The sequence below is a fragment of the Fringilla coelebs genome (assembly GCF_963513975.1).
Source record: "Fringilla coelebs genome assembly, chromosome: 2".
Taxonomy (NCBI): domain Eukaryota; kingdom Metazoa; phylum Chordata; class Aves; order Passeriformes; family Fringillidae; genus Fringilla; species Fringilla coelebs.
In genome coordinates, this window is record NC_140029.1 from 5399487 (window position 1) to 5522896 (window position 123410).

General features: G+C 45.5%; 4 protein-coding genes across 8 annotated transcripts in view; 1 reads left to right on the forward strand and 3 right to left on the reverse strand.

The window, feature by feature from the left end:
- The window catches only part of PKNOX1 (PBX/knotted 1 homeobox 1), a 26442-nt gene extending 6992 nt beyond the window's left edge, over positions 1-19450 (forward strand). For both annotated transcript variants that reach the window (XM_084226273.1, XM_084226274.1), the window contains 9 exons: positions 10-137; positions 1295-1466; positions 9098-9268; positions 10664-10763; positions 11605-11702; positions 13738-13866; positions 14901-14977; positions 16501-16673; positions 17637-19450. In XM_084226273.1, coding sequence (XP_084082399.1) covers positions 10-137; positions 1295-1466; positions 9098-9268; positions 10664-10763; positions 11605-11702; positions 13738-13866; positions 14901-14977; positions 16501-16673; positions 17637-17848 — 1260 coding nt within the window. In that variant the 3' untranslated portion in view covers positions 17849-19450. The remainder of the gene's footprint in view (positions 1-9; positions 138-1294; positions 1467-9097; positions 9269-10663; positions 10764-11604; positions 11703-13737; positions 13867-14900; positions 14978-16500; positions 16674-17636) is intronic.
- Positions 19451-36580: 17130 nt separating this feature from the next.
- On the reverse strand, positions 36581-69867 carry LOC311166395 (cystathionine beta-synthase-like; the record flags this gene model as incomplete). The annotated part of the gene is made up of 22 exons (XM_084226341.1): positions 36581-36727; positions 38509-38593; positions 38934-39042; positions 39584-39718; positions 40886-40957; positions 41479-41584; positions 43133-43217; positions 45073-45198; positions 47186-47277; positions 48765-48834; positions 49866-49997; positions 51166-51245; positions 52269-52403; positions 54366-54472; positions 57645-57787; positions 59852-59915; positions 60850-60972; positions 63927-63952; positions 65485-65562; positions 68489-68497; positions 69000-69008; positions 69835-69867. The coding sequence occupies 22 exons, from the start codon at positions 69865-69867 to the stop codon at positions 36630-36632; spliced, it is 1917 nt and encodes a 638-aa protein (XP_084082467.1). The 3' UTR covers positions 36581-36629.
- On the reverse strand, positions 69143-96533 carry LOC311165182 (cystathionine beta-synthase-like). 2 transcript variants are annotated; one of them, XM_084224985.1, is made up of 17 exons: positions 96401-96533; positions 90043-90173; positions 88904-89115; positions 87980-88086; positions 87086-87220; positions 84072-84151; positions 83487-83621; positions 82909-82978; positions 80823-80914; positions 79882-80007; positions 78686-78770; positions 78412-78517; positions 77594-77668; positions 76750-76884; positions 75718-75826; positions 73148-73232; positions 69143-71858 (listed from the first exon to the last, which is right to left on the reverse strand). In XM_084224985.1, the coding sequence occupies exons 2-17, from the start codon at positions 90082-90084 to the stop codon at positions 71749-71751; spliced, it is 1704 nt and encodes a 567-aa protein (XP_084081111.1). In that variant the 5' UTR covers positions 90085-90173; positions 96401-96533; the 3' UTR covers positions 69143-71748. The 2 variants fall into 2 exon arrangements, with proteins under 2 accessions (XP_084081111.1, XP_084081110.1); XM_084224984.1 differs by lacking the exons at positions 90043-90173; positions 96401-96533 and having other exon boundaries at positions 88904-89401.
- An 8360-nt stretch (positions 96534-104893) lies between these two features.
- On the reverse strand, positions 104894-121521 carry U2AF1 (U2 small nuclear RNA auxiliary factor 1). Of its 3 annotated transcripts, none has more exons than XM_084223844.1 (8): positions 121397-121521; positions 118900-118987; positions 115177-115243; positions 111835-111884; positions 111178-111276; positions 109892-110025; positions 109517-109609; positions 104894-107843 (listed from the first exon to the last, which is right to left on the reverse strand). In XM_084223844.1, the coding sequence occupies exons 1-8, from the start codon at positions 121438-121440 to the stop codon at positions 107705-107707; spliced, it is 714 nt and encodes a 237-aa protein (XP_084079970.1). In that variant the 5' UTR covers positions 121441-121521; the 3' UTR covers positions 104894-107704. The 3 variants fall into 3 exon arrangements, with proteins under 3 accessions (XP_084079970.1, XP_084079971.1, XP_084079972.1); XM_084223845.1 differs by lacking the exon at positions 115177-115243 and adding an exon at positions 116048-116114; XM_084223846.1 differs by lacking the exons at positions 118900-118987; positions 121397-121521 and adding an exon at positions 116048-116097.
- Between the last annotated feature and the right edge of the window lie 1889 nt (positions 121522-123410).

A 123410-nucleotide genomic window follows, 5' to 3' on the forward strand; every position in this document is an offset into this window, starting at 1 on the left:
TTCCTACAGATGCAAGTGGTAACAGAGTTAAAAACTGAACAGGATCCCAACTGCTCTGAAACTGATGCCGAAGGGGTGAGTCCTGCCCCTGTAGAATCTCAGACTCCAATGGATGCAGACAAGCAGGCCATTTACAGGTAGTGATGGACTCCTGTTCTGTCTTTTGAAGGGTAAAGGATAGGGTAGAGGCTTTGGGGGTTTTTAATAAATAAATAATAAGTAGCTTAAAATCAGGTGGTCTCTTGGCTGTCTCCATTGTTTTAGGGAAAGAGTGAGACCAAATAGTCTTCACTGGCAGTCACCAGCCAAGGAAGAACCTCCTGAGCTTGTGGGATTTTTCAATTTCAGCAGGTTTAAAGGGTATTCTAAGTGTGGTTGCCAAATTTAGAAAGCTGTTTTGGCCTTTAAACTGTGGTCACTCTGTCATATTGTTGTTTTTATCTCTAATACGAGTTTTTACTTTCATTGTAATTAGGTCAATCTTTACTCCTTTTTCTTTAGGGATAACAATCTATTCCCCAGTAATTAGCTCAAAATGGATTAAATATTGATGTATGAGCAGACTAATTTGAGGTTTTTCAGTGAAAAGTGCTGTGCTAAGCAGTTTGCTCAGTTTCCGTGGGGTTGAGTGTTCTTTCATCTTAACTGCTTTATAAAGACAGAATTATTACTGGGTTTTAGGCTAAAAAAACCCAAAAAACCAAACAACCACCAAAACAGGAAAAAGCCAAACAAAACACCAAAAAAACCTCAACCTGAAGCACAAAGATGTATCCATTCATTTACAGACTTGTGCTAACAAAATCTTCTCCTTAGAGCATGATTTCACAGAAGGCCTCTGAGCACAGCCTGAGTATTCTTCTCAATTTTTTAAAGTTATTTCATGATGTGTAAGTATGGCCCACACTGAAAAATAAATTCATTTTATCAGGCTTCATTTAAATCTGCATTCATCCTCTTTGTAAATCCTAAATCTCATTTCTAGTGCACTGTATTAATCTGTCTCAGTGCCACTCAATTACAGTGAATTAAACAGTCAGAGCTTTTTTGCTTGTGATTGTTCTCTTTAATTAAATATATACATATTTTACTGCTGTATTTGCCTCTGGAGTGGGTAAATCAAAATGAAAATAAATTTTTATCTTATTTTTCTCTAGCCAATGCTGTTATATGTAGTCTTTTCCAGAACTTGTCACATTCACATGAATGACTGTGAGCTTTTCTGAGCTAGATGTCTTAATTATCACATAAGTGAAAATACTTATTTATGTATTTAAACTGTTTTTTTTCCTAGGCACCCACTATTTCCCTTGTTAGCACTATTATTTGAAAAATGTGAACAATCTACACAAGGCTCAGAAGGCACAACTTCTGCCAGTTTTGATGTAGATATTGAAAACTTTGTGAGGAAGCAGGAAAAAGAAGGAAAACCCTTTTTCTGTGAAGATCCAGAAACTGATAATTTGGTAAGCATTAGCTGTTTCTTTCATTTCTGAAACAACCATCACATTTGCAGCTTCTTCCTAATTTCTGATCTCAACTGGTCCTTGTAGTTTCTCCTCACATTTTTCTGCCTGTGAGAGATTCTTCTTCATGTTCATGATTAAAAATATTCTTAAAAATTTCTTCTGGCCCCCTTTTCCCTTTTATCTGTAAATTTACAATGGGCTCTTCACAATTGTTTCCTGTTCTCAGCTGACATGACTGTATTGGAGACAAATAGAAACAAATCCTTTCCATAGCCAGACTGACTCTGCAAATTAGAGTGTTGGGTGTTTAACATAATTATCAAAAACATGTAATTGATGTAATTTTTTTCCAATTTTATTTAAATCATGCTTCACCTAGTTACTGTGAGGGAAGAGCTGTTACAAGATGATCTTAGAAAGTCTTTACCATATATAATTTTTTCTTTCATGTCATTAACTCTGTTAGGCTTTCTGAAAGTCATTCCTGTGATGCAGCTGTGATTTCCCCATTTTGAATATACCTGCCTTCAATATTTTATTATTCAAAAATGAGAGTAAGTTCTGTTCTGTATAAAGCAGATCTGCTGACTTGTTAAGCCTCAGGTTATTTTCTTCATTTGTAACTCTCTGAATCCAACACAAAATCACTGTTTTTCCATATTTCTCTAATACATATTTCTCTTAATTTCAGAAGCACATCTGAGCTCTAATAGCTGGAATGTAGTAGCTGTGGCTCAGTGGATGAGGAAAGAGCAGTGCTTGTGGTTTATCTTGGCTTTTGAGGTTCTTACAATGCTCTCATAAACAAACTTGACAAGACAGGGATGAGATAAATGAGCAGTGAGGTGGTCTGAAAAATGGATGAACCCCTGGGCTCAAGGAGTTCTGGTCAGCAGCATGAAATCCAGTTGAGGGCTCCCATAAGTGCTGTACTCCAGGACTGGTTGTGGAACCAGAACTGTTGAACATTTCCATCGCTGACTGGGCTGATGGGGCAGGCTGAGCCCTCAGCAGGGCTGCAGGTGTTGCAAAACTGGGAGGAGGGGCTGATGCACACATGGCTCTGCCACCATTCAGAGGTACACTTCATTGCTTTTGGAGAAGCAGAAAAATGGGAACCTCATGCAATTCAGCTAAGAGAAATGCCGAGTCCTAATGGGGAAAAAAGACAGACTGACTCATCAGGGCAAGAGGAAATGGGCATGAACTTACCCAGGAGTGGGTATGAAACACAGGAGGTTCCATTTAACCTTTTTACTGTGAGGGTGATTGAATCCTGCCCTATAGATCCCCTGTGCCCCATAGATCCTGAAATCCTGCCTCAGATTCCTTCTGCCCCATAGATCCTGTCTGCCCCATAGATCCTGAAATCCTGCCTCATAGATTCCTTTTGCCCCATCTAGGGGGGCAGAAGAAATCCCAGAGAGTTGTGGAGTCTCCATCCTAGGAGACAGTCCAACTCAGCTGGACATGACCTGAGGAACCTGCCCTACCTGACCTTGCTTTGAGTAGGAAGGTTGGATTAAACCATCTCCAGAGGTCCCTTCCAGCCTGAGCTGTTGGTCCCTTTCAGCCTCAGCCAATTCCAATTCTGTGGCTTCTCTGAGCCTCCAAAGATTGGTTTCCCAAAGACCCTGCTTGCCTTGGCCTGTTCCCTGTGCTTTTGGTCATACATAAACACTCTCAGATCCAGCTTGCTTTGGTTGTAGCTGGGTCTGGTGTGTTCAAAAAGTCCTTCCTGTCATTGAGCTGTTTATGGTTTCAGTTGGTGGTTCTGGTGACAAAGTCTCTTGGATTAATGTGGTGTTCTCCTTTGCTGATGGGCTGCACAAACCTGGCTGGTTTTGCTTGAGGTGGGTGAGGAATTATTTATGTCCTGGATTCCATGGCTGCTGAGGTCAGTAGTGGCTTAAACTGGAACCACATTGCAAAATCAAAAATCCTTGGCATTGAACTCCTGTCCTGTGGTTGTATTGTGAGCTGTGACTTTCTGTTACTGGATACCAAATGAAACCTGAGTGCAGCTTGTCCTCTGCCTGTCCTGGAGGCTGGGAGCTCTGAACAGCTGACATTCTGACAGGCTCTTTTTGGTGTGGGGCAGGGAGCACAAGCTTCTCTTAAGTTGTGAACTGGCTAGCATGACTTTCAGTCTCTTTTCACCTTGAAATATCGGTGCTCGCCACAGGGACGGCTGTAGACAGGCAGTTTTTTCTGCCTCCTGTCACATTTATATTTTTTATAGAGATTTAAAAGTCTCTGTTTTGTAGCAAGAAACGCTATTGTGCGCCTTTGTTCCATCTTCTGCTCATGCTGTCCTTCCCTTTTTAACTCCAATGTTAATTCAACCATTCATCTGAAAGGAGAGGCTGTTAGACTGATAATTAGACTGGGCTAGAAGGGTGGAGCAGAGTCAAACAAATAAGGTGTAAATGTTTGCTGAGTAAGATCAACTCGGGGTCAGAGCTAAACTGAGATGAACTGAGCATCATAACACTAAAGAGCCAAATTCAAATCCTCTCTGAGAGTCACAGGCCTGTTACAGTAAGGAAATTGGGCAGCTGTTTCATTTTTTTCTTTTTCTTTTACCTCTTTGAGATGTGGCATGTAGAACTCAGCCAGACTGCAGTTTCTGTGACAGAGCTTCAACTGACAGCTCCAAAGCATCACAATATAATTCCATGCTCTGTGCTGCCTGTGGGATAATTAAGTAGATAACAGAAATTAGGAAGGGTCACAGATAGTGATTGTAGGGTCACTTACAGTCCTGGCAATGTTCCACATTGTGCACTCACTTGAAGTGCCTTGAATACTCCACAAGAGGAGTTTGGAGTTCATCCAGAGGACCACAGAATGTTAATCTGGGTAGCACAGGCATTAGATCAGTTTGACCAGAAAGGAAGTTCATTAAGAGCAGTGGATGCTTGTTCCAATTTAAGTAGCTCTTACTAAGCTATGGTCCAGATTATCTTGTTACTTTGGTATTATTATCCCATTCTGAATTAATTGGTGGCTTCCTGCTTTAGTATTAAAAAGGATTTCAGCATTGGGAAATGTGGGTAGCATCCATCTGAAACTTGATTTTAAGGATAAATTGCTAAATTGCCTGTAAACCAGGTTTCAAACCCTTGTTACTATCCAGATAGAAGGATTCTGTTCTAGGGATTCTGTTCTTCCCAGCTAAGCTCTCCAACAACATCATCTGGTGATCTTGAATCAGCAGGACAAATGATCATAGTCAATCCAGGAGAATTGTTGCCAGGCCTTTTTGACTTCTGCAGGGTCTTCCCCAGGTCTGGGTGCAGTCCTGGGCCATGTGCTCTGGGATGACCCTGTGGCTCATCCTGCACATCTCCTGTTTTCAAATCCTGTGGGAAGGAAGCAGAAGCTGAAGGTTGTGCTTGTGTTCTTACTAGACTGCAAATGTGCGTTTCTAGAGCTTCAACATCCTCCATCTCTTCTTGGAATGTTATTTGCATTCCCTTAACCCTCTTATCAAGCATCAGTGTCAGAAGATGTGTGTTTGCTGTCAGGAACCAGATTTTGGTGGTCTCTGTTGCTGCTTTCTGGAAGTGTGCTCAGCTTATCCACGTAACTTGGAGTATCACCTGTTGGAGCTTCACACACTTTCCCCCTTACCCTTTGCTATCCCTGCCTCATTTTTACAGAGAAAACAGATCCTGAAATGAACCAAGGCACCAACTTCTCTTTGTTCTCCATCAGTCTCATTTTGTGCATAGAACATCCACAGACTCCTCCCTGTCTAAGAAGTTGTTCAGCATGGGTGCTTGCAGAGAGTTTTTTTAGACCTTTCACAGATTATTTTATGTTTGAAGACATTCATTGCTTAACACTTTTTTGTTGCTCACTGCTAACCCAGATGCTGCAGGAGTACCACGTTGCCTCAGGGTGGTTCCTGCCTCTCTGTTCAGAGTAAACTCTTCCCACACATGGGTGGATTTTTAAATTTCTCCACATTCATAGGACCATAGGATGGTTTGGGCTGGACTACAAGCTCATGAGGTTTCTAGTCCAACCTCCTGCACAGAGCAGGGTCAGCTGTGAAGTCAGAGCAGGTTACTTAAGGCTTTGTCAAGTCTGGACACAATACAAAACAAGGGGTGTTAAATCTACTCTCCCTTTTGTATTTGAACAGGACACTGCCTTTTTTGAAGACCCCTGAGTTTTTTGTTTCGTTTGGGGTAAGGATTTTTGGTTCAGTACCCTCTTCTCAATTCTCTTGAATTCTTAGTTGTGTCTGGAACCTGAGTTGTAGAGGTGAAGGCAGCTGATGTCATTTGGATATTGGCTTACCAAGCCTTTCTGAGAAGTGTTTTTTGCTGTTTTAATGTGCAGAACTATCCCATAAGCCTCTAGTTACACCTTTTCTAGCTATGTCTCATAGCTAAGGACTCAAAATAGAGAAGTGAGGTTATCAAATCAAAACAAATGAAAACAAAATAGCTTTTCTCTCAGAGTTTGTGTTCTTCCACTGAAAATCTGAATTGCTGCAGGAGGATTTGGGTCAGGGAGGTAGGTAAACTGTGAATGTATATATTTTAATTGGTTTTTTTGCACATGAAGAGTCATTTGAGTGAGATTATGTGTCAGTATATGGAGATTCTTTCATGTGTGTTGCCCACATGTGCAGTTATGTGCCCTGAAATCCATAGAAAACTGTGGCTCTGTGTTTTACATCAGCACAGGTGAGCTGGGGACTGAGGCAGTTTGTGCTGTGTCTGTGCCTGTGCTCCACGGGCTCGAGGCACTGAAGGCAGGACACAGGCACATTTAGGCTAAAGATAGCATAAAGTTTTTAAATTTGGAGATATGTTTATATATGAATAAGCTCCTGATAGCAAGAACTGGAAGTTTTTCAATAACTTTTCTTTCTCTAATAGTTTACCATTATCTTTATTTACAGCAATTTCAGCAGTAATGGAAAGTGTCCCTGCTCACGGCAGGGGTTGGAACACGATGATTTTTAGGGTCCCTTCCAACACAAACCATTCTAGGATTGTGTGAATATACACAAATCTCATGGTTACTTCATCTTCATGCATTTCTCTGAAGTGATACTCCAGTTCAGCTGAAAAGACTGAATCAGTTATAAAATGTCATTTTTCTGTGGCATATTCTGTGCAGTAGCACTGAATGAAATATTCCTGCTGCTGTGATCTGTCTGAAAACACCTTTTTGTATTTCCTTTGTCCAACTTGAGTTATTTTATCAGGAGTTCTTGATTTTTTTTTTTTTAGTTTTAAGGGAAAAGTGAACTTTTGCTGACATTAAGTTTGGTCCACCTGTGCTGCAAGAGAGCAGGAGCCATATGGCTCAATTAATGTAGCTGTAAATGAATTAATAAGTCCTGGTGACAGGCATGGCATATTTACAAAGTTTTGTTTTCCTCCTAACCACAGCAGCACAGCTTCCTGCAGGAGCAGTGTGATGGAGAGGGGCCCTGCAGAAACCTGGCTAGTGTTACTGAGTCTGGGTTTGTGGGTTATTTTGACTTTAATTCAATTTTCACCTCAAGTATCAACCATCAATTTTAAACTAAGTGTAAGCTGAAGAAAGGACTTTCATTTTTCCTCCAAGCACATGCTGATAAATAAACAGTACAAATTTGGCTAATGTTTAAAAAACCCAACTCTCTTGACTGAGCAAAAATAAACTACTCTCTATTATGGTCAAATATTATGTGTCCAAAAGTATATTTTGTTACTTCAGTTTCAGCTGAATGTTTCAAACACTCAGTAATATGATGTGCAATTTGTTGATCAGTCACACATGAAGAATTTTCTATTTTAAGCTTTTTGTCTCTGAAACAGAGACAGAATTTCTTGAAGCACAGATGACCTTTGTTTTGTGTTGAAATTTAGTTACATTTGCCTGCTTTAACTTTGTGGTGTTTAAAGGTGCTTAAGCACAGTTTAAAAAGCAACCTGGGCTGGGTTAGAAAATCACTGGTTTGTGTCTCAGGGTCACTGCACTCAGTGTTTCAAAGGCTTTCAGTGTCATAGGTCACAAGAGTTACCAGATATTAATTTGGATCACCTCCCTCAAATCTACAGCTCAGGTGTTTCTGCTGCTGTTTTTTGAAAGATGTATTTTTTTTTTCTTTTTATCCCTGAGAAGAAATTTTTATTTAAAGAATTTAATTTCTTAAGCTTTTTTTTTTTCTTGTTGATTTTAACACACAGTTGTCTACACTGAGTGAGTGTCCTAGAACCTTTTGCTGAAAAAACAGGGAAAAGATGTGGCTCAATGAAAGCTAAAATGTCATGATGGAGACACTCAAAAGTTTTCCTGCCTTGATCTCCTTTGGGTCACTTGAACAAAGGCACTTTCAGCTCCCAGTTGATTTCTTGAGTTGGAAGTAATAGATTAGTTTGGAGGGTCTAATTTCTGTTCACTGGATCAGTGGTTTGCCCAGATAAATAACCCCTCATGTAGGACAGATTTTTCCAAATAATTGTGAAGTCAAGCTCTGCACTATGCTTTAAAATTGCAACTGTTCAGTTTCATGCAACTGAAGGATATTTGTCTCAGAGATCCAGCACAGCACAGAAACGTTGGGGCTGGCATGTTGTATAAAAAATAATTACTTTGCTGGTGTGTTGTGTACATATTTGAATGTCCTGGATTTCCTGCTGCTGTTAGACCATCTGGGTTTGGTTTTAGCTTCTGATCTTCTGCCATGACCCTTACAATCACCTAAGCTATTTTTATGCAGTTTGTAATACTGGTTATCCAGGCTTACAGTGCTTTTCTCACAGTGAGCATGACAAGTATTCTCCTCACATACATATCTCCTGTGCTTGGATTTTAGCTTAAACATGGATTATTTTTGTAATTTGGTTTAGTGCTTTGCATTTAATGTTTTCTATTTCAGAATCAGTCTCCTCACCTGAAAGTTCTTACAAGATTTTACCTGAGAGTTGTTCATCTTTGACATGCAATCACAGAGGAACTTAAAAGCTGTAGCACTGAAGAACTGTTTGATTACTTTAAGCTTTGTTGAGCAGTGTGACTAAACTTGGGATCTCTTTATTCTAATTTTATTGAAAAATAAAAGCTTTCACCCTCCCTAGCAATCTGTGGAACAAATTTATGCTTAATCACAGGAGTGTCTTCTTTCTCACTGTATCTCCAAACCTTCTGGTTTCCTTGTGTCAGGGTGGAGCTGAACCTGGTGTTTCTGATTTATAGAGCTCCAGAGAACTGCTGCTGGCCAAGCCTGTCCCAGCCCTGCCTTCCAAACCGTTTCTGTGGATGGGATTGCTTTCCATCACTTCCACTCCTGTGTGGTCTGTGCCCCAGAGGTGTAGGAGGGGGTTAAAGACCACATGGACATCCAGGCTCATCCTGTGCCCTGTGACACCTGAGCTGCTCTGTCTTCCTGAAGTGTCACAGTGACAAAGATCACTTTGTTGTCCTGATCTGTTTCCCCTGTGTGGCAGTTTCCTTGTGTTCCTTTCCCTTTCCAGGATTTAGCAATTAGAACCTCTGCTTTAATTGCGTGATATCTGTTACTGAAAAGCAGTGTTTGCTTAAATCTCACATTAATTTTTTTTTTTTAGGGGAACAGTTGTTTTGTTTCTGATTTTTTTTCCAATTCTCTTCCTCAGATGGTAAAAGCAATCCAAGTTCTGCGTATCCATCTGCTGGAGCTAGAAAAGGTTAATGAACTCTGCAAGGATTTCTGTAGTCGTTACATTGCCTGCCTGAAGACAAAAATGAATAGTGAAACTCTATTAAGTGGAGAGCCTGGAAGTCCTTATTCACCTGTGCAATCTCAGGTGTGTTTCCAATGCTGTTCAGTGAATTTTTGCTTAGATTTCCATAGGAAGTCACAGCTATATTTCTTTTGCTATCAGTTTGCAAACAGAGTTTCTGCAGTTTCCTGTAATATCTCAAATCAGGTGTTAAGAGTAGAAAATTAAGAGTAGAAAGAATTTGTTTTTTGTTTTTTGTTTTGTTTTGGGTTTTTTTGTTGGGTTTTTTTGTCTGTCTTGTTTAGGGTTTTTTTTGGGGGGGGGGGGGGGGGGGGGGGGGGAGTGGGTTTTTTTTGTGCTACTGCCCGATGGACAAATTTGTTGAACTGTGCCAGAGCACAGAGTCAGTTTTTTCTTGTCTGTCTTCCTTTTGTGATTTTCTCTCAGTTCAGCAAGTGGAGATACTCAGAATAGCCTGGATTTGTTATTTGGTTGGAAGGAGGTTAGGAAACAGAATAAACAAAGAAGAAAAATTCTGCTTTTTATGGCCTCCTTATCTGCCTCCTTCATTACAACATTGAGATGACTGATGCATTTTATACACAACCTGTATTCTGGAATAAATAGACAATATCTGATGGATTAAAGTTGCAATATTGCATTGTTTTTTGTATTAAATGGATCACAATTAATGGGTTATGGATGATGTTTTTGCTGTCAGATGCTGCAGAGTGAGCCCTGCCACCACAGTACCCTTCTGTGAATTACTCACGTGTCTGATGCTCTGTATTAATAAAAGCCCCAATGACTTTTAAACTTCACTTTTATAGGTTTTGATGTCTGTAAGTGTGGAAAGGAGATTCTAAAATCAGGCAAAAAAAGTTTTATTTCTGTATATCTCTTACAGTTTTCTGTAGAGACATGAGGGACCTATTTTGCATTTGCTATCAAAAGAGATTATTCATACATACTAAGGAAATGTGTTAGAGTTTGCATGTCCAAGGTTGAGTAAGAGCTATCTTGAGCAGAATAAAACATATTGAATATTTAATACATTATGTTCAAATTGAAGGAATTGAGGTAATAACTAAAATTCTAAAGCTTTGATGCTCGTAATGAGAGCATCAAGGGTCATTTCATTTGTCCTTTTTCCCTCTTGCCTTTGGAAACTGTTTCTTATTCTTTACACACCTAGAACTAAAATTTCTCAAAATTGTTTTACATCTTTTCTAGCAGTTGCTTTCATGAGGGTTTTCAAAGGTAATGGTTGGTGATAATGAGGAAGTTAATGTAGGTAATGATGAACCCCTAATGAAGTATTTTTCTCTTTGAAGGTAGTCCTGTGATTAAACTCCAAACGTATTTTAGAGCCAAAACTACCTAAAACAAATTACAAAAATGCACAAGCACGCTTGATCTCCTTACATGAAGAAAAAAAAGTTAAAAAATTTTAAGCTACTAATTGTTTTATTTTTCTAGCAAATTCCAAGTGCCATTGCAGGCACACTCAGTCCCCAAGGGATCGTGGTGCCAGCATCAGCATTGCAGCAGGGAAATGTAACTATGGCAACAGTAGCAGGTATGACACACTAAAAACAACTGGCACCTTGCTCTTCATCTTGGTTTCCTTTATGGTTGTGGCAAAAACTACACAAATACTTGAAAAAGTGTGTTTTAATACCTGAAAAGTTGTTGTAGTACAGTCAAGTGCTTTACTGGGTTATGAATGTTTGTTTAATTTATATGTTCTCCAAGTATGTCTGTGGGAGTGGCAGTTACATATATGATATTAAGAGATCTTAATGTGCAACACTATATTTGTTAAATTTTCATAGACTCTGGTGTTTGACTTTCTTTTTTCCCTTCCAAAAGAAGAATTCTATTTGACAAAAACATGCATTACCTAAACCGTTGCAATTGCTGGTTGCCTCATGCTCCTTGGAGTTTGGAACCACACAAGTCTGTAAAATCCTTGATGTCCTTGTTATATGGAAATTACATTTGAGATGAAGTGTTTAGTCTTGCCTCTCAGCAAGGTTTTAAATCAAACTCAGCTGCCCTAAGAACTGGCCACACTGGGGTATGATTTTGGTGTTGGGACCCTTGTTGGTTGAAGACACAGCTCAGTTAAAACAACATGAAGAACTGTTTTATAGCCTGATAATCATGGCATTTGCCTTTGAAAATAGATTTAGAATGCCTAAAATACAGGGAAATAGAATCAAATTTTGTACAGTTTTTTGTGAATGGATGTAAATTTTAGTGTGCATAGAGCACATCTTGCCTGCTGACTAGAAAAGAGTAATTGATATATTATTAAAAGTCTTGTATGGTGTGCAGTGGTGATATGTTTAAAGAAAATAATACTTGAAGGGGTTTTTCTTCCCCATAATCAATCTGTGTTTCTGTTTTGCTTCAAGGGGGGACAGTGTATCAGCCAGTCACTGTGGTCACTCCACAAGGACAGGTGGTGACACAGGCACTGTCACCTGGGACTATTCGGATCCAGAACTCTCAGGTTTGTTCCATAAGCTCCACAGAATGGTGTTCTGGCTGGAAATGCATCTCAGGGGGTTTAGGATTGAAATTTGACACACTGGCAGAAGGAGCTCTGTGTACACAGAGAGTAATTAATTGTAAATTGGTGCAGCCAATATGCAGGTTATATAATATATCATAAGGTCCTCCTTGCCACAACAGCTCATCAGAGTTCCTACCTTTTAATTGTGTTCTTTTACTGATGCCAGAAGAGTTATAGGTACATGAAATTAAAAAAAAAACCCAAAACAACAATCTAAAATTTAAAAAAAACCCCACCTCTAAACCAAATCAACAGCAACAACAAAAAACCAAAACAAAACAAAGAAAAAACCCAAAAAACCACACTAATGCAAACCAAAAACCCCTCTGAATTAAATGAATACTTTTTCAATGATTATAACTTTTCTAATCATTGAACTTTGTTTATGGCTGCCTAGATTTAGTGTATTGCATTAAGGTGCCACACTGCTTTTGTGAGAAATTTGACTTTTTTTTACAGTGGCAATCAATAGAACTGTGAAACTATGTAACTGTGAAACTCTTTTAGAGTTTATCTATTCTGAGAAACATTTTTCTGTAAAACCTTCAAAATATTTAGTTGAGATTCTAGGAAATGCTCAATTTTGTCTCCTTATACCCTAAAATATAAGGGCCAGCACTCTTTTGGGGGAGGCTCTTTAGAGTTGGATCTGAAGAGTTCAAAGAAACAACTAAAGAAAAAGAAACATGAAAACTAGACCATCTTCTGGTACAGAAAACCTTGCTGGCTTTCTCTGGAAGTGGTAAACCAAATCTTCCTGGAATCTGGATTTAATTAGAAATGTGAATGAGGAGCTCCCATCTCCACAGCATAAAATCTGTTGGTAATCACTGACTCACTGGTTTCTTTTCCCCCTTATTCTGGCCTTCCAACCAAAAAAAGTGTGCACAGAGTGTTCTTTGAATTGGCAGGAGAATATCTGTACTCAGCCATGTCCCCCCCTAGAACACAGACAGCTCTGTCCTCACACACCTCTCACAAAGAAGTGTGTAAAATTACACTCCTGAACTGAAGGGATTTGGAAAAATTGTGGGGTTTTACCTTTTATGAAAAAAAAAATAAAATACTGAGAGGAAAATAATGCCTCTAGCCTATAAATAAAAAAGGACTTGACCTTGTGTATACATCTGTGACTACTCTTGATGCTAGGAGGAGTCTCCAAACCCACCTATGCAAAAGTCACTAATTGAAAATCCTTCTTCAGTGTCTTCTTTTTCAGTATTTCAGAATGCTGTGGAGGTAGGGAAAAGCACTGTAGAAAAGCTATTGAAAGTTCATTATAAAGCCTCCATATGCAAGCAGGTTATTTAGAATGTTAGACATTACTTTGGAAATTAAAATGTACTCCAGATATATATTTGTATTAATTTGATAGCCTAAACCTTGTTTAAAACTAATTTCCTACATATTGATTGGCTTAAGAAATTGCTCCAATTTGTCTGGAAAACCTGATTTAGAATTATTTTGGTTACAATTGTCTGAAATAGAATCTTATATGACAGCACATAAATTGTGCTGTTTCTTTCTATTTCTGCATAAGCATTTAAGAATGTATTCCCAATGTTCAGATTACCAATGTGCAAATGATTTGATGAATCCATAGAAAGTGAAAACCAAAGAGAAAAAAATATGAATATTTAGGAAGTAGTATGAATGTTGTAAAGTGAATTATAGGTTCTGCTGTATGGATCTTAATGCTCTTTGAGAATTTAATAGTTATTTAGCAGGACCTTTAGCATATTTTTTTGCAACTGCAGCATAATAATTAATTTTACTTCATCCTTCATTTAAGTGTTAAATCAGTTATATTTTACAGCTTCCATAGTTGTTTATGTTTTCACACAGTGAGTATATTCAAGATATTCAAGCCTAATTTCTTTTCATTCCTTCTATAAATGAGTTGTTCATTTATTGATTCAGAACTGCCATTACTATGTTAACTGCTTTATTTCTCCTAAAATTAAATGTGCAGCTCCAGTTGCAATTAAACCAAGATCTAGGCATCTTGCATCAAGATGATGGCTCATCAAAAAATAAGAGAGGAGTTCTTCCCAAGCACGCTACAAATGTGATGAGATCTTGGCTTTTTCAGCACATAGGGGTAAGGACTGAGCATGGTCAATTTTTTATGTAGCTCTTCCATGTGGTCTCTTACAATTTTTCTTCATAAACAAGGTGAATTTATTCTGTTGTCAGTTTATGGAATCTCACTTCAGCTTTCCCTGGAGTCATTTGGAGTAGTTCCACAGTCTAATGCTGGTTGATTTTTAGTAATATTTTAATAAATATGTTACATTTCTACTGCATGGTCTCAACAAGTGTTGTTACAAGGAGCCTTTCTGCATTTCACTGTGTTGAGAACTTAATGCTTTTTAATGCTCTCTACACCCTGGTTCATGGCACATGGAAAAGTAATTCCACCTGTATTTTGCAGTGGTTTTGGGGTATTTTTGACGGAGGAAAATCTCAAATTTTCTATCTTTATCTCCTTTCCAGTCCTTCTGATGTGTACCAAGCATGTCACTATCTGCTTGTGCTTTCAGTTGTCTTCCTTTTGCATGAATACTTTGAAAGGATAAATGGCTCTCAAGCTATTCCAAGGTTGAGTTGATTGATATTTTGCCTTTTACAACTGGTTTGCAGCAGAGAACTGATCCAGGGGAGCAGCCTGTGCACTTCTTGTGTTACGTGCCCTGTCCTCATCTGCTTAGAGCAGCTTTATTTAACTCCAGTGCTCCTTTATTTAACTGAGTGCTCCTCAGTTCTCTCATATGACACTGCCCTGGCCAGCAGAACTAATCAGAGCTGCTCACATGCTGTGCTGCCCAGGGATCACGCTCTTTAATAAAGACTGTCAGCCATGAGAAGCTTTTTCTTCTGAATTACACAGCAGCAGCAGCTTCATGGTGCCACAGACACTCTCAAGGATAAAATCAGGTTTTGTGTAGTAAAGCGCTCTTTGTTGAATTGTTTTTGTTTATAAAAGTTTGTGAGGTTTCTAAGGTTTGTGTTTTAATGAGTCAGGTGGCCTTAATCCACCCTTTTTGATCAGATGTAATAAAGAAGTTCTTCTTTTTGATGAGGAGATGGAAAACAAATTTATGCCTTTTTTGTTTGCTTTTCTGGCCTCTGTAGCATCCATATCCAACAGAGGATGAGAAGAAGCAGATTGCAGCACAAACAAATCTGACACTACTCCAGGTTAACAACTGGTAAGAGCAAAGCCCTTAATATCTGTCCTTGCCTCCATGTGCTTACAGCTCAGAAATAGTGAGGAGGATAACTTGGACATCTGGAGTTGAACTTAAATATTCTACATATGTTACAAAACATGTATAGAAATACAAGAGCTTTTCACAGGCACACAAGCATGTTATTTTTGTAAGGTATAATAATACTCATGCCATTTAAATTATATAAGGCCTCCAGAAAACATTGCAGCACTAGGAATTGTGTTCTGTTCCAGTTCTGAGAGAGATGGAAGTACTCTCATTTTCTTCTGCAAGTGAAGTCTAAAGGCATTTGGTGGCCTGGTGGCTGCAGGTGTTTAAAAAGTTACTGTTAACAGATTCTGTCCTTGTATCAAAGGATGCTCTCCTGAGCAGTGATGTCTGAATGGAGAGGCAGTTCTTCAGCTACACCAGTTCATGGTTCAGCAGGTTTTGTCATGTCTTATCTTTCCTGGAGGTGTAAGATAAGACACCTGCCCTGCAGAAGAGAGGAGGGAAGGTGCTGACACATGTCCTGTTTGCCTTGTGGCATCAGTTCCTAAAATTGCTGCAGCAAAGCCCCACTGGGATCTGCCTCAGATTTCAAAGATGACACTGGCTGTGAGGCTGTGGAGGGGTCCAGGGGGGGAAATAGCCAAGATAGTGATAGAGCACTGCTTCCAAAAGTGGAACAGGGTGGCTGTGCCTGTGTTACATGTGGCCATGGAGCTCTGTGCTGGGATCTGACTGCTGTCTTTGCAGAGCATTCTATTACAACTTAGAAACCTGCCAGCTGCACCTGATTTCCTCCCATTGCAGGTAAACTTGGGACCTGGATGTATTTTTTAGTATTTAGGGATGATGTCTTCACTCACAACTCCCTGCCAGAGCTCACTATGTTGAAGTTGATTCAGTTTAAGTATTTTCTTGTTCACTAACAGAAAGGGGAAGGGCAGCAATTAGCACAGTAAAGTAAGCAAGTGAAAATCAGAGAACTAAAAGGAACCAGGACAGATCTGACAAATGTGTTTGCTGTCATCTCCTGGATCAGGAGCCAGCCCTTGGAAGGGCAGGGAGCCTGTAAAATAAGTAATGCAGAAGCTTAAGGGAGTAAATGAAACCAGACCAAACAAAGCAGGTTAGGCAGGGGCTAGACTTTAGGTGAACCCTAATGAGAGGAGTATCAGCTTTCTGAGCTGGGCTGTCAGCAGGTTTTCTGGTGCTTAGTTTTTAATAAGATCCTGAAGTGTACATCTGTTGTGCTGTCTGGAGAATTTTTCCTTCTGAGGTGGGGGGAAAATGCTGTTAGCTGCAAAATGTTAGAAGTGCTTTCTTAGCTAGTTTGCCAAAATTGAAGGATGCTGGTGTTCTAGGAGTGGTTCTACACTTTAAAAAGAATGTTAAGCTCAGCTGATAGAAGATTTCATATTCCTAATTTTTTTTTCCTGCTGCATACTTTGTGAAGGTGAGAGACAGAATTTACAGCCAACTGGTCCTAAGTTCACCTTGCCCTTGATTGTATTTAGGTTTATCAATGCTAGAAGGCGAATTCTTCAGCCAATGCTGGATTCCAGTTGTTCTGAAACTCCAAAAACAAAGAAGAAAACAGCCCAGAACCGACCAGTGCAGAGGTTCTGGCCTGACTCCATTGCCTCAGGAGTTGCTCAGCAGCAATCGAACGAGCTCACGATGTCAGATGGTGAGGAGAGCTGCCTGAACATGGATCAGAAAGTTAATTCCTCTCTGACAGGGAAAGGGAGGGTTTGATGAATGTGCTGGGAGGGAAATTTCTGCATATTTCAGTATAAATGTCTTTTTAATCTGAGAAAGCATAACATAAATGTGTCACTTTTTGCTCTCTTTAACACTTTTCTGTGGTTTAAGCAAGGGTATTGTATTGGAATTGCTTTTGTTTTAAAGTTATGAAATGACAGAATAAAAGATGTAAAACTGAGATGTACAGCTGAGTTCTCTCTGTGTGCACGTCAGGAGTGTCCTGTTGGATGAGCAACACTGGGCTGCAGCTTCAGCTTCATGGCTGAGCAGCTGCAATTCCATATCTGCCTCACATGCTTCCAGCTGAACAATGAGAGGCAGGAAAATATCACAGAACCTCCACAAACTTTGACTGAAGTAACTTCCTCAGTGTCAGATAAAACAAAAAGATTTAGTTTAAGAAAGATAGGATGAGCCTGGCATTAAAGCAGTTATTTTTCTGTCCTGCTGCTTGCTGCTTTATTCTTCCAGTTTGTAACAAATTTTCCTTCAGCCTCTGCTGGATCTGACAACAGCTTTATCCATTGAAGTTACCTTGAATCTGAACACTCCCCTTCTTCTGCAAGGAAGTAAGCTGGAATACTTTGCAGAAATGGCATTGTGATGACTTGATTGGAGAATTGCTGTAGTGGGTGTCCATAAGAGATTTAAGATTCACAACACAAAGTTTAAGATTCCTGACCAACCTAATTTGGGCATCTCCTGACATTTAAGCATTTGACAACCTATATATCTTCTATTTTAATGTAGTTCCTTGAGTTTCTGGGGTGGGTAACTGTTGATTAGAGAGAGCTGTTCTGTGGTAGCTGTCGATTAGAACAAAGCTCCGTTACACGAACGCAGAAGGCCAGAAAGGTGCTGAAGTGCTGTGGTTGTGCTCCTGCAGGTGCTGTCGTGACCATCACAGCTCCAGTGAACATGAATGTAGACAGTCTGCAGTCCTTGTCCTCAGATGGTGCCACCCTGGCCGTGCAGCAGGTGATGATGGCAGGGCAGAGCGAGGACGAGTCCGTGGACAGCGGCGAGGACGACGGCGGCGACCTCTCGACAGCAAACATCAGTGGGCTGGTCCTGGACAACAGCGACTCCCTGCAGTAGGAAGCCAGAGAGCCTGGAGAAAAACACTTAGGAAAAAGAATGGACTGACTGACTGACTTTTTATAGTTTGCACAGCAAACATTTTACACAAGTTTTATTTCTAATATGTTTTATATGTAGATATAGAAGGGTGCACTTTTTTGTATTTCATAGTAAGCTTAAAGAGTGTTTTTGCAGGTGCAGCAACTTCTTTCAAATGTGTTTTGGTTTGTTTGTTTTTTGGTTTTTTTTTTGTTTATTTTCCTTTCCTTATTTCAGAAAATTATATCTAGTAATATAAAGAACCACGTAAGCACCCCTTTGTTCTCTGAATTGGAAGTGCTGCAGTTTCTGATGAATTATGCAGTTTCAATTAGTGCTGTTATTTAACACAGCCTTTGATGGGCAGGTGATGTAAATTTAAAGCATGTGACACTAGTGTGTGAAACTTGATTATTGAGTTAGATGCATATATTTGAAAGATGCTTCTGCACCTTAAAAACTGCTAGTCTGAGGTGGACAGCAACACACATAAAAAAGGAACTATTGATGTGTGATTCAGTAGAGAATGTATGGCAATTTAAATAAGTTTAGTTTCTCTCATAGTCCGTGAGCCTGTTTATCATTTGCTATAAAAACTCCTATTTTTACCTTGCTGGGGTTATTGGATAAAAAAAAAATATTTTTATAAATTCACTAGAAATTGGGATGACAACTGTATTAAGCAGGAGGAAAAAAAAATAATTTCCAGAGGGGAAAAATAAATGTTTAGTATTCCTATTTGGAAGGTCTGAAAATTGACCCAATTTAATAAACAAGCCTACAGTAGCATTCTATGATTCTCAGCTATCCCACAGTGATATACTATATTTGATAATAGCATAAGAAAGGCCCAGTGTTTGATGGGATTTTGATATTGTCAAACATTGATTTATATTATGTGTAAACTAATATTCAAATTGCATAACTCTGTATCTAGACTTGTATCTGAAAATATTTGCTAAATGAATATTCAGGTAAGTAAGTTCAAATACCCACAATTTTTCCAATTATTAGAGAAATTTAACAGTTTATAGTTTGTACAACTGAATCTAAAAAAATGAAAAGTTGCCTACTATACAGTAATGAATTCTGCTATTTTATTGCATTTGAAATATTTTCCCCTAATACAAAAAGAAAAATATAACATGAATTTATATAAAATTTCTTCAGATCTGAAGTTTACTACCAGAATATACAGCAGGCTTTGTTAGAGTAGGAAATCCTTGTGTGTCATTTAAAAAACAAAGAGCTGGTGATAAAAACAGCTGGGTTTTGGTTTGGTTTTGTTTTGGGATTTTTTTTTTTTTTTTTTTGTTGTGGTAACAGTTCATTTCTTTCATTTTCCCAAAGTTTGAAGTCTGTGATTGTCTATCCATGAACACTTGCTTTTGGAACTTTGTATTTCCCGTTGTTGAGTACAAATAAGAGGCTCAAGAGCCTCATGCTATGATCAACACCCTCTTTTGTCCCTGTCCATTTGTCACAGTGTTGGCTTAGATCAAAGCCAGAATTTCTTTCTGATTTTGACCAAATCTGGGTGTGTTTCTAATATGACAGGGAGAAAGGTGGTCACCTTTAGAATCTTCAGACGCTGCATTTGAACAAAGCCCTTTGGCAGATGCAGATATTTAATTGAATACTTCATTTCTGCTTCTCAGAACACTCAGGCACGTGCTGAGGTCCCCTTGAGGGCAGGAGGATGAAGGATTGTGCTGCTGGACATGCTGAAATGGCTGGAACCTGGTCATGGCAGATTGTCTTCCAAGGCAAGGCTGAGTTGGTAGGAAGAAAAGCTTCAGGAGGAAATGTCAGTGGCATTGCCATACACACATGGAGAATAACAGGAGTTTTCAGTGACTGGGAGTTTTTGGGGTTTTTTTAATGGTTTTTACTCAACACAAGAGGTGTTTCTGCTCTGGCTGTCACTGAGTCCTGGCTGAGGATCTTCCTTAGTCCAAGTGCTGTCATGATCTGCTCCACTGGACTGGTGATTTCTAAGAATTTGTTTTCTTCTGACTTCTCTGCTTTGCCACTGATGTGCCATGTTTGTTAAACAGCACAGTAAATGAATAATGAAGAGGAATTAGGAAGGCTTTGACATAGCCTGGCTATCTCAAAGGCTGATGTCAAATCCCATTTGACCCAAAACACTTTAAAAGACAAACCATGTGCAAATCCTGCTCCTTTGGAAGCAGTCAGCCTACTGCCCCTACAAAAATACCTTAGATTACTGGAACTCAGATTCTGTATTTTTGTTTTTGATTGTTTTTAACTCCAAGAGTGCTTCATTACACCCACCATTTCCATTCAATAGCAGGTTATATTTGTTGGTTTCATTGGGGTTTTTATTGGAAACAACCAGGCTTCAGGGTTTGCAAACTTCTGAAAGTTTATTTTTCAGAAAAAAGCCATTTTCTAGTTAGTTCTTTTTATTTTATTTTAAATTATTACTCCCCACACCTTACATGCAGCAGAAGTTCTATTCCTCCAAAACATGGCCTTGTCTTCAGCTACTTAATCAATTCCTGGAGACTGAAGTTGGCAGAGTTTACTGTGAAAGGGGAATAAGGAATAGTTTCACTGTCAGAAACATAAAAAAAATATAGGAGCTTGAATTCCTATAACTGAAAAGGCTTCACCAGTGTAAATGTATTGCTTAACATGTGAAACTCAAATATTTTCTTTCTGTTCAGTGAGAATTCTGTAGTGGGTGTGAACTGCAGGGAAGTGCTCGTTCTTTTCATGATTTAAAAGAAGAAAAAACAAGTAGAGTAGTTGTTTGTTTTTTAAATTTTTTTTTTGCTATGTAGGAAAGGTTGCTGGTTTCAGCAAAGCATCACCATTCAGGAAAGGTACAAGTTTACATTAGGTAAAAAGTCTTTACAGGGGACCTGACTTCGAGTCTGTGTATAATTCCCCCTGCCCCCAGTTAAACTCATATGCAATGGAACTAATTTGCTTTTTTAATCAATGTGATTCTTCTGCAAACACGATTATTGAAACTTTTAATTTTATTTTTTTTCATTCTAACCCAAACCAGGGTTCTCAGTCCATTTTTTTCAATATTCCTGGAACAGGCAAGGCAATTTTCTGTTGGTTTTTTTTTAACTTTGGAAGCATTGCAGTTCAGCAAATCAATTCCAAAAGGATCAGGATAAGTTTCTGAATGACTGTTACAAAGAAACAATCACGTCAGAAAGTACTCAGAATCAACTCTGGCTCTGCAGAAGGTTTTCTCCATCTGGATTTTGTGTCTCAGTGGAGTCCTGCTGACCTCAGGGAGGCTCCACATGGATCCATGTCAGGCTCATTTGCCTTCTCCTGGTACCTGTTCTCTGTCAGGAATCTTTTGGAGAGCCCTCCAGCTCTACCTTGCTGCACACCTGGGGCTTTTCCAGTGGAAACCTGGGTGTGGATGAAGAGCTTGGCAGGGCAGGATTTCATGGTGACCTGGGGTGCAACAAATAAATATTTTTTTTATGTTCAAGATGCAGCCAGGAGCCAGACCTGAGTGGGGAATTGCAGTTCCCAGTTCCTGTGTTTCCAAAGTAGCTTTAGGTTCATGGATTTTGGAATGGAAAAGGAGCACTCGGGGCTCAAACCCCAGCTCCTGGCCTGGGCTTGGCTCTGTTGGTCAGAGCATGGTGCCAGTGGCAGCCAGGGCACAGCTCTGATCCCCACGTGGGCCATTCCCTGGGGAGCTGGACTCCTTGTGGGTCCCTTCCACCTCCGAGTGTTCTGTGAAATTATCCATGGATTTGTGTCTGGAAGAATCACAAGTCCACCTTCCTGACTTCAGGAACTTGGCAGCCCAAGGGATAAAACAAAGCCTTTCCAAGGGGTGATAGTTGCACTTAAACAAAAATCCAAAACACCCTGGTGTTTTGAAAAATTGGAACACATGCATTTAATTGTAATTAAAGTTGATTTGACATTTTCTTTTCTGAAGCTGAGTCGTCTTGGGAGAAGAAAAATGAATAAGTATTTGTCTATGCAAGACACAAATGTCAAAAATGTGTGAATTACCCATCTTTAGGTACTGTATTGTTATTGTCTGACTTCTGTTCCTTTGATTAGTCTCTTCAACCTTTCAGCCTTACATTTGGCTTAGAGTTGAATAGGCAAAATGTAGTTTTGAAATCCTGTTGGAAATGTAACTAACCTTCGTTCCCTCATGAAAATCTCGCATGTTAAACAATTAAGTGAAATGTTTTGGTTTCCTAATAATAAATTCAAACTCTCACCACCTCCTGAAAACAGCAGATCCATGAACATGCACGTGTGGCTGTGGTGTGCAAACCACCCAACCAGCAGCTGGATGCACTTTGCTCCTCAATCTGCAGCAGGGCTGAGGACAAAAGCAGGTTCATTTTGCCAAACTCAAACTCAGCATGGATTCCTTTCCCCCCTCCCCTGCCCTTGGCATGCTCAACTCCTTCAAAGACCTTCTGGGTTGTTTAATTTTCAAGTCCTACAGGAGCCCGATGGCCCAGTGCAAAGTGCAGTGAAATTGGCACTGATGTGCTTTTTGGTGATTGCCCAGATCAGGTAATTTGTTCATTCCTGTCACCTGGAAATACAAAATCCGTTCCTTTTCTGTGATTTAGCTCTTTAGGACCTGCTGAGTGATCACAGTTGGTTTTGCCAGTGAAAGGCAAGGTGTGAGAAGGCAGGAAAATGCCTTTCCAACCTTGGAGACACCCATAAAGACTCCTAGTGGTGTTAATAAAATCCAGTGTTTGAGGTGGTGGCAGAAGCTGCCCATGACCTGCCCAAGGATGAGCAGCACTGGGTCTGTACAATCGACAATCTTTAAAATGTGAACCCTGTGACTTTTCCTTCTTTGGTTGTTAAGGGATTTTGAAGCAACTGATCTATCAAGGGATGAAATTAAAAATGAGAACATGCTTCATGGATGATTTATTTTTACACTGCTGCTCTCTGTGAACAGAAAAAGCATTTACATTGCTTTAACAGTATTGTTTGGCTGAAAGACAAATACGTTTTCAGGAAATCTTGAGCATAGTTTCAAACTATTTAACCAGTTCTTGGCCAGGAAAAGTCCTTGGCCCTTGTATTTGTTTGGGGTTTCTTGTTTATGCAAATGAAGAAAAATGTTTACTAGTTCTTACCAGTGTGGGGATTTTTATTCCACTTTCGTAATGCAGGAGCAGCTTGGACGAAAGAAAGAATGAGCAGGTAAATAGTCCACAATGTTTGTGACTTCGGGTGGGGTTTTCTTTTTGTTGTTGTTTCAAAATTATTAATTAAAATGGCATGGACATCAAACTTCAAGTGATGGTTCCAAGCATATATGGCAGTCACTTATTTGAAAACACTTCCTCTCTGCAAATCCCACATGTTAACTTGTTTAGCCAGATTGTAACACATTTCTAAAATTACCAAGTCAGAAAGCTTCAGGAAGTGAGCAGTTCCCTTATTACAAGATTCTTCTCAACTATAAGAATCTCAAACTCATTTCATATCCAGCGAGTTCTGCTCAGCAGAGATTAAATCACATGTAGGTAGTCTTGGATTTACTTTTGTTGAGTACTGGAGCATTATTTATTCCTGCTGGAGCATTATTTATTCCTGCTGTCTTTTCCCCAGCATCTGGCATGGTGACACCCACGAGTGCCTCCAGAAGGGAAGAGAGCAGATTTTGGATGATGTTTTGTGGTTAGAGGGTTAATCTGTGGATAGACAAGTAGTTTGTGTTCTAGACAAAGGAGTATTTATCATTTCCTTGTCTGGCATTAGAAGGGCGTCTAAGAGTAGTGCCAATAACTCCTGGTGATATAACTGGAAATAATTTTAACTCCACTGCTGCCAGGGAGCATTTTTTTCCTTAATCTGAACAACCTAACAAACAAAAAAATCCCCGACCTGTAAAGTTCAAAGGGGAATGGCTTCAGACTGAGAGGGAGTAGGGTTGGATTAGATCCTGGAGAAGATTCTTCCCTGTGAGGGTGGGCAGCCCTGGCACAGGGTGTCCAGAGCAGCTGGGGCTGCCCCTGGATCCCTGGCAGTGCCCAAGGCCAGGCTGGACACTGGGGCTGGAACAGCCTGGGACAGTGGGAGGTGTCCCTGCCATGGCAGGGAAGTTGGAATTGGATCATCTTTAAGGTCCCTTCCAACCCAAACTATTCTGTGATTATATGATTATGTCGACTAAATTAGGTTCCATATTGAGTATTTTTAGTTGGATGGTTTCAAATTCCCCTGAGAGATAAATCCCCTCTTCAAGAAGCCATTACAGGAATCAGGGGTAAACAGTTGTAAATAACTGGTGAGGTGGTTTGCTTTTGTGGAGCATCAGTTTACAAAGTCCTTCAGTCTGCAGCTTAGGGCTGTTCCTAAATAACTCTCTTCATAAAAACCAGAGCAATATAGTGTCTGTCCCTCCTCCTGCAACATCTCACTATGAGCTACAAACTATGGACACTTCCCTTGTTTTTTTAACATTCATCAAATTCTGTTTCCTCACGTTTCTGCACAGCTCAGTTCATGGCCTTGTTTGGTCTTTAAGGTTTAGACTTCTTGCTCTCAGCAGAGACTGGCACGCAGAAAAGACAAGGGGACTTACTGATAGGTGCAATTACAATAATTACAAATTCAATTAATGTGCAGATACTGATTTTTCTAAGATACTTAGAATATGGATGGTGCCATGGGCAGGATCCCAGTTAAGGCCAGGAAGAAGAGAGAATATTTCTGTTGCCTTTTTTTGAGTATTTTGCACAGCTGATTCTGATTAAGTTTCTTAACTCAGTACTGTAGCTGGCTCCAGACCTGAAAGCTCTTGAAAATTTTAAGCATCATAATCAAATGAAATTCAAAATGGCAAAATTCCAAAGATTTTGAGGAACTGGGTTGGTATTTGTTAGGTAATGCCTATGCTGCTCTCCCAGCTTTCCAGATGCTGGCTGGAATCAATGTTCCTGACTCACTTGTACACACAGGGACACTTTCAGCAGCTCCAGAAACAATAAAACAATACTTTTCCTCTAAGATCCTCCATTCTGCTTTCAAACAAATGGTTTTGCATTCTTATACTTTTTTTTTTCCTTCCTCCTTCCTTTCTTTGGCAACAATTAATCTTTGATTACATACCCTGGACATTTTTTTTTTTGTGTCTCTTGAACTTATGAACTGTGGATAGCCATGAATAATGACTCTGCAAATCACTCCAGGATTCAAAGCCAGCTGCTGGAAAAAGCCCAACAGCCTTGGAGAACTGGGCTGTGGGTGCTGCTGTGGATGCAGGATCAGAATGATTTTTTAAAAGCTGGTTTTAGTGCAGATGCACAGTGCTGAAGCTCAATCATAGAACAGAATCAATTAAGTTGAAAAGACCTCCAGGATCACAGAGCCCAACCTTTCACTGATCCCCACTTTGTCCCCAGCCCAGAGCACTCCTATTAAATCATAAAAACCCAAATGCACTCGTGTGTGTGTGTGTGTGCCTCCCATCCTTGTGCAATTTGCTGTTAATAAATGCACTGCACCTTTGGTGTGTCAGGGCAGCTTAAAATTTCCTATAATGAGCACATCCAAAAGTGTCCAATGTTACCTCTCTCCCTTGCCCCAAATTTAAAGAGAAATTATTTCTGGGGGGTGGGGGGGGGTGTGCTCAGTCCCTTTCCAACACTGAGGGACTACGTTCTAATTTAATCAGGAGGTCCTCTAGGAAACCTCTGTTCTCATCCTGAACAGACATCACCAGTGCAGAACCCGCCATGGATGAAGATTTCTGATCACCTGAGAGCAGAATCACCAGGGAAAAAACAAATGGCAGCAGACAGCCCCCCACAGCTGGGCTCTGCAAATGTAGTCTGGGGGCTAAAGCTGTTTGGTGAACCACACCTGAGGAATTCTCTTCTGCCAGGCTGCTGGAAAAGGCAGAAGGACTTGGACAAACACTTCAGCTCCTTGACATAGTTGTGCCCAAAGGAAGCCTCCTGATGGGCTTTCATTCATGAATATTTGAATGTTTTACAGCCTCATAAGGCAGGAACTGAGAGGGCTCGTGAAAGGATGGAGGGCTAAAGCGTGGATCTATTTAAATCAATCATTTTATGACTAACACAGTGAAGAAAGGTCCTGTCCCTTCCACACCTAACTAAACATCAGAAATGATCCTTTACAAAAAAAAAAAAAAAAAAAAAAAAAAAAAAAAAAACCCACAAAAAAAAAAAAAAAAAAAACCAAAATAAACAAAACCCCCCAAACCTGATTGCTCCACGTGCAAAATGAGCACATCCTGGCTGTGATGTAAAGTGACAGTGACCATGTGAAGGAGTAGCCACAAAACCGTGGCCCTGCCCAGACTGGGGAAAATCTGACCTGGAAAAACACAAACAGCAGCAGCAATACTGTGTCCAAATTGCAGACAAGCACATGGGTGATTAATACTGGAGAATCCAGGACAGCACCCATTCAAACAAAGCGTGCCAAATCCCAGGACACTCAATTGAAGTGAATAAATTCTGATAACTGATCACTGTGAGTTTTTAATTTTTTTCCCTGTGCCGTTCTCGGTAAAATGAAAATAATGCAGCTCCTGCTTTCAATGTGATGAAATGCAGCCAGAGATTCTGGAGACAGAAGGTATTTCACATCAGAGTGGGGGCAGAGCAAAGGAACTCTGCACCACCTCCGAGGAGCAGCTTGCAAAGGAGCCAGCAGGGACCTTTCTGCAGGGATATTTGGACAATAAGTCTCTCCTTGTTCCCGTGCTGGCGCTGGCTACAGCAGACAATCCCAATATTATGCAGGGGCTGCCCATCTGTCGGTCATTCCCCCCTGCTCCAGGGTGATCAGTCACACAAAGCAGGGAGCCCTGAGACAGATAAGATGTGTGACAAGGGATAAACAAGCCCAGCAGCCAGCCACCCTCCCCAGGCAGTGAGGAGCCTTCCCAAACCCCTCATGACTCTCCTGGATTATCCCTGTGCTTGCAAAACCCAACACTGCCCTTGCAAACCATCCTGATCTCCTTAAATTCCTGGCAGACACAAAAGGGAGCCAACCCCATGGATCCAAACAGCCTCACCTCTCAAGGGCATACAGGATGGGGGTTCCTTCAGCAATTTGCAAACACCTGGACAGCAGGTAATTAGAAACCTGTCATGGGAAGAATTTCTTGTGCTGCTGGTGGGCACAGTGGCATGGGATGTCTGGTGTCTGTCTGGAAGGTGAACAATGAGCTTTAACCTCATTAAAAACTCAGATTTTTACACTGAATGGGTGAAGTGTTGTCAGGTCAAACCCCCTTCCCTGCAACAGAAGCCTGGAGCAGCTGTCCTGTGAGGAAAGGCTGAGAGAATTGGGATTGCTCAGCCCAGAGAAGAGAAGGCTGTGGGGTGGCCTGCTTGTGGCCTTCCAGTGCCTGAAGGAGCCTACAAAAAACACGGGAAGAGAGAATCTCCAAGGGTCTGGCGGGACAGGACAGGGGGAATGGCTTCAAGCGGAAAGAAGGGAAATTTAAATTAAATATACGGAAAAACATTCTTCACTGTGAAGGTGGTGAGGCCTGGCCCAGGGTGCCCAGGGCAGCTGTGGCTGCTCCATCCCTGGAGGTGCCCAAGGCCAGGCTGGATGGAGCTCTGAGGAACAATGAAAGGTGTCCCTGCCCATGGCAGGGGAGTTGGAACTGAATAATCCTTAAAGTCCCTTCCCCAATGGATGGAGACCCCCGCTGCATCCCAAAACCCAAATTCACCTGCTTCCTCCAACCTCTTCCTCACCCTCCACCCAAAACCCACTTGCTCACTGGGGTTTGTTTTGGTGGCTTTTTTTTTTTTCTTTTTTGTTGTTTTTTTTGGTTTGTTTTATTGGTTTGGTTTGGTTATTTTTTTGCAGTCAAACAGCATCAGACAGAGCAGAAGAGAAGAAAATTAAAATAATCCAGGGGACCCATTGAATGTTTCCAGGTGTACCTGGAAACAAGGTGGTTGGAGAAGCCTTGTGTGGCCCAAGTAGCACCAGCTAGGACAAGAAGAAAGTATATGTGTCCTTTTCAGTAAAAGTTGAAAAGCTCATTGGTAACAATGCTTTTATTCAATCCTTAAACAATTAACATGTGTTAATTGTTTAACATGATGAAGCTGTGGGGTTTATATATAGATATATTTATATGTGTGTGTATTTACATATGTCAAAGAATTGGAAGATGCAGAATTCTGTATCCTGTGTCTGTATCCAGAGGACACAGTCCCTGAGACACATTTTGGGGCACTCCTGCTGAACTGGGACTGGCAATGGGGCCAGCCCTGGGTAGGACCAAGGTGGCTGTGAAGGACAGAGCCTTGAGTGCCACCATCCCCGTGTGAGCCAGGCTTTGCTCGGAGGATGGAGACAGGAGAGGGGTTTATCTCCTGAGCACACAGAGCTGTGCTCACCCACCAACTCCTCCCACATCACCAAAAGATTGGAGGGAAGGTGTCAGCCTCCTGATCTTGGTCCCACCATGCAATAGAATTACAAGAACAAAAAAGCCTGACTCCTGGCAGGAAGTTCATCCAGTGAGTTTAATATCAACAGCCTGTGTAAACACAAACACATACAAAAGCAGAATCACCTTCCAAATAAATAAACAGCTGTGTTTGCTCCAGTCACATGATAGCAGCAGTCAGTTTGTACCTGTGGAACAAACCTGACAAGCAAGCAAGCTCACCCCCTGCAGACACTTTGCCCTGGCCTACAAATGACAGAGAATGTGGCATCCCCCCTGTCCAGAGGGGAGCAACCCCCAGGTCCTCAGGGATCCTTTGATGCTGTTCAAAGGGTCCAAAAAGGAGACAGAGGAGTCCTTTTACTTTATTGGAGTAAAGGGAGAGGCCATGGGGCATTCCCCTGGGATCTCAGATTTTTGGAGGATGCAGCCTCCTTTTTATCCCAATTTCCAGCCACATTTCCCTTCTCTCTTTCCCCACTGGCTGAGGTACTTGAGAGGTACAGACTGCCCAGAATGCCTGATAGCAGAGATTCCCCTCTAATGTACAACCCTCCCTTTTAATTTTTAATTCTTAGGGAATTTAGGCTTTCCCCCCCCATTGCTTCTTTCACCTTTCAACGCCCAATTTCATTTACTGCCCAACCCTAAAGCTTATCCATAAAAGCAAAATCTCTTTTTCCATTAATCAATCAGTGGAATCCCATTCATCAATCAGCAGAACCCTCCCCATTGTTTCTCTCATCTCTCAGCGCTAGTTTTATCTACCAACAGACCCGCAGCTTGCAAAGACAAAACCCATCACTCCTCTCCAAGCCTCTCAGCGAGGATGCCCCGGAGCCCAGGAGGACAGCCAGGAGGAAGGAGAGCATCACTCCTCCGCACCCGGCTCTCCGCACCGCAGCTCCCCGCCCAGGGCAGGGCAGCGGCACTGCCGGGAGCCGCGGCGCACGGAGGAGCCGGCGGGCACCGCCATCCCCTCCGGGTCGTAGCACACACATCGGGGACAGCCATCGGCCACCGGGCTGCCCAGGGCGCGGCAGGCGGGCTCGGGCGGCGGGCAGAGCGGGCGGCAGGCGATGCTCCCGGCGGGCCCGCAGGTGCACAGCCGGCGGGCGAAGTCCGTGTAGAAGGAGCGGCCGGCGGGGACGCGGCCGCCCGGGAAGCCTTGCATCTCGCAGTCGCTCTGCAGGTAGGGCGGGCAGGCGCAGGGCAGCGGGCACGGGGGACAGCAGCTGGTGGCCGCCGGGGTGGCTGTCACCTCCGGGTCCCCCTCGGGGCACGGCGGGCAGGCGCTGGGGTCGCAGGTGGGTTTGGGGGCCGCGCTGCGGAGCAGGAGGCAGGAGAGCCACAGGAGAAGGGCGGCGGGGAGAGCCATGGGTCTGGGGGGAAAAGGGGGAATGGGAGCAGGAGTCACAGGGGGTGTCACATGCAGGGAGTGTCACACACACACGGAGTGTCACATACACACAGAGTGTCACACACGGAGTGTCACACACACACACAGAGTGTCACACACACACATGGAGTGTCACATACACACAGAGTGTCACACACACACACAGTGTCACATACACAGAGTGTCACACGCAGGGAGTGTCACACACACGGAGTGTCACACACAGAGTGTCACACACACGCACGGAGTGTCACACACACACACAGTGTCACACACACACATGGAGTGTCACACGCACAGAGTGTCACACGCACAGAGTGTCACACACACAGAGTGTCACACACACAGAGTGTCACACGCACAGAGTGTCACATACACACAGAGTGTCACACACACACATGGAGTGTCACACGCACAGAGTGTCACATACACACAGAGTGTCACACACACACATGGAGTGTCACACGCACAGAGTGTCACATACACACAGAGTGTCACACACACAGGGCGTGTCACACACATCGAGTGTCACACATACACGGAGTGTCACACACACACACAGAGTGTCACACACAAGGCGTGTCACACACAGGGCGTGTCACACTGAAGGTCCCGGGTCTGGGCTGGCCCCTCCACAGTTTAAAGCCAAGGGGATCAGCCCCATCTCCTGGAGGAGCCCAAGGGGATCAGCCCCATCTCCTGGAGGAGCCCAAGGGGATCTGCCCCATCTCCTGGAGGAGCCCGTGGCTGGAGGTTGGGTCACCCACAGCTGCCTGCAGAGATTCTCAACTCAGTCGAAGAAAGAACAGAGATAATTTCTCCCAGGCCAAGCCCAGGAACCTTAGAGGGAAGAATTAAAACAATTCTCATCTCTCTTTCTGTCACTATTTTTTATAGTTATGGTTCTTCACAGTGTGCTGGTCACAGTCACCAATAGTGTGAGGTGTTTCTACTCTGAGACCAGTCAAGTATCACTTGAGGAAGTCACACTTTTATAAAAGACCCTTTACTTTCATTAAAGTGAGCCTTCTCATCCACCTGAAGACTGGAGCCTTCCTTTCCATCCCTGACTCAACAGCATCAGCTGCCAGGGGGGTTTGCTCTGAACCAGAATCTCTCATTCCCAAAATCCCACCTGGCTGTGCCACAGTGCCCTCCATCCCCAGGGGCTCACCCAGGTGGGCACAGCTGGGCACAGCCCACCCTGCACCCTCATGTTGGTGCTAATAATTTGCACTTCAATGACTAATTAATTGTTCCTGGAAGGCATGCAGGCCTGGACAGAAGAAGGGCTCACAGAGACACTGTCTGCTTTGGTGCCTTGTCCTGTGGCTGCTCCAGGCGCCAGGTGTGGGTGTCAGCTCCCAGCCTGTCCTGCTGTGCCACCCTCTGCCTGCCTTTCCCAGCCACCTCGCTCCTTCAAAGGAAGCCAAGGGGGTCACTCCATCTCTATTTCAACTGCAAAAACCTTTTTTTCTTAAGGAAGATCTTTCCAATGTTGGGCATTCCTGTGGGACTCACCTCTTTGTCTTCTCCATTTCTTTTTCAGCTGGTTTTCAGAGGGTCAGTCCTGGCATGAAATTCCCTCCCTGTGCCTGCTCCCTCCTCCTTCTTCACTCACACCTTGGGTGCACAGCACCTGGCAGCCCATGCTGAATCCTGTTCCTGTTTAAAGGCTGAGGATTCTTTTCTTTTTCCCCAGCTTTTCAAGAATCAGTGTTTCCTTTAAGTGCATTTTCTTCTGATCCCTTCCCTCTGTCTGAGTGCCCTTATGTATTAAAGACACTTTCCTCCTTCTTGCACTAGGTCCTTCCAGCTCTGGTCTCTTCTTCCCTTGCCACCTTTGATTACAGTTCTATCATCACCCTTTGATAACCCAAATTTCCTACTCTTGCAGGCATGCAACTGTTCAGTCATTTCTCAATATCTCCTTAAACAAAAAACATTTGCAAGTTGCATAACCATAAAGAAAAAAACTTGAAAGCACAGATCCCATCCATTATCAATTAAAAAAAAAAGAGAGAGACTTTGAAGCATTTCTGGTTTTAAAGCAAGCTTCTGCTAAATTACTTTAAATTACTTAAACCTGTTTTATCTTTGCTGGAGTTGTTCTGCCCCTTCCTTTCATTCACACATTTCAATCTAGTGGTTGGTTTACTGCCATTCCCGGAGGACTGGCACAGAACCCAGATGTGCTCCCCATGGAAAGAGATCTCCCTTCCCCAGGAGCTCCCTCCTGGCTGCCCCACGCAGACAGAGCAGGACACCCCCACCAAACACCACCGAGTCGTGCCAGAAGGTTTCTCACACCCCAACCTCACCAACCCCATCCATGGCCCAAACACCCGACCCCACCCAGCAGTGACTCGGGGCACCTCCAACAGAGCCAATTCCAGCCAACCCCGCCGTGCCTTTGTCCCTGAGCGGCACCGCCAGCCTCCCGCTATTCCCTGGGGAAATGTTCATCCTTCTGGGGATGCAGGCTGGCCCTGCCCCGGTCCCCGTGGCTCCCGGGTTACCTGCAGGGTGGGACGGGCGCTGGGATGCGCTGGGATTCCCGGGGATGCGCTGGGATGCGCTGGGATTCCTGGGGATGGATGCGCTGGGATCCCTCGGGAGGCGGCCCCGCTCCTGCCCCACGGCCCGCCCGCACCTCTATTTATGCGGCTGCACGGTGGAGCCCTGGCGGGGCGAAAGGGGAGGCGGGGAAGCCGCCAAGGTGCTGGGCAGGGCCAGCGAGATGCTTATCTTGCTCCTGGTGTTGGTTCTGTCTGAGCTCAGGCTAATCCCAGCTCTGTGCTGGCTCCCCACGCCCCTCGGGGCAAACCTCACCACGGTTTCTGAAGCACCAGCAGCCCCCCCGTGCTTCACAGACTGCTGGGGACAGGGACACCAGGGGCCACAGGGAGAGCAAAATGAGTTCAAAGCTCTGGGAAGGCAGCACAGCTGAAATGCAGCCAGCTCTGGGGTGATGCACCCCAAAATGCAGGAGCCAGCAGCGGCATGGACCTTCCCAGGACAGGGCAGCTCTCCTGTGCCACACCCTGGGCATGCAGCCTTTAAAGCCCTTGAGGTTTGTTTTCCTCTGGAATGAGCTGCAGGGAGCCAAGGCCGAGGATCTCAGCAGAGAAGGGATGCACAAATTGATGTGCCCTGACCAGCATGGGCAGCCTGAGCTTCTTCTCCTGGTGTGGAAATGCACTGGTGTAGTGGTGATCTCACTGGAAATGTGCCCCCAGTGCTGCAGAACAGAGGGGCAGAGCAGAGGCATCTGGGGGCAGATGGGGCTGGAGAGCAGGGAGGGTTTTGCAGCACACACCCGCTCACCCTTTGGGGCAGGAGGTGCTGGGAGAAGGGCAGGGGTGGACCTGCAGGTTGAGGGAGCGCTGGAGCTGGGCACTCACTCAGGACAGTGGGCTGGGATGCTGCCTGGCCTTCATCCCCCTCCTGCTCCCCTCTCATGGCTCCTGAGGCCTGGAAACCCCCATCCCTCTGGTCCAGATCCCCCGTGCCCCACCCGAGCTGTGCCAAGCTGGGCAGCTGCCTCTCCCTGAGACATAAAATACTGACAGGGACTCAGTGCTAGGGGAAGGAAAAGGAACTCCAAGGACTTTTTATCCAGAGGGAGTCATCCCTGTCAGAGGAGAGACCCAGGGATGTGTGGAGAAGGGACAGAGGATGGTGGGAGGGACACTCAGACATGCTGCTCCTGCCACTGATGCTGCATTGCCTCGGGGTCTCCAGCTGCTCAGAGTGACCCCGAGAAAAGTTGGAAAGTCTCTTTTCCCAGCCTGGTGCTCGAAGAAGGAGTCAGGGCTCTTCATTTCTCAGTCTCAAGGTTGTTTATTGTATCTTATCTATAAAATTCTTTCTCCTGTCCTGCCACGGTCCACTCAGCAGGACAGTCCCAGGCACTCTGCCTGCCCCCAGGGCGGTGTTATCTTTATATACTAAAAACTACATGTAACATGTTTACAATTACTTTCCAATGCCTATCACCTATGATAGACAGTGAGCTTCTACTCTAAACCAATCTAAAAGTGCCAACATCACCCAGAAGATGGAGGCCAAGAAGAAGAAGGAGAAAGGCAGGACACACCCAGATCCCTCCATCTTGCCCCCTGAACCCCCATTCTAAAAAACCCCAAAATCTACTTTTTAACCCCGTGATAAATTTCCTATCATGCTACTTAATTTGTCGTGGCTTGCAGATCTTCATCTAGGGATGGTAACTTGCTCCATGGGTCATAATCAAAGCCACAGGCATTTTGGGCTCTGTGCCAGGGTCTCTGAGACCCCTGGCAGGGATCTTGGCTGCTCAGGACAGCCAGAGGGATGTCCTGGGTTCTGACCCTGCATGGGCACATGTTCATAGGTCCTGCAGGGATTTCTGCAGACAACTCAAATGAAAACTCCTCCCTTGCCTCCTGAGGCCTTTTCCACACCAGAGACACGGTGGGCAGGATGGCACAGCCAGTCACCCAGCCCTGTGGGACATCCTCAGGGTCACAGCCTGGCAAACATCAGGAGACACAGCACCAGCATCCCTGGGCAGGGCAGTGCCCCTGTCAGGTGTGCCTGCAAAGGGCAGCCCCAGGGACAGGGGAAGGAGATCCCAGGAGTGCCTTGGTGAGCCCGGCTCCAGCCCAGGTGGAGCAATCCTGGGGTATCTGGAGCTCACACCCACCTTTATTAGCTCCCACACTCATAGTTAACATAGAGAAGGAGTTGTAAATGTTCGAGGTGGATACTCAGAGGTTACTTCACCTTTGCTGGAGTGCCTCTGTCTGCCCTGCAGCCCTGCTGCTGGAAGCACTGGGCTTTGGGGTAATCCATAACAGCCGGGCTGGTCCAGATTCAGACTCAGGTCTGGGCTTCCTGGACTTACAGGGCACTTACAGGACACTTTCAGACTTACTCATGTGAATTTGGAACACATGCATGGACTAACATGCTTCACTTTGCAACAGAATTGGTAAAATAAATATGGTACAATGAGGGTTGAGCTAATCAGTTTGTTTTTCTGGACAAATATGGTTATTGCTCAAGCAAAAACTCTCAGAAAATCTGGTAATAGCCCGTGTCACTCAGGAAACAACGGACAGCAGAGACACTTTTCCTAAATGTAAATACTTCAGCATTCTAAAACTTAATAAAAGTCTTGTACAAACTAGATTAAATTGAGAATATGGAGTAGCCACTTAGCTGAAACTGAAATTGGTTGTTGCCATCTTGAAGCAGCTCCAGAAACTTACAGAAAGATTGTAAACCTCTCTGGGTCTTTCGAGAGCAACTGCCCCAAACCCAAACTGGGTTTCAATGGCACTTCAGTTTGCTCCCACAGCCCACCTTTGACACTTGTTTTCATGTAAGTTTTTTGGTAGCCATGGCAAATGGCTCTTCTGACCTTCATTAACACAATGGCCTGACAGCAGAATTAGGACCAAGCCTTGCCCTCCCCTCCAGCCCTTGATAAGGAGCTCTCAGGATGCATATTCAGGGATGAAGCCATGGCCCCTCTCACAGTTCTGTGACTGAGTCTTTGCTCCTTGTTTGGCTTCCCTTCACTGTCCCCTCACCATGCAGGGGCCACCCAGTGCCACCAACTCCCCCAGAGATGAGGGAGGTGCATCCCAAAGCCCAGCTTCCCCCACAGGGGTGACCATCCCCCAGCAGCCCAGCACCTCATCCCCTCAGCTCATCACAGCCCTCAGCTTTTCCTTCCCACCCCTCCTGCTGACACCTTTCACCTCTTGGGGCTCTGTCAGACCTCTCCTGTTGGAACCCTGGCTGCTGAGAGTTTTGGGCTTTCTGTGCTGACAGGCACTGACCCCAAGAGAACACTGCATTGACCTGAGGCTGTGGAGAAAGCTTCCAAAATGGAATGATAGAGCTGGGATTGTGGGTGTGGAGTTTGAATAGAAATGTGTAATGTCACAGGATGGGAAACTTAGAGTTTAAGGGTTGAAAATACAATAATAGATATAAAGCAAATTGGATGTTTTAGGGCAGAGGCTGGTCCTTCTGCTTCACCTTCTTCTGCTCCTTCTTCACCTTCTTCTCCATGGGTTTGAGTGGTTTTGTGTAATTGGATTTAAAAGTCCCCATTGTGGGGCACGGGTGGTTGGTTATTGGGTTAAAAGTAAAAATAATTTATGCGTCATTTCTTAATTGGAGAGTTTATCCTTAAAAGGCCTTGTAGAGAGAGAGGCAGGGCTCCATTTTTAGTTTGTTAAAGTGCTGCAGAACTCAAGATTTGTGAGACTGTAACAGAGATAAGAACTAATAAACATCTGAGCCAGAACAAGAAATACCATCTCATGCGTTTAATCCCGAGCCTGGCAAACAGAAGTGAAGACTCCACACTCTCCTGCTGCCTTCTTGGAGGCAAACATCCCCAGGGGTGAGGGGGAATGGCTCCTGGGGGTGCCTGCAGCCTGCCTGGGTGGGCAGAGAGGGGCAGAAGGGTGAGCAGTGCCCTGACCTGCCCCCAGCCCTGCTGCTCTTGTGGCAGGAATGGCTCTGGCCCCAAGGATAACCCTCAGCAGCTGCACCACGGGCAGTGCACAGGTACCTGCAGCTGCCCAACTCACCAAAGCTCCTCCTGCTAAACTCTGGGCAGGAACAACCACCCCCTTCCCATGCTGGCCTTCCCACATTCCCTGCCCAGCCCCGGGAAGCTCCGTGTGAGCACACGTGGCTGTTAAACACAATTTCTTCAGTTATCTCCTCTTTAGTGATACTCTGGGTGGCATTTGGCAGACAAATATAACACATCACAAATTTCTCCTGGGCATTTTGAGGAAGTATTGGCTGCACTGGGCCAGAGGCTCCCTTGCCCGGGTGGTTTGGGCTCAGGGGCACACCTGGACCTGCTGGAGGAGGGGAGCAGCCGAGTTGCTCTGCTACTTCTTTTCATTCCTGCTGATAAAGATGAGGAGATCCATGGATGTGACCACACCAAGCACAGTCTGCTTCGTGGAGGAGCTGCCATTTCCGCTGACTGGAAGCACAGAAAATTCCAGCTTAGTGGCAAAAAAATAGAAAAGAACCCCACCACCCCCACCAGCCCCCTCAGCACCTTCCAGCTGTGCAGAGGCTGCTGTGCATTTATTAAAGAAAACCCCAACAGGGACAGCATCTGTCTGAGCTCTACCTCCACAGAAATGATGATGGAGCCTCAGTCAGGTCACTGTGATCACACCAGAGAGGTTTTTGCTGTAAATAACCCACCTTTCCCAGAGCAGGAAACTTAATTTCCCAGTTGTTTTTAGCCAACCTCTGTTCCAGTCCTGCTCCTATCACCACGGAACTTTTCAGAGCAAACTAATGAGATTCTCTAAAAGCAGCAGTCAAGCACTTTTCTGCTCAGTTCTCATAACATCCTACACCACCATTAATGAAACAGCACTTCAATAATTGTTTTAACTGTCTGATAAATGTTTTCTTAAATAAAAGTGAAACTAGCCACCAGAGCCCAAACACAAGATAAAATGCAAGCTCCAAAGGTGTGGGAAGAAAGTAATAAATAAGGGGGTAACTGTGACAGCATTAAACAGCAGCTCTAGAAAAGCAAGTGGGTGTTTGAAAATCAGAGCAAGAGGTGCTGCAGACAGCTGGCTGATATTTTTTGTTGATGGGTGCCATTTAATTTGCTGATACCCTTTAATTTACATCAAAATGTGATACAGAAGAGATACTCCTTATTTTATGACAACATAGCTGGGAAAGGAAACTGCCTGGCATTAATTCTGGTGACTGAATTGGAAATGTGCACCAAAGGCAGTTTTGAGTGACAGATTTTTGTTTGCAACCTGTTGTGGGAACATAGATGGGCTTGCAAAGCTTCAGAGCTGATGGGGCTTTGGGAGAACAGGCCCTGGAGAGGGAAGGTTTGGGATGTTTGGGTTTTGGAGGCCTCAGGCTGAGCAGGCAGCCCCTTGCTGGAGCCACCCACTGCTCACCTGAGGGATGCTTTGCATGCTCAGTGTGCAATCCCATCAAATCAGCCTAATTACACCCTTCAGCTCTAATTCACAAGACCTAAACGTGGCCCTTCTGACTGCTTTTCGTGTTGCTCACTTTTCCCAGCCAAGGTCAAATCTGTGCTCCTTTTGGTGTAATTGCACTGGAAAGGTGTGCCAGGTCATATGTGCTGAGCAGCACCTGCCACCACACCTTTTTTGGCTCAGAGGAGGCACAAGGGGTGATCCCTGCTGTGATTTGTCAGCAATCCTGCTGCTGCAAGTGACTCTGCTGGGTTGGCTTGTACATCAAGGGGAAGGTGGCTGTGCAGTGGATTGAGAATAAAACCAATATAACCTGCTATAATGGTGCTCCCAGGCTGGCACAGCATCCCTCCACCCAGCCATGGTCCCTGGAAGGCTCACACACAGCTGCCCCTGATGCCCTGTGCCACAGGGTTTGCTCATGCTCACCCCAGTTCTTCTCAGCTTCTCATCTTAGGTGCCTGAATTCCACCCAGGCTTTACCTGATGTGGCCAAATGCTCCTTATGACCTTGCCCCTGGGCTACAGAAGTCTACAGAGATCCCTAATTTCCCCCTTGCTATCTTTGCCCCCTGTCCCCTCATCCCTGTGGTGTCAGGAGGAGTCATGGGTGAGGAGTGGGCAGTTCCAGGGCTTTGCAGAGCAGAATCCCCTCGTGGGGCAGAGGCTCAGAGGCTGCAGCTGTACTGACACCTGCCACAATCAGCTTGAGAATTTCCCCTCTCCCCTCTCAAACACCTGTGCCAAGCAGTGGGGAGTTTCTGCAGGTACCTACACTGCATCTGCTCGTGTACAACGATGGCAAAGGGGTCGCTCTCCAGGAGGCAGGAAAGCTTCCCAAGGCTGTCCTCCAGGCTGACCTAAACAGGGCAAAATGTAACATTTAATGTTTTACTTTACCGGGCAATGGCTGAGCTCTGATTTTGGAGGGTGCTGCTTCCCCAGCTGGATGAAATCCCCTCAGTGCTTGGCTCCTGGTGTGAAAAGCTCCCATATCTGAGCCGTGCTGGCTCTGCAGGGCTTTTACAGGGGCCTGTCCTTACTTTCATCTCCAAGATGTCACCATGGCCCTCCCCACTCCTCTCTGCCTTCTCACCAACCTCTTCTCCCAGCTCCTCTCACACTCCAGGGTGCTGCTGGTGCACTTCTCCCTCTCTCCCTGTCCCCAGACATGCTGACACCACCTGGCCTCAGTGGTACCTTGGAGAACTGGTCGTAGGTGACCTTGGTGACAGGGTCTGAGAACTCCACATTTCCATCCAGCACAGAGCTCAGGGTGTTGCTGAGGGTCACCATTCCCAAAATAAGCCTGTAAGGAAACAGAGAGGTTTTCCAGAAGGTCAGACCTCAGGTAGAACACACATTTTATGTAGGGGCTGAACTGCTCTGGTTGAAGTCAGCAACTAAATTGTTGCTGCAGTCAGGGGGAGGCACCAGGTTTCTCCTCACTTGAGCAGAACAAGGAAGTCTTTGTCCTCACCAAGCTGTTGGCTTCTCAGCAGTTAAAATCTGCTGTTGCAGTCCAGGACTTAGCAGCTGAGAGAAGGAAAACCCGAGGGCTCCCCAGCTGCTTATTTGTGTGGGTTTCCCTCCAGCTCTCACTCCCCTGGGCTCCCCTTGCCTGTGCACTGATCCAGCATCTTCTGGTTTGGTGGGCACTGGACTGGGCTGTAACTGGATCTTTTATAGGAGTTTTGTTGATGAATCTTCCCAAGGAGGCAGATGATCTTTTTAAAATTATCGGAGTCCAACACAAGAGTCCCAGCTCTGAATGAGTAAATGGGACTTGAGCTTCATCATGACTGATTTTCCTGTACAAATGCCCATCTGCAGTGAGCAGAAATAGTTACCCTGACTCAGCAACAACAGGAGCTTGGTCATATCCCTTCTCCTGGAGGATCTCAATTGCCTTTTGACAGCTGACTTCTGGGAGGAGGATGAGAGGGGCCAAGAGATTCAGTTTCTGCACCTTGATGTTCCACCACCTGTTGGAAGACAAATGGCAGTGCTGAGCTGTGACTGCTGCACAGCTGTGGCCTTCAGCAGGGGGCAAGGCCAGAGGAGATGAGGGACAGCCTGTCTGCCTGAAAAGCCAGCCCCACTCCTAGAGCCAAAGCAGAAATGCCACCAGGGCCAGGTCTTGTTGAAGCCAAGCTTTCCCTACGCCCAGTGTTCATGCAGCTCCAGAGGCAGGGATGAGATCAGCACAAGGTGCTGAGCTGTCCTGAATCCAAGGAAGCTATTGAGGGCTTCACTTCAAGCTCATAAATGGGTGACCTACCAGTTTCACTCCTTTGTTCTGTATCCTTGGTCCTCACAAGGCAGCATTTGCAGCTCCTGCAGGAGAGAGCCTCTCAGAGATGCTCGTGTGACTTATGAGGGACAAGCTGAGCTGGTTTGTGGGGGAGCACAAGCAGCTCCCAAACACCTCAGCCCTGAGTCCTTGCAGAAAAGGCAGGGCAATGCTGGAGCCTGGAAGGGCCAAGAGCAACTCTAACCAGACACAAGAAGCCTTGGAAATGCATTAAGTTTTTAGGAAATATTTTACAATAACTTCTGGTAAAGGAAAAGGCGACATTAGTAATACCTGCTGTCTTTAGGGTTAGACCAAGAGCTTTTCTGTACAACTGGCATTTGCCCAGCCACACATCAACTGGCACCAGCAGTTTGCCTGTGACTCCCTGAGGGGACTCTTTCCCCATGGTGTCCAAGGGACAGCAGAGTTGGCCAACTTTTCTGGCCAGCAGCTCTGGAAGGTGAAAATTTCCTGGTTTATGCCTGAAAAGACCTGCAGAGCTGTTTGAAAGGAGGCTTGCTACAACAGGGACCCACCTCCCCAGCAACCTGATGGTCCTTTGAACATCAGATGTGGAGTAGAGAGAGGATTTCAGAGGGTTTAGGTGGCTGCCACGTGGGAGTGGATCAGCTACTTTGGGACAGCTACTTTGGCTCCTTTATAGACTTTGATTGGAGAGCTGAGAGATAACCACTCAAAAGAGAGGAGCTGACATTACAGCCTTCCCAGAGGGGTCTGGAATTTACTGTGTTTGTCCTAAACACTAAAAAGGAGCATTTTCCTTTGAAGATAATGATTTTCAGACTCAGAAAGCTGATCCCCTCAGCACAGTTTATCCCGGCAGAAGTTGTCTTACCAAGGCTTGTGCTCCTGGGCGTCATTTAGGAACCCATTTTTTGTCATCCACTGATCGTTCACAAATTTGGACCTAGAAATCACCAACAAAGAGCAAGTCTGTGAGGCTTCCAGAAGAAGTCATGCTTTGTTCCGTGCACCAGACCACAGCACTGCCCCCGGGGCTCTCATGATTCTTGCAGCTGGCTGCTCTCAGCCCCTTTTAAGGTCAACAGGAGCATGGGGTGCTCAGTAACTCTTCGAAGCACGCCAGCTATTTGCCTTCCTCACTTGAGGCATGCACGCTCAGAAAGTGCAGCTTGGCTGAGTCCTGCTCCCTGCAGTGAGTCAGAGAGGAGAGGAAATAAACCCCAAGTGTCCCAACACCCATCCCCTGGTGGCTGCCATGCTGATGTGCTGTTCCTCCCTGCTGTTTGTTTTGCTTTTCCCCTGTGAGGGAGACTCCCAGCTCTGGGCTCACTCCATGTGCCTTGCTATCAGATTTATTGGGGTGTTTCTCCAGAACCCCAAGCACCTGGGCTCAGTTGCTGTCACAGGCAGCCCTGGGAGCTCCCACCCTGGTGCTGGGAGCAGGGGAGGGAGCAGGACACTCACATGTAGTTCCGGACGGAGTCGGGCAGGATGACAACGCAGCGCTGGCCCTCCCGCAGGTCCCTGGCAGCTCTCACAGCCACAGACATGGCACTGCCCGAGCTGCCACCTGCAGGGGCACCAAGGGGAGGGAGACAAGGGTCAGGGCTGCCCAGGGCCACTGTCCTGCAGTGGGAAGCACAGGCTGCCCCAGATAAGGGTGCAGAGGTGGAGCCTCGTGGGAGGGTGGCTTGGGACACTGGGCTGGGAGGACAATCAACCCCAAAGCCTTGTAGGCTTTAGGGCCAGGCAGAGGTAGGGACTGATGGGACGGGCTCATATGGTGGCTCTTGGGCTTTGGAGAGGCAGACTGAAAGTCACCTCATGGACTTCAGGAACCATTTCTTGTGGGCAGACCAAGGTCTGAGAGGTGCCATGCAGGGACATTCAGAACACGCTGCCCACACCATACCCTCCCTTCCCATGGGCAGAAGATCACGCCAGTTCTGGAGCTTCTGGCTGACATACTTGGCAGCCAAAGACTGGCTTTAAAAGCACTGTAAAGACTCAAAAAAAAAAACAACCCATAAACATTTCATTCATGCTTGGAATACCAGGCCAACATGATGGGAAGGCTTGAATGCTCCCCGTGTCTGTGTGCACGCATGTGGTTTGCTGCACGTAGGGAAAGCAGCTCCCTGCTTTACGGAGGCAATTCCTCCACCACCAGTCTGAGTACTGGAAGTCAAACACATTCCACTATCTGTGTGCCAATTACACCCTGCATTCAAGGCAGCACGTATTTTACAGCAGGTTAATTATCCCTGGGTCACATTTTTCAAACAAACGAGGAACGGCCCTGAAAAATGCAGCTCAGGGAACATGAAGCTGTTCACAAATTATGGTTGAGTTCAAACAAGTGGTTTCTGTTGAAACACAGTGGCTCCGTGCCTGCTAGGTTAAATCAACATTTAAGTGTTTCATTACACATATATAGCTGATCTTTTCCAAAACTCCCTGGATAGGAGAGCTCAGGGCTTTTATCAGCTAGGTAGTGTCTGCTCCTGGATGCAAACTTGTGTCTGTTTGCTTGGTGTCAGGGAAGGCTGAAAACAAGGCTGATGCTCTGTGGAGGCTCTCAGGGTACAGGCAGGGTCTGTCTGACAGCACCTGTTCATTTTGGGAAGCCAGTGGGATCACTTACAGCTTGTTGGCACGGGGAGAAATACTCAGTAAGAACATCTCACACTTTCTTTGCTTTCAGACCTTGCTGGTCCAAAGCTGGCACCTCTGGTGTGGCAGTGACACCGAGCACGGCCTCACAGAGCTGCTGGCAGAGCTCACCTGTCCTGCCCTGAGCCCCACTAATCCTCCCTTCAGCCTCTGTAACTCTACACTGCCCCAAGATCCAGTTCCACTGCAAAAGTGCTCCAGTAAGGAGAGAATTATTCCTTCTATAATTACTGTGGCTGATGAGTCAGAGCCCCGACCAGACTGAGGGACACACCTCTGGAGTCTGCAGTGACCTCTGCGCTGCCCGAGGCTCAGCCTTCCAGCCCTGCTGAGCCAGCAGACACAAAATGCAGAGGGCACCTCCTCTGGGGAGTTTTGGTCCCAAAAGGATGAGGTTCAGAAGGTTTGTTAAGAGGACAGACTGTTGTGGCTGCACTGTGCTTACCACACAACAGCCCCTCCTCTCTGATCAGCCGGCGGGACATGAGGAACGAGTCTCTGTCATTGCTTTTGTACCACTGATCCACCACCTGGAAGGAAAGCAAGGAGGATGAGTCTTGGAAATGTCATTTCAGGCTGCCCTGACCCTCTGAGGTGCACCATGGTGCTGGTGCACACAACATCTGGCAGTTCTGAGCTGCCTTCCACACTTGCTGAAAGCATTTGTCAGAACATCCATGGTCTGGAGTTCTTGCTTGCAGACATCCACACCTTTCCAGCACCCTTTCCTTGGAGAGTTAGGGATGCCTGACAGGTCCATAGTTAGGATATGGAAGGGCAGTTATGATGTCCCAGGCCAGGGTACATTAATGATTCAGAATTTGCCAAAATGAGATCCAGCTACAAGAATCAGTCTGGATTATGAAGGTGACAGCTCTAGAGCCAGGTGATGTAGTTAACACCTGGAAGCAGAAAGAACCACAGGTCTGAGGCTGTGAGGGACCTTTCTAGAATGAGGCCAGGACAACACAGGGAGCCTGTGTTAGGGATTTAAAGCTCTGTGGCAGCTGATACACTGAGAGGGAACTTGACGAGAGCTGCAAGGTTCATGATCTGTTGTCTTGCTTGGATCTTGTCGTCCAGCCTGTGCATGGTGCAGGATTTCTGCTCTCTGTGTGTGGTGCCTGAGGCAGAGAAGGCTCAGGAGAGAGCAGGTGATGAGGAGCAGCCCCAGCACAGACATCTGTGTGATCACAGCCAAAGGGGCACACCTGAACAACGGTGAGGCTGAGCAGAGGACACTCACACCATGTTAAATGCCTGCTTTTCACCTCTATCTGCCTTCTCCTTGTGGGTCTGTGCCACATTTGGTATGGGAGGAATTTAGGGAAGTGAGGCAAATGCTTTTTGTGTAACTGACAGTTTGTTGAGCTACTGAGAAGCTGGATATGCCTCTGTGAAAGACACATGTGTTTTATCTCTTGGAAAAGTGGAAAAGTCTCTATAACCTTAACAAGAGAGACTTCTCTCCCTAAGTGAGCTGAAGAAAGACTATTTTAAAGGTAGTAAACTGACTGGAAATTTTAGGATTTCTTTTTTTACATTATCAGTGAGAAAGAAAAGGCTGTGGGGGGACAAGAAGTGCTCTGAAGGATTTGTTTTGATTCTTGCTACTTTTTTTTTCTTTTAATTACTTTTAATAAAATTTTCTTTATACCCTTTTAAAATTTTGAACCTGCTTTGCCTATCTCACAGCAGGAAGTAAATACATTAGTGATTGACCAGCACCAAAACCTACCACACTCTCTGGTGCATTGGCCGGAAGATTTTGAATTTGAGGAAATCTTAAATTAACAAACCATAAGTCAGTTGTAATCAGAGTTACTCAAAAAGTAAGTGGGTGTCCCAATCCCCCCACAACAGCTTGTTCTGCGCTAGGAAGATACATCAGGGCCACCACACCTCTGGCCTTGGGAGCAGGCTGGATGGCAAGGCAGAGAGCAGGCAGAGGCCCCTCCTCAGAGTGTCACCACATTTCTCTTCACAGAGAAAAGCAAGGCACATCTCCCCAAGAATATTTCTGGGTTTCATACTCTCTGAACCTCAGAGAAGGGAAGGACAATTCTTTTCTCATTTGCTGTGCCTGCGTTTGTGCCAAAGCAGAATGCAGTATGGAGATGTTTACCCAGTGATGGTGTTTTGTTTCCTTGGCCTGCCAGGGCCAGGTGTGTGTGTGGGGGGACTGTGGGCTGACAGCCACAAGATTCTGGGCAGTGGAGTGTTTGGCAGATTCAGTTTAGATGTAATGCAATATAGTGTAATATAATATAGAATAATATAGTATAATAAAGCAATTAATTAGTCTTCTGATATCAGTGGAGTCCTTCTCATAATTTCTCCCTACCATGGGGGTTTGACCTGCCTCAATATCCCAAGGTTACTCACAGATCTGTCCAGGACAGTGGGGATGAAGTCGTGCCCAATGCCCTCCACCTCAATGGTTGTGGTGCTGCTCTTGTTCATCTCGCTGGGCAGGGCCACGATGGAGCCATCAGGGTCCACACCAATGATCTGGGAGGGAAAGGCATTTTGTCAAACCAAGATGGGAATTCAGAAACAGCCAAACACAAAACTCAAAGGAAAAGTTACCCCCACACTTATGTTATAGATAGATAATGAGATGATTTGCTCTCACAATTAAAAGATAACATGTGACTATTAAGAAAAGCTTTAGTGCTGTACAGTTATGTTGTTGTGGTTTGGATGCCCTCTGTTCTCCCCATGGTTCCCTTTCCCCCCTGCACTGTGACCATCAGACAGCCTGGGCTGCCTAGCACAGCTACAAAGAAGCTGCACCTGTGTCCCTTACCTGGGGCAGTTGGGCATGGAAAAGCTTGGGGGTGCTTAGGGGTGAGCATGGCAACACCTGCCCTCCAATCCAGCCCCAAGAGAGCAGTTTGCACTGATAAATGGCACAGAGAGCTGACTGACAGACTCTGGGAGGGCCAGGGCTGGCTGATGCAGCCCCCAGGGTATAAAAGGCTGAGCATCCATCCTCAAGATGAACTGGCCATGAGGTGTGCACGAGGGGCAGCTCCCAGCACTGCAGCTTTTTCCTTCTGTAGTCCTTTGTTGTATTTTTGTCAAGCTTTAATAAACCTCTTTAAATTTTCAAAGTGAGCAGTTGTTTCTCACACTTATCAGCAATGTTTCCTTCCCCTGATATTCATTAATATTCTTAATCAGTGGCAGCATGGAGAGCTTCCAGGATAAAAGGGTGCTGCTTTCCATGTCTTCTTAAATAGATCCTAGGTAGCCTTCAGCTGTTGCAGAAGTGACTGGTGGCTTAAAATGTTATCACTCTCAAGGTGTTTGTCATCACCCCCTTGGCAGAGCCTGCCACTTCCAAAGCCCAACCCTGAGAACAGTGCCAGAGCTCCTTAATCTGCTCTAGGTGAAGCCAGCCAGTGAGCTCCAACCTGTGGAAACCTGCGGATACAGACACCCTTTCTGGGTCTAGCAGTGCTGGCTGATGCTGATTTCTGGTGATTTTCCCTGGATATTTACAGCTTTGTGTCTGGGCTGAGGTGCCTCCCTGTTAGTATGATATTTTCTGAAAAATCCTCTTTCTTTAGGATTTTCTTCTGGGAAGCTGAGAGGCCTCAAAAAAGAATGAAAACAATTATTATCTGATTGCTTAGGAATGTAGTCTAGAAACCGTTTAGCAACAAGTAAAGCATCATTGATTGGTTCCATGTGATTTTTTTTTAATTAATGACCAATCACCATCAGCTGTGTTGGAGTCAGTAATGAGTTTTTATCATTCTTGTTTAACCTTCTGATTTATCCTTTCTCTTTCTATAGTAATGTGATATGATATAATTATATAATATATATTATATAATATATAATAACATAATATTATCTAATATATATAATGATATAAGATATATTATATATATACTATATCATATAATATATATAATGATATAATATATATAATTGTACAATATATTATATTAATATATATATATTTGCTCTCTGTGTCCCCCAGAGTATCCTGCACAGGGCAAGGCACCAGGCAGGGGGAGATTTTACTGGGGCTGTGGAAACTTTGGTCTCTAAAGCACTTGGATGGGTCTAGATTAGCCTAAGCATCACCAAATTGCTTCCAACAAAAGCCAGGATTGCTGTGAACAAACAAATAAGTGCAGACAGAAACTACTTCCTCAGGTGAGCTGTGGGGTTAGGCAGGAAATGACATGCAGGGACAAGACAAGGGGGAATGCCTTTTAGCTGGAGAAGGGCAGATTTATATTGGATAATAGCAAGAAATCCCTTTTTGTGAGGGTGGTGAGGCCCTGGCACAGGTTGCCCAGAGAAGTTGTGGGTGCCCCATCCCTAGAATTGTTCAAGGCCAGCTCTAAGCAACCCAGTCTGGTGGAAGGTGCCCCTGCTGATGGCAGGAGGGTGGAATGGGACAACCCCCAATGTCCCTTCCAACCCAAACCCCTCTGTGATTCCACGAAAACCCCGGCAAACCTGCCTCCAGCCTTACCTTACACTCTGGGCACTTCTCCTTCAGCTTCCTGGCCACACCAGTGATGGTTCCTCCTGTGCCAGACCCAATCACCACCATGTGCACCTTGCCTGCAGACCAGGGGGCAAAGAGGTTTGCAAGGGCTCAGCACAGCCCCCAGCAGGATCTGCCCTTTATTCACAGCCCTGTGTAGGTGCAGAGCCTGTGTCTCCCAGACCCCTGTGAGCAGAGGTCAGGCAGAGGCCATGCTGGTGGCCACAGCCTGGTCCTGTGCAGAAGCTCAGATGAGCTTGCAGGACCTGAGCACAGCTGGTCCTGCTTCACTGCAGGGAGCTGAAGGTGACCTCCAGATCTCCCACTGCAGGTCTCCATGATTTCTGCATCTTTGGCATCTACTGGGCAGAGGGAACAGCTTGAAGACGTGTCAGGGCAGGTTTAGGTTGGGTATTAGGAAAAGGTTCTTCCCCCAGAGGGTGGCTGGGCACTGAACAGGCTCCCCAGGCAGTGGTCACAGCACCAGCCTGGCAGAGCTCAAGGGGTGTTTGGACAATGCTCTCAGGCACATGGTGTGACTTTTCAGGTGTCCTGGACCAGAAGTTGGACTTTGATGATCCCTGTGGGTCCTCTCCAACTCAGGATATTCTGTGGCTTAAAGGGGAGGGAATATCTCAGCACATCCACCTCTTCCAACCACAGCATATCAAAGCAAGTGACACTCATGAATATCACTAACAGGCACAACCTTCCAGCCTGTGCTGGCATCCACGGTGGAGGCAGGGCTGAGCTCTGCCCAGGCACCTGCCTCTGTCACATGCTGCCCCACTGGCATGGCTGAAATTATACAGATTTAGGGCTGGAAAGAGCAGAACTGGAGTCTGGCCTTCAAAACCTGATGCTGCAGCTGCATTGGGAAAGGGGAACATGCAAACCACAGCTGGCAGCCAGCTGAAGCAAACCCTGACACTGTAGAGGAGGCAAGGCTGGGACTCTTGTTGCCATTGTTACCTGACTGCTTTACAGCTCTGATAACTGCTCTCCAGTTAAAACACCCAAGTCCTGGTCACGCTTTACACTGCTCCCAGAACTGGCAGTAAATTTCACTTCTATCTGCACAAACATGGACTGGGATTAGCCCTTTATCCTCGCCCAGCCCTCACTTCCAATGGCATTTGTTTGGGAGGTTTCAGTCTGTTTTGATTTGCAAATGAGAGTGCTGGATCAGATGCAGCCTTGCCATGCCCTGGTGGATTTATATTCCCCTCCCAAGTCTTGTGGGACCTCTTGCCTTCCCAGCTGGCAGGTCACTGTGGCCACCAAGAGACGTGTTCTGTCTCCTTTAGGTTCAACCTGAGTTCCTTAAGCCTCTGGTGTCCTCCCCCAGGTTTTGCAATGGGAGGGGAGAGCTGGGAAGCCCTGCAGGCTGAGGTGGATCCGGGGTGGATTAGGAGAGGTTGCTACACTCTGTGTGTCAGTGTTATTAAGATAATACTGCCTGCCCCCTCCAGAGGCCCTTTGGGCTGTTTCTAGACATTCAGGTCAATAAATGATGTAAATGAAGCCTCTCAGACAGGGTTGCAGCCCTGTGCACAGACAGTACCTTCACACTGTTCCAGGATCTCCTCGGCCGTGGTGTCGTAGTGAGCCAGGGGGTTGCTGGGGTTTCTGTACTGTTTATTCCAGCAGAGAACAGCAGGGGTTACCGTGAGAAGAGCAGGTCAAATACCAAACCAACAACAGCTCCTGACAGAGCTGTACCCAAAGCATGCAGCTGCCCCCTCCTCTCCCTGCCCAGGGGGAAACCCACCCCACCAGGACAGGTCACAGGTTCCTCCTGTTTGGCCCTTTGGCACAGATTTCCAAGCCCACCTGGGAGGTTAAGCGTGCCCACAAACCCTCACTGTCCAGCACATGGTGCCCCTTAGGTGTGGGGATGATTCAGAGGCTGGGAACTGTGGGTGTGAGAAGCTGTCCTTATGATCAGTCAGCACAGATTGGCACAGATTTCCAAGCCCACTTGGGTTTTTTCCACACTGGGAGGTTAAATATGCCCACGAACCTCCACTCTCCAGCACTTGGTGCCCCTTAGGTGTGGGGTGGTTCAGATGGTTCATGCACAGAGGGATTTTGCAGCAGTGATATTTGTGCAGCCCACGTTCACACCCATGGACCAAAAAATGAGCTGAAAAGGTCATCCAGACTTTGAGCTACTTTTTTCTCAGATGGAAGGAGCTTGCCTGACTTTCCTGCACTCCAGGGGCTCCTCACTCAGGGGTCAGACCAAGTGCCCTCCTTGGTCCCAAGGGGACCAAGTTCCCTGTAGGAACCTCTGGCATGAGTCACCAGGGTTTGCCCTTTACAGCATGAGGTTTATTTTTGAGGCTGCTAGCTAGGCTTAAAAAGTGGGGTTTTTTTCAGGTCAAAGTTAAATCTAATTTGAGGAGTCCTTGGATTGTGCAAGAAAACCCAGCCTCACCCACATCCAGGCTTTGGCAGAAGTGTTGCAGGTTTGGAAGTGTCCCTTATTTTGTTTCTGTCCCCCCGAGCTTTGCAGAGGAGCGATTAAATTTCAAATGCCATAAAACACTGATGAAATCTGCCTCTGGTGCCAGTCCAAATGGAGCCCCCAAACACAGGCACACTTGGAGAGCACCCTATAATTTTTTTTGGGAAGGGGATCCAGTGGAGGGATGGCCTTTACCTGGTCCAAGATGTGAGAGTTTGGGATTTCATTTTTCAGCTTCCAGGCCACGCGGACATTGGACTCGGGGGCATCAAAGCGAGTGCACGGCGTCCTGACGATTTCAGCACCCAAGGCCTTCAGGATATCGACCTTTGGGAGGAGAAGAGGAGCTGCACACAGCTGATCCCACTCAGGGATGGTAACCTGAACCTGCAGGCTCGGGGCAGTGCCAGATGCCAGAGCAGCTTTGCATGTGGGAGACATTTATCATGTGGAGATACAATGTCCAGTTCTGGACTCTGCTGTCTCTGACAAGCTCCAGCAGCCCAGGGCCTCCTGCCTGAAGCTGGCACAGGGATTTGAGCCTGGCCTCGTGCCCTGTCCTACTTGGAGGGCAGGCTGGGGACAGGGTAGATGGAGGTGACAGTGTGCTGCTCCCTGGGGCCAGAGGAAAAGGGCAGAGGGAGCTGGACAGGGAACAGGGTCTCCTGTGTGCTAGGACTGGAGCCCCAGCATGCAAAGGGGAGTTCCAAAAGCTGGTTTTGCCCTAAGCCCCTTCTCTTCTCTCCCCAAAGACAGGGAAGGAGCAATCAGCCCTAGGGTGTCTCCTCTGGGAGATGGGGCTATCAGTGGGACAGGGGAGTGTTGGGACACCTGGAGATGAAGCCCATGGCAGCTGGAGGTGGCATCTGACCCAGACTGAGCTTGAGCGAGATTTAGGTTGAATTGTGGGTGACACTTTGGAGAAGGGCTCATTCTTGAGCCAGGTCAGGGTGCATGTCTGGCTGCACTGGCATGAGTTCAGCTGAGCTGTCTGTGAGGCTCTTGGCTCACCAGTGAGGGATTTCTGCCATCTCCAGGACTCTGTGTTCACCTGACCATCAGCTCTCGTGCAAGTGACTTGAGACACCACCCTGACAAACAGCTCAGGCAACTCTAAGTGTCTCCAGGTGAAAGAAAACCATAGTCAGGCCTAGTCAGACCTGTCAGATGTCAGAGGGGAAGTGAGCAGCACTGGCAGGGTAGCCCTGGCAGCTGCCTGCCTCTCCTGCTGTGCTTCACATGCAGCAGAGTCTGCTCTGTTCCTCTGCACCCACACACTGTGTTTGGCTTTCCCAGCTGCACTTCTGACACCAGACAGCCACCAGGCCACCACAGGCTGCTTTTTTTTCCCTCAAGAGGCAAAGTTCTGACTAGCAGCTCTGGCAGTGTGTGTGCAAGGCTCACAAGGTTCAAAGGGCTCCAGGGAGGGAGAGGCAGAGAGAGAGAGGAAGGAGATGTTCCCCATCTGTGGGGTAAAACCATAGAGAGCTCTGACCTTCTCCATGCTCATTTTCTCTGGCAGGACGATGATGCAGCGGTAACCCTTGAGTGCAGCCACCAGTGCCAGCCCAATCCCTGCGGGGTGGGGAGCACAGGCAATTGGTTGGCACCAGAATTTGGCAATTTGGCAAGAGCAACTGACATGCACCCCTTCCCATGCCCCTCTCTCCTGGATAGAACCATGGAGGGGTCACTGGGCAGCCACAGGTGAGGGCATCCTCCACGAATCCCCTGGGATGTGCTGGGAGCACCAGGGAGGGTGGGAGGATGTGCTGACAGGCAAATGGAGCTGCAGCATCACTCCTGCTCCCAGGCACTGAGAGAATGGGGAGAGCTTTTCTCCCCTCACTGAGGCTCAGCACCTTCCTGTGGTTTTGGAAACTCAGGAGAGAGGTGGTTTTGCTTCATGAGTACCTTCCCTCCCCCTCAGTTGTGGGGGGACAGACAGACAGGACCCTGCACGTCACTCCGTGGCACCACTGCTCCAGTTTCACTGGGGTGATGGATGGAGCCAGCTGCTCCCAGCTAGAGCAGGAAGATGAGGCAGCAGGAAGGAGCAGCATGTCCCTGCCAGGGGCTGCAGGGAGCCTGGTGCCATTCCAGCTGCCCCCAGGCAGGCAGGGAGCCAGGGTGATCCACGTGGGACACAGCTCTGGGGGAGCACAGACCCCCTTGGCTCTGTGTCTGGGGGTGGCTGGGGTGACACAGTGTGGTGGGATGGCAAGTGGCAGCAACAAGGGCAAAAATCACAGGAATTCTCTTTGAACCCATCAGGGGGATGGTGTCTGGAAATCTCTGAGAATTCAAAAGCTTCCTAGCCTGAAAACACCCGGGGTCACCCCAGCTCCTGATGCTGTCTGCTTTGCCACAAGGAGACCTTCCAGGCACACCTGTGTAGGTGTGGGACCCTCACAGAACCCTCAGGAATTTCATCAAGAAGGCACCTCAGCATCCCAGGAAGCCCATGGCCACCAGGAGGGGAGCTGAGGGGAGGATGGAGCCAGAGCCAACCTTGTAACTCCAAATGCAAATCCCCGCTCCTCAGAAATTCCCCCCTGCCCAGTTCCCAGGCAGAGGGAGCATCCCTACCCTTCCCACCTGTGTTTCCTGAAGTGGGTTCAATCAGGGTGTCTCCTGGTTTGATAATCCCAGCTCTCTCAGCATCCTCCACCATCCTGAGGCTGATGCGGTCCTTCACGCTGCCCCCTGCGTTGAAGTACTCACATTTTGCCACTGGAAAGGGAAACAAAGAGGAGATTCCATCAGGCACTGGCTCCCCCAGGCCTCACTGCAGTGTTAGGACACCTCTTCCTCCTCTGCAGGACTGTCCTTTGCTCAGGGGAATGCATCCACCACCTGCTTGTCTGGGATTATCCATCAGCACAGAGTCCTTCTTTCCCCCATGTTTCTTTCATCCTGGATGGGTTTGAAGTCAACCTGGACAGCCCAGGACGGGGTTAAAATCAGCTGGACATGGTCACTGCAAGGTGGGAGGTCCCACACTGGCACAACACTCCTTGAGAACTCTTCTGTGGGCAAGGGTTAGCAGCAAGGTCTCACTGTCTATCCTGGGGCATTGAGGTTTTTAACAGATATCTAAAAAGTTCCCCTCTTGCAGGGGTGATCTGTCGTCCTGACTGAGTGCCATAAAAAAATCCCAAACAATAGAAAAAACATTTTAAGTGTCAGGCCAAATTACAGTTTTTTTCACTGAGCTAGCAACAAACCAAGTAACTTTCCAAGGCACGTTCAGATTGCAAGGCACATCTCAGTCCTCACTGGGGCCTCCACACCCACAGCATTCTTCTTACCAAGCCTTTGATGAACATCTGCAACTGAGCTGGTGATACTGAGCTCTGTTTTATGGACAACAGGGAGAAATGGGGATTTCCAGGGGTGTTTTTCACTTCACCCTGGCAGAGACAGCGACCTAAGGCTGGGAAATCAGCCCTGTACCTGAGCAGCCTGAACGGGAAAGGAAATGTTGTGCCCATCATTACATTTTATAATGCAAAGTGCCATAACTCCAGCTGCACGGGGGTCCCTGGGAGCACTGAAAACACCAGGCAATCCCATCCATCTGTAGCTGCTTCCTTTCATTCCTGTGTTTGCTGGGAAGGGGCTCTGTGCTGACACAGGACCGCGGAGCTGCTCTGCTCTCTGTTCTGCTCTCCTTCCCCTCCTGTGCCAGGGGAGGGAGACATCATCCCAGAAAATGGGATCTGCCTGTTCTTCCCAGCACTAAAGCACCAGCCAGACCTTCCTCCAAGGGTCAGGCTGCTCCAGAGGTGCACCAGGCACTGCACATCTGTCCTCCCGCCTCTAGCAGCTCCCCCCATGGTCTCCTGGTGTCCCCTCAGCTCTCATTGTGGGCAGGGTGAGGCAGTGCAGTGTGGAATAGCAAGCCATGAATAAAAGCTGGAATCTTAGGGGAAAACTATCCTTGGTTTTCCCGTGTGGAGGTTGCAGGGCTGGTGGCCCAAGGATCCCAGATGCTGAGAAGGGATCAGGTGGGAAAGCCCAGGGTCTGTGTGCTCAGTGGGGTCTGGCTACCCTTATAGTTATTCATAGTTATTTAATTTAATCATAGTTATTTAATAAATAACTCTGTGGTTCCCAGGTGCCACACAGCACTGCAGGGCTCTGCTGTGCCATTACATTAAGGATGAGTGCTCAGCAAGTCTCTCCTTACTCAGCTGTGTGATGCTTGTGGCACTTTCTGCCTCTCAGAATCTGCCTTTCTGCCCAATTTGGATCAAATTAATTATCAGCATTAGGAGTTATAGGAAAGGGGACTGAAAAATCCACATGCACAGATCTGAGTTTATCACTCTTGTGACTGTAGGGGACCAGCCTAAAGCCAAGCCTTACATGACACAGCACCAGCTAACATCTCCTTAGGGAGAGGACTTAGATCCATCCCCAAATTTGGGCCAGCTCTGCTCTGAGCTTATGCTGCTGTTATCTGGCAGGAGAGATGCCTCACTACCATTGCCCCCCTGCTCATTGCTGCTTGTAACCTCCTGTTTGGCCCATGAAATTACTGACTAAAAAGCAGGAGAGCCCAACATGAGTCACATCTGCCCCTCCCCATCTCTGTTCCTCTCACAGAGCCTCTTCTGAAGCCCCCCTGCAGCAGCACCCCTCACCCTCACCTCATGGCATGCAAAAACCTGCTGGGAAGGGGACACTCACAGAGCTCACACTTCAGCCCATAGGACTTCCCAATCTTGTTGATTTGGACCATTGGGGTGTGGCCAATTTTCTTGAGGATACTGGGCAAGATCTTCTTTTCTTCTGTCCTGAAATAATGCAGGGGGGAAAAAAAAAGTCAAATCAAAACTGTTGTTGTGCAACATGAACCAAGAGAAAATCTGAGTGAGATCTCAGCAACTTTATTAAGGCCACCAGAACACACCCCAACTCCAAGAGAAAAAGCCCCCATCAACAATTAGTGGCACCAGGAGTTAGTTACAGTTCTCCACCGTGAATTATTAGGTCTTTTACATAAAAAGTAAGCAAATTAATTTTCAGGGTTGTTCTGAAATACCTTGCTTTGCAAAACCCTAGGCCAGATCTGTAATGAGTGAGAAGATGCTGGCAAGCCTTAGGATTTTATGCTGTGAGTGAGAAAACCAGGAGACACAGCATGAGGCTCCTCCTCTTTTCCCCATCCTGCCCAGCCCCATCTCTGCTCCCCACATTTCCAGCTCCCTCTGGGCCAAGTGCTGCTGGCCAGGACTGCCAAACTTGCAAGGATGGCTCCAAGCCATCAGAGAAGCCCAAACCTCAGAGGGTTCTGGGGGTTGTTTTGCAAACAGTTGAACCCAGCTCTGTGATCAGTGAAATCCAGCTGCCCAGATTTGCCAGTTGCTGTCAGGCTCCAGCAGGAGCCAAAAACCACAGCAACAGCAACCTGAAAAAAACCTGTTTGCCCAAGACACCTTGCCAGGGAACTCACACCCCTGAGCTCTCTCACAGATGATGAGGGCTGTGCTTGTTTGGGCCACATCCTGGTCACAAGCTGTCATGGTTTGATGCTGGTGCAATGCCAGTGCCCCCATGAAAATATATTCTCCCCAGTGTCTGCTGTGAGATGTGACCAGAAATAGAGCAAAGTAAGCTCCAGCTTAGAAATAAAGAAAAAAACTTTATTAACCTACAGCTATATGTAAAAAGGAACACACACACAACTCAGAATGAAAACCTTCCAAAAACATTCCTCCTTCCCCCACCCAATTTCCAACACAGCACAGTGAGACAAAACCTTGGATTCTCAATCCAGTTACCACCCTTCAGATAATCAACTCTCAGTTCATCAAGGAGAGAGGAGTCCCTCTTGCACCCTGGGCTTCCCCAGGAAACACAGTTGGAACCTCTTGTGTTTCCATGTCACACGTGGCCCTGCCTGGAGAAACACAGGACATCTCCTTGCCAGTGGGGTGACAATTCCCCATTCCCTCACTGCTCAGCTCTGCTGTGCAGAGCCCTCACCTCCCATCATCCCTGGAGCCCTGAACTGGAGTTGTGCTGTCTCTGTCACGGCCAGGCAGTGGCTGTGTGCTGGCAGGAAGCCCAGGTGGCACAGGGGTGACTCAGGGACCTCACACCCCTCCCTGCAGGTTCTGCAAGTGTGACATAAACACCTCCTGCCCCGCAGGAGTGCAGGGCTTTAGTAAAGGTCTTTCCTACCAAGAGGTTCCAGGCTCCCTGCATCCCTAGCCCAGAAATGATGGGATGTGCTGGTACCCTTCCCTCTGTGGGAAGTGTTTGCAGACAACTCAGACTCCACTGAGTACTGCCAAATGTGGGGCAATACCACAATAAATGAGCTTCCCCCACAGCTGTAGCCATTGCCCATCTGCTCCAAAAACCACTTTTGAAATGCTCAAGGATTTCAGTGGGGCTGAGCCTTGGCTCCTTCAGGTAAGGTTTAACTGGAGCCTGGCTCTCTTGAGAGTGACCTGCACTGCACATCTGGATTGCATCCTGCAGGTGCTGATGTCAGTTCAGGACAGCAGACAAGGATGGTTTTCCCCTAAGATCCCAGCTTTTAGTCATGGCTTGCTGTTCCTTGAGATGTCCAGGGGAAAACCAGTCCTGGCAAAGCAAAGGATTCCTGCTGAGGTTATGCTGGGTCAGAACCAGCTCGAGGGGTGGCAGAACCAGTCTACCTCTGTATCTGTCAAAGAAATTTAAATATTTAATGTTCTTAATTAAAATAACAACCTGTCTCCTCCCTCTGCTTCTACCCCCAAAACTCAATCGGATTTCACCTGGGAATCTCAGGAAGTCCAGAGACTTTTGCTCCATCTGTGGCTTACCCAGAGCAGGGAAACCAAACCACCTCTCCCTCCACGCCCTGCTGCAGAGGTGTGAGGTGTCCCAGTGTATTTTTTTCCTTGCTACACAGTGGGTTATGGTTCAGCTCCTGCCCCAGCAGGGCTGTGTGGGCCCCCACAGCCAGACTGCATTCCCAGAGCAGTGTTTGATGCCCAGGGTTGGGGAATGTCCCCCCATCTCCTGTCTGGGTGTGGGATGGGCCCAGCCACTGGCACCACCATGGCACTCTGATGCTAAATTGTTAAAAAAAAAATGTAATTTTATCCTGCTTAGAATGGTAATTGAGAAAAATAAAAAAATTAATTTTGACTGAAAAGAGCTGATTCTCTCCTCAGGTACCAGCTGCAGGGGTTGCACTGAGCCATGCTCAGCTTGCTGGATCAGCCCCAGGGCTCTGCATTCCATTCCTTCCTCCCTCCAGCATGGGCCAGACCCAGAGGCTGCTCTGGGCTATCCACATGCTAGTGGCTGTGCCCTGACCTTGTCCTGCCTGGCACATGGTCAGGCAGGACCACGCAGAGCAGTGCTGCACCTCCCCTGGCCCCCAGTTCCTGGAGCTGGACTCCAGGAGCTTTACTCCACTCGCTGGAGCTGGATCCCTGTTTCACATCTCTGCACTGCAGTTCCTCTGACATTTATGGGACAGCCTTATCTTTAGTAGCTTGTCTGTGTCTGGTTTGCAGGGTCATTAAAGCACCTCTTGTCAGGACTAGTCTGGGCCCTCACGTCACCCTGGGAGGAAACCTGCTGCTGTGAGGGCAGGAACAGCCCAGAGTAAGCACTTTTCTCTGCACTGGGGCCATTTGCTGCTGATATAAAAGCCCAGGCCCTGGTAATCCATTTTTGTGAAGGCCTCTCAGCCATCTAAAATAAGATGCCCCAAACAAAGAGATGCTCTGGAAAACACAGAGCCTGAGACTCGAGCCAGCCACATCCTTCTGCAAAATAAAAAGGAGTGAAAAGGTCTTCTTGGAGATGGCAAAAGAGAAAAGCTGCTTTTGCCATCTGGAAAATAAACCATCATTAACACAACAGCTGGCTTCTGGCTGTGACCCTCCTGGTGTAACAACAACCTCCAGGAAAAGGTGCTGAGCTGCACCCTGAAGAAAGCAACACAGAGGAATTACTTACAAGGGAACACAGGAGTGTGGAGACTTGCTGGCAGGCGTTGTGGCTGTCCATGTGCACTTACTGGGCAAGTTGGGAAGGATCCAGGTGCTGTCCTGACCATTGGCAGCCTCGCCATTCACCAGGGGGCACTTCTTACTCAGCTCCTGTGGGGTCGAAACACAGGTTACATGTCACTGTCATATTTTATGAAAAATCACTTGGCCAGAATTTCTTCTCCTGGGAAGCTTCAGCTTCTCCATATTTTGCTCCTCTGGAATGTGATTTGGAGAATTGTTTATCCAGCATGTTAATTGTTTTTAATTAATGACCAATCACAGACAGCTGTGTCGGGCTCTCTGAGTCTGTCATGAGTTTTTATTATTCATTCTTGTTAAGCCTTCTATCTCTTTTCTCTTCCTTTAGTATAGTTTTAGTAATAGAATGGAATGGAATGGAATGGAATGGAATAGAATAGAATAGAATAGAATAGAATAGAATAGAATAGAATAGAATAGAATAGAATAGAATAGAATAGAATATATCAGCCTTCTGAGAACTTGGAGTCAATTCTCATCTCTCACCTCATCCTGAGGACCCCTCAAAACACTGCAACAATTAATAACCACAGTCACACAGACATCTGGGAGAAAAATAGCTGCAGAAGGGGAAAAAATGGCATTTGGGTGTGAAGGCAGGGTGGCCAGGCTGCTTGGCATCTCAACCACATGGATGTAGGTGGGTAAGGAGGTTGTAGGGGTGGAAGGAGGCTGGAAGGAGATGAACAGATGAAAGGATGTTGTAGTGAGGTGAGTGTCAGTCCCTTCTCTCAGGGAGGGAGCAAGTGGTGTGACAAGAGGAAATGGACTCAAGTTGCCCCAGGGGAGATTATACATTTGAAAAAAAAATAGATTATACATTAGGAAACAAATTCATGAAAGGGTTATAAAGCATTTTAATGGAATTTCCAGTGAAGTGGTGTAATCACCATCCCTGGAAGTGTTCAAAACTCCTGTGGAGATGGCACTTGATGACACAGACTCATGGGGAACATGGTGGTGTGGGTTCATGGTTGGACCTGATGATCATAACAGTCTTTTCCAACCTTAGCAATTGCATGACTCCATGATTCCATGACAAAATTGCTTTTTTGGAGTTGTGCGCTAGACCCCATCTGGGCATTTGGAGTTGTGTGCCCATCATCTGGGCATTTTCTCCAGTACATCTTCTTCCCCATCTCAAAACCATCACCTCCACTAGGAAATTTTATGCTCCTAATTTAATTATTTGGTCTAGAACAGCTTTTTTCACCCTAGCAGTGAAGAACCTGCAGGTAAATCCATCCAGCAATAATTGGAGAATGCTTTTATGGTGATGGTGGGACTTGGAGGTCACCTCTGCTCTGGTATCCAAGTGTTTTAAAATTAAGAAAAAAGAACTGACAAAAATAAAACAGCAAAGGGTAGCAAAGGTGCTTGGGGTACTGAGCAACTCCCACAGTAAAGCAGCTTAAAGAGAGGAAGATTGATCAGGCTGGAAATGAGACAAGAGGCTGGTGCTGAGAGCAGGCTCTAAATCCTGGGGGAGTTGGAGAAGGTGCATCAACTAATGAGCAATAAATAATAAGGCAGAATGGAATTATCAGGAATAACTACAGAGGCAGAGCAGATAAAAAATGGAATGAGAAAAGGGTTAAACAAGTTAGAAAGGATTGAGTTCAGTAGCAGATTTTAAGCACACAAGCCCTGATGGCATCAGTGCTCTGCAGGAAGGCAATTTGCTGTGCTGTTCTCTCTGCGTTGCTGGTGCATAAACAGACAAAAGGAGGAGTCTGGGCTCAAAGTTTATTTTCAGCATCTGCTACTGAACAATAGCAGAAACAAATAAACCCAGAAAAGGGTTACATGCAGGTTTGGTGTGACCTCTCTGCTCTGATCCTCTCTGCAATCCATCCACCATGTGTGAGCTAAGAAAAAGAACCACATGGAGAAATACCACATGAGTTTTGGTAGCTGTAAGTTCCTTTTTTGGCTTGTTCACAGAATGAATTTCCCTTGATTCAACCATTACTGAATAAAGGGTCTTGAAACTCCACAGGGTCGTGGATGGAGGCATGTGTCTCACTCAGACTGATGATGAAAGCTGCTGTTAATCTGCTTAGTCCACCCTCTCTCCCTACACCTCTGTGGTGGTGCATTCTGCAATTAGAGCAAGTCTAACCCTTTCCTTACCTTTGCTGCAGCAGAAATGGTCAAAGACATGATGCTGGACATTCCTTCTGCATTTAACTCCAGACTGAGAACAAAGACATCATTTTGCCATCTGACAGAACCAAACCAGTGACTCAAAGAAGAAACATCCCATTTCTTAACACAGAGAACTGCCTGCAGCAGGGCCAGACCTGCTGCCACGTGGAGGGGCCATGGGAAATCCAGTTTAGTTGGGCAGCTTCATAAAGCCACAGCCCTGTCCCCCCTCAGCCCCTGGGCTCCCTGCCAGTAGCTGTGGCTCACAGTTATAGGAATGTACTTTTTGTTGATGGAGTGACAAAACTATCTCCTCAAAAAGGAAATAAGCCCAGAAGTTTCTCTCTTCAATGAGGTGAAAAGGCATCTCATAGGACTTAAGAGACTTCACTTCAAACTTAAGGATAGCAAATTGGACAGGAGCCAAAAAGTACTGTGTGGGCAATTTACTAGAAAAAGAAGAGAACAAAGAAATTAATGGCTTTTGTGAGGTGTTTTACCAGGGGCAGGATGGCCTCTTGCACCTGGATTTGTTTTTCTCTGTAAAGAGTTTGTTATTTTGCTTTTTATTAAAACCTTTTTGTTTCCAACACTGTCACAAAAGATATTCTGCTAATTTTATGCCTTCTAAGATAGCTGAGCTATCTGAGGTGTGAAATATATCTTTAAGAGCTTATGAGACCTGGCTCAAAGAGACTCTTATTTCACACAGTGGCCAGCATGCTGCTGTGACTGAGTCCTGATTATCTGAATTCTTTGTGGCTTGACATATGAGCCCATGGGCAGCCTTAATTACCGTTTCTGCCATCCTCCTGCTTGCCTGCTCCTTTCACCCTCCTGGTGGGAGTTTCTCTGCAGCAGCCTGGCAGGACAGCCCGAGGTCTGTGCTGTGATTCCCTGGTGGCTTCCACGCTGGATGGGGCTGGGTTTGGTCCCTGAGGGCTGGGCTGTCCCTGGAACACAGAAACACACCCCACTGTTACTGCAGCAACACAAGAGGGATGGAACAGCCCGTGGCGTGTGGCTGAACCTTCTCCTTATCCAGAGGCCCCACAGCATCTCCCAAGATGGAGCTCAACAATTCCTGTTGCAACCTGGCTCCACAGCTAAAGCAGACAGACAACTCTGGTCCAGCCCCACACCAGGCCCTCAGCCACCTTTTCTTCTCCAGAGACACCACCCCCAGCCTCAGAGAGCAGCAGGAAACCATGAAGGTGCAGGGCACTCAACCCAAAATGCCTTGGATACTGCAGCCAACAAAAGCTTTCCCAGCAAACTTTGCCTCCCAGTGCTTGTCCCCACCACTGCTGCTCATTGAGAGGAATTAAAGAGGAAAAAATGGTTCATTTCCTTGCAAGCCAGGATTTATGCTGGCCTTGAGTCTATCTCCCAAAGCAATTCTGTGTTTACCTATCTAATTAGCTGGGAAGGAGCAAAAGTCACCAGTGGGTAAAGAAGAGATAATCCACAGTGTATCAGAGGTGGTCAGCAGGCTTTCACAACTGAGCTCACCAGCTACCACCCAAAATGCAGGCTGTTAGAATTCCAGATATTGAGAATTTTAGATTTTTTGTGTTGAAAGACACAGGCTCTCCAAGAGAACACTACATTTAACCTGAAGCTGCAGAGAAAACTTCCAAAATTGAAAAATAGCATTAAGATTATGAGCGTGTAGTTTGAATAAAAGTGTGTAATATCACATAGTAGAAAACCTGGAGTTTAAAGTTTTAGAATATAGAGTTTATAGAATATAGTTTATAGAATATAGATTTAGAATATAAAGTTTTATAATATATATAGAAGATAGTTTTTTAGAGAGAGAGAAGTTTTAGAGCAGTAGCTAATCATTCTTCTTCATAAGTTTAAGTAGTATTTTGCAATTAGACAAAAAAAGTGCACATTGCAAGACATAAGTAATTAGTTTTTAGATTAAAAGTAAAAAAAAAATTAAGTGTCATTTCTTAATTAGATAGTTTTTCCTTAAAAGACCTTGTAGAGATAGAGAGAGATACAGAACCATTTTGTAACGTGTTAGTGAAATACTATAGAACTCACAGATTATAAGACTATAATATAAATAAAAAATAATAAACATCTAAGTCCAAACATAAAATTCCTTCTCAAGCACTTCCAATCCCAACCCTAACCCCCTCCAAAAAAAAGATAAAAAATCAGCAGCTGGCAAAATAGATTTTATGAGTGTATTTTTTTTCCTCCCTTTTCCTGGTGATGCCCATCTCTACCATAATCGTGGTGGGGTGGAAAGGGACAAGACAGGAAGGTGAAATTATTGGGGCTGCAGGGCCTCACCACACACACCTCCTCTCCCCTCCAGCCCTGGATCAGGAGGGCTTCATGGAAGGAAGAGCATTGCTGGCTCCCACCTTCTAAAATGAGGTTGCATTCTCCTCACTGTGTTCAGTTTCCCTGACATCTGATACAAAAATAACTCAAGAATGGGGTTTTCATTTGTTCTGTCACCCAAAGTGAATGCAGACACATTTTCTAGACACCCAGGGAACAAAGAAGCCAGGGCTGGCCTTTGACTTGTCAACATCCACATTCCTCTCTGTTGGAGAATGCCTCATGTGTCTCCTCAAGGGCTGGGCAATTCCTGGTGCTGCAGGAATGGCATGAATGTCCTCCTTCCATTACAAAACACTCTTGAATCACTGCATTTCTGTGCTCAGAGTCTGGATTCATATTTACATTAAAGTAAGTCAAAAACCCCACAGTGGCTCTGAAGGTAACTTTGAAAACTGCCTGAAGTGCAGAACCCCCAAAACGAGACAGCAGATGGCCTGAAATGGCACCAAAGGATGGGAAGAATCCAGGACTTTTGGAGGCCTTAACATAGCACTGGCTGAGTTGGTCCCTTGCTGCCAGCCTCAGTGACATCCATCAGCACAGGCTGGGAGGGGTGTGAGAAGAAAGGACAGCCATGGACTGCAGCCAGGGATGGCTGAGAGGAGCAACATCCAGTGCAGACATCTCCCCACACTGCCTCCAGCGCAGTTTTAGATCACAAAGTGAAAATACATCCTCTCTGGATTACCAATACTCTTACCTGTGTCCCAATGCTCCTCCCAACCCCTGTCTGAAGGCTCAGGTGTGATCTGGTCAGCCACCAAATACACCTGAGCCACTGCTGTGTCCTGCCACAACCCCGTTACTCGCTGCTGAATGGAGAGTCTTGAGAGGGCACAAGACTGGGCAAAGGATAAATGGAAATCTCCACTGGAACTGGGAAGCAGGCCAAGAGACCAGGAATGATAACACCCAGCTGCTGCCACTTAATGAAAATATATGACAAGGAGCACAGGCTAACGTTTACAGAGCACTCTGCAGATAGGAGATTGCAGCTATCAGGTTATCAGGCTGCTCTGATAACTTCAAGGGGGAGAAAATCAAGATGCTCATTAAGTAAAGTGAGGGAAAGCTTAGATGAACTCAGCAAGGCAGAAGGAGGAACATTCAAGCTCGCTCCATTAGAACCAAAATGCCTTTTTCTTGCCTTACTCTAAAGAAACAGCATTGCTGCCTTTGAGCAAGACAAATGCAACATCATTTTAGCAGAATGATGGAGTGAGCCAGGCTGGCAGGGACCTTGGAGGTCCCAGTCCAGCCTCCTGCTCCGAGGTGGGGCACACTACATTCAGCCCAGGCTGCTCAGGGCTTTGCCCTCCTTAGACCTTGAGAACCTCCAAGGATGGAGTTGTATAACCTCTCCAGAAGATCCTCTCCACCACCCCACTGCCCTCATAGTGTGAAGCCAAACCCTCCCTCTTGCCTGATTCATTCAGGACTTACTGAAGGCGCAGCCGCCCCCCAGATGAGAGTCAGCCTTTGCCCAGCACGGGGAGTTGGGGAGGCCAAATTCCAGATCTCCCCATGGCACTGAGGGTCCCCATTTCCCAGGGAGGGGACAGATGAGCCACTACTCACCCCTGCAGCCTGTCAGGCAAGTGTCTGAGCTGAGCCTGAGCCCCAGTTAATATGTGCTGGTGGCAGGGGACACCTGCAAGCCGCGGGAGGGACACGATTGGGTCCTGCCCCACACCTCGCTGTGCCCAGCACCTGATTGCTCTGCAAGGGGAGGTGACTGGGGCATAAAAGAGCAGATAAGCCATTTATTGTTTGTTTTAATACGTACTTATCTCCAGGAGTGCTCTGAACCCTTCCCCCAGCAGTTTGGTTGTAGAAATTTCGTTGCTGTTTTGGTTTCGTGTCTTGCGCTGGAACTTAAACCCAGCTCATCTGTGCAAGTGTGGGCCTTGCTGAATCAGGCAGAAGTGGTGACAGGAATGATATATATACTGTGTTAGGTGCTGTCTGGTGGGGCCTCTCTGTGTCCCCTGGGGTCCCTGGTGGTCTCTGCACCACCTCCAGCCCTAAACCTCCGTCTCCTGTTTCTCATGCTGCTTTTTTATCAAAGCAGCTGAGAGCACTGAACAGCTTCTGCTCCGTGGTGATTCCCAAACACCAGCTCCTGGGGATCAGGAAATTGCATGGATGCAGATTTTGCTCGAAGAGGAAGAGGCCCTGAGAATTTCAGTCCCTCTTTTCCCCACCCCTCCCCAGAGCCAGGGTAGCACACAGAGCTGCCTGGTCCGTGCTGGGGCTGTGCTCCTCTAGAACACAGTGCTGAAGGAAACTTCCCCATTGCTGACATGACCAGGCAGGAATAAAGCTTGTCAGAATGCTTATTTTGGAATTAAACTTTTGAAGACAAGACTGGTGTAGGTATTAGCACAGGGATGACTTTACCTTTGGTCTTCTTGCAATAAATGAACTCTCTGGAAAACATTGCCAGAGATAATCCATCACAGAAAACTCTTGTGGGCTATCTGATGTGACAGAGAACATGCAGCTCTCCTCTGAAGAATCTGCAAATAACCCCAACCCCAGCAAGAATTATGTTTTCTGGGCATTGTAGTTACAGAATAACCCAGCCACCCCTTCCTGGTTGTCTCCTGCAGCACTGTGTGCTCAAAAATAAGATTATTCCCTTCAGTGACCAAACTGCAAGAAATGGGGATCTTTTCAACCTGAAAGGAAGCAAGATTTAGATGGGTATTGGAGGGACAGAAGACAATTTTGAAATAAAATGCTTCCTGTAAAGAAATACATTTTTAAATTAAATACTTTCTTAAAAAAAAAAATCTGAATATCAAGTTTGGGGACTTTAAAAGAAAAAAGTCCCCTTTTTGGGGGGCAAGATTAAAGCTGTTCACTGCATCTGGCCAGAATGCTCAGGCTTAGTTGCTGGCTGGGTTTAAGCCCATCCCCAGAGCTGCTTTGCACTTGGGCTCTTCAGCATCACCAGCCCTGTGGTCACACACACAACTGGTTTTTTTGAGGTCAGCAGGTGTTTTGGTGTGGGTTTTCCTGCTTTGCCTGTGCCTGGGTTAAGAGCAGAGGAGGAGCTGGGCTGGGGTCTGCACTGGGATCTTGGCCAAGCTCCCACCCAGACAGGAACACCAGGTATTTCACACATCAGAAAATCCAATTTCACCTTGCTGCTCTGCAGTGCTGGTGTCACTAAGTTCATAAATCACAAGCCAGCACAGGGCACAGGTGCTCATTCCCCAGCAGGCTTGCACTGCCCCATCCTCTACCTGAAGGGCTGCCTTGCAGCATTTAACCTGCAGGATTGCACTGCTTAACATCTGCATCCACAGGCTGGGCAGCAACAACTGCAGAGAGCAATCAGCCAGCCAAAAAAAGGGGGAGAGGCAGCTGAGAGCACTGGGATGGCTCTGGGCTTTCCTGAGAGGCTGTGACACAAAACTCCATGCCCAGGGAGAGGGACTCTGCTGTTGAAACACCACCCAAAAGACTCCTTGCAGAGGGAGTTTTAAAGTTCTCACCTCATCTTCCCTGTGAGGGTGGGGAGGCCCTGGCAGAGCCCAGAGCTGCTGTGGCTGCCCCTGGATCCCTGGCAGTGCCCAAGGCCAGGTTGGACAGGGTTTGGAGCAGCCTGGGACAGTGGAAGGTGTTCCTGCCCAAGGTAGGGGAGTGGAATGAAATGAACTTTAAGGTCCCTTCCAACCCAAACCATTCATCTGTGGGGATGCAGCACTCAGGTTTTACTTTTGGGCACTTGGGAGGAAAGACCTGTAGGGACCACAGTCACCCCCATCAGTGATTTTTTTCCTAGAAGAGGAAAACAACCTGTTTTTAAAATGTTCCTGATTCTGCTGCACCAAGTGGGAAGAAATCCACATTTTCCCTCCCATGCAATTTAATAATCAAATTTAATATTCAAAATGGTTGTATCAAAGCAACTGAAGCTCCACATTGGGGCTTGAGAAAATGAGAGGAAAAGGATTAGCAATGTTTTGGGAGGGCCTAGCAAATAATTCAGGGCAGAACAGGCTTTCCTTGGTTCTTGGCTTATTTTTGGCTAGCAGAGAAAAAACATCTTGCTGTGAGGGCATGAGGTTAAAACTGCTTCTGGTTGAGCTGAACTGGTGATGGTGAGTTGGAGAACTGGTGATGGTACCTGCTATCTGAATAATGTGGGTAAACTGGGAAAAAAGGGAGGCTGTCACTTGCTGTTAAAAATACATTTTTTTTCACCTGTTCAACAGTGTAAAATGATGGCAGCTGAAACAGGATCCCAGCTGTCCCAGGCCAAGGCAGGAGTAGGTTAGAAAAGTTACATTTTTGTTACTGCCTTGGAGCAGGCAATCACACCCTCCTGTTTCAGGGGAGATCACCATTTGCTTGTAGTGCTACCTTAGGATTTTAGCTTTTATAGTTTTCATCTGTTTGTAACCCTGCAATTCTTCAGTGTGCAGCTCTAAACTCCACATACAGAGCGTGAGCTGCTGCTTTCCTGTTTTGGTCAGACAATTCCTCTCCAGGCCTGGGAACCAAGGACACCTCACTGTCTCAGGCCCCAAAAAGTGTAACTGAGCTGAGGGGGTGTAAACTTGGGGTAAATGACTTCATTACCTGAACCTGTAATTGGAATATTAACCCTAATATGCAAATGGACCAAACTTATAAAAGTGTGAAAACCCCTGACCCATTGTCCTATTTTGGGTGTAGGTCCTGGGAGGGGAGGGCTTTGTCTGCCCTAAATGTACCTGAAGGCCCTTCAATAAATACAACTGCTTTTTACCTTGATTTTGTTTGGCCTCTGTGTTTAGGTATTCCCAAGAAGGCATCAGTCCAGCCCCTGGAGTGCTCAGTCCATCTGAGGAGCTCCCTGTGGCGCTGCATCTGCTGCTGGAGGCTCCAGGGCCGCCCGGGCAGGAGCGGAGCTGCCGGCAATTCCTGGAAGGAGCACAAGGCCTGAGCACAGCCTGTGTCCCCCCCTGCACCGCCAGACCTGCTCTGGGGCAGCTCAGCTCACTCTGTGTCCTGCTGGGTGTCACTGAGAGTCCCTGCAGCGTCCCCAGGGCCCTCAGGGCCTGTGCCAGGGCATGCAGGCCCAGCTGGTGCCCACAGAGCCTTGCCCTGCTCGTTTGGGCACACAGACCCAGCCGCACCAGGCCGGGGCCTCCCCAGGCCTGGCGTTCAGCAGGTGTGAGAGAAGCCACGGCCCTTTTTTAGCTCCTGAAAGAGCGGTGAAACCCGCAGTGTGAGCAGCACCTGGCTGTTCCCCTCAGCAGAGGTGGATTTTTCCACAGGACAGGGTGGTGGCAGGTGAGCTGGCTGCTCTCAGTGCCCTGGAGCCAGGTCCTGTGGGCTCTGCCCTCACCCCCCATCCTCCAGCACGTGACAAAAGCCAGCAGCACTTCCATCAGCACCACGAGCCTGGCTTGGTGCTTGTGCTTTTTTCCGTTTTTCTCCTCCCCCAAAGGGAATTTATTGCTTCCATAAGGCACCTTCCTGGACTGAAGTCCTCCCTTTATCTGCAGAGCCAGCACAGCTGATTGTACCCAGTAATTTTCCTGCTGGTGACCCAGGAGGAGGGGCTGGGGACAGCTGGGTCCCAGGGCTGTCACCGGGCTGTGACTCAGCTGTCAGCAGCTCTTGCAAAAACAGGGTTTGGGCAGTGCCCTGCTCCCAGCTCCAGCCCGGGGGCTGCTGAGGAGCCCTGAGCCCGCAGGGGCTGCAGGCAGAGCCTGCTGGAGCTCCCCAGGGATTTCCGAACCTGCTGCAAGGTGGAACTTGATCCCTCACACTTCCTGCAGCTCTCTGTGCTGGGGCAGCCTTTGGCCTTTGGCTGAAATGGGCTCTCCACACACGGGAGGGATGCTGGCCTGCTGCCCTCAGGCTGGGACACCAGGATCCCTTTTTCCCCTCTGCCAAAAGGGAAGGCAGGGATCTGCCAGCAGCAGCATTTCAGGTACCCCACGAGAAGGATGTGCAGGATGAAGTCAGCCCATGCTGCTGGAGTGGGGTAAGGAGAGGAAGCTGAGGACACAGCGCTGTGTGTGTGGGGAGGCACCTGAACACCCAGCATGAGGGCAGGGAGCTCATCCTGGCAGCTCAGAGACATGGAAAGGACTGCAGAGCCTCACACTGACAGCCAGGAGTCTTCTGCACAAACTTCTTACAGTCTAACACATCTACAAGCTTGTTCTGGCATTAAAAAAACAGTCTAACACACCTACAAGCTTGTACTGGCATTAAAAAAAACCAATCTTACAGCCTTAATGCACTTACAAGCTTGAACTGGCATTAAAAACACAACCTCACAGTCTTAACACACTTACAAACTTGAATTGGCATTAAAAAACCAATCTTACAACAATCTTACAGTCTTAACACTTAGAAGCTTGAACTGGCATTAAAAACAACAGTCTTAAAGTCTTAACACACCTACAAGCTTGAACTGGCATTAAAAAAAAAAATCTTACAGCCTTAACACACTTACAAGCTTGAACTGGCATTAAAATTAAAAAAAACAATCTTACAGTCTAACACATGAGCTTGAACTGGCATTAAAAACAAATACTCTTACAGTCTTAGCTCACTTACAAGCTTGAACTGGCATTAAAAACACAGCCTTACAGCCTTAACACACTTACAAACTTGAATTGGCATTAAAAAAACAATCTTACAGTCTTAACACTTAGAAGCTTGAACTGGCATTAAAAAAAAACAATCTTACAGCCTTAACACACTTACAAGCTTCAACTGGCATTAAAAAAATCTTACAGTCTAACACACTTACAAGCTTGAACTGGCATTAAAAAACCACAATCTTACAGTCTTAACACACTTACAAGCTTGAACTGGCATTAAAAAACAACAACCCAGAGCCATTCTGCAATCAAACAGCTTTTATTGAACTCTTTGCATGGTACATTTGTGAACATCTGTGCAATAAATACAGCTCATAGAGGTGATTTTTCCCCAGCTCCTTGAAGCATAAGGAGTCTTCCCTTTCCCTTAGTTGACAATGCACAGTAAGAAAAGCTGTTGGATGACAGGGGCAGTGTCAGGAAACTTCTGACAGTGAGATTTGTAACAGCAAACAGAAGTTTTCAGAAATGAGCTGGGTGGGCAGATGAGATTGGTCTGGCTGCTCAGAGGAACCCCTGCCAGCCAGAGTTCTGGAGTCAGCCACAGCTTGTACAAGAAATGGGAAATAACACTGGACATGACAATGTGAAAATGAACCTTAAGTCATTGCCTGGTAACTGCTTGCAAAATATTGTACAGATTTTACTGAACAGCTGTCTCTTCAGGGGAGAAAATAAAAAGTATTTTTGCAGAGCCAACATTAGGACTGATAATCTCTTACAGTGACAAACAAATACAGCATAAATTGTTGATAGAAATATCCATGTGCAAAATAGTTTTCAGGTTTAGTCAGTGCTTGCAACAGCAGCAAAGGTAAACAGAAGATGCAGGCACTCACTTCAGGAAAAAAAAAATACAGTTCTGTTCAGGCTCTGGCCTTCAATTTCAGGTAAAAGACTGAACAAACTGCAGGGTCTTTCTTGGTCTTCAGAGTATTTAAAACACAGATAAGCCCAGTTTTAATCAGCCCTACCACAACTAACCAGGACCAGGCCAGCAATGAGGTTCTCAGACATGCAAAAAAGCATCACATTCACAAACTTCTGCAGAGGAACTTCAGCCCTGCTGGATTCCCCATCCCCTTCCCTTTGCTGCCTTCACCCCTGCCATGGGAAAGAGCTCTGGAAAGTTTTTCAGTGGTGCAGCAACATCATTTATTTACCCAGCTCCTCTGGTCTCACCATGGGGAATAAGAAAAGCCTTCTCCCCCTGTGCCAGGGCAGAGCAGGAGGCAGCTCCAGCAAACCCTAGGGGAGAAGGTGAATTTCTTTGGATCCTTTGGCTTACTTGGGATGGTTTAGACTCCCATTCCCTGTTCCCCACCATTTCTAACCACCCCTGTGCCTCAGCCCACAACACTGCCAGTTTCCATGGCACTACAGGGATTAATGTATGAACAGTGAAGCAGAAAAACAGATTCAAATCTTTACACTTCTACAGAACTAACTAATTTGCTGCCCCACCTTTAACCCCTCTCTTGTGCTGCTCTGAAATGCAGCTTTGGGAACCTCCTTCTAACATTTTCACATTTCTTGCTGAATTCAGTTAGGTCAGGTTTGACAAGGTAAAAGAACAAACCTCAGCTACTCAAGCACCTCCCTCCCTGCTCCTGTCAGCAAAGGTCAGATGGAAAATGGGGGGGGAAAATCAGATAAAAGCCAGTAAAGTAAATATTCCAAGTAATGCCAAAATCTAGCAGCAGTGACATCTACAATGGCAGAAAGAAATTCATCATTCTTTAGAAACTTTCAGTTACTATTGAAGTTGTACATTTTTAGATTTATAGCAGTTTTTTTCCCAGAGCCTTGGGAAAAACTGTCTTAAATCTTAAAGAAGTTAATGAATTTAATGGCAAACCACAGTTTAGGGTAAGGATGGGTCACCTGCCTTCAGCAATAGCCCTAACCTGAAGGGGTAGCCAGTGCAGGGCTTTTCTCCTGGAATGAGGCACTACAGGGTAGGAGCACCTGAACAAGACTTGGAAGAGTTCACAGCTCCTGACAGATTATCTTTGGCTCTCCTGAAACAGTCACAGAAAAGGCACTCTGAGATAAATGGGCAGGGAAGAGGAAGGTAACAGATGAAAGAGCATGATTTTAAAAAATCTTCAGGCAAGATGCTTGATCTTACCTTTTAAATCTTTCCTTACTTGTGCTTACTTATCAGGATGTCACTGGGGAAAAAAACAGGTCTGTCATGGCAGAGAAAGCTGGTGCACTGTGTGAAACAGAGTCACTGGCTGATGTTTGTCACTTCACTGCCATGCTTCTACTCAAACCAGCTTTTCCTCAGAGCAGAGCAGGTCTCAGCTTCAGCCCTGAGGTTTTTTTCTTGTTTTCCACTGATGCCACCAAAAGGGAAACTCTCCCTTCTTCTCCCCATGCCCCAGTCCCAGTTTTGTCTCCACACAGGTAATATCTAACTTAACATCCTTAAATGGGGGGGGGAATCTAGAACTTTCCAGAGCTCTCTAGGGCCTCTGCTTCAGTAACTCTTTATTTCAACACATTTTATGATTCTGATACAACATTTTTGGAAGACAGCCTGTAGACATAACTAGTAAGGAACAAACCAGTTCATTTAGGCAATATTTTTTACACATACATACATATATATTTAGGTAAAAAAATAAATTGTCTTGATAAGAAATATTGTTTAGCCTGATTAAGAAACAAGATCCCAGAAGCTGGGCAATGCAGCAAGACACATTGGCTGGGTAGCTGACAGCAGGATGGCTAACGGCCTAGTGTCAGAATTAAAAAAAAAACTGAACAAAACCACAAAACCAAACACCAAAAAAAAAAAAAAAAATAGAAAAAGAATTCTCCTTAAGACATGAACCTGATTCTTTCTTTGAAGCTGCAGGATGCTGAGGAGGCTCCAGGCTGCTGCTGGCTTTAGTTGGATTTCCTCTCCCGCTCGCGCGCGGTGACGAAGTTCAGGAGGTCGATGGCTGTCACGATGCCAAACACCATCTGCCGCTTGCTGGAAGAGCCATCCGTGTGATCTGCAGGGGAAAAAAGGGAATTCTGGCTCCAGGAGGCACAAACACAGCCCCTCCTGCTTGGTTTTAGTGTCTGTAAAATGGGGGGCTGAGCCATCCCAGCTCCGTGATCCTGGAGCTGTTGGGTGATCCTGGCACACAGAGGGGGGACACAAAAGGCACCTCTGGCCGAGGGTCACAGAGCAGTGGCAAGGATTTTCAGCTCAGAAAGGCTCCTCATCAAAAGGGATACTGAAACTTTATGGAAGGAAGGGTAAGGATCCAGTGGATTTATTGTTCTTGACACAAAAATTCCAACCAGGCCCTCTTGTTATAAAAAGGGTATTTTCCTCAAACATTAATTACTTGAAACAGCTGCAAGTGGCATTACCCCATTACCCCACTTGAATGGCCCAGTGGAACCACATTTTGAGGAGGAAATGTGACACAGCCACCTTCCTGCACCCCTGTCAACCACAGAATCAGTGTAAAAACCACAATACTCCATTTATATCCAAAAACTGCACTAACCATTTAGTCTTTGCTGCACTGAGAGCACAAGTTCAAGTGATTTTCTCATTGTCTTGGGACTTGACCTGGGAATCAAGTGGCCACACAAACTCTGGCACTTTATCAATTGTCTAAATTCCAGTTCCTAAAGTCTGCCTGTACTGAGATGTTTAATCCACTTCTGTTCTCAGTTTTTTCAGGCAGCTGGATTGTCCTGGGATTTTTTTTTACTCGATCTCTGTTTCACTGCAAGATTCCAATGAGACTCCAGGTTTATAAACGTTCAGCTCAGAGGCAAGAGCACATCCTTATGGAGATTATCAAGAACAACCCCAAATTTGATGGGTTTTCTTTTTCCAGTTATAATTGAGAAGCTAAAGATAAATTTATCTGGCACAACTTAATATTGTTTTCAGTTTCATTTCTCAGTGTTTGTAACTTGCAAAGTTGTCTGATACTAGGAAGACTAAACAGGACAAAACATTATTCACATATAAGAGTGATTTGAATATTTATTTAGTCTTACTAATCCTAGGATGGTTTGGGTTGGAAGGGACCTTAAAATCATCTTGTTCCACCTCTGCCACAGGCAGGGGCACCTTCCACTAGACCAGGTTGCTCCAAGCCCCATCCAGCCTGGCCTTGAACACCTCCAGGGATGGAAATTAGGCTTAGTAGCACAAAGTTAGACACAGAATGAGGATTTTGCTTCTTCAGAGCTCACTTTATACATTCACACTCCCACTTGCTTCTTGGTGCCACTCAAAGATTTGCTCTCACAAGGGGCAGCACTTTGTACTCACATTGAATTTGTTCATGAACCACCAGAGCAAAGTGGTCTATTTCAAGGATGTGAGAAAGTTTCCCCAAGTTGTCTTTCAGGTTAATCTGAGGAGAGAGTAACAGAACTTTAATAAAACAGTCCTTTCCATGTTTAGCAGTCAATAATCCCCATACACTTTGTACAGAACTAAAATCAATACATCAGCATTTGTGTTCTGCTCCCACCTGAAGCACCAGAAAACACCAACAAATCAAGGCAAACTTAAAGGATCAGTTCTCTTTGTTTCTAATTCCCAAAAAGCACCAAGCACTACATGAAGTTATTCCTTCTGGTTCTGTAAACATAATGAATAGAATGAAGATCTGAAAAATGCTAGCAATCAAAGAAGGTCAAGTGTTCCCTGTGTCTCAACAAAAGAAGTGACCATAGAAGTCTTTATATTTGGTGATTTTATTCTAAGAAGACTGAAAAAGCGAATTAATCAGGCTGCAAATCATTGTGGAAGTGAATATGATCTGCAAGGGCAGAAAAGCCCAAACAAGCCAAAACCAAAAGCAAGATTGCTCAGCTAACACAGGATTTGGGTGCAAATCAAGGAACCAAAATTTAATAATTCATTTTCTTTGTGAAGCTGAACTTTGCTCAGACTGAACAAGAAACCCCCCTGTGTCAACTCCGAGAAAATACAGATATTTCCAAAACACTTCAGCAATCACCTGCTGCAATCATTTTATAAAATGCCTAAAACTGTTCAAACATGAGTTAAGAGATGAAGCAGCAGCTCCATGAACCAGGTGACTCTCCCCAGCACCCACCATCTGACATCCTTTTATTAAAGGAACTCACAGCAAGGAAGAGTCTTGCACTGCAGGTTCAAAAAGCCTCTCTGTGAGAAATAAATGCCACAGCATGAACAGCTGTGCTGCACTGGAGCACAGAGCTCTGTCTCCATACTGGGAGTCAGAGGATTCCCAGCGGCCTGTGTTTTAGAGACCTGCTACAGGAACCAATCCTTAAACCTGGGGGCCAGGAAAGGAAGGAGGTGGGAAATCTGCCACATGGAGTCACCCATCATTCCCAAATCTGTCTTCAGGGGCTGGCCAGGCTACAGAGAACCAGGACAAGCAGCCCCTTGGCAGCACTGGGACAACCATGAAGGCATAAACATGCCTGGAGATGCTCAGTGGAAATTTAACAGAACCCCCACAGAGTTTTCACCTGCTTGTTCAAGGCTCTTAAACATTTTGCCCACGGGTTTTCCCACATTTAGGCTTCATTTTTAAGCTTACTAGGTCTCTAGGAAGTGACTACTACACTACACACGACTGGGAAGCCAAACCACTGGAACTAATATCTGACTCCTCATGGATGGCTCCTCCCTCCACTAGCACTTGTTTGGGATGGTAACCTGTGACTGGTGTTTCAAATCCCCGGATCTGAAATTGTACCAGGGATTCTCAAAAAAGCTCTAACCATTCTGCTTCCATTCTAAGAATTATCATAAATTAATTGAGGTGATCCTACCAAGGCAGGCTGCCCATGTTGTAAAATCACAGAATGATTTGGCGTGGAAGGGACCTTTAGGATTATCCAGCTCCTCTGCCATGGGCAGGGACACGTCCCACCATCTCAGGTTGCTCAGAGCCCCATCCAGCCTGGCCTTGAACACTTTCAGGGATGGGAAATCCACAAACTCTCTGAGCAACCTAAAAAAGCCAAAACACCCATCTTTCCAAAAGGTACTTTTGCCCTGGTTTGCAGGCTAAGCCTCTTACCTGATGCAAGCTGTGGTACCCCATAGAGGATACCAGAAGTGATTTTGGTGACACAGATGATTCATTTTCCCAATTTCACTCCTACACAAGCCAAATCAGCTTGACTAAAGTGGCAAGAAAAGCAAAACCCCCAATACTTCTGAGGTTATGTGCATTCCACCATGCTTCTCCATTAACCCATCAATTCAAATGGAAAATAAACATTTTTAGTTAGCATGTCAGCAGTACCACAGCTTGTGTCCCTCCCCTTCCAGCCTCCACCAAGAAAATACCACAAATAAAGGGAAAAGAAATGGTGAAGCTGTTCTTTACTAAAGAAGCCTTTGAGCTGCCCATGGCAAGAGCCACAACCTCAGAAGTGCAGAGAATTGGCTGATGCAGCCAGCACCAGAGCAACCCCAGAAACCATCCCACACCACCAGCCCCAGAAACTCTTGAGGTGTCCAAGGGAGGGAGAACATGAACCAGGCAGTTGTGTTACGCACCACATTTCCCCATGATGCTGGATTATCTGTCTGGGGAGGAAAAAATAAATTCACATTTGTCCATAAAGAACCAGCAGCCTCAGGTGGCTCACAGGTTGAACAGAAGCTTTAAACACACTTGCAGAACACAGCCCTCAGTCCACTTTGGGACAGTGCTGAAACTTAAATCCTGGTGGAAACTAAGTCAAGCATTCCACGTTTTTAAAAGGAAATTCTGCGCTCGGTAACAGCTGCTGGCATGGCCTCAGGTGAACCTCACCCAGCCTGTGCATTGTTAGCAAACCTACTCTGGTACTTGCAACCAGGAGCTGCAGAATACACCTGCCTACCTGTTGAAATTGCTTGTAGATTACTTTTCTGACTTCATCAGAAGGCTTAACTTTTCCAACAAGCAGTGAGGAAAGCATGTTACCCAGGGTAACCATGCCCAGGATCACCCTGGGGAAGGAGAGACAAGACAGGGATAAACAACACAAAAGCTTCAGGTGCTCCTGTAGAAAAGAGCATCCAATCCCAGCCAGCCTGGAGGAGTCAGTTCAGCTATTTCATGGCAATAAAGCAGCATTATTGATGGCACACTTGGATTCTGTGTGTCTGCAGGAGAGAGAGTACAACCCTCAGAGGTTCTGGAGGCACACAAGGCAGCAGGTGCTGCAGGTCCTTCTGAGCACCAGGACCTTTTCACCTCTGCTCCTTGCAGCTGGAGAGAGCTGCCTGCAATCCCAGAGAGCTTCTGGAAAGCACAAACTACTTCGTTTTTTTCACGCTCCCATCTGTCCTTTTGAAAGGTGTGACAGCCAGAGACAAGCTCACCCCAGCTGAGGTCATTTCTCTTCTCCCTGTGAGGATCTACAAGAATTCATCCCTCAGGTCAGCACAATTGAGCAACTCCTCAATACTCAGCCTGTCTGCAGGAGGGCTGAAGGGTGATAAGGAACATTCCAGCTTGCTGGGGACACCCTGGTTTATGGGGGTCACTGCAGCCCTGCACTGTAACACAGTGTGCTGAAGAAAGCTCTGATAGACATGGGCACGTTAGGGGTTTGTTGTTTTAAACGGGAATTTTTGCTTTTTTAAAGTTAAACTGGTATTATTAAAAGAAATTAAATTATTCTGCAGAGACACAATGAGTAATTATATCATAGTAATCATTAGAATCATGTGAAGGGCAGGACAATCCTGGCATGAAAACACAAAATCCAGCATTGGCGTGTTCAAGGCAACACTTTTGAACTGTGTTAATAAATGAAAAAGGATGGATGAGAAGACATTGTATTTCCAGCAAGCCTTTAAAAGACATCCCTGAGGACCTGGTGAGGGGAGTGATACAAATGGATGAAGAGTGATATATGTGGACATACCCAGATTCATCAACAACTGGTACCTGGTCGAATCCCTTCTCCCGGAGGATTTCCACAGTCTTTGCACAGGTAACAGTTGGAAGCACAGTCAGGGGGGCAGAGAGGCTCAGCTCCTGAATGCTGATGTTCCACCACCTGAGGATGGAGTGAAAAACAATCCCATGCAAGTTTTATGGAGAACACAGAACCAGCCCTTTGTGGACAGTGGCCTCCAGCAGCACAGGAATGACAAAAGGCTGCAAGGCAGAGTCAGGATTCAGCCAGAGTCAATAAAGCTTCAGGGGTCTCAGGTGTTATTCCCAGCATCAGAAAGTCTCTGAAGTGTGAGATGGCTTGGAAATTAAAACCTTTTTCCTCATTTCATCTGCTTTCTATGATTACAGATAGTCAGTGGAGAGCACTGATCTCCCCAATTTCTTTATTTATCTCTCACAAGAAAATTTTGCACTCCTAGCCAAAGTCCTATCTGTATTTACAGTCATAACAGGCAACAATTTAGGGAAGATTCCTTTCTAGCTATGTAGACCTGCAGTGCTTTGCACTCAAGAACTCTGATTTTGGAAGGATTCTTTGCATATTTCCTTTTTTTTTTTTATTCCAGATATAATGCTTTTCATTAAAAAAAAACAATCATCAAGTACCAAATTTTCTGCTGCTGCCATACAATTCAAGAAAGGATGTCAACTAATTAAAGCAGATTTGATTAATAGCTGCACAAGACAATAGCATGGAAGATCAGCTAAATGAAAGGAGAAGTGCAAATTGAAATGAGCTTTAAATTGGCAGCTGCCATAAACTCAATTGAATAGACTGATGGAAATCCAGATGGATCTGACTGGCTTACCAGGGTTTGTTGCCAAGGTCTTCTTCTTTCATGAACCCTTTCTGAATCATCCATTTGTCACTCAAGAACTTGGACCTGCAGAACACCAGGAATTGAAAAGCTCATTAGAAGGGCTTGAACATCTGACAGCAAACAGAGACAACTGTTCACAGCTCACTGCCACCAACAGATAAAGTGGAATTGGAAACTGGACATCACTGGCCATCCAAACTTAGCAGCCAGGGACAGGGAGAGGAAATACTCATGGAGAGAAAAAGGAATCCCATAGAAAACAAAGCTCCAACTGCATCAGCCCCTTGCAATATCAGAGACACAGCCTGGAATGGGGATGTGTCTTGTCTGCAGCTTTTGTTTGTCTAATATTGAGCTGGATGTAACATGGGTGAGGAAACTCAGCTAAAAATACCATGTTTTGGGGTATGTTTCAATGTGATTGGAGAAAAACGTCCCAGCACAGCTCAAAGCCCTGACATTTCCACCTGCAAACTCCCCCTGAGTGTGGCTGCTGCTGCTGCAGGACTGGATCCTGCTGTGAGCACAGGAACCCTTCCAGGAATGGGATAACCAGTGATCCCCACAAATAACACAGTGAAAGCAAGGCCTTTGCTGTGAGGAATGCTAACCAGTGATGATTATCTACTGAAAGCAGAGCTCAGATTTAAAGGGGGAAAGATCCTCCCTGCTCCATATGCCAGACCCCTTTTAGATAGCTCAGAACTCGTGTCCCAAAGACGTTCCTTGCTGGGATAACTGGGTGTTCTAAGGTCTGAGGGACTCCCTCACCCCTCCCCCAGAGAAGAAGAGCAGCAGGTCCTTACATGTAGTTCCTGATGGAGTCAGGGCAGATGACAACACAGCGCTGACCCTCCTTCAGCTCCTTGGCTGCCTTCACAGCCACAGACATGGCACTGCCCGAGCTGCCCCCTGCAGAACACACAGCAGGGGCAAAACCATCAAACCACCTCATGGAAGCCATCAGAAGGGAGGAGCAGACAGAACAGAGGAGCCCAGAGCAAGGAAGACAAGATGTGAAGTGGAAGGAGGTCTCTGATCTGCATCAGAGGAAGGCAGAGGGCTCCTGCCTGCTCTTACCACACAGCAGCCCCTCCTCGCGGATCATCATCCGTGCCAGGGCAAAGGACTCCTCATCATTGCTCTTGTACCACTGGTCCACTGTCTGGGGAGGGGCAGGAGACAGAAACAAGGCTCTGTTTAACTGGGGAGGGACAGGGGAACTGTACAGCCAGTGTGGATTCAGCCCTGGCTCTTTGAGGGAACAGCTGCCCTACTGAGCCCAGGGTTTCCATCCTCCTCCAAATGCTAAGTGGGGTTTTTTGCCAAGGTAAAATGATCACATCAGAACAAAAGGCTCCTTACTGGAACCCTTCTGAGAGCAGGCTGCTGTGAGTCAGCCTCAGACAGCACCAGCTTCCTCCCCTCTTGGAAGGCATCCCAGGGACACAGGCGCTGCTCAAGACACTCTTAACCCCTTTGTCCAGCAGGGACTGGGATGCTCTGCTGGAAGGTTTGGTTTTGTTGCTGTTCTTTGCTGTGTGTCTGTTTTATGTTCTGAAAAATCCCTTCGCCAGGATTTCTTCTCCTGGGAAGTTGAGAAGCCTCAGAGAAAAATGAAAACAATAATTATCTCATTCGTTTCCCCTGTGTTTGCTGCTTTGGAATGTAGTTTGAACATTATTTACCACCAGGCGCATGTTTGGTTCCATGTGAATTGTTTTTACTTAATGACCAATCACCCTCAGCTGTGTCAGACTCTGAGGAGTCAGTCACTAGTTTTTATTATCATTCTTGTTAAGCCTTCTGTCTGTATCCTTCTCTTTCTTTAGTATAGTTTTAGTATAGCATTCTTTAATATAATATCATAAAATAGTAAATCAGCCTTCTGAAAACATGGAGTCAGCTTCTCAATTCCTCATCTCTCACCTCGTCCTGGGGGACCCTCACAAACTCAACAGTTTTATTTTTACTGTGTGTATTTCATGACTGGGTTTTTTTGGGTGTGTTTTGGGGTTTTTTTAAGCATAAAAAGAAGTGTGTGTTGTAGGAAAATGTTATCTACTCACAGCATTTTAACCTAGAATTGTAAAACTAATGTGGCCAGAAACCTTTCAAGGGCTGTTTATGCTGATGGAAAGAACAGGAGTAGTTCTGTCTGCTAACCCTTCCATTTCAGCTCAAAGAAATCCTTCCCCAAGTTTTCCTCTGCCTTTAACCTCAGTCCTGCATCCCAGCAGAGGGCAAAGGGCAGTAACCCCAGCAATGTGACTTACAGATCTATCCAACACTGTGGGGACAAAATCATATCCAATTCCTTCCACTTCATACATTGTCTTGTCAGTCTTGTTCAGTTCTTCTGGTTCAGCAAGGATGGAGCCTTCAGGATCCACACCTATAATCTGGAGAAGATTTCCACTCAGGCCACCAAGACACACAGCTTTGGAGAGCACAGCCCCTGTGAGCACTGGCCTTGTCACAGCTGCTGGTGGCACACAGCCAACCTGCTCTCCTGTTCATTTCCTCCTGGCAATATTCAAAGGTTTTGCTGCTTCTGGCCCCCTTGGAAACCCATCCCACCTCCTCAGGCTGATGGCACCACTTGTTCTACACATGGGTTTTTGCTTGGTTTAAACAGAAAACAGGGTTTCCCTGAGACAAGGTTGTCCTCATTCACATGCCAGGCATCATTACAGAGAACTCATTTTGTGCCAAGTGCAAGCAGATCAGTTTTATTTTCTTTACCACTCCCTGCCTGTGTAGGAGAATTCTCAAGATTGAAGCAGGATCCCAAGTTCTGTGAGGAAATCTCACACATCACACAGGAAAACACACAGGCTGGTGTGTGCAGACACAATTTCACGGGGCAAAACCTCAGCAGCTCCAGAGCTGCTGGGGAAGGCACAGCCAAGGAGGAAACACAAGGGTGCAGAGCACAGCAGCAGCAGAAGAAACTTCCAGAGAAGGAAATTTCCCAGGCACCCCATGGAGGGATCTGAGGGTGAATGTTCATCTGCTGAGCCACACCTGAGCTCTGGTCACCAGTGGGACCAGAGCATGATGATTTCAGACACTGAAACCTTCTCTGCAGCCAGAACTACCTTTTAACTGAGAACACCCAAGAGCTTCCCACAGAGAGCCTTACAAGGAATAGGATGTGCCAAGGGGAGCAGTTTGAGGAGACACTAAAGGCAAAAGGAGTGGGGTTCTCACTTACTTTGCACCCTGGACACTTCTCCTTCAGCTTCCTGGAGATGCCAGTGATGGTCCCTCCTGTGCCAGCCGTGGCCACCACCATGTCCACCTTTCCTGTTTAAGGGTGTGGGAGAGAAGTGTGAAATCTCCAGCAGAAGGATGGATTGAAAGCTCACTCCTAAGGATGGACTTTCTTCAACAAAAAATGCACAAAGTGGCTGAAAAGGGCAGGGTAGGACTCTTTGCCTCCCAGCAGCTGTGGTGAGACCTGCCTTGAAACTGCATTCCTCAACCATCATTTTCTCCAGCAAGGGTTTTGAAACGTCCACCCAGAGACCTGGCAAGGCACCAATCTGTGGCACTTTGGACACAGCTGGATGTGGCCCACAGAGCTGACAGCTGCAGTTTTCCTGTCCCTGTATCTGCTGATACAGATAACTCATTCTCTGAGTTAAACTGAGCAGCCCATTATGTTTGTTAATTAACTGAGTGAGTGCCAAGAGCGTGGGATAGGCATCACTGGAGAGAAGTGTTACCACAACTACTCCCTCATTTTCATGTGAAAAAGGCTGTTTTGGTCACTAGCACTCAGAGTGAGTATGGATATGATAGTTCATCCCTGTGTCACCATCTACAGCTTCTCTGGTGCTTTGTTAATTAAAAAAAAAGGATTTTTAAAAGGTCACCAATTCACACACAAAGTCAATTGTTTAGCAGCCAAAAGAATAACACCTCACCAAGCAAGGGTAACTGAACAGTGCCTGGGCTGTAAGGGGAAGTAAACAGAAACAAGAAGCCTAAATCTGGAACTCATCTAGACTCTCAGTTTGTGGGGTGGCAGCTTGTAAAAGTGTACTCAGTTTATCTCCAAGTTTGTCACAGAAAGACAAGGCAAATCCTCTGAACAGCCAGAGTTTTAGGAAGGAGGAGAACCTTCCACGTGGTGCTCACCTTTATGCAAATGAATTTAATTGCTGATTTTCTTATCAGAAGGTCCAATCACAAACTGCACTGTTTAATCAGGCAGGTCCGGAGCCTTCTCAGGACTCCCTTCTGTGCACTATGGAAATGCCCACGTGGCTGCAGCATCACAGGGAACGCCTCCAACAGCTCTCAAACCAGCTCCTGAGCTGAGAAACGAGCCCAGCTGAAGCTCTGCTGCCTCAGCTCAGCCCTTCTGGGGCTCAGCTGCTCAGAGCCAGCACTGGAGAGAGCCCTGCAGAGCCAGAGGGTCCTGCTGGTGACAGCTGTGACACAGAGCAGCTTGTGCTCCTGAGGAGCACACTAAGGAGCACACATCTTCATCCTTAAGTGAAGATGTTTCCAGTGTATTGGAGTATTTGCTCTGGGATTGTTAAAACACCTATTTCTGTATTTGTGATCAAAGATTGACCCTATTCCATACCAGTCTACCTATGGGGGTTTTTTTTAAGGTAACTTAAACACCACTGCCTTCTCCACCTGCTCACAGGCAGAGAAGTCTAAAAAAAAAGAACCTTCTTTAATGAAAAAAAAAATTATTGCTATCACTACTTGTCACTGTCATATTTTCTGAAAAATCTCTTTGCCCAGGATTCTTCTCCTGGGAAGCTGAGAAGCCTCAGAGAAAAATGAAAACAACAATTATCTGATCGCTTCTCCTGTGTTTTGCTGCTTAGGAATGTGTTTAGATATTGTTTATCCAACAGGTGATTGTTTAATTGGATTCTGCTGTGAATTGTTTTGACTAAATGGCCAATTAAGGCCAAGCTGTGTCAGACTGAAGAGAGAGTCAGGAGTTTTTGTTAGTATCTTTTAGCCTTCTGTCTGTATCCTTTCTGTATTCTTTAGTATAGTTTAATATTCTTTAATATAATATAGATCATAAAATAATAAATTAGCCTTCTAAGAACATGGAGTCAGATTCCTCATTCCTTCCTTCCTCAGGGGTCCCATAAAATATCACAGCCACTGAAACAAGGTAACTCTCTAATGGCACACAGCACATGCACGGGGTTTGCTTCATCACAATCCGTGCTTTTCTCATCTGAGGGCTCATTCTCTGAGCACATAAGGGCAGGGCACTGCCAGGGGCTCTTGGGAGGGGTTTGGCAGTAGAGCAGACCTACCATCACACTGCTGCAGGATCTCCTCAGCTGTGGTGTCGTAGTGGGTCAGGGGGTTGCTGGCATTGCGGTACTAAATTGAAAGGCACATCAGCCATAAAACAGATCAGAGTTACAAAAATCACGTTCTGAGCGAGTTCAAAAACATTTCAACAATTCCCAAATCCCACAACACCTAAAAAATACTCTCTGCAGAATGTTTCATTGCATATTATCTGGAACTAGGCCTCCTGCGTGACCCAGCTTAAGCACAGTCCTAAGGTGCCAGCACCCTCCCATGCCAAAATCAGTCTTGTCTGTGGGACAGCACTCCTAGCTACATGACCCCTGTGTCCATTCTTCCTCACAGGATTGCCAGCTCAGTGGAAATAGACACCCTGTGTGCTGTGGCTCTGGCAAACACCAGCTCATTGCTGCTCTCTAGTGACTGTAAAAACTTCCTTTCCTACAACTGCTCAGCTCCAGCTCCAAATTTGGGGCATCTTCTCTTCCAGAGACATGGAGAGTGTTGAACAGACAACCCAGAACACCCCAGAGCCTCCTCCATGCTACACCTACACCTCTGACACCCCGGCTCTCACCTGGTCGAGGATGTGTGCATTGGGGATTTCATTTTTCAACCTCCAGGCCACTCCCACGTGAGATTCAGGAGAATCAAATCTGGCTGTGGTTGGGGTCCTCACAATCTCAGCACCCAGAGCTCTCAGGACATCCACCTGCAGCAAACAAAGGTGGTCACAAAACCCCAAAACACCCTCAACAGCCTCCCATCACACTCAGCCCCAAGGCCAGAATATTTGCAGGATATTTAAAGCTTCAGCACTGTCTTCCTTCACCCTCTGCTCAGCAAGGGACAGCTCACCTGGGGCACAGGTAACCACTTCAATGTGCCAAGCAAACCTCAGGTTGTCTTGACATCTGTATTTAAAACAATTATGGGAGTTTTCAAAGTGGCAGTGCTGTGAGGATGGGTCTTAAAGACATTTTCTATCCATGGCCAGCCAGCCTGGATTTCTCTGGGCACTGGCAACAGCACCTCAGCAGAGTTTTCCCTGGCCAAGAGCCTGCACCTTTGTTACTGAAGCCCCAGCACTGACAGGCAGCAGGAGCTCTGCAGGTGCAGACATGTTTATCTTTAAATTCTTGCAAGCAGAGGCAGCTCTGACCTTCTCCATGCTCATTTTCTCTGGCATGACGATGATGCAGCGGTAACCCTTCACTGCCGCCGCCAGGGCCAGCCCGATCCCTGCAAGCAAGCAAAGGCACACACAGCACCCAGTGAGCAGCAGCAGGGCACAGAACCCACAGTGCCAGCTTGGGCACGCCCTGCCTTTCACCACATTTCCACCAGAGTGTCTCCAGAGGGGTGGCAAAGGGAATGTTTCTGCCTGTGGGGTTTACAGATGCCGATCCTTGTTTAAAGTTCAGAGCCCAGAGAAAGTTTAGCCAAGGGTGGGGGAACTTGGCTTGTGCAAACTGCTGGCTTTGCCACATGCACATCACCTTCCTCCTGTCTCACCCACTTCATTTTTCCAGAAATAATTTGGGAAAGGAATGTGCTTTAAGCTGGAGATGAGAGGAATCACTTTGATTCTCCAAAGGTCTATAGAGCCTCCATTGACTGACTGCTACATAAATCCCTATTTGCAATGTGCTGAAACTAAGTCCTGTCTAAAAACACATTATTTAGATGCTGTTGGTGATTGAGGTTCTAATAGACTGTGTCAGCTTGCTACCACAGAGAAGCACCCTGGCTGTTGGAGACAGACATCTCATTTCCACTCTGAACATCTCTACCTCCAGCCTGACTCCTGCCTGCTCACCTGAGGCTGAGCTCAGAAGTGCTGTCCCTGTGGAAGAGAGGCTCACACCTGCTACCAGATCACCTCTCTGCTGGACAGGCTGAGCTGATCAGGTTGGCTGAGAGGTGTGAGAGGTCAGGCTGCAGCTCCCCTGCTCCTCTGGGCACCAGCACATGCAGCTCACCCTACACAGAGACTTGCTTGTTCAAAGCTGCCTCTGGTTTTGTGTGGGAAAAAAATCCCCACCCTAATCATCTTTAACTGTTCCTCTAAGAGAAGCATAACCCACACCTCAAACAACTCAAGTAGTGTATTGGGAAAGGAAAGATTCCTCAGTACGTTACAGATAAATATGGATGCCCAAATACACAAAAAAGGCAGCAGCAGCTTCATTAAAGCCAAAGAGAAGTCATCCAGATCTTCCTTTGGTCTGTGACGAAGAAAGGATTTTGAGACATGAACTCTAATACTTTGTACTTTCTGCTACTGACCTGGAAATGCAGCAAACATCAAAACAGGACTTTGGTTGAGGGAGAACTGGGATGCAGAGAAGATAAAAATATAATACATTAGCTCTCACATTCAACACACCCAGTAACTCTGAGCAGTAGAGAGCAAAAACCAATTCTCTGAGGTTACTGTGTGCCCTGGTCTTTGCTCTTATGTGACAAAAAACAAACAAACAAACAAACAGCTTTCTGAAGTAATTGCCCTGTATCTCCTTCAGTTCTGCCTTTTTGGATTCTGTGGCAAGTAGAATAATTTATCAGGTACTGACCCAGAGAGAGGGATGTCAGGGTAAGACCCTGGATACTGGAGGAATGCAACACACAAAGATATTTTCCACTCCAGGCTATTTGTTCAGGCAGGAGCTACAGCCACACTCACCAAGGCTTCAGCTGCCCTGAATGCCCCCAGAGTCCCCTGAATGCCCCCCAGAGCAGCTGCTGAGCCAAGAGCAAGAGATGTGACTTCCCAGTTTCCTGCTGCAGCTGGGGAGCTGCTCACAGATCAGCTCATCCCCTGCAGTCACACCAGAACAAATCTGCTGCTCTGTGGCTGTCAGGAAGCAGCAGTGGGTGAAGTCCAGAGAAGAGTTCAGGAGCAGGACCAGGCACCTCTCCTGAGCACAGCAGGCAGCTTGTACCTCACCCCATGAGCTCCTCAGAGGAGGCAGTGTATTAGATACTTAACTATTTCTATTTAACTATATTAGTAATTTTATATTTGATTCCAGGGGGAATATTCCAGGTGTGTTTGACTCCCCATGACTAGAGCAGCTTAACACAATGACAACAACTTTGACACAGGAGCCCAGAGTTAACTCCAGACTGCTCAGATCATCCATGCCCTGCCCTGGCCCCTGACCTAAGGGGACTGTTCCTTCCTCCAGCCCTCCAAGGAGGAAATGTGGACCCAGGTGGAATCTGCTGACAATCCAGGTGTGCAGGGGCTCTGTCAGGCAGTGCTGTAAGGATGCAGCTCATCTCCCGTCTCACCTGCAGCAGCACAGAAAGGGCTGCTCCTCAAACCTGACAGAGGAACCATGGGACTTCCCCAGCAGAAAGAAGGGGAAGATCCTGATTCACTCTGATGCCTCAGGTTTGAGTTTTTCTATGTTTCAGATTCTGTGCTGCTTTAGTGTGTGGGTCTGAGCTACATTTGAGGGGATGGTGAGCTCTGTGCACAGAGCAGGGAGACAAAACAATTCCTGCTCCAGCTGGGCACCAAGGACAAATGAGCCAAATCTCAGGCCAGGAGCACAAACCCCGTGGGCTGCAGAGAGAAAAACAAGCAGGGTGGGACTGCAGGGGCTAAAGCTGGGATGGGACAATGAACTGCAAGGTGCAAATGGAGCAGAGCTGATCCAGGGAGAGACCCCGTGCCCGGCCGGGCATTTTGGGGCCGTTTTGGGTCATCTTGGGTGCAGCCCTGGCTGGGCTCTGGTGCTGCCCAAGGTGGGTCCATGCAGGAGATCCTTTGAATAAATCCCTGCTTTATTCTTTAGCTCTGTCCAGCCTCTGCTCTAGGGCAGCCCACACAAGGCATCAACACCAGTCTTATGGGCACTTTTTTCCACAATAATTTCAGTTAGACTTGAATTCCTAGAGACTCTTATGAGTCTGGCTTTGCACTTCCTTTCTTTAAAGCAAAGAGGCTCTGCAGTTTAGCAGAACTCTTTCCCATCTGCTCTGGTCAGCAGAGGACAGTTCAGAATTGTTCCTTGTGTGAGGTGGCAGAGGCACTGCTCCCTGCACCACACAGGCAGGAAGAGATTTCCCTTTCCTCCCTTCACAGGCTGCAATCTTAAACCTGCCTCTTCCAGGAAAACCACCTCAGCATTTCCCCCCACATTCCTCAGTCTCTCCATGCCCTACCTGTGTTCCCAGAGGTTGGCTCAATGATGGTGTCCCCAGGCTTCAGGATCCCAGCTCTCTCAGCATCCTCCACCATCCTGAGGCTGATGCGGTCCTTCACGCTGCCCCCGGCGTTGAAGTACTCACACTTGGCCACTGCAAACACACAACCAGCAGGGCTGCAAGGCATTTCAGAGCTCACCCAGCTCCACAGCCTGCCCCAAGCACAGACACCTTCCACCAGAACAGGCTGCTCCAAGCCCCATCCAACCTGGCCTTAAAGCCTGGTCTTGCCCCTTCCCCTTTCCTGGTAAGTTCCCCAGCCAAAAAAGTTCTGATCAAACTGAAGCTTCTCCCCATGCTCAGCCTGCACTTTCACTCCAGAACTGCCAGCATTAATCCCTCCATCACCTTTCAGGACTCTGATCAGAGCCTCCTAATATCTACAGTATTAGCACTCCTAATACACAGTATTGGCTGGGTTAAAAACCCAACCAAGCAAAGAAAACATCTACGGACCATTTCACCTCTTTAATCATTTCCAGTGATCTTTAGTGATAACTGCAGAGCTGCATTTTGCACACACTGATGAATAGTCTGAATAGGAGAAGCAGTCAAAAACCTCACACAACTGCTTTTAATTAAAAAAATTATTTTCTACGAAGAACATTTAGTGTTTTCTACAGAAATGGAAAAGCTGCAGGAATTGTTCTTGTGAGGTACAAACTGAAAGATGTTTTAGATGACCAAATCCTAAAACCCAGAAAATCTGCCAAGGAAAACCAGGATTTTTTCCTCACCATTTCCTCCCAGTCACCTGCACTCCTGTGGCCAGGTTATATGACACTACTGACCCCAACTAGCCAAGTTTCTGAACCAGTGTTTGTAGTTTGTTCTCTGCCTGCAGCAACTCACAGAGTTCACACTTGAGCCCAAAGTGCTTCCCAATCTTGTTGATCCGCACCAAAGGTGTATTGCCAACTTTATTCAGGATGTTGGGCAGGATCTTCGGAGGCTCTGGCCTGGCACAAACACAAATAAAGTCAGTGAATTCACAGAAGGGTCACACAACAACCACACAGCATTTATTGCTTTTTATTTCTCCTTTTGTGGAAACCCAGGGCACTGGGAATATTCCTCTGTCTGCTCTGGGGTGCCCTGACCCCCAGGGCAGCTCTGACTCTGACCCTCATCCATGGAGAAAGTTTCCCAGACTTCAAGATAGACTGGAATCCACAAAAGTGTGAAATAGATTATAGAGAGCAGTGTGGGTGTATCACTGGGTGAGAAATTGAGGTTTTGGGGTTTTTAGTATGTGGTGGATGGAAGCAAGATGGAGGGCACAGGGTGTGGTCCTGGGTTTCTTCTTCACCTTCTTCTTCCTTCTCCATGGGTTTGGGTGGCATTTTGTAATTGGGCAGAAAAGTCCCCATTGCAGCTCTGTGGGATCCGTTATTGGGGTAAAAGGGAAAATAATCCAGGTGTCAGTTCTTCATTGGATAGTTCAGTCTTAAAAGTCCTTGGAAGAAGAGATTGTTGGGCATTTTGTGCCTTCTAATGAAAAGCTGCAGAACTCACAGCAGTGAGACTGTTTCACTGATAAGAAATAATAAACACCTGAGTGTGAACATGAACTGCAGTGTCAAGTGCCTTCAATCCAAACCCAGAGAAACCCACAACTGGTACTGCCACACCCTTTATCAGGCTGGGTATTTTAGCTATTCTAGTTCAAAGGAATATCCAATGGATACAAACTCACAACATCAAGTCCTTGATCCAAAACATGGATTAATCAGAGCTGGATTTGTGCTGGAAATCAGCAAATAAGGTGACACTTACAGGGTGGCATGATGATGGGGGGAGGCAGAGAGGGGCTTCCCAAGCTTCCAGGTGCATTTGCTGGGTGTGTCAGGGCGGATCCACTGCCTCTCCTTCTCATTAGCCTTGCAGTTCCCAGTGTCCACCCCTCCAGAGACAAAATACTTGGCAGGTGCATGAGGGCATGAGTTGGTATCTGGCTTCTTCTGGGAAGGAACGGTAGGGATTTCATTCTTGGGGGAGGGAGAAGGAAGAGAAAATAAAAGGAAAAAAAAAAAAAAAAAAAAGAGTTGATGTTTCCATAGTGCTGTGAGGATGGGGAAATGTTTCAGCATCATCGTGATTTGCCTTATCACCAACACCAGAACCTGCACTGCAAGTTTGGGAGCACAGGCTCATCACAGTGCTCTACACAAAGATAATTTAAACACAGATGGCTCACTGTAATCAGCCTGCACAGACACAAAAAACCCAGGGCTATTCTCATGGGAGACACCCATCCCACACCAAAAGCTCTCTGCAATAAAACCTCCCCATTCCAAGCAGACTGGGACACAGCGAGGCTGCCTGGTGACTAATTAGAAAACTGTGCCAGAGGACTCTGCATGGCTGAGTGGTCACAGAAAACTCTTCCAGAAAGGTTGCAGCAGCACCTTCCTCCAGCTCTGAGCCCTGTCCAACCTGGCCTTGAAACCTCTTGGTCTTGGCCCTTCTCTGGAAAGTTCTCCAGCCAAAGAGAAAAATGGAAAAAATTGTAAAAATGAAAATATCTCCCCTTATTCAGCCTGCATTTCTATTCCAGTACCCCCAGCATTATTCCCTTCACTTTATTTTATTTTTTTTTATTTATTAATCCCTTAAATGGGGTGTGTGTGTGGGGGGGGGATCCAGAACTTTCCAGAGCTCTCTTGGGCTCTGCTTCAGTAACTCTTTGTTTCAACACATTTTATGATTCTGAATTAATCAAATGAAACAACATTTTGGAAAGCCAGCCTTTAGACATAACAAGTAAGGAACAAACCACTTAATTTAGGCAGTATATTTTTACAGATACATACGTGTGTGTGTATATATATATAGGTAAATAAATAAATAATCTTGATAAGAAATATTGCTTATCCTGATTAAAAAACAAGTATTCCCCAAATTGCTGTGAGTACCTTAGAGACAGGAACTGGCCTTTCTGATACAAACTTCTCCATGGTTTTTGGTGGGGCTGCTGGCACAGAAAACTGGATTTTCTTCAGGAGAAAGACTGCTGTGGGTCACAAGACTGGAATCCTCTTCAAAGCTGCAAATCATACAAGTTAGAAGAAAAAAAAAAAAGACCAAACTGTCAGGAAACTCACAGGGGCAAAACATCTTTTTCATAGGGGGGAAAAAAAGAAGCTGCAAAACAAAGTGAAGATGACTTCTACAAGCAGGATTAAAAATAAATCATGCAGCAGAGAAATTGTGCAGGATTGATGGGGGTGCCCTGACCCTGTCCCTCCTGCATTACTCAATCTTCCCTCTGCCCAGTCCTCCACAGCAAGCACAAAACATCTTTTATCAGACCTTCTGCAACGCCAGGAGCCTGAAAACCACAAAAAGTAATAGGAAATACTTCACAGCAAATACAGTTTGTTCAGGACAGTTCTCCATGGTGCTGTCCCCAGAAGACCCTGTACACAAGTCTGGAAATGACTTTATCCAGGAACAGAGGCCTCTCACACCCTCAAGGAGAGCAAAACCTCACAAGTTCCTATCCAAAATTAATTAGTGTTGCATGCACAGCTTCAGTGATGCTGCATAAACACACACAGCAAACACTTCATGCTTCTAGCAGCTTCCAGCTCCAGAAATTAGTAAATACAAAATAGTAAGTTCATTTCTCCTACCAGTTGTTCACAGAACCTGGCTGCTTCCTATCAAATACAGACAAAAATCTGGCTGAAGTCTTGGAAAGCATGAGGTGTTTTTTTCCCCCTAATATTTGTTTTCTTCATCAATGTTTTGCAGCAATGTTTTTCAGCTCTTTCCATTACTGAATTTTGCTGGAAAGGGTCCCTGGCCTCATCCTCCTGGCAGATGCACACAAAACACCCAGAGTTGATGGTCTAGTGAGAAAACTGGAAAAAAAATCTGGATCACAGCATCAGTGACCTTTAGTATTTGATCCTGCAAGTTAACACAGGCCACTAACCACTGCTGCCTTGGGCACTCCAATGCCTAAAGCATTTACACTGCTCTCCTCTAGGGGAAAAAAAACCAAAAAACCTCTGAAAAGATCAACTTTCCAGACTAAGACTTGAAATAATTTTCCTTCAAGACAAAGATTTCCATGCCACCAAAATGATACAATTCTATTTAATCAGTTAATACATGCCCAAGAGCCAAAATGGATTATAACCTGTTATAGATGGATTATAACCTGCCATAGATGGATTATAACCTGCCATAGACTGCTGACCAGGGTTGGAATGAGAGACACCAGTCTAAAAAAGCAAAGATCCCATAAATACACAAAATACAGCACCAACCTGTCTTTGCTACCAGAAATCAGCTTACTCCCAACTCCAGAGTGAAACCCAGCCATCATTTCTCTTTCTAGGATACTCTGGTTCACAGTCCAGAGTATCAGTGGGGTTTTTTTGGGAAAGGAAAAATACTGGGAGAGTTTCAAGGCTGGCATGGAACACTGGACACACACAGTGACTGCCTGTGCCACAGGTAACACTGACAATATTGACAGAGTCCAGCTAAAAAGGGGACCTTGCTGCCAAAGGGTCAAATAATTTCAAAATACTGGAGAAAAGCAGCAAAGGTTTAGAAACAGGAAACTGAATATTTTGTTCTGCTTCCAAGTTATCATAAAACAGGAGCACAAAGCCTTTAAAAGCTTTAAAACACCAGTGTCTTTTGAAAGTGTCCAAAAACTGAGATGAAAGAGGAAGAAACTCATTGCAGTTAAAAAAAAAAAAATTAAGATGTTTACAGTATTTGTTCTTTGTGTTGACTGCAGGAAAGAAATTAATGTGTCTCTCAAAAAGCTGCCTTTTGGACTGGGCAAAGCAATAGCATCTCATTTCCTTTATTGTAAGGCAAAAAAATTAATAATTTACTAACAGCAACTCCCATTACTTCCTGAACAGCAGAAACTGAGAAAAAGCTATATTTATTGCCCTCAAATAAGCTGTGAGATTCTCTCATATTTTCATAATGGCAATACTTGATGTTTGATCAAAGCTTCAATAATGGGGCTTCAGCTCTGAACAAAAACAAGGAGAGAGACAAAAAGCTAAAAAGCCTGTCACCAAGTACTAACCTTAAGCAACATAATTAATTTCTTACAGCCCTAGGGGACACAACCTCAGCAAAATGGGGTCAGACACGGTTTAGGACATCCAAATCCCCACCCTGATCTCCCTACAGGCCCAAAATAGCATTTTTTTCTGGGGAAGCAGGAGAGGAGGATGGCAACTCTGCTTCTGTAGCTGCAGCTCAGCAGAGCCAAGGGAGATAAGCTGCAGGAAGAGCTGCTCATCTTTAGGGAAAAAAATCTGTCAGCCTGAATTTTGTTTTCCCGTAAAGGGGAACACTCCCATAACCAGCTGGGGATGTGGGTAGAGTCTAACTAGAAAAGCCTGACCTGCCATTAAATCTGCAGATCACAGAATCACAGAAAAATGAGGTTGGAAGAGACCTCTAAGATCATCGAGTCCAACCTGTGCCCCAACACCTCAGCTGGACTGTAGCACCAAGGGCCATGGCCAGGCTTTTTTAAACACATCCAGGGATGGTGATTCTGCCACCTCCCTGGGAAGAGCATTCCAGTGCTTTATTATTCTTTCTGTGAAGAATTTCCTCCTGATATCCAACCTGTCCCTTCCCTGCTGTAGCTGCAGACTGTGTCCTCTGGTCCTGTCAGTGCTGCCCGCTGGGAGAGACCGACCCCACCTGTGTGCAGCCTCCCCCAGGAAGGTGCAGAGAGCAATAAGGGCACCTCTGAGCCTCCTCTTCTCCAGGCTGAACAGCCCCAGCTCCTTCAAACGTTCCTCAGAGGGCTTGTGCTCCAAGATCACACAAGGCAAAAAAAAAAAAATCATCAGAAAGAGAATTTACAAAACCACTTAAACCTAAGTTCACAAAGAGGAGTGGGAGATCTGGAAAGTCTCATGGGCAAGGCTCACACCCCTGGATCCATCTCCACAGGGAAGCCAAGACCTAAATTATTTCTCAGCTCCTCAAGAGCAGGACTGAGGGCCAGTGAGTGAAATGAATCCTGAGCAGCCTGAGCAGCACAGGTGAGCCAGGAGCTGCAGTTTCCATGGCTGTGCACAGCGTGTGCTATCAGCACTAATGCACTGCACTCTGCAAACATCCCCTGGGCAACAGCAAAGCAGCTGAGCCTGGCCTGGAGCAGGGATGAAGCTGTAAGAGCTGAATCACAGGGAAGTGCTGCTCAGGCAGGGATGAGATACAGAATTCCACTCTGCTGCACCTGACAAAGAGACTTGATGATGTTAAGCAGGTACAAATAAAGCACTGCAGAGCAGTTGTTCTGCCCAGCCTGAGCACCACAGGGTATCTTTGTAGGTAACCAGATGCAGCAGCACCCATCCAGCCTTTGGAAACACCACAGCTGGAACAGATTAAGGAGAAAGTCAAACATTTGGGTTGTTTTGATGCTCTGGTTTCTCTGTGAGTGTGTGTGTGTGTCCTTGCCACTTCCTCAGGAGCAGCCATCCCTCCAGTGCCAGGAGATATCAAGTGACCTGATGTAACAGGGGAATGAATTAACATCTGGCTCTAGGAAGAGATCCTTCAAGAATCCAAAGTCTTATTTCCATTTTCTCCTACAGAACAGGTGAGCACATGCACATCCTCTCGATGATCACTCTTCAAAAGCCAGACTGGCACACTCAGAACTTTCTGGAAGGAAAGGAGCAGCTCTTTAATGCCCTCACCTCTGTAACACTGCAAAGATTAAACTCTGGCAGCAAAGCAACTTCCACTGCTGTAGCAACTGTTATTCTAGAAACCAGCCAGGGAGAAGACGGGAGTGCTGTGCCCTCAGAGAAAGGAAGCTGTGCCTGCAGCCCTCACACAGGTGTCTGACAGCTCCATTTCCTGATTCACCCTGCCTGGACTCACATGATAACTCTTCTGATGAAGACTGATGTCTTCAGGAGCACAGCAGCATTAGAGAAAAAACTGGAGAATGCTTTATCTGCATTTTTACCTTTTGCAGTCAGAAGCTTTCAGTATTTCCTTCCATGCTTCTAGTTCCCCCTCCTGAGCACACAGAAATGGGCCAACACTGCAGCAGTGGTCTTGATCTGCCCAGCTCACCAAGCATAGGGACAGGAGGATCCAGGCAGGGTGACATGCTCCGAGATTAAACAAGTTACCCAGCATGACAAAAAGAGGGAGCAGCTCTCAGTTTTTGACCAGCTCTGTAAGACAGGCAGAGGCACAGTGCCCCTTCCCCAGCACTGTGCTGCCTCCTGCAAGGCTCCACACGTTTTGCTAGCCCAGGGATCTCTGATAAAAGCTGCCAGAGAGCTGGGCAGGAAGGCAGCTTTTGGCTGATGCATATTTGGTGGGAATAACCAGCTGCTATCACTCTGGCTGCACCTGTGGAGCTTTGCCAGGATCCCCATGGCAGCCAGGAGCACAGCACTGCTGTGTGCCTGGTTCCTGTGTTTTAGCAGGATCCCCAGAGCACAGCACTGCTGTGTGCCTGGTTCCTGTGTTTTAGTAGGATCCCCAGAGCACAGCACTGCTGTGTGCATGGTTCCTGTGTTTTAGCAGGATCCCCAGAGCACAGCACTGCTGTGTGCCTGGTTCCTGTGTTTTAGCAGGATCCCAGAGCACAGCACTGCTGTGTGCCTGGTTCCTGTGTTTTAGCAGGATCCCCAGAGCACAGCACTGCTGTGTGCATGGTTCCTGTGTTTTAGCAGGATCCCCAGAGCACAGCACTGCTGTGTGCATGGTTCCTGTGTTTCAGCAGGATCCCCAGAGCACAGCACTGCTGTGTGCCTGTTCCTGTGTTTTAGCAGGATCCCTGGAGCACAGCACTGCTGTGTGCCTGGTTCCTGTGTTTTAGCAGGATCCCCAGAGCACAGCACTGCTGTGTGCATGGTTCCTGTGCTCACATGCAGGCCACAGGCCAGCAGCCAGGGCCAGCCCATGCCAGCCACCCTGGCAGGCTGCTGTGCTGCCAGTGCCAGCTCAGTCCCTGAGCCTGCACGCTCCAGGACATGGGTCACTCCTGCCCCTGGCTGCCACCACCTCGTTAGAAGCAGGCTCTGCTTCTAACCTTCTCTTCCTCTTCGGGGAAGACACAGAGGGCATGGCAGGGCACCGAGGGCCACCAGCTGCTCTGCAGAAGGATGCTCAGTGCAAACGCCCCAGTACCGGCACCTAGACCCCACTTCATCAGCGGTGATCTAAGCAGAGAGGAGAGGCAGCGGGCTCTGAGCAGCTCCCAGCTCCCCAGGAATACCTTTCCTGTCCCACACAGGATCCCCACGTTCCCCTGCCCTCCCGCTCGGTGTTTTTCCGCCTCTCCACAGCGCAAGCGTTGGGAGCTCTCCGCCTCGGATCAGCAAACAAACCCCTGGCAAGGGTGAGCAGGGTGAGCAACTCTGCTGGAACGGGGCCCAGCGCTCCAAAAGCTCCGTGGTCAGAGGCTTTGGGAGCACAGAGATACACGGCAGGCAGACTGGATACTCAACCAGAACAGAAGAATCACTCGTAATTCAAGTTACGGCTGCTCCAAGACACCGGGAGCGTTATTAACACTGCTACTGAACAGCTCCCTCAGGTCCTAGCCAAGTTCAGATCCCTCCCAACTGGGGAGGGGTAAGATATGAAATCAAATGTAAAAAATAAGCTCCATGGTCCAGTGCACCGGCCAGACTCGCCAGAGCCACCTTGCAGGAGAACCTCATGGCACCCAGGAGAACAATGGGCAGCGAGGCAAGACACGCTGGAGAGCCGGCGCCAAACCCCGAGAGACCCAAAAGGCACAAAGTCATCTTGTGAGCCTGTAGGAAAAGCAGAGAGCCCATCCCTGCTCCGGGCTCGGAGGAGGCGCTCCCAGGCACCCTCCTGGGCACCCGCAGCGGAGCCAGCACCGCCCGGGGCGGCTCCGGGGCTCCCCTCGCCCGCGGCTGCCTCTTCCCTCACTGCAAAACCGAAAGAGAAACGCTGCACAGAACCACAGAACGGGTCAGACTGGGAGGGACCACAGTGCGGCACCTGGCCCGAGCTGCCTGCGCCAGCAGAGCCATCCCGGAGCACATGGCACGGGACGGCATCCAGACGGTTCTGGAATATCCTTACCCAGTGAGCCTCCTCAGCCTCTGTGGGCAATCCGCTGCAGCCCTCCATCCCCCGACCCCTCTGGCATGAGGGGCACGGCCACCCCCAGCTCTCACCCCCCACATCCCGCTCCCGCGGATGATGCAACCTGCGGCCATCGGGATGCGGCGGCCCCCGCCCTGCCCGCCGCTCCGGCCGCCAGCTCACCCGCGCGATCCGGACCCGCTGCCCAGGACACCGCCGTTGTGGGGACGGGGGATGGCCCTGTGAGGAGGATGAGGAGGGTGAAGAGGATAATGATAATAGTGGTGATAAGGAGGAAGAGGAAGATGAAAGTGCGGAGGATGCGCGGGGTTTAAGAGGAGCCCGCGAGCCGCGGCCCCGCCCCGGCCCCGCCCTGGCCGCTCCCCGGAGGGGCGGGAGCGGCGCGACGAGCGCTGATTGGTCAGTGTGGGGGCGTTGGCCACTCCGAGCCAGCCAATGGGAGCGCGGTGCGCGGGGCCGGAGCGCCCGGGGATGTCCAGGGATGTCCCGACAGTATCTGACAGTGTCCGGCAATGGCCGGGGATGTCCCGACAGTATCTGACAGTGTCCAGGGATGTCCCGACAGTGTCTGACAGTGTCCGGCAATGGCCGGGGATGTCCCGACAGTATCTGACAATGTCCGGCAATGTCCGGGGATGTCCCGACAGTATCTGACAATGTCCGGGGATGTCCCGACAGTATCTGACAATGTCCGGCGATGTCTCGGGATGTCCCGACAGTATCTGACAATGTCCGGCAATGTCCGGGGATGTCCCGACAGTATCTGACAGTGTCCGGCGATGTCCCGGGATGTCCCGACAGTATCTGACAATGTCCGGCGATGTCCAGGGATGTCCCAACAGTATGTGACAGTGTCCGGCGGTGTCCGGCCGGATCGCTGAGGGAACACCCAGGGTTTACCCACAGGGCCTCCAGAGACTGTGGCCGGTTCTGGTCGCCTCAATTCAGGGAGGACAGTCGGGTGATGGAGCGTGTCCAGAGAAGGGTTAGGGATGTGGTGAAGAGTCTGGAGCAGGAGGAGTGGCTGAGGGAGATGGGGGTGTTTAGCCTGGAGAAAAGGAGGCTCAGGGATTTTCAAGCTCCCTGCCAGGCTGTAGCCAGGTGGAAGTCAGCCTCTTCTCCCAGGCAAACAGCCACAGGACAAGAGAAAATGGCCTCGAGCTGCAGCAGAGGAGGTTCAGGTTGGACATTAGGAAGAGGCTCCTCACAGAACAGGGGATTAGACGTTGGAATGGGTTGCCGAGGGCGTGGTGGAGTCACTGTCCCTGAAGAGAGTGGATGTGTCACTCAGTGCCATGGTCTAGTTGACATGGTGGAGATCACTCAAAGGTTGGACTTGATGATCTCAGAGGTGTTTTCCAACCTAATTGATCCTGTGACCCTGGAGAAAGGGCTCTGCCAGGGCACCTTGGGAGAGGTTTTACTCATGTCCCCAAGGGCAGTGGCCAGAGTGGGGACACTGATGTGGCTGCCAGTGGCTGCCAAGCACAGCCTGTGGTAGTGGCTGCTTGTCTGGTTTGGGGAGGAATTCCCACTGCATCTGAGGGGTCTGTGAGGGGCTTCATGCTGGGGCAGCAGTCAGGTGCTCCCTCTAAAAAGGCTTTGGGGTTGTTTGTGCAGGCATTGCCCAGACCAGCAAGATGGGAGAGAGGTGCAGGCAGCCCCAGAAATGCCCATCTCAGGGCAGGGAGCCTGGTGAATCATGGAATGGTTTGGGTTGGAAGGGACCTTAATGACCATCCTGTCCCACCCCTCTGTCATGGGCAGGGACACCTTCCACTCAACCAGGTTGATCAGAGCCACATCCAGCCTGGTCTTACACACTTCCAGGGATCCAGGGGCAGTCACACCTTCAGGAAACCCAAGCCAGATCCTCCCCACCTTCACAGTAGAGAATTGCTTCCTAATATGTATTGAAACCCTATCTTCCTTCAGCCTAAGGCCATTCTGAGAATGTGAGCATGAGTTATTCACCTGGGAAACAGCTCAGTGTCACAACTGCTGCACCCTCACTGTTGTGAACAGGGCTTGATGGTGTAGAACACAGGGTGCAGGTGAATTTAATACCCTCCATGCAAATTATCTCAGAGTAATTCTTAAAAAGTTGCTCTAGATTATTCAGAAAGTTTAAAAAAAAACAAAACAAGACAAAAAAACCCCAAAAAATCCCAAGAAATCTTTGCATGAAAGCCGAAGATACTGAAAGGCCTTACCAAAGAGAAGGTCCTCAAGAATGCAGCTTGTGGCTCTGGAAAGTCCAAGCAGCAATTTCTTCTGTATCTATAAAAAGTACCAATACAGAGAAAAGCAGTTCAAGGTAGTTTATTTTAGGACATGAGATTCACCCTGAAGTGTTCTATGAGTTTCAGGTCATTGAAGGAGTTGAGACAGCTGCATGTCCCCATCTGCACATGGTATATATTATATGGAACTATTTGGAGAATATTGCATGCTGTAGAAACAGGAAAAATAAGAAATAAGATGTTTTAATCAAGTGGTAAAAGTGACAGAAAAGACTTTTCAACTGGACATGACTGGTCGAAAGCTGAGGGACCAGTTTCAGCATTAAAAAGTCAAGAGTTGGTCTCTCTGGTAAGAAAATGGACCGTGATTAGATTGTGGGGTGATATTTATGAAAAAAATGCAGGAAAAACACTGAGCAACTAAAAACAAATCAAGAAAAGAGCCAGATATTTTATATTTGCCATAAATAGAGACACTGAAGCAGCTGTCTCATTACGTTGTTAAAAATTCACAACCTGCATAGAAACATCCACATCAATGACAAATTGCAGAATGACAGTCACAGAAAATTCTGAGTTTAAGGGACCCACAAGGATCATCAAAATACAATTTCTGGTTGAAATGACACTGTTTTTTCCCTACCCTCCATATTCTAATTTTACTACAGAAGAATTTACTAGAAAATAATGTTCTAAATAGAATAAATAAATAAATAAATAAATAAATAAATAATGTTCTAAATAGAACAATTATTTACTCTAGATCATAGTTGGCTTAGTTAACTGCATCTGAAATATGCTATAAAGTGACATTTGCATGAGTAATCATCTGCCCCACTGGTAAAACATCAGTTGGAAAAACATGTGGATTAAGATTGTGGCTTTCATCTGGTACAGATAAATTATGGGATGGCACAGAGTGTGAAAATGGTGATGTTAAGGAGGCCTGGCCTTTGATTTGGGTGTCAGAGAATGCAGGGCACACATGAGGTGAAGTGATACAAAAATCCATTAATATTTGGAACAGAAGGAGTGCAAGCACTGACAAACTGCAGTGGTAGCTGTAGTGGTTTTTGTTTGTTAATTTAAGATTTTCTGGATCATAAAGGACATCTTAACATCTTTTAAGACTGATCCTTCTATTCTTTTAATTGCATAAGCAGAATCTGTAATCAGATTGAAAGGCTCCTGAAATAGCTGAAATTCTCTAACTACTGCTGCTAATTTGATAATTTGAGGAGAACCTTTGACTGTTTGAATGTCTGATTCCCATGTTTTAGTTGTGTGGTCATGTCATGTTATTACTGATTTGTGTGTTTTCCTGGAGTCATCAGTAAATACTGTTATGGCCTTTAAAGGCACTTCACTTAAGATGGGTTTTTCTTGGAGAGACCCTTCAAGAATCCAAATCTTTTTTTCTCAAGCTCAGAGAATCTTTTCTCTGAAGCTCAGTTTTCCTTGCAAAAGCAAGAGGTGTTACCTCTTTGCTGGCTGGAAGGGAAAAGAAAGAGTTTTTGGGTCTCTTATGTCTTTAGCATGTGTTTTTCACAGAGGTGTGTACAGCTTTTTAGTGGTTTAAACAGATTGTTAATTGCACAGAAGATTTGCACCACTTCTGTGAATGCTTCTTATGCAAAACTACTCGAGTAGCCAAGGAGGGATATCCATACCTTTCATGCCTTTCAGGAGGGACTGGAGAAGGGGCCCTGAGTCAGCTGCTGTGCCTGAAGAAGTGCCAGCCTTACAGCAACCACTGCAGCTTCAGGCAGATGGGTGTCAAGGTGTGGAATTGCCAGCACAGATGGAAGTGCCAGATCCTGAGAGATGTAAGACAGACACCTCAGAGAAACTTGTAAGACCAAGTGACAGCTCCAAGTGTGTTGGAAACTATCTGAACACAATGTGTGAGGCAAATTAGAGGGATTTGTAATTGCAGCACAGCTCTGCACTCAAGATTCAAGTTGCTTCTTCAAGGCAGCAGCCAGGTGAAGAATGGTTTGTGTTGGAAGGGACCTTAAAGAAAGTCTTAGTTCCAACCTTCCACTATCCCAGGTTGCTCAAAGCCCCAAACAGCCTGACCTTGGACACTTCCAGGGATGGGGCAGCCCCAGTTTCTATGGGCAATCTGTGCCAGGGCCTGCCCACCCTCACAGGGAACAATTTTTTCCTAATATCCAATCTAATCCTGCCCTCTTCCAGCTTAAGGCCATTCCCTATTGTCCTGTCACTACGTGCTCTTCTGGAAAGTCCCTCTCCACTACAAGGGAGTTTTTGTTATACATAATAAACTGATTTAAAAGATCTCCACAGCAACACGAGCCCATACTGTGCCATTGGCATAAAAGCCATTAAAATCAATCATGGTGTCTGGGAATGAGTACACAGCACTAATTTGCTCCATTAGGGCTTAGCCCAATCAGTGGGACACAGATTACTCCTCATCCCAGCTTTGAGAATAATTCCCATAAATCAGCACCAATTTCATAAAGAGAGCCACTTAATCCATTTCCTGAGATCTGGCAGTGATTGGCTTTTTTTCTCTTGCAAGGGGCAAGAGGAGCTGCAGTGAGGGTTGGTATAAAAGCAAAATTATGATCTGAACAGCCAAGCAGTGAAGTGACAACAGCTGGAATATTAACATGGAAATAAACAGCTTCTTTAGGAATGGCAAGCAGAGAATGATGTTTTGTGTATCACTGACGAGTAGACATGCTGAAGACTGAAGGGTCAAGAAGAGGAACCCCTTGGAGAAGCACAGTCAGGGATCATATAGGAGGAGGAAAAGGTAAATGCTGTTGTGGTAAGATCCCTGAAGGAGGAGATCAAGTGGAGAAAGTTTTTTGTGAGCAGCAACTGAAGTCACCAAAAGAACCAGTGGAGCTTTGGTGGCACCCAGAGCCCTTTTGGGAAAGGAGAGCAAAAGTCTATTGCACAAGTTCATGGAAATGTTTTTATGCAAAGGGAGGAAAACACAACCCAAAAAGAGTCACTCCTTATTTTAACTGCATGGGATAAGCCACAATTTGAACAGAATCCTATTTCAAAATGATCTTTGGCAGACAGGAGAAATCAGAAAAGAAAGTAAAATAGGAAGGTGGCCGATAAGAGCAAGGGCTAAATTTTGGAGCCAGGCAGGAGGAACAATCTGCTTGAGTGGCCATTACCTGGACAGGAATTGTGTGGAGTGGAAGGGATGAGTACAGTGCCAGGCAGGCTCAATGTGAGTCAACAAGGCTGTGCTGTTGTGTAAAAAGCAAACATCATACAGGGTTAAGCAAACAGAGATCCAGGCTTCAGGACACATGTCACTCCCAGCACCCACGTGCTGTGGGGAGGTACCTTGTCCCACCTGGAATGACGTGGCCCATGTGTGACGTGGCCTGGGGAACACTAGAAGTTGTAGAGACAAAAACAGGATTAAAGACTGAAAGAAGTGAAGTTGTCAGAGAAGAGAAAACAGACTGTCAGTAACCTTGCTCAAATCAGCTGCAAGTGCTACAAGGAGAAAGAATATAATTTGCTGCTATAGACTCTGTGCTGCAGGTCTATTCTCTTTGCTGAAGATGTTTTTTCAGTGAGGTCTAACAGCTGCCACCACATGTGGGCTTGAGAATCCCAGGGTTGTCCAAAATACCAAAGGCTGGCCTCCTTGGAGACTGACTAAATGTCTCTTTGTTGTGGTCATGAAAGGGTAAAATATAACAAGTTAAACCCTTGCAGAATGAAAAAATGGCCCAGACAGTAGCAGGATTGTTACTTGGTGAGATTCTGGTGAGACTTTGGAACTTCCCTCACCCATCTCCAGTCCAGCACTGCAATAATTAATGTTGCATGCAATCCCCAAGGCTGTAAGGACTGGCTGCTCACTCTCCACTGGTGCTTTGTCCAGAAATCAGTTCTTCATGTCCTGCCTAGAGTCCCTTTATCAACTCCTCTCTCCAGGACTTTTTTCCTACAACACACGAGCAAACATTTGCATGTTCACTGAAGAGGAAGGAAAAGCATGATGGAAGATGCAGGACTGTTTTGATCTTTGAGGTTCTCTCTCATTTCTCTCTAGGACAGGAGCAGCATTAGCTTTCAAGGAAATGGTGGCAGGGAAGGGAGGAGCAATGGTTCCCCTTGGCTCTTCCCCCAGCAGCCCCAGGCCCAGGAGCAGGTTGGTGCAGAGCCTGCAGTGGGAGCAGCTCCCTCCCTCCCTCCCTCTGCCTGGCCAGAATCCCAGACAGCTCCAGGAAGACAGTGAGAAGGATCTGAAACACATCCAATATTCAGCTGAATAGGTAGCAAGACTTGAAATGAAGCCAGGTGCTGGCAAAAGCACAGCAGGGCTCAGCCTGGCAGACTAAAGGCTCTTCCCTGAAAAACAAGGAGGCAGGGAGACTCCATTGCTCCCTGCTGCCTTTTCCCCCACTTTGTCTTGCTGTTCAGCAAGAGCAGAAACTATTTTTATTCCTCCAGACTTAACTACACGTGCAGTCATGGAAGTGCAGAGCTAGAAGAGCCTTACAGTGCTTGGAAAAACAATATTCTGCAGACCTTTGTCATTAACACATGGGTTTGTCCCAGAGGAACACCTGGATCACAGTAATTATCTCTTCCTAGGGAAAACAGCTCCAAGAATGCTGTTAAGGCACTTGGATCAAAGGGGCAGCCACACACACAAGCTGCTGCCCACCCCTCACTCACATCCCACCCCTTCATCAGTCCTCCTGTAAAAACAATCTTGTTGGAAAGCAAACACCCAAACAACACAAATTATGCAAAAGTACCGACCGGAGGCTTAGCAGAGCACCAAGAAGAGGGTGCTTGCATCTGAACAGTCAGAGATAATCAGAGATAAGCACACCCTGCCCCCTCCAGCCTTTGATACCTCAAACGAGCCGCTGGCTACCAGAGCCAGGCTGCTGGCAGCTGACCTGGGCTCTTGGCCGCCACCGTTCCACCCGATCCCACACATCCAATTTGCAGTTGAAACTTGAGATCAATTGAATTCACTCCACTCCTGGCAGAAACCATCAGCAGGGAAACAGGGACCTGCTAAAGAACCACAGGACTGCTGAAGAACCACAGGACTGCAGAGTGGGACTCTGCTGGCCTCTTGCTCGTGGCTCTTCTTGCTAAGGTTATAATTTTGGAAAAAATGAAACGGGAAAGGTTAATGGGATGAGAAGATTTTGGCTGATGAGCACATTGCTGACAAGGAGGGACTGTCTACATAGCTGAGGAGATTCGATGATTTTTTATACAAGTGCATTTAAGACAATAAAAATCACAAAATATAAGAACAATTTGGAGACACTCTCACCACTGACAGTGCAACACGGGTTGCCCACAGATGTTGTGCACTCCCTGCCACTGGAAGTGTTCAAGACCAGGCTGGAAGGGGCTCTGAGCAACCTGGTCTGGTGCAAAGGGGGGTTGGAACATAATGGTCATTAAGGTCCCTTCCAACTCAAATTATTCTATGCTTCATAAAAAAAGTTAATTGGATGAATTCTGAAATACTTGTGGATGGCTTTAGAAAGCAACAGGTATCAATTCAGCGTGAAGACACATTCATTTTTTCCTACAGACATCTGGATGTAATTTTGATATTTTTTAAAACTGAAATCCATTTGCTTCAGGGTAAAACCGTACAGCAACGCAGCTCAGCTCCAGCCTTGCAGTAAGTGATAAACGCAGCTACAAACATTCTCTCCTGTGACAGCCTTGCCACTCAGACATTATTTTCTTACAGCTAAAAGGAAAACACCAATCCAGCTCTGCTTTTCAGCTGGAACTTTTCCTGACCAGGACTATTTTTAGGGAATCTTCAGTACAGCAATGTCAAGAGAATGAAATTATTTACCCACAGCTGCCATGAAAGCAGTTTCACTTCTAATGTATTAAAGACAACAGATGCAGTTTAAAGTGCTTATGTTACAATCATTAACACCCAAAATTTTGCAGCCTGGATGGTGCAACACCAGGAGGAGGAATTATCTTTAAAAAGTCATGACCCTCTTTGATTACCTATTTTTTTCAATTAACACATTCTTTCTGTAAAAATGAGCTTTCTTGTCCTCTGCAGACCACCACAACAGAAATTTGCAGGCTCTTCCTAACCTTAACAACCTAACCAAAATATTTATCAATTGAAAGAACCCAAACCAACCCTCCCCAACTCAAAACCCCAAATTGCACTCTTAAAATTCAACTTGATCATGTAAATATGGAGAGCCTGGGGTTATTTTAGCTGAAGATATGCTTCACCAGCTCTGAAAAACAGAAGGCAAAGAATTGCTAAAAAAACAGCTTAAGATATAAGAATTTGAAACTTTAGTCTATGTCCTCACTAAATATTTACAGAGTGGCATCCAGTCTAAAGGAAAGGGATAATTTTTGTCAGATTCTTATAAAAAAAGGCTTTATTTTGAACAAGTTTTCTCCATTTGGTTTTACAGTCTCAACATACATCATATTCATGGACAAGCAGCATTTTCACAGAATAAGAGCCAAATACAGAGAGAAAGCCACTTGGGAATTAACAGTTTCAACCTAATTGACTCAGACTTCAGAAAACCCTGTATGCTGTCACTTATTTGAGGTAAAGGAATTCCATAAATTAAGATCCACTGTTCAACAGAAGAGTCAACAATGAAATATTTGAGAAGTAAGAACCTTGGGGAGGAGGGGGAAAAAAAATCTTAAAGATATTGTTGGCAACAAGAGAAGGGGGAGGTAGGGTTTCCACTTGGGTTTGTATTGGTGAACCAACACTTGGGTTGTCAGGTGTAAATGTTTAACCAAATTGGTGCAGTTTAAATTTCAAATTTGATGAATTTTACTGGTAGCACAGTCTCAAAAGGTGAACCTAACAAGATATGTCATGAGCTTAGCTCATATGCTGAATGCTGTCACTAGGCACCCATTAGAGTATCCAGCAAAATCCACTGCTTTCAGTGCCCATTCCAAACTATTCCAGTTACTTGGGGAATTTTTGCACAGCTGTGCAATCAGATCACAAAATTATACATTTGGTAGAATTCTAGAATGCTTTCTTCAGTAAAATTGTGTTAGGGGAGACAAAAAAATCCACCTTCCACTATCTGTTCATGCAAAAATATACCTGCAGTGAAACAGGATTTAGAGAAATAGATTAAAGCCATTACAGGGACACATTTGTATTGTTTTAAAGTAACTTTATAGAACAACTAACTTTTAAACTAGCTTTATAGAGCAAATCTTAAACCTTTTAAATACTATCCACATTGTATTAGATACTGTTTCAAAACCAAAAACTATCCTCACCTTTTGTAGCTTGAGATTTAGATTAGCTCACCAATAATCCTGAATCCCACTTAAAAGGAATATGAAACTAGATTAATATCCTGTAAACTCTAAGAACTAAATTATCAATCTGAAATTCCTAATGCCCAGCAGAAATACAATTCATCTCAATCATTTGATGCCAGGCACTGCTCAATTTCTTCCAGTAAAGCATCACTTGATTTATGTACTTACAACAAAATATCATGTGGAGATGGGCTTCACTGCTTGAGTGATATTTCTTCAAAAAGGGTCCTGGCACACCAAGTTCCAAAGTCTGGTTAGCCAAACCATCCAGTGGGAACAAAAAAAATTCAAATTGAAGTGATACAAGAATTTAGTTTAAGAAGCAAATCAGAATAATTTAGAAAAGCTCATTTTTTGATATTGTTTTGTTTTCCAAGTTCCAGTGAGAAAAATGGTTTTATACTTAAGAGGCAGAAAGAAGGTGGTTTGTTAATCATCTATGTGATGCATCCTATTTCCATTTTTTAAAAAAGAATCACCAAGGAGATTTATCGTTCAGCAAGTTATCTGGCTCAGAACTAAGGAAGCTCTAGCAAATTCTCTCCCCCACTGGAAAGCTGTGTTTTATTGCGTAGCTTTGTGTACACACAGTTCTATCTTACAGAAATATGATCAATGACCAAAACTTCTTGCTACATTACACTTTGAATAAAAGCAGACATGAATGAGGTGAAACTGCAAGTCAACCATTGTACAAACTGTCTCTCAGAATGCCAACATTTTCACTGGAGCTTTAATGCTTTGGGACACAACCTACAATGTTCAGTGATTGAGCAATTCGAGCTCAGAAAAAAAAAAAAGTATTTATGAAGGAACTGCCATCTGTCCATTAGCTTTCATCACACTCCAGACCATCAGAAAGGTGGAAATAAGATTTATTTTCCACTAGCATCCAATTAGTTTTCTATGACCTTGAATGCTAACAAAATGCTTTTTATTACATGACAGGTGAGAGAGCATAGATTAGAAAAAATGTCTGTTAAGGACTTTGATCCTTGCATTCAAGACCTGGCATTTCCTTCAACAGCACTTCTCTATTATGTTATGTGGAGCATAATTTTGGTGGTTTTTTTTTTCCCCACAAAATCCTCACCTGCCTATTATGAATCATTGCAATAAAAATATTATCTTTTTCCACACTGCACTAGGCAAATTTCTTTCCAGCTAAAGAAAGGAGTTTAGTCAAGAATTATAAAAACCTGAACTACGAACTCTGGCACAGCCAGGAGCAGCCACTCAACTATGCCAGAGTGCTTAGAAAATAGGCAGCCAGGAGTAGCAACTCAACTACTCCAGAGTGCTTAGAAAATAGGCTTTAGATTTTACACCAAGAAATTGGATTTATTGTAAATGCCACAGTCACATTGATAGACAGAGCACAGACTTCTGGTAACAAACAAACATACATTTTTGTAACTAAGCGTTTCTACTCAGTAAATAAATGCATTTCGCACAGCCTTCCTCTTAAATGTGCCTAAACTAACCTAAATAAGCAGACAGCATAGCAGAAAAGGGAAACTTATGTGAGTAACTGTTTCTTAAGCAGTATATTATTTTTACTATGTATATAATATTTTATATTATATACACACACATTTCATCAACAGTTCAAATTATACCAGAATAAAATTTAAAAAAACCCAAACCAGAACTGGCGCTCCAATACATTTACCACCTTTCCCTCAGGCAGACTTATCCAGGTATTTGTCAAGATAGAGGAATGACAGTTAAAAAGACTCCCCCCACAAGAAACAAGTTACACAAAGAATACTGTATCACTACAAATTTTTTATTCAGAAGCCCATCTTTAAAAAAAATGTCATTATGAACTTGTTTGGTCAAACTACAACACTTTCTAGCAGACATACAGTAAAAATGGCATGGCTCAGAATCGACCGGATCGTTCGCGATCCCTTGACCGCCTCCTGTCGCGCTCGCGGCCGCCGCCTCCTCCTCCTCCGCCTCCACGGCCACGATCTCTGGATCTAGAGCGGCGCTCACGGGACCTCGACCTGGATCGATGCCTTCAAAGAGAGTTTGGACATTTTATTGTTTCACCTCAGGCAGTGATTTACTTGCAGTACCACAAGTACCACACAGCAGAACATGTAATTAAGAATGGGAGTGATGAGGGAGAAGAAAGGCAGCGTGTCATTAGAAGGATTGGTTAATGGGCACTTGGGCTGCAAAGACCAATGTATTTACAAACTGCCCAAATTTCATGCTGGGGAGGCAGCACAAACAGGTACATGAACTGGCTGCTCCCTGCAGTCACCTCTTACAATGGATGTGCAAGCCCTAAGGAGAGGCACAGTTACACTGCTGTTATTTAAAGCAGGAGAAAGGGACACCTGCTTTGGCAGACAGGAATAGCTCTTAGCAACACACACCAAAAGCCTACAGCTGCTTCTAAGTCCACTTGTATTAAATCAATTGCATTAATTAGCAATTAAAATCCAGTTCTCTGTCGTTGCTCCCTCTATGTGATTTCTACCCCTCCAGGACAAAAGCACTGGCAAATTATCTTCCCTGCCTCTTCGGTTGATAAATTCAGGAAGGGAGCTAAAACCATCCACAACATACTGCTATCACAGCCACTACCAATCAGCATTATTGAACCTGACAGTTCCAGATCTGTAACAGTGATCAAACGGTTAATATAAAAAAATAAAGCATTCAAATATATGAAAAATTTACTTAGCCACAAATACATGTGGCTAAGCAGCAGAATCTATAATTTTCGAAGTTAAATTCATCATAACAGATTCTGAAACACTGCCAATTAGAGATGTCTACAGGAAAAACACATTCACAATCCCAGGCTCCTTGTATGATTAACAGAAATCTACAAAAATCATACTATATATAAAAGCAAGATCAAAAATTTTATATGCCTATTCCAAATAACAAGGTCTTAAATGCAACCAGATTGAATCCAGTTCCAAGTGAACCAGCACAGTAACAGCAGTGGTAAAAACCTTTCTGCAAGGTACCTCACTTAATGAATAATTTAATACATAATGAAATGTCTTTATCATTTTTTTTTTTACCATTAAGTGAAACTACTTCTCCTTTCTCCCACTGGGAATTCCTATCAAGGGACACACTGTGAAGCTAAGTGAGCTCCATACAGTGACTGGCTGGTATTAACAGTAAGAAATGAATACAGGCTACAACATTTCACCATTAACAGTTAAAAGCAAGTAAGGTTGGGTCCTTAGTATAATCTATAGATATGCCTGACGGCACATAACGCTGAAAGCTGCCATCTGCTACCAAAACTGCCCATTGGCCAAGTAGCCTGCATCTAATGAAGGCCATGAGCAAATGCATTTAGAAGAGAATAAAACAGAAGAAGCATAAAGCAACTTCTACCAAGTGATGTCCATCTGTACCTGAACATGTAGGGCGTATGTCCTCAGTAACTCAGTGAGTCTTCTTCTCCTTGAACCCTGCCTGGCACTCCAACCTTCAGAATCCATAGTGTTGCATAGCAAGAAGCACCATATTTTTAGAGCCCTACTCCTTTGTTGGAAACTGGCCACTTGCCAGCTTGACTTGATGCCCTTTGGCATGCGCCGAAAATGTGTCAGAAAAAACAAGAGGACTTGACACAAGTTTAAAGATTTGCCTTGAGATTTTTCAGCAACTGATCCTTAAATTACTTTGTTTCAGCAGCGTTTAAAAACAAACTTACTTTTTACGACGCCGCCCATACAACTCGCGCCTCAACTCTCGAGAAATGGGCTTCAAATGCATAAAGTTGCAGAAACCTCCTCGTGTACACTCCCTGAAACAGAATTCAAGAGGCACAGTTACAATTCCCAGTTCTACACTATCTGTTAAGACCTTAACACCTCTAATACTAAACACAGTAAATTACAAGCATCATTTACTGACACTGCCGCACTTCTAGGAGAAAATCCCCAAGAGACGGCAGAAGTCAAGAGGTTCACTGCAGGTCCTCCACACTACTGGTACCTGAAGTGGTTTCCTCCTGCACTCAGCTACAAGAAATCCACACCCAAGCACCCTCCCTGCTGTCCAAGGCAAGAGGAAGGCCCTGCTTTACCCCATCTCGTATTGACGGCAGCAGGCCTCTCTGAAGTCAGTCACAGGTGAGAGCTCGGCATGGATGGGCTGCCCGTTAAACCAGCGATTGTTCAGGTCGATCACGGCCTTCTCTGCATCTTCTTCACGGCGGAACTGAAAGCAAAATCAGCCTTTTCAGAGAAGCAACAGGAGGAGATAAAAGACTCCTATCACATCAGCTGTGTGATAGCTGAGGCTCAGGGTTCTAGTAATCAAATTAGAAGCTACTTCAGATTTCTCAGACAGTCCATCAAATCAAGGGTAAATATGCCAGCTTTTCATTAGCTGGGACTCAAAGGCTAATCAAAACATTGATTTCCCTCTTCATTATGCTCTGTTTGGTCTTTCAAGTGGGAAAGTTAGTCAATACAAGATACTGGGTTTTCTTAGAACAGCTTTAAACCAAGAGAATGCTAATAAATAATTTCTGGAGCACCACAGTCCTGATGTAATGCATTTTTTCAAACATTTAAGGAAACATATAAAAACTGGAGCTTGCATTCATTTAAATGAGAATTTACAAAAATCAGATCCTGTTTTACAATGACTGTAAAATTTAAATTTGAAATGTTTATTCACAGCTAACTTTTTAAAAACAACTTTTTTTTTTTCTGATTATGACCTACACAGTCCAGAATTTCAGGTGTGAAAATACTTTCCAGCTGAGGGAATGTACAGCCAAAATATTCAAAGGAACTCTCTCACACCTACCCCACACTGTGAACACACAGTAAAATTTCTGCAGGTGACAATTTTGTACTCGTTATTCAAGAGATCCCAATAACTTTTTAAAGTTAAACCTATGTGCTCCAGTTTGCACCTTGAACTACCAGGCTACTGCAAAATCTAACTTGGTCACCGATATTGTGTTTAATGGGGAAGTTAGAAAATTATTGCACCTGTGGCATATAAAACCTCTCACACTGATGTGCTTCAAGGACAGTATGATGCTAAACTAACCCAAACTAACCCTGCCAAACTAAACAGTCTAGTAGTGGTGACTGTTTATAACTATGTAAAAAAAAAAAAAAATCTTTCTGAAAACTACATGGATTTTGACTATCAAGAAAGCTTCTCAAAATTCATTAAAATTTCTTTTGGATTCCTTTAACATTTTTACTCTAAACTGTGAAGTTGGAGAGTAGCTTATATACAGAAGAGCTTTCCTGAAGAGCAAAATGAAATCTACAATCACACAGTAGCTTTTAAAATTCTAAATCAATAAACACCACCCCTCCTGCCTGCATGAACATCTCTTCATCCTACCTTTACGTATACATTTCCAACTAGATGATCTCCAAGGTTGTCACAAACATTCATCTCCTCAACTTCGCCGTATTTCTCCTCCATTTCTGTGAAGACCTCCTAAGCACAAAGCAACCCAGCACAAGTTTGCAGCACGTTACTTTTAAGTACAGAAATCTTGCATCTACATCTAAGTAAGTACAAAAAAGACCTTCCTTGGAAAAAAGCAAGATCATTTGTTTTTTTTGGTTTTTTTTAGCATTTTTGGGTTTAAAATGAATACTTTCTTGGCCTTCTATAAGTACAGCACTACCAAGATACAAGAAAAACCTATGGAAAACACACACAGAACACACAGGATGCGCTGGAAACACAACACAGAAACTCTGATGCTAGCTTCAGGTACTTCGTTTTTCTACAAATATCAAGAATACTTAAAAATTATAAAAAAGCAGAATATACAATCAAAATGCTACATCACTTAAGCTGCTGATGTTAAACAAAGACTATTTCAAGCAGTCAAATTAAGGTCAAACCAAACAATGGTTACACCAGGAAATATTTAATACAAAGTTGTATGTTTTATAGGAACACCCAAGGAAATAGTGCTATTCACTACATCCATTTAACTTATCTGTGGTGACAAATTCAGGGATACTGTAATGCACCTTTACATACCTCAAAGAACTCATCATAATGTTCCTGCATCTCAACATCGCTCACAGCACCTGCAAAAGTCAAAGAGTCAGATTGATTAGAGCCTGCTAATAAGGAAGTGAAGATTTTGATCAAACTACAAAACAATCTAGAGAGGCCATCTGGAGCATGAGAGACACCATATAGCATGGAGCTAACTAACAGGAATATTGCAAAATAAGGATGTGTGAAGAGCTTTGAGTCCCCAAAGTATCTGTCAAAATATTACATAGGTATGATCAAATCAAAGTTTTAATCAGAGCCAAAGTTCTATGCCACAAATTTAAAGGGGAAAAGAATTACTCTGAAATATCACTTAAAATTTAATGTATAGTCCCACTCCCTAACTACCAACAATTTTACCTAAACAGAAGGCAAGTGCTTTGTTACAATTCCACACTTTAAAATATTACTAAAATTTAGTATTCCTCTTCCTAAAGGCAGAAAATCATGCCTACTTCTCCAGCATATTCATAAGAATTTTGAGAGCTCACAATGTAAAACAGCCCAGATTTTTTTCTAATTTGCTGAAAATAGTCACTGAAATGACACACTTATCTCAGTGCCCTCAATGTTTTGCAACAGAGAGCCATTTTCTAGTTTAAGTTTGAGGGTCACTTCATTTTTCTGTAGTCCTGCAGAACACCTTTCAGTGCAAGACAAGCCAGCCGTATATTCAAGTTAAGATTATGTTCATGCTACAAGCTGGACTTCAAAAACAAGTGCTGCTTGCCTGCTGCTACAAAAACCAACATAAGTGCGGCTTATTTTTCATAGCATTACATGTATAAAAATCAGTTTCATTTATTTCTTCCAGTCTACAGCACTTTAAACAAGCTGTATACATGAAAGCCATCAGGTTAGCTCTTCAGCAGTTAAATAGTTTATTAAGATCAAGTGGAGCAGTTTTACAACAAACCCTGCATTTTATGCTAGAAAAATATGCTAGTGTTTAAAACTACAAACCAGACTGGTTTAGTTAACAGAACGTGAAAGAAACGAAACTGAGCCAATAAGGCTGAGTTAATTCATTTTCTGGCTGGTATGAAAAGATTTTTGGCTAGTATTGCCATTTGGACAAACTTTTATGTTTTTCTTCAAAGGCTCTATTATTAACCAGCCACACTCTATGGAACTGCAGTTCCTGTTCTTCCACCCAGCTCACCTCCACAAGAAGCTAAGGGGCATTTGGTTTAGGCTGACAGTTTCTGCATTTGAGATGGGTTTGCTTTTAAGAAATTTCTTCTCCCCCATGGTTATAGCAAATTAAGGAATATCAAACATTAAACCAGTAATTCTAGGCAGTTTAATACTTAACTATAGTCTCAAGATTCTGCCAACATCACTGATAACAGTTTACTAACACCTAAGGATTTTTTTTTGTTTTGTTTTTAAAGGTATCAAGACAGGGGCTCTGGGAGCCTCAGTGGGAATAACTACTTTTTACCAAATGGACAAGTGCTAAAAATGTTTTTTTTTTTGTCAATTAGGATATCACAGGCAACAGTTAGTTAATGACTATTTCAATGACCTTCTAAAGTGGGAAGTATACATATGACAGGCTTTACAAACATCCATATTCCAGGGCTAATGGTTATCTGAACCATGAGAAGCCCAATTACTAATTAAAGTACTCAGGAAAACTACTGCTGTTCCAAACTAAGGTTAATCCTCTACGACGGCAATAGAAAGGAAGACAGTTAAGCAACATTGACAAGGCATTAAATAGCTACCCAAGTTATCCATTTAAAATACATGCAGTACTTAAGTAGGGACAAATATGAAAAACCAAGGAGCCAGGAGTTTCAGCAAACCTACTGCTTGCAGAGCTCCAGCTCTACCCCGGGAGGTACAGTCAGGCTCTGGCACACAGCTACTGGCTTGTCACAACAAACTAGAGTAGGATACCAGCATTTACAACACTGGAGGATCTGTGCAGGACTCTTGCAGCTGTAAATCTAAACAGCTCCACAGACCAAACTGCTGTAACTCTGTGCAAATTAGTTACCAGCTCATAGAGAGTTCAGGGAGAGAGTGGAAACACCCATATGGAAATGTTTTGGTCTACTGAAACAGCATTAACTACTAAGCATCTGCAAGGAGAAAGCCTACAAACCAACGGAACTGGTCAAGCATCTAGACAAAATGACACAGCTCATTTATGTGTCCAGCTTGATTGTGGGACAAAAACACAAATTACATAATAGAGCCATTATTCCTTTTAGGAGCAAGAGAGACAGTGTTGACTTTTAGGTTAGTGGCCGATTCACAGAGCACTTCTAATCAAATGCTGGTAACTAATCTGAACTGGTCTATAAACCAACAGTCAAAAAAAAAAAAAAAAAAAAAGAATAGCCAAACAAAGCTTTATTACCACACAGTAAATACTCACTTCAACAAGAAAGATTAGTTAGAAAAGAACACCGACCCTTTTTTGATTCTAAAACTTTTTTTTCTTTAATCTTATTTTAATATCGATGATTCAATTACAATGATAAATCAGTTAATCGCCGATCAACAATCCTGGGCATTAATTGCTGCCAGTCTCACAGGAGGTGTGTTTGCTTATGCCCATTTGTATCTCAGGAGGAGTCATTAAATTACTTCATGACCATACCCAAATGCCTTCCCCTCCTCAAAAGTACTTTAAAAAAATACTTGTCTTAGGTAAATATGCTAAATGGCATTAGAATTTGAATTTTCAAAGTATGGAAAGAATTTTAAGCATGCACCCATCCAAAAAGGACAGCTGCCAGAAGGGGTTAGTCAGTCATGTTCTTCCAAAGTGCACTCCCTAAATGGAAGCTGCATTAACCTAGGACAAATTTATGCATGCAGTCTGAAAAGTTTCAGTTCATGTTTCTCTTAACATTTACAGAGCAGGACATTTGTTCTGAATGAAGTCAATGTGTCACTGTCCTGCTCTTTCCGATAGTGGAACCTAATGGATAGCACAAAACATACAGAAAACCATTCCTAGGATGCAGGCAACTGGCAGGGAGAGAGGTGACAGGAAGAAAGCAGTGCAACCAACACTGCTTCACAGGGGAAGTACAATTTTAACCCTTTTTGATTTAACAGTTGGTATTCAGATTGCCCCATAGTTTGGGGAGTAGGGAGGAAGGTAGTGGGACAAAAAAAGCTGGTTGTTTTTTTTTTTGTTGTTGTTGTTGTTTTTTAGGGTTTTTTGCGTTTGTTTTGAACACATGTAACGAAACGTGGTCAGTTTGATCTGTTAAACTAAAATGGCAGACCAGTTTAAGTCGACACTGAGCTCTGACAATCAAGCCCAGGGAACCAGTGAAGGAACTTGTATGAACTTACAGCGCAAACCGTCAGCAGACTGGGAAGAGTTTTGAGGGTTACGGTAAATGTTCAAGAGGGCAATGGTCTGAAATACAAAACGCAACAACTTTATATTATGGAAAATAATTTTAACAAGAAACTGGTTTCCTTTAGGGTCGCTTTAGTCGAGTCTGTGCTGAAAGAGAGGTGGTTATTCTCTCCCAAGCAGGAGAACTTGCACTTAGCTGGTGACCTTTCTATATCAACCTAACACTGTAAAGTAATAGAGATCTCATGATACTCCATTATTGTATTCTTAATTTCCCTCCATTCACCAATATTACTATGAAGGGGTTTTGCATGATTTCAGACAGCTCTGAAAGTAGGTCATATCCAAATACAGCAGTCACGTTACAAGCATAATAATTTCAATTTGGTATTACTGAATGGCTTCTTAGTAGCAAAATCCTAGGAAAGGAAGTAATACAATAATTAGAGCATAACATGAAATCTCCATTTTCCTAAAAAAGTTAAGATGAAAGAAAACCCAGGTTTGGGACTTACCGTACATGTATACCTATTTTTATTTTTGTTTTGGTGTTATATCAAGAATTTGAGAAATGTCTGCAGTTTAACCCTTTCAAAAGAATGCAGTGTTACTAAGTAACCAAATTTCACTTCGCAGAACAAAAGGGAATCTGCATCCAGTCCAATTTGTGCAGCCCTTTCTGCACTCAGAATTGCACACATTCCACAAATTCTTGATCTGTGCGCAAGAAGAGTTCCGTCACTTGTCCTGTTTGCAACAGCTTTATGTCAGCAGCTCAGAAGCCAACATTATTTTATCATAATTAGGAGTGGGCTCTTTAACACCATTCTTTAAAAAAATTTCTCCAACTGTGGGACTTACAGTGTGAGCCGTCAGCCGTCTGTGCACTGTTTTGGGGGTTACGATAGATGTTTTGAATCAAGATGGTCTGCGGGGAAAAAAAATAAAAAGGGGAATTCTACTGGCTGCTGTGCATATAATAGACAATTGCAAAGAGACAACTTGTTTGCAAACAGCTAAAAGTCATATTTTATCCTTAAGACTTCCTTTTGTATTTGTAGAGTATCTTCCAAAATTGCATCCAGACCATCATATTATGAAAACAGTTTTAATTAACCACCAAGAAAGAGCTGCGTTTGTCTCATCAGCTAGCCTCAAAATGGGAGGTGTGAGGCCCAGTAACCTAAAATGTCACATGAGGTATTCTGGAGATGCCTAAACTTTTGAGACCAGATTCACTACTGCAAGTCTAGGGGGAAAAAAAATAAGTGTTATGTGCACAGCATGTAATACATAATGCCACAATGTCCAAAATGCTACACCAGACCATAAGGCCTTTAGGCAACTGCTACATCTCGTTTTGTGCATCAGGGTTTTCTTGGTGGAATTTCTGTTTAAATAATATAATAGCATCATCAGTTCACATGTTTCCGATCCTTCAAATAAGGACAATATCCTTTTAGCCCTTCTGCTTTTTACTTGAAGAATTAGCCCAGGCAGACTTGAAACCTTACATTTGTACCGTTCTTCTTAAAATCAAGTTGTCTGAAAAAACAAACCATGTTTAAGTTAGTAAACTAATATTACAAAAAAATTCCAAACGTCCATATCACTGTAAGCAGCTCAAAAACTGAGATTTGATTACTTAAAACACAAGCTCAATGTTAGTCAGTATGAATGGCAATCCCCAAGTAACTTTAGCTTAGACATTATTATTATTAGTCACAGTAAGAATTCAGAGCTTAAAGAAGTCAGAGGACCAGCAATGTCCCACCTACATATGCTACCTGTTTAACATGTAAAAAAAAAAAAAAACCAACTGTACCATCACATTTAAAATCCCACAATTGTTTTATTACAGGTCCAGCCATACCAACCAAAGCTTTGTGCTTCCGTGGCCCAGGTTTAAACTACCTATGCTTTAGCCTACAGCTGGAGAGTGCCAGAAACAGGCATCTCGTTAGGGTGTTTCTGCTGACTGGGGGTAATTTGATCACCCTGGATTGTGTGACCTTTCCTAACACAGCTCTTCTGTAAAGCAGCTGCACCAGCACAAGGTTAAAACATTGTGCTGGTAACTTCCCATTAGCAGGATCTCTGTTCTATTTTCTATCCCTGCTGATTGTCAACCTGCACACAAATTAAGATTTCTGCAGACCCCACACAGTGCCAGGGACCTAGGAGATGCCACAGCACAGCTGCCAGCATGACGCTGTGCAGTCCCAGACATCCCTGGCTGAATGGGATGTGCCCTGCTGACCCACTTCAGCTGGCATTGCTAACCAGAGTCCAAAGCAAAGCTAAAGGCTGCTCTGACAGCTGTAGTTGCACACAAACTTTTATTGGCTTTAAAAAAAAAAAATGTAAGGGTCGTGGGGGTTTTTTGTAGGTTTTTGAACTTAAAAGAAAACTACTGCAGAAACACTCTGCTTTAGGAGTATTTTTTCATAGTCAATGACCTAAATTTAGGTCTCTAAAAAACCAACTGCACTTCAACTTGTGCTCCATGTAGGTCAGCAACATGGGATAGTTTTGAAAATGGACAATACTCATTTGAAATACAATATCTGCATTACAAAATTTTTAAATCCCAGAAGCAAAGAGGTGTTTTTGTTGTTTAAGTACCAGAAGTCCCTATCCACCAGTAACCTTGACATTCTCCCTCAGAGGTCCCCCAGCCCACTCACAGTTTCCCTAGGTGATCCCAGCTCTGAACCTGTCACATGGATTGTGCTTCCCTCCCTAATTTCTCCCCAAACCAGCATCAGCTCACATTTCTCATCAACTCTGCTCCTAAGCAGATTAAATAAACTTGCAGAAGACTCTGCTGTTATGTGAACTTTTTCTCTGTAAATTTAAAACTACAGTTGAAGAATGCAGTAACCTCTAAAGGCACTACTGCTCATGTACAAAATTCCAAAAGAAATTCATCTGTGTACCTTGACAATCAGCATTGATAGAAAGAGGGAAAAAATACATTTCTTCAGGAATATAATTTGCGAATATTGTACAGCTCATAATAATAACAACAATAATGAAAAACCCTGTCACTCCCTGAGCCTTTTCAAATTTATTTTTATTTCTGGCAGACATGCAGTCACACATCATGTCTCTTAATAATATTCCTTAGCCAAAGATTAAACAATCTGTCATGCCAATTGACAATTCACCCTCAGCAACCAGGCAAGTTGTTTTCATTAACCAATTCTTCCACATTTAAAGGAAGTATGCGAGTCACTCTTGAAACTAAGAGCCTGGGTCAGAGAGCAAGTGTAATGACAGATGAGTCACTTTTATCCATTAATTAGTTTTCTTCTATTATATGCATAAAAGATTGAAGTTCCCACCTTTGGGACGGGTGGAATGAGCTGCCTTTGTCTGTGATTTAAGGACTCTGGGTTGGTTTAAGTGCCTGAACACCACTGAGAAGGCACACTCACCTGAAAGTTAGCACTGGTTGGTCTCTACTACAGGCAAGCTTACAACAGCATCGCTTCCTGCAGCCATTAAGGGTGACAGGAGATAATTAGAAATGCTGGGAGAAGTAAATGGAATACCCCAAAAAAAAAAAAAAAAAAAGACCCAGATAAACTGGGGCTAAAACTGAACTAATTAATCTGGAGCTTGGTAGTTATTCACTTGTATCTGAGAATTTATGTTTTAAAGAAGCCAGAGTATATTTCCACAAGAAAGAGAAAAAAGGGGAAACAAACCTGGCTAAATGTTGGTTTGTTGTGCAACCGAGAACATCTGTCTCCATGGCGACAAGCTCCAATTTTGAAATAAAATGAGCAGTTGACTCTGCAAGAAAAAAGTGAATAAGGTAGTTACACACTGGCACAGAAACCATTAATTTGCAAAAAAGCCTATGCCCTAAATGTCTTTATCTTGATGTGGATAAGTAACACAGAAAAAAACCCCACATCAAAACTGTACAGGAAAGCATTCCAACAAACCTGTCCATATTCATTCTTTCCCCCCCTAATTTCCAGCCAGTATCTGACCAATTTCCCCCAAAGTGGCTTCATGATTCACCACACACAAGTGATCTCTGATTTACTGATTTACTCTTCCGCTTCTCCATTCTTGTCTTTACATCAGTTTCAGTGGGTGATGGGATGGAAAGTGACGAGAAAAACGGTCTGAAAATTGACACTGGGAGCTCTGCGGCTGAGTTGATGCAGCCCCGGGTCCAGGCAATAAAATCTGATTTAAAACTGACACAGTTGCACCTCTCTCATGTTTATAAACCACCTGTTTAAGTCATACTCTAAGGGTAACTTCAGCTGCTACCAACACAGTATCCAAAATACTTCAGGGGAGAGAAAATCATGTTACAGAAAGAATACACATAAGCAAAATAAATCCATTTAGTTAAGCCATTTCCATGAATGTAATCAATGATTTTAAGAGTAAGCTGCTTTTTGTTTTAAACCCCAAGCTTTTCTTGAATGATCCATCTCAAGACACCTTGATAATGATCTGGGTTTAGAAATGCTACTGAAACTCTCACAAAAAGGTGTAATTGACATAGAATGATGAAAGAAAACCACAAGGAGTTTAGTTACCTTGACAGGGAAATGCAAAATTCTGAAGGGCAAGGAAATTATTATGGGCTATATATGGGTAAATGAAATATTAGCATTCTCCTGGAAGAAAAATTATTATTCCCATATTTAACACCAATTATTTTCCACAATCCTGTGTAACCAACATCAACTCATGGAGGGGAGAATTATTAAAGTACTAAAGCACATCTGATCTCTAGCAAAGCATTCTACTGTAAAATTGCAACATGCTCACTCTTCATTATGTTTTTGAAAACAAACACTTAGCATGATAAAATACTTACTGTCTTTTCTGAACTCTAACCTGAAACAAAAAGAAATACCTAACTACAAAATTTCCAATAGTGCCTCCAACTTCAGCACCTTCTGGAAGGTTCCGTTTGCTTTTTTAAAGAGAAAACAAGAGCTGCACAGGAATTTCATGCCTGATTAAAACTCTGAAACTGTAATGCATTAAATTCCTATGTATCTCCTTTGTGTGAAAGGATGCTACAGTAACAGAGCTCAAAAGAGAGGCTGCCAACACTGCTTTCCTGGAATGGCAGCACTACAGAGCAGAGCAGAAGCCCCACGGCCAGGGGCTGACAAGAGTAATTTAGTCCAGCAGCACATCGATGCCCCCTTTTCATTTTTACGAGTGGAAAAACACGCCGGTTTGGTCAGGCCGATGGTGACCAAATTTTCGTTAGGAGGGTTTTGTGTGTGTGCTTCCAACAACCAGAGAAACTAGAGGCGTTCCCGGACGCGTGGAAGGCTGCAGGCAGAAGCCTGTAGGATCAGGATGCAGCAGTCGGGGAAATCCTCCGCACCCTGGGGAGGGGGGAGAAATAACCAGTCGCTGTCCTTGCAGCAGAGCGGGAGCTCTCAGGCTGCTGCGAGGCTCAGGGACACGAACAAAAGGGGAACAGGAGGAGGAGGAGGCGCTTTCTGGCAAGAGGCGGCGGGAAGCTCCGGCACCCAGCGGCCCCGGCAGGAAGGCGCAGCCGCGGGGGGAAGGGGGGAGGGCGGACGGGGGAGGGCGGCAGCGCGCCACGAGGCGCGGCACACCCTCATGGCGGCCAGGGGAGGGGAGGGAGAGGAGGAAGAGAAGGAGGAGGAAGAAGTGGGGGGTGGGGAGGGAGTGCCCGAGAACGGCCCCGGCCCGGGAGGGGGAAGGGGAGAGGGCGGGGGGGGGGGGAAGGGGAAGCGCGTGGGCGGGGCCGCCGGGCGCGCGCGCGGGAACGCGCGAGACCCACGCGCCGACGGGCGCGCGCGCGCCTGGGAGGGAGGGGGGGGGAGGGGAAGGGCCTGAGGGAGGCGATGGCGGGGGGGGGGGAATGGGGGAGAGGAACGGGGAGCGCGGCCGCCTCTCGCTTCCCTCTTCCCGCCGCGTTCCAGCGGGATGGGAAAGGCGGGGGACGTGGTCCCGGGCGGCGCCCCCGAGGCGGGAGTGGAAGAAATGGGCGAAACGGGCCGGGGATCCCCCCGCAGGGAAGGAGGGGCAGGGAGAAGGGAAGCAGGGCTGACCGCCGCGATCGGAACAGGCCGCGTCCCCGCGCAACCCGCTACGGGCCTCCGGCCTCCCCTCGAGCTTCTCCCCTCCCTCCCGGGGGTGCCGCAGCCGCGGGAGCGGCGCGGGGAGCGGGGGAATGGGGCCACTCACTTGTCCTTCTCGGTGCCGAAGATGGAGGCCAGGTACTCCGCCATCTCCCACCGCCCGCCCGCCCGCCGGACCGCCCCGGCGCCGCCGCCGCGTCACAGCGACCGCGCCGGAAACGATGCGCTGAGGGAAGGGAGGGGAGGGGGGAGAGAGGAGGCGGGGTCCGCGCCACACGCGGGGTCGCCGCGGCGCGCGCGCAGGGGCGGCGGGGCGGGGCTGGGGGCGGACGCTCCAGGTGCCGCGGGTTCGAGTCCCGCCCCCGGCAGCGGCTGAGGGGACGGAGCTGAACGGGCGTCGGGGCTTCCAAAAATGCTGGAATAGAGGGATTCGCTCAAAGGTCGTGTTTTTGTGTGTGTGTGAGCACGTTCTGAAGGGGTTTAAATTAGAAAACAAAACAAAACCAAACCTTGCTTTTGAATTAGAAGCAGAGTAGAACCAAATTCTTTCTGATCGTTGCTTTGGGAGTGTGAAAAACGCCAATCGCTGTGTTTTTAAAATTTAAAAAGTTTAATAGTAATAAAATGATTATAAAAATAGCAATATAATTAGAGTAATAATAATTTGGACAATTTGGATCAGGACAATACGAGACAATAAAAACAAAGAGTTACAGACAGTCCGGGTACCTCTTTCTGGGCAAAATAAGCCCAAAAAAGGACCCACGTTAACAGAGGATTAACCCTTAAAAACAACAGCCTGTTGCATATTCATACACCTCATCCATGATGCATAAATTTCATTCAAACACAGGATTCTGTCTGGGCAGTGTCAGCTGCTTCCTCCTAATCCTGATGGTGTCTTCGGGGATGAGCGAGGTGGGAACAAGTTCGTTTCTTCTGATAAGAGAGCAATAAATTCTTTTTATCTGAAAGATTTAGGTGAAATTTTTGTGATGGAGCAGCAGTGCATGTGGGAGGTTCCAGTACTGTACATCACTGAAAACCACGTCAGGAAATAAACTTACTGGTTCTGCTGACTCAGAAAAGGAGACTGAGCGCTCAGTGTGAGACAAGTAAAGTTCATCTCAGACATTTTGCAGTTCTGTGAAGCAGCAACAAATGCATTCCATAGAGCTCACAGCTCCAGTTGGACTGTTCACAGAATCGTGGAATGGTTTGTGTTGGAAGGGACCTTAAAGATCATCGCATTCCAAGCCCCTGCCATGGGCAAGGACACCTTCCACTATCCCAGGTTCCACTCCAAGCCCCATCCAAGCTGACACCTCCTGCAATTCCTGGTTGGAGTTTTAGCTGTGCCCTGTCTCAGGGCAGGGACAGGTCCTTTGTGTCCTTTGTGTTCTTTCTCTGCTCTTTAGGGGTGTAAAGCTCACCTGCTCCCTGCTGCTCCTTCCAGCAAACTTGCACTGATCTTTGCTCCAATGCTTTTGCTAAAGCCTTCAGCTGAAATATGTTAAAATACATTTTCCTGGGGAATCAAGATGATTTATTAAAATTATGGGTGTTGATCTAGTACCGATATCCAACTGTGATGGACAAAGGCTCTCTAACAGTTTAAAGTTAGAAAGTGCAGTGTGGGGGATGGCTCCCAAATACACACTGCCACTTACAGGTGATTACAGAGTCCTTTCATCCATACAAGTACTAAATACCCAAAATACAAATGCATATTCATAACTTTGGTACGTCCCATTCCCCGTTTCTTATGGTAATTAGTTCAAAAGCTATTAAGCATGTGTAGTTTGTTCCCTGAAATGGGTCAGTGGTCCTTTTCATGGGCAGGGGTCCCAAAAGGAGGAAGTAAATGAAGTCTTCCTCGTTCTGACCTTTCCACCTTTTCAATGCAAACATGACAAATGAACCTCTGGTAGAACTCCCATTCCCTGGCTTCAATGGTTTCAGAACAATTGTCTTATGTTCCTGAAAGCTATTTATCAGTTTCTATATTCTTCATGATAAACCCAGCTAACCAAACACTATGTTGACAAGCAATCAATTATTAGTTAACTACTAGTCTTAACTTCATCAAGGCCTACCCATTTATTTTGATTAACTCTAAT

Excerpts from the sequence above, each read along its gene's own strand:
- U2AF1 (XM_084223844.1), bottom strand. The coding sequence starts at position 121,440 with ATGGCGGAGTACCTGGCCTCCATCTTCGGCACCGAGAAGGACAA. Across the intron at positions 111,885-115,176 it reads GTCTGCTGACGGTTTGCGCT|GTGCTGTGAGCGATGTTGAG; the intron begins GTAAGTTCATAC and ends TGACTTTTGCAG. Across the intron at positions 109,610-109,891 it reads TGCCGTCAATACGAGATGGG|GGAGTGTACACGAGGAGGTT; the intron begins GTAAAGCAGGGC and ends ATTCTGTTTCAG.
- LOC311165182 (XM_084224984.1), bottom strand. The coding sequence starts at position 89,220 with ATGATGCTGAAACATTTCCCCATCCTCACAGCACTATGGAAACATCAA. Across the intron at positions 84,152-87,085 it reads GCCAACCTCTGGGAACACAG|GGATCGGGCTGGCCCTGGCG; the intron begins GTAGGGCATGGA and ends GCTTGCTTGCAG. Across the intron at positions 78,518-78,685 it reads CGAGGAGGGGCTGCTGTGTG|GGGGCAGCTCGGGCAGTGCC; the intron begins GTAAGAGCAGGC and ends TGTGTTCTGCAG.